This window comes from Lontra canadensis, unplaced genomic scaffold, assembly GCF_010015895.1.
Source record: "Lontra canadensis isolate GAN:19392208 unplaced genomic scaffold, GSC_riverotter_1.0 scaffold27, whole genome shotgun sequence".
NCBI classification, from domain to species: domain Eukaryota; kingdom Metazoa; phylum Chordata; class Mammalia; order Carnivora; family Mustelidae; genus Lontra; species Lontra canadensis.
The window spans coordinates 230061-374239 of NW_022631021.1; the positions used below are offsets into that span (position 1 = coordinate 230061).

The 144179-nt window shown below is 41.7% G+C and overlaps 2 protein-coding genes, 1 long non-coding RNA gene, 1 other non-coding gene and 1 pseudogene across 6 annotated transcripts in view; 3 read left to right on the plus strand and 2 right to left on the minus strand.

The window, feature by feature from the left end:
- Positions 1-14959: 14959 nt before the first annotated feature.
- On the minus strand, positions 14960-103771 carry ILRUN (inflammation and lipid regulator with UBA-like and NBR1-like domains). 2 transcript variants are annotated; one of them, XM_032864273.1, is made up of 5 exons: positions 103402-103768; positions 68972-69126; positions 62356-62553; positions 31592-31920; positions 14960-15187 (listed from the first exon to the last, which is right to left on the minus strand). In XM_032864273.1, the coding sequence occupies exons 1-5, from the start codon at positions 103557-103559 to the stop codon at positions 15152-15154; spliced, it is 876 nt and encodes a 291-aa protein (XP_032720164.1). In that variant the 5' UTR covers positions 103560-103768; the 3' UTR covers positions 14960-15151. The 2 variants fall into 2 exon arrangements, with proteins under 2 accessions (XP_032720164.1, XP_032720165.1); XM_032864274.1 differs by lacking the exon at positions 62356-62553 and having other exon boundaries at positions 103402-103771.
- On the minus strand, positions 16150-16298 carry LOC116871788 (annotated as a pseudogene).
- On the plus strand, positions 36204-36306 carry LOC116871802. The gene has a single exon (XR_004383511.1). It is a non-coding gene; the product is annotated as a U6 spliceosomal RNA (small nuclear RNA).
- A 306-nt stretch (positions 103772-104077) lies between the features above and the next one.
- On the plus strand, positions 104078-104838 carry LOC116871712. The gene is made up of 3 exons (XR_004383489.1): positions 104078-104118; positions 104342-104413; positions 104506-104838. It is a non-coding gene; the product is annotated as an uncharacterized LOC116871712 (long non-coding RNA).
- Positions 104839-143224: 38386 nt separating this feature from the next.
- The window catches only part of SNRPC (small nuclear ribonucleoprotein polypeptide C), a 13077-nt gene continuing 12122 nt past the window's right edge, over positions 143225-144179 (plus strand). For both annotated transcript variants that reach the window (XM_032864275.1, XM_032864276.1), the window contains exons 1-2: positions 143225-143340; positions 143685-143727. In XM_032864275.1, coding sequence (XP_032720166.1) covers positions 143333-143340; positions 143685-143727 — 51 coding nt within the window. In that variant the 5' untranslated portion in view covers positions 143225-143332. The remainder of the gene's footprint in view (positions 143341-143684; positions 143728-144179) is intronic.

The window sequence follows — 144179 nt, forward strand, 5'->3', positions numbered from 1 at the left end:
ACCAGAACTGGCTTGTCCTCCAGCCCAACAGACCTGGGGCAGGCCGAGTTCAGGACGGGGTGCCTCTCACTCGGCCTGTGGCTGCCAGGGCACAGCGGGGCCCCTGGGGGCCTCTACAGCACCATTTCTCCATGGGCTGGCCTTTCCACGTACAAGGGCTGCCTGTGGGCATCCTGGTGGTTGCAACGGCTCTTCCTCTGCACTGCTCCGTCTGGGAGCTCTTCTGGGTGCCCTCCAGGAGGAGGAGGCCCCCCTCACTAGGTGGACAAGAGCCACAAGGAGAACATGCACAGACCCTTGAGATTCTCAGCACTTAACACATTTTAACTGTTTAAGCCTCACATCAACCCTAAGAGGTAGGCACTATCATCAACCCCATTTTACAGATGAGGGAACTGAGGCACAGGAGGGGTTCCATTACTCCCTGGGGAGCACAGCTGGCAAGTGCAGATCGAGGATTTAAATTTAAACCCTGGCAGCTTGGCTGGAGAACTACCAGGTTCTACACCTTCCCAACGCACATGAAACAAAGGAAAACAATAGTGGACAGGCAATCTGTAATTACCAATTTAACTGTACAGGACAGACTCTCCGTGCCCAAGAGAAGCTGAGTGGGGAGGCAGATCAAAGTTTCCAAGAAGGCCTGAGTCCTGGTGACCAAGCTGTTGGAAGGGGTGGGTCAGGGCCGAGGCACGGGTCCTTCTGGTAAAGATGTTTGATCCATTTGAGACCCTGGGTCTCCATCCCATAGGTGTCACGCACTTTGCCCAGCCCACCTCCCTGTCCCCACACCCACCCTGACCCTTCCATTGCACAGATGGGAAAACTGAGGCCTGAGCTCTGTCCAGCAGGACCTTCTGATTCCCAGAGGGTGGAGGGTGTTGACTGAAGGGATGAGTTTCTGGGGCCTCAGGAGGAAGGGCTGTGGACTCTGAACCTCAGTTCTCCAGGCTTCTTCCTAGTTCGGCTCGGATCCCCCTCCCCCTTTCCTCCTCCCTGTGCTCTGCTGTGGTAAGTAGAGGCTAGGCAGATCTTTCAGCCTTCACAGCCAGCCCAGGAAGGCGGCCATTATCACAAAGGGAAACATTTAGCGCTCACTGAGTTTCAGTATTGCCCAAGGTCATAACCACTGAGTGGAGCCGGTCAGTTTGCCTCTCTTGAGAAGGGGGAGAAAGGGCAGAGAACAGAGAGGACGAGAGAGGAGAGGGGAAGAGGGTGAGGAAGGGAAAGGGGAGTGGCAGGCTCTGGTGTCCTGAGCCCAGTTCTCACAGATCCCAGCCCAAGCCTACGGCCTAGGTCTCCCTTGTTGGCTTCCCTCCCCCTTCCCAGAAAGGACAGACCCCAGCCTTGGCCCCAGGCATGAGGCATGGTGGGAGGGGAAGAGGGTTTCAGTGGGGTGTGGCCTCTGGGGAGGGGCAGGGGAGGGACTGTTTGTTCCCGGTTGGCCCAGGTTGGGGATAGCTTTATGGTGCCATCTGGAAGATGTGGCACGGGCGGGCCTAGCTGGCACAGGGCCAGGGCAGGGAAGGGGGCACTGGGGCACAGTGGGGAGCGGCCCCCCAGCTGTTGCCTGGCCCAGAGAGGAGGGTGGAGGCCCCTGGTGAGCGTGAGCCCAGCATAGTCTGACAAAGATTCTGTTAAGCGGGAACTAGTCCCATTTCATGAGTAGGGACACCGAGGTGGAGCAGATCTGTGAACTTCCCAAGGTCACACCTGGCCAGGTAATGACATTGGAGGCCCTGTGCTACCCACACATCCACCTCTTGGCCACACCGGCGCAGGGCACCCACAGCAAGCCTGGAACTGGAGGACTTGGCCCAGATGCTCGGAAACCTGGGGCGAGGGTCTCTACCTCCATAGGGCCCAGTGGATCAGAGGGAGAAAGAGCTGAGACTATTTGTGAACATGGTCTCTGGGTCTCAGTGTTATCATGTGGCGGGGCAGGGTGCATTCTCTACAGAGGGTCCGTGGGAGGTCCTGTCTGAGAAAACGCATCACATGTCCAGAGAGCATAATTACTGAATAACAGAGTGGACCCTGTAAGCAGGGTCAGTCCTTAGCTCCTCAGTGAAGAGTTTCTTTGGTCTTCCTAAGGGCCTCAGAGACAAGGTCTCCTGCAGTAGGACTTGCAGAAAGAGACAATTTGGGGGCACTAGCACCCCGAGGCAGCTTTCTCCATGGAGAAGTGTGCTCAGGGCTTAGGGGCTCTGCCCTTGACACTGAAAGTTACTTCTCTCCTATGGCAAGTTGAGGGGTAGGGCTGGCCCCCTTCCAAGCCAGGAGCGTGTGCCTAGGGATGTGAGGATCCAAGTGGAGGGAGGCCCTGTCTCTTTTGTGAGACGTCCACCATTTAACTACACACACGCGACCCAACCCACTAGAGAGGACAGCTTAGGGGACCCACTGGGATCAGTCTTGGGCCTTCCACATTTGCTAGGTCTCTAGACCCCACAGCAACTCTGAATGCCTCTGTATGGATGTAGGACCTCCTACCCATACCTCCCTGTGATTCTTTTTGTCCCTTCTCCAGGCTTGGGCCAGTCCCTGGGCTGAGGGTCCTAGCACCTGTCACCTGCCCTGGGCCCTTCCATCTGGAGCTGTGTTCTATCACCTGCCTCTCAAGGGTCTACAGGCTTTGGATTCTGGGCCACTTTGCTGAGAGCTACCTATATTTATCACACACACTTACTGAGTACCAACTGTGTGCCTGGTGCTCCTTGACCACCTGGTTAGCCACTACCTACCACCTTTCCCTGGTTTATCTTCTTGGAACTTAGAGAAGCCTGGTAAGACCTTCTTTAGGTTTTGATTTGTGTGATGCTGTCTCTCCCCATCAGAACGTCAGCTCTTGGGGACAGGGACTGGATCTGGCTCATCCACGGCTATCTCCAGTTTAGGTCCCTGCTGAGCACGGGAGTGGGGAGGCCCTGCATTTCCCCTCTGATGGACATCATAGGCTGGTGTTCTGTGTTCTTAAAAGTAACTCCACTCTCCCCCTCTTCCATTTGAACAACCCTGGGGAAGGGGGTTCTGTTATTGGCAACCCCAACAGGACCAGAAAATGTGCTGTGGGCTCCTTACCAGAAAATAGAAGGGTGGGGGTGAGGATAGAGGGCCCCACAGGTGGCGGGAACACCATGGCTTTATTAAGGCACAGAGATGGAAGAGTGTAGGGCATTCATAGGGAAGATAGTGTTAGTTGCCTCCCTAGCACTAGATAGTGCTAGTTGCCTCCCTTCCTCCCTTACTAATGGGATCCCAAATTTCCTGGATAGAATATTGCCAGCATTCCTTGTGGATGGAAAGAATAGTCAACCAAGTTCTGGCTAATGAGATATACATAAAGTTGTTAGGCAGGGATTCCAGGACAGTTCCTTAGAAAGGGGACTGATTCGGGGCGCCTGGGTGGCTCAGTTGGATAAGCCTCTGCCTTGGGCTCAGGTCATGATCCCAGAGTCCTGGGATCGAGCCCCACATTAGGCTCCTTGCTCCTCAGGAAGCCTGCTTCTCCCTCTCGCCCTGCTGCTCCTCCCTGCTTGTACTCTGTCTCTGTCAAATAAACATATAAAATCTTAAAAAAAAAAAAAAAGAAAAGAAAGGGGACTGATTCAGTCTTCCCTCCTTTCTGCCTGGAACTGGGATGCGATGGCTGGAGCTGTGGTGGCTACATTGAGACCATGAAGAGGTTTTGAGGATGGGCGCCAGCCCTGTAATTGCCTTTGGACTTTACATTTAAAGAGAGAAAATAAATCCCTCTCTTGTTGAAGCCACTGTCTTTCAGGACTATGTTACTTGCAGCAGAATGCAATTCCTAAATCACTTAAAAGGGTCTATAAATAACTCCTCCTTTGCCATCTCCTTCATCTAGATGGTCTTAGGTGACCATTTTCCTTAAGGAGGTCTTTGAGAAGCAAAGCTGATGAAGGGAAGGGAAAAAGGGCCTAGGTGTGGAGGCAATCCTGGGAGGAGATCAGGAGGTACCCAGGAGAGAGGTCCTCTAGTGATGAGCCATGTCTGAGAGTATCCAGGGAGGCTGGAGACCGAAGGGACCTTAATCTCAGCTCTCATCCACTGTTCTCCTCAACAGTAATTGTGCAGATAACTGTATGACATCCAGGTCGCATACAAATCTCCAGTAATACCACCCCATTCCGAAGACACAGAGCCAATATTTGAAAGTACTCTAATATCCAGGAACTATGCGAGGGTCTCCCTTATGGCAGCCCTGCCTGCTGGATCTAGAAGGGTCAGGGCCATGGACCGAGGCCATGGCCAGCCCCGAGTGAGGGTGGCATTGCTGTGACCAGATCTGGGGGTGACAGCAGATGCTCCTCTGCTGGTTAGGACAGGTCATTGAGCGCAGAGCACTCAGGTGGACCCTGTGGCTCATGATCTCGCATCATGGGGGTGAAGAGACAGAGCCCAGAGACGGGAGACTGGTTCCATCAGTCCCACAGACCTAAAGGTGGGGCAAGGCGAAATGCCAGAATTTACGTTTCACAAAACCACCACTGGCCTCTAAAATCCAATGGGCACCTGTGTCTTTTCCCCTTCTTTGGCTGTTCTCCTTTTCTGGAATGCTCTTTTCCCAGACATCACAAGGATCATTCCATTGGCTGCTTCATATCTTTCTTCAAACATCACCTTCTCGGTGGGGACTTCCCTGACCTCCTGTCACTACCCCCTTCTGGGTCTCCATAGCCCTTCTCACCAGTCAGCACACCACACATTTCCCACTGTCCAGCCCCACAATGCTGGGTACTTGGGTCTGTATCCTCAGTACGTAAAACAGGGCTGGCCTAAGGTAGGGAGTGCTTGATACTGATGTGTTAGCCGAGTGAATAAGAGAAGGGACGTCCAGCCTCACTAACAGCGTTTCCACAGATGGAGAGCATGCTGGAAACGCTTGAATGGCTCCTTCTAGCGCAAAAGTGTCCTCCCATGTGTCCCCTGTCCCCACAGACCCACTGGCCCCCCAGGGCAGGAGCTGCACAGCACAGAGCTTGCTGATCCTTTGTGAGCCAAGACGCTCCCTTTTAAGGGCCGACTGAAAACAAAGCTGAGATTGTCTCTGCCGCTCTTCTCCTGGAGAAAACAAAATAGGCCCTTCCCCCTCTTGTGTGACCGTGGCCTCTGTGACTGTGAGGGTGTGCACCTGCCTCACTGGGTGCTTAGTGTGGTCGTCTGGACTCAACTAGTCTAGTCTGGTCGTTTCTTAGTGTGTGACTGTGGGAGTAAGCCTCAGTCTCCGGCCTCTTAAACGGGAATGATAATGGTGCTGATCCTGTCAGAATCCTGGCCCTTCCGGGGGGTGGGGGGTGGGGGGCTCAATTGGGAAGGCACACCAGGGAGCCTGCTGGGGATCCTGGGTGATGGTGGCGCAGGGTGTTGGTAGGAAGGAGTTCATCAAGCTGCACCTGTAAGTTTTGTGTTCTTTACATATGTAACATATAGAACAGTAACAGGATAGCAGTGAGGCTGGAAGAGAAAAATTAAAATAAATAAAAACGTACCAGCAAGAACTGTAATAAGCACCAGCTGTGATTATTACATATGAACATGTACACACAGGGGTGAACTTCCTGTGGGCATGTGGGGCTGTGAGATTACGTGACCCCAAGGCCACAGTGGTACGTCTGGCTAGGGACTACGGGAACAAGTGGGCACCTGTGTCAGTATGGGGGTGCAAGTGCGTGGTGTGTGTGTTCCTGCATGAGGGGAGCACAGCAGTGCACACCTATGCCGGATTCTGTGCTTGTCAATCTGCCTTTGAGCACACTGCCTTTGAGCCTCTGTTCCTTGGACTCCAAATGCTGAGCCCGTGGGACTGGGATACGGCTGTGCTCCTCACTCCAGGTAGGTGGGAGCTGGCTGCCACAGGGTCTGCTCCCCCATACCCACCTCATGCAAGGGGAGGCAGGCGACTGAAGGCCTGGCCAAGGGCTCCTAGACCCCCTTCCCTTCCCATAGCTGTAACTTTTCAAAGATGCAAATTCCTCCCCACTTCATGCAAAAGAGTCCTGAGAGCCAAGGCTTCCTCCCCTGGGGCCTAACCACTGCCACTATGATTGGACCCCACCAGAGGCCTGGCTGCCCTGCTCGAGGACCTGAGCCAGCTGGAGTCTGTTGCTGTGCCCCAGCCACTGATTCTTTCTCTCCCCTAGGGGACCATGGCTCTCCCTGCTGGCCCAGGTGTCCTGGAGACAGCCTAGGCTGGGAGTGGCCACAGAGGTGGTGGGACTGGGGAAGGCAATGCCCTCTCTGACTGGGCTTGAAGGCTCTTTCTGGTCTCATATTTGGGATGCTCTGGAATGGTCACTGTCCCCAAGTCAAGGTTGCTGGAGAGATTCCTGGCTGTCCCAGACCCTCCTGTGTGCCATATTTACTATGGGCCCCACTCACAGGCCTTAGCCTCTCCAGTGGCCCACCAGTGCTCACTTTTCTCATCTCCCAGGTCCCATGTCCCCACAGCAACAGGCATCTTCATCGGCCCTGGATAACACACATGGGAAGGGGTTGCTGGGAAGGGCGCGATGCATACACAGACTGCCCTTCTGACCTGTCTGGTAACTACTGCCCCAACCCGCAAGCCTTCACTCCCAAGGGTTTTGGGGAAAGTGTCCTCAACTCTCAAAAAGCCGGGAGGTGTGGGAGGAGAGAGGTCAGTGAAGGAAGCAGATGTCCAGAGGATTTCTGCCCTGACACCAGCAACGGGTGTGAGGAAGGGGTGCCAATGCCACCGTGGTGCCCACCTGTGGCCTGGCCTCCGGCCCTGGCCCTGGTACTGATATGGGCCCTTGAGGGCACCTGGAAGCAAACGTGTCAGTCCCACTGCCCCACCCTCGGAAGTGGTAAACCACAGTGGCCAAACCAGTTCCCAAGCGTAAGTTCCAGGCTGTCATTCTCCACCTCAGGCACACCTGTGACACCCTCTCCCTCCAGGAGCCCTGCCACCGTCTGGGGTCTGAGCTGGGCTGGCCAGGGCAGTGTCCGCCTCCAGAAACCAGCCCAGTCCCCCATAAGGTGGCCTCTCCTACACATTGGTCGGTTTCGCCACTCAACAAATGTGTATTGGGAGCCTACTGCCTGCAGTGCTGACGTGGTTCTTCCCCTTAGCGCCCCTTCTTAGAGGGAATTAGGATCCCCTAGACTCCCTTCCAGAATGGTCCTTTCCTACAACCCAGCTCCTGCCCCAACCCAAGAAACAGCCACAAGGATTTGCTTGAAATGAGGGCAGTGGTGTGGGGAGAGACTCCCGAGCAGGCTATGGATTTTTTGGACTCTGCCTCTCAAATGCCCAGTGTCCCATGCCCCTCTCCTCAGGTCATGAAAACAATGGCTCACTTCATGTCAGACACCATGTGCTCAACTTCTATGATGGGTTTCAATTCTCACGCCGCCTCTGGAGCTGTCAGTACAGTGAGCTTCTGAGTGCGTAAGCTGACCAGTCCCACCATGGAAACGTAGCAGAGCCTCGATTCGGGAACGCAAGCTCATCTACCTGGAGTGGGGGGTTAGGGCCAACGCGCCCTGGAGGATTGGGGATCTGGAAAACATGCTTGCAGGGGGAGCCAGGCCTGGGCAGTGTCCATCCTTTCCCGACAGGGCCTGGGCCACAGGGCGCCCTCTGCCGGCCTTGGGCCTACCCTGCACCAGCTCTGAGGTGGCTGTACTCCCAGCGCTCCCCAGGGATGTGCTCTCCACACATGCCCCAGAGAAGGCATGCCTCAGATCTCAGCTGCAATTATTCCCTGGCCCTTGCTGTCCCATTGCCCTCAAATTCTCTGGGGGGCCTCGGCTGCTCAGAAGCCCCAAGCAGTGACAGCCCAGCCTTTCAGGGATCTTGGGGGTCTCAGAGGCTGACCAGGGCCAGGTGGGGCCCCCATCCAGACCCAGCCCCCATCTCCTTTCAGACTTCCCTTTCTCACAGCCTAGCAGGAGGAACTCCTAGAACTTGGCTCCAGGGCCCTAGAATGTCTTTGGGAGGACAGGACCACAGGAATGAAATTACAACCTACCGGGGTCCTGGCTTCCCTCCTCCATTGCCCTGCCACCTGGCTCCCGGGTGAGACCACCCCCGGCCTGAACAGCAGGTAGCCAGCCCCTCATGCTCTCTACACCCACCTGCAGGAATGACTAGCAGAGAGGGCTGGGATAGAAGGGACTGCCAGGACAGGAGAGGTCAACTGCAGCCCTCAGAGCTCTGAGTCTGAGAGGGTCTTCTCGGTCGGAGAAGATCATCACAAGGGAGCTGGGGCCACGAGCAGACTTTGAGGGAGAGTACTGACAGATGAGGTCAAACCTGGGGGCACTCTTGGGATGGAGATCTTCTCTAGTCCTGAAGCTCTAATTTCCACCTAATGATGATGACCCCCATACCGTGTCCCCATCTCCCCAGTACAACAGACTTGCCTATCTGCCTGGCTGCCCCATGCCTGCCACAGATGCAAACGGGTATCTAACACTGCACAGGTCTGGACCCGACCCCGGATTCTACCCCAAGAGCTGCTCCTTGGGGAGCCCTGTCTCAGGGAACAGCAACCCCTCCATCTTGCATGCCGTCCCCCTCCTTGCACTCCACATCTTACCCATGGGCAAATACTCTGGCTCTGTTTCCCAAGTGTTCTGAGGATCTAACCACTGCTCCCCACCCCACTGACAGCACCCAGTCAACACTGTGCCTCCCCACTTCTCCCTTGTAACCTACAGTGTCATCTCTTTCAAAGGACATAGAACGTGTCCCTCTCCATGCTTACAGTCCTCCAATGGCTCCTGTCTTGCCCAGAGTGAAAACCAAAGTCAGGTCAATCACCTCAAGGCCGCACCTGACTTGATCCCCCTCACCTCTCTGACCTCATATTAAGAAACATCTTATTTGAGAGAGACAGAGAGTTCTCACGACCCGAAGATCATGATGAAATCAAGAGTCGGGACACTTAACCGACTGAGCCACCCGGGCGCCCCTGACCTCATTTCTTACTACTCTTCTTGCTCACTCTGCAACGACCATGTTCCCATCTCAAGGCCTTTGCATTTGCTGTTCTCTCTGCCTGGAACCTTCTTACTTCACATATTCGTGCACGTTAATGAAGGCTTCTCTGGCCTTCTCTAGCAATCCTCTCTCCCTTACCAGCACTCCCTGTCCTTCTTTGCTTTCTCTCTTTCCACAGCACCCGCCACCTCATAACGTATTACATCTGTGTTACTTGTCTGTCTTGTCTTGACCCTGACTACAGGGTCAGCTCTATGATAGGGACTTCCGTCTCATTTGGCTACGGCCCTATCTCTAGCACCTAGAACGGTGCCTGGCATACAAGTAATGCTCAATAAAAGGGTGATCATACAAAAGGCAAAGCGGCAAGGGCAGCAGAATTCCCCTGAACAGTCACCAGGAAGGCCATTCTTCTTACCCCTCCAGATAACGTACAAACGGCCATAGGAAGTAACAGTCCTGGGAGAGGCGCTGATCTCCTTTCAGGGTCTCAGTACATCAACCCACCCTCCCACCTACCCATCCCTCCGTCCTTCAGGGTGAGCTCAAGTGCCGCTTCCCCCCAGACACCCCTGAGCTAAGTGGGGGCTGCTCACTGCATATGCCTGCGGCACCCGTACTTCTGGTCTCATGAGTCATGACACTTAGGGATTACTTGTCCGTCAGCTGAGCACCAAGCCAGCCTGCTCTGGACCGTATCGTGGTTGTGAGCATTAAATGAAGTAATTCATACAAATAGTTTAATAGGACTTGGCCAATAGCTGTCAACCAATATAACCACAATTACAGTGGACACACCAGTATTTGTTGTGACACAAACACAGTACACTAGAAGTGATGTATAATCCAGAAATCACAGCCTTGGATAATCCCGGGGAAACGCTGGGGAACCATGGCCCACATTCTGAAGATCACTGTTCCAAATGCTGAGGATGACTGTTCAGCTCCCTCAGATTCTAGTGGACCTGGCTACATCTGGCTCTGTCCCACAGACCCAGGGTGGGGGGGGGTGGTGGTGCTGGCAACCCCTTTGGGCATCCTCTGCCGTCCGTCCTGGGACCAGGAGTGTGGGCTCACCCGAGAGCTTATTAGGCATGCAGAATCTTGCTCTCTTCCCCAGGATTTACTAAATCAGAAGTTGCATTTTAACACGTTCACATTTGAGAAGCACTGCTCCAGATCACAGCACCTCAGACTAAGGGCAAAAAAGGATATTCACTAACCCACCCCCAAACCCAAGAGCTCCATAGAAGTCCTGGCTTTTACACATGGCCATGTCCATTTTCTCGAGAAGGCATCTTGAGAGCCCTGCTAACCTGTCAGAATCCATTCTCTGGAAACCCTGAACCCCAACTTCAAACATGTTGTCCTGGCTCAGAGCAGCCTTGCCTGCTCCCTGCTGCACTCCCAGGAGCACCCTCCATGTCTGTTCTCTTGGCCACCACAGGGCTGGACACCAGGTGGTGTCTGGGAAAGTGGCCGGGTCACAGCCAGCAGGTGAGGGAGGCACCCAGGTACAACCTGAGCTGGGGCAGGGAAGTGGCTAGAGGACCTGTTTGTTCTGCCAGGAGGGTTGGGCCTGGACCACTGCAACTGCCTCCCCTGCACCTCCACCCCTACCCCAGGCAAGAGAGCCCCCTCCCTGTCACCCAGCCCCCGTGGGAATGGCTTGAGCCAGGAGCTACCATCAAACCTGCTCCCACCTCCTAGGGCCTGGTGACTTCTTGACAGGTTACAGCCCCAAAGACAAACAGATTCTGCCAAGCAAATAAGTGTCCAGCAGTAGGGGTGTTGAGGAAGGCCTGGGAGTGGGTCTGAGCTGCCAGAAGACCCAGGTGACAGGGTGGGGGCCCCTCTCCTGCAGAGAACAAACAGCCCAGGGCACCTGGAAGGAAACAGGATGCTGGTGTGCTGTCACAGCACTGGTTGGGGACTGAGGGGAGGGCACTCACCACAGGGGTCTCTGGGCCGGTCTCCCCCTCCCTGGACCTCCATTATCGGACTAAAGGGTGGAACTGGAGTCCTATATTTAGGCCCGTAGAACAGAAGCCAGTTCTCCCATGGTGCCTCCATTTCTTTCGTCAATCTGCGGCCACTGGTCCCCTAAGCTACCCGCAGGGAAGATGGCCTCCCCATCCTTTAGAACACACAGCTTTGCCAGCCGGGGTTAAGGCCCAGTGGGGGGATCTGCAATTAAGCGAACTTCATGCCAGCATCTGGGAGCTGAGGCCATGGGTCTTAACCTGTGCGACTCAAGCAACTCCCTCCCTTTCTGGTGTTTCTCTTCAGCACAGGGGATTATGTGACTAAACAAACCTGAGTTCTGAGCTCTTAAATATGCTACAGCCATGAAGAGGTGGGTCCAGGGAACCCACCATTTGCTGTCATGCCAATTAAGTGCTTTTCATGCTGTCTGACTACCACTAAGAGCTGCGTTCCCCACCTGCCAGAGACCCAGCTGGGGCCGGAAGAGGAACTCCCCAACTCAGCCTTTTTTTCACAGCAGGAAAGATGGCCATGAGGCTCTGTATTCCGCCTGTGCTACTCCTCCACCTGGGCTATGGACCCGACACTCAGTAAATGCCCAAACGATGTCTGCTGGCCAATCAGCACGAACCTGGCCACTACTGCTTCTGTGCTGGGCATAGCGAAGCGCTCAAGAGATGCACACGGTACCCCGAGGACCTGAATATCCTTGGAAATAGTTCCCTCCCTTTTTTGGTCACTGAAGCCAGGAAGGGCAGCAGATCTAATTATAACCCCAGGATGAATGTCCCAACCATAATGAACCTCAGGGTCCCAGGTTCCCCATTTGCAAAAGGAAGACCCAGGAACCAAAAAGTGCTCATCACAGCCTCACTGCGGGGGCAAGCAGATACACAGATGCCTGAGGGCACAATAAAACTCACTGACACACATGAAAATAGTTTTTTGTGTGCGTGTGTGTTAATTTAATCATACAAATATTCATTTATACAGTAAGGAAAAACCTCCCCATCTTCATCTCCTCCCAGGCACCATGAGGTCCCACCACAAACACCCACCCAGCTTGCTTGCTACACACCACTGTCCAGGTGGACGGGGCAGCCACAGCTGCTCCAGCATTCACCCAAGGAAATGAAGGAAAGGCAAGGCAGGGTGGGTTGGGGAAATCAGCTTGCATTTCTGAGCCCTGGCAACTCCACCACCCTCTCCTGCTGGGGCTCTGACTGAATTTGGGGATCCCATCTTGGCCACCCTCAAGCCACATGAGCTGTCTTGGTGAGCTTCTATGATGAGCTTAAAATTATAGACAATCCTTACTGGGAGAGAGAAGGCTGTTTCTTGTAGAAAAATACACCGAATTCAACTGCCCCCGTGGCAAAAAGAAAAAAAAGGCATGCACGCGTACACACATCCACACACACCTCATCCCATGCACACGATAGGTTCTTCCCAGCCCTGAGCCCCTCTGCCTCCCTCACTGGGCCCAGGCCCCTAAGGATGCCGTCTACCTCCTCTCATGGGTGCCAGACACTGGTGGTCCTGCCCAGAGGCAGCCTGCCCTTTGGGGAAGAGTCCGAGAGGAGCAGAGCCTACTGTGGCTGAGAGGGTTGCTTCTACCACCACACTAGGAAAGGGAGGAGAGGGGCTCCCGGCACTGCTCAGAACTCAAACCAGTGAGAGGAGACAGAATGAATGGTCCTGGCAGCCCCCAGCCCCGGGAAGGGGGGCGTGGAATCCCTGACTCCTAACGCACGACTTGTGCTTGCTCTGCCCTCTGCAAGGAGCTCCCCTCTCCAACTTGTACAGAAACGCTTTGCTCTTGGGACGGGAGTCAACGTGCTTGGGACAGTCACGTTGCCTACAAGCAATAGGAGCAGCAGGATGCCTCTGGCAGAGCCAGACTCACAAGTGGCGACCTCTAAAAGCCCCTGCTGAACCAAGGCAGGCAGCCCCTCCTGGGCAATGGGGAAAGTGCACCAGATGCAGGGCCGACGAGGAAGCCAGGAAATCAGGCGATGTACAGCCTCCCACGATCCTGCCAGCAACAGCTGGAGATGTGCTGTTTTGATGGCTGGGCGTGGGTGGGCTCCAGGGTGGCCGTGTCCCAGGAGGTTGGCACCAACAGTAGTGGCAATCTGGGCCTAACAGGGCCCTCAGACAGAAAGTCAGGGTGAGCCCCTGGCTTGAGCCAGTGATGGCCTGGGCACCCAACGGGGACTCCCCTCTGTTCTGCTCAGGAACGGGGCACTCATGTGCACTGATAACAGCTGCTACAGTGTGAGCCTTAGTCCTATCCCAGCCCCAGCAGCCAGACCTTCTCGGTGGGTTGGCTCCACCCTCCCCCAGCGCATTTCCAGTGGACCAAAGTGTATCCCCCCCCTTTGTTTTTTGAGAGGTGGGGAGGTGAAGGAGGAATTTCATACAAGCTTTTCTCCCACAATCAAGCTTTAAAAAACAACAGTCTCAGAAGAGGATGAGGAGGAACAAACAACACACATTTTTGGAACTCAGACACCCAGACAGAGACAGACGGGCAGGCAGACCCTCAACCACACCCAGGCTATATGACCCCTTGCAGCCGCTCATCACCTGGCCTCCCCGCTGGTCTCACACCCCCAAGATGGGTGGAGGTGTGGGAACAGGCCGGTGACCTGGCAACCGCACCCTAGATCCACATCCCCGGCTAGCAAACCAACCAAGACTCAAGGGAAGGAGGGGGTGAGAAGAAAAGAGAAGAGGGACTTTGCATATTCTTGTATCTTTGGCAGACAGCTGTTCTAGCCTGGTTCAAGCTTCCCATGGAGAGGTCCACAGCTCAACCTGCTTGTAATCCACGGGATGCTGGTGGGGCCACGTGCCCAAGCGGGCAGCCAGCCAAGCAGCGTCTGCTCCAGCTGGGCTGCCCCTCGCCCACTGCCGCCCACTAGCCAAGCATCCTGCTCAGGGTCGGGGGGCTCTCGTTTCATCACACTGTGGTCTCCAAAATCACACAGTCAGTACCTGCAGCCCCTCCCCATGGCCAACTTCCTGCTTGGGGCTGTATTTCCATACCTTAACAGCTCAGCCTCCACTAACAGGCTGCGAAAATACCGCAAAGGACAAGGGGCGGGAAACACAGGGAAGGGAGTTGTGTCACAACAGAGAAGCCTGGACACCTTTCCACCTGCCCGCTGCACACTTGCTGGTGAGCTGCACCAACACCATGTGCAAGCACGTGGCACACGCGTGTTACGCAGCCCGGAGGCACTGTTCCCAGAGTGAACGGGAAGCCACCGTGTATGAAGAATCCAAAAGAGCAGTAAGCGTGATGGCATTCCTCTCTGCCAAGAGAAACACGGAAGAAAAGCAATCTGAGTTGTCGTGTGTGCAGAAGGGACACCTCTCGGCCTCAGAAACTTCCATGTCACCCAAGATCTGTCTTCAAGGCTTCCTCTGCTGGCCACACAGGGAAGTTGGGTCTTCAGAGAGGTTCTGATGGTAGCAAGCCACAGGGGTTGACGGATACAAATGTCCAAGGTGTAAATCAACAGAAGATTAAAGAGAAAAGGAGGAAAAGGGTGATAACTCATTGGCTGATGCCATTACAGACAAATGGGGTCCGAGACTGCTGGAGCCGGGCGGCACAGGAGAGGCCCTCCTGCGGCACCGGCCTGCAGAGTCCCCCAACATGCCACGCCAGCTGGTGACCTGAATCGCCTTCAGAGCAAGCAGCTATTCTAGAAAGGGTATGTTATCCCTTATTGAAAGAAAAAAACGGAAAGTGGGGAAAGGGGAAAAAATTAACATGTGCTCAAAACTACAACCTGTCTGTAGGCAAAATAATTTTTGTTTAAAAAGATGGCTTTTTTTCCCCCATTTGAAACTTTTTTTTCCTTCCCGAGTGACCTAATGACTTGTTAGACTGACGCCTAATACACAAAACCCAAGGTGGCTGCATGGGTTTCTTCTTAGTAGCCTCAACACCATTCCGCGATTCAGCACTCACACATGCATACTGAGTTTACTCAAAACTAGTCTGTTCTGCTTCTTCTTCTTCTTCCAGGATGGGGGGACGGTCAGAGCCAGGGGTCCATGCGGTGTGGTCTGCAATCCAGAGGAACCCCCTGCCCTCCCCCCCCACCCCAAAGTCAGGCCTTCTGTCTTTTGTTAATTTTTCTTCTTGCCGATGCCCGTTTAAGACTGGCCGAAGGGGTAAGGCCCGTGGAGCCCCTGGAAGAGAGTGAACACAGTCAGTGATGGTAAACAAAGCAGGTACAACTTGACAATCAAACCAAGTAGAAGAAGAATCTATGGTCCCCAGTGAGCCAGAAGGAAGCCCCACGGCACAGACAAAGCCCGAGGGTTGTCCTTGCCATGCGAAACCCCAAGAGGCCAACTCTCAGCGCTGCCAGTTGCTAGGCAGTCCCACTCCATCACGCCGTCCGGGCAGAGGGGAGGCGGTGCAGGGGGACAGTCCTCATCTTTCAACAGCTGCATCAGCACCAACTTTGCCTTCCTGCTGGACAACAAGTTCTCAACCTCTCTGCTAAAGATCCCCATCCACCATTTTCTGCACCTTAACCTCAGACATAGGCTACTTCTGGCTAATGACCCTTATACCAACAATAAGACTGCCGCAGAAACGGGAACTGTCATTGGGCACCTAGGTAACAGGCATGGTACTCAGAGCTTTGCATACATTGTCTTTAAACCTCACCCCATAGGGGCGCCTGGGTGGCTCAGTGGGTTAAAGCCTCTACCTTCAGCTCAGGTCGTGATCTCAGGGTCCTGGGATTAAGCCCCGCATCGCATTGGGCTCTCTGCTCAGCGGGGAGCCTGCTTCCCTTCCAATCTCTCTCTGCCTGCCTCTCTGCCTACTTGTGATCTCTGTCAAATAAATAAATAAAGATCTTTTAAAACAAAAACAAAAACAAAAACCCCACCCCATAGCCGAGTAAGGATTCCCACACTCCTTTATTATTATTATTTTTAAAGATTTTATTTATTTATTTGACAGAGAGAGATCACAAGTAGGCAGAGAAGCAGGCACAGAGAGTGTGAGAAGCAGGCTCTGGCCAACCAGAGAGCCCAACTCGGGGCTGATCCCAGTACCCTGAAATCATGACCTGAGCAAAGGCAGGTGCCCCTGAGCCACCCAGGTTCCCCTCCCACACTCCTTTAATTCATGTCCATCTGACCACAGAGACTAAAAGACCTGCTCCAAGTCACATGGGTAGGAAAAGGCAGAGCCAAGGTTCAAATCCAAGTCTAATTTTTCAATTAGCAATAATCGCACCTCAGATAAACCTCATTGGCTAAGATACTGCCACTGCACAAAGCTTCAAGTCTGATTTTTATTCTCCCACATTGCCTCTCCCCTCAATTCTCAAAGGTATTTTTGGTGCCACCTGTCTGGGTGGAAAAGGCTTCATAGTCTCACTTCTCCCTTATGTTAAGGATGAGACACCAAGATGTGCCAAGACCAAAGGCAGTGGCATGAACTTGCTGGAGAATGACCTGTGTCTCCCTGCAACTTCCCACCCTGCTTCAGGAGTGTGCTCCTTGGAAAGACCCAGCCAATGCCAGCACCTAGGAGGCCAGACAGAAATTAACAGGTGACCAGCCTCCCTAGTGTTCTACACCCTAAAGTGGCTTACAAGCAGCGGGGCCCTTGGACCAAAGGGACCAAATGGGTACCAAGAGCAGGTGTCTCAGCCGTAACCATGATAAATGACTGGAGGGAATTTGCTGATGCTTGAAAACTACCTTAAGAATCCTGAATCTAGGGGTGCCTGGGTGGGTCAGTGGGTTAAAGCCTCTGCCTTCGGCTCAGGTCATGATCCCAGAGTCCTGGGATCAAGCCCCACATTGAGCCCCACATCAGGCTCTCTGCTCGGCAGGAAGCCTGCTTCCCCACCTCTCTCTGCCTGCTTGTGATCTCTGTCAAATAAATAAATAAAATCTTAAAAAGAAAAAAAAGAATCCCGAATCTAGGCATAATTAGAATAAGAAGGTACAAGAATGACGGAAATGAAATTTCCCATTAGCTTGATGGGATGCAGGCAGTCAGAATTTGTCTTTAAAAAAAAAAAAGACACATTTCTTTGTGCAGGGAAAACAGTGCTTGGCTGCAGGGTAGCCAGTGATTAGAATCTTTTTCAGTATCACTTTGTTTTGTTTGCCTCCATTTCCCCAGCATCTAGCATGATGCCTGGCCCAACAGGCACCCAATAAAAATTTGTTGAATTAATAACTAAAAGAGGACAGGTGTTTCCCAGCCTACTACCTGGAGTGTCAGACACCTCTGAGTCAGAGGAATATTGGCCCTTCCAAAACCAAGTTTTGAGATAGCTGCTTAGGCCTGGGGGCACAAGTATCTGGGGGTCATGCCACCATCTGGTCACAGGCTCCAAGGTCCCAGGTCTCAGGGGAGGTGGGACTCTCTGGAGGTGGTCAGGATAGAGATGCAAGACCCTCCCGTTCCCACTGCAGCAGAATGTAGTTGGAGCAGAACTGAGAGGTGATCTGGGTTCTACTCCCAGCTCTGCACCAGCTCACCAAGTGACCTTGGGTAAGGTCCCTTTCCCTAAGAGGAGCTCAGGTTCCGCTCTAAATCTTCCCAAGATTTAAAGTTCTAGGAGTCAGGGGCACCTCGGTGGCTCAGTTGTTAAACGTCTGCTTTTGTCTTAGGTCATGATCCCCGGGTCCCGGGATCAAGCCCTGCATCAGGCTCCCTGCTTCTCCCTCTCCCACTTCCCCCTGCTTATGTTCCCTCTCTCACTGTATCTCTGTAAAATAAATAAAATATTTTTTAAAAAGTCCTAGGAGTCAATGCAGTGCATGGCTCAGAAGGCTGAAAAACAGGCCTTCAAGAAAGAATAGCCCCTACTTTGGTCATGCTTAGGCCAGAGGTCAAATCTGCTAAGAATAGGGATCATGAGATTAAAGTTTCTGTAGTGTTTTCAGGGGAAGGCACTGAAATCACTTTTGATCTTTTTCCCTCCTCCAGATCAAGCCTCAAAAGACCAGAAGTATGTTCCTAGCTGCTTGGTGGTTATCACCAAAGAAATCCCTACTGGGCGAATCTGGAGGAGGGGCAGGCCAGTGCGAATGGAGCATCAACAACATGCCAGGTGCTGTTGAGGCACTTTAACCTATTCTTTGTAATTCTCAAAAAGATCCACTGAGATAAGCCAAGATCTCCAAACTCAGAGAGGGAACCCACTCAAGGGCACAGAACTGGTAAGAGCAGTGATGTTTAAAATGGCCCCGTGTCTGCCAGTCCCCAAGCGAACTACGCCTCTAGCAGACAAGCTAAGGTTGGAATCATCTCAGCGGCCATGTACCACCCGATTAACAAGGGTGGGCTGGGGGAGTGAAGAGCTCTCTGTCTCCATTCTGTAGGGCCTGGTCGGAGGTCACATGCACCAGAAATAGAAAGTGTAGAAGCTTAAAACAAACTGCGCTCAGTAGTTCCCAGCACTTGTTCATTCAGAACAATCCAAGGAAAGCAATAAACGCCTAGAATTCCCACAAGAGTTGGAACCAATACTATGCTCAAAGGTCTCTGTGCACGGAAAAAAATGCAAAGACAAAAGAAAACCCAAAAAACAAACAGCATTTGTTTTCTATGAAATATTTCCCCCTTAAATTTAACTGTTTTCCAGACCAAAGTTCCCTATACTTCACGTGGGCCTTTATAATGCAAGTAACAGCCTTATGACTTGTCTGGAGTGCTTGGAGAAGGGAGTTCATGACTTTGCCAAGGAGCTGTTGCACATTTCCATTTTATGGTAAATAAAAGGGGTCCTCTGCAACTGGTAGAGAGAGGAACAAAGGCATGTGAGCATTTTCAGATTTCCACGCGAGTGCTCTCGCCCTTGGACATTCAGTGAGGTAAGTAACTAGCTCAGATTATGGATTTTTGATCCTCTTAGTGGCTGAGGTTCTATGCCTTTTGTGGGGGAAAATGCTGCCTAATTCCCTTTCACCCAGAGAATGGCATACTGGAAGTTTTTGATGTTCTACTGGTGCAGAAAGGTGGCTTGAGAACAAACTCTATTCCCACCCACCTACCCCGCCAAATTAACTACCAACACTTCGAGGAAGGGAGAAGGAGCCAATTCTATTTCAAAACAACTTTATCATCTAGACTCCCCACATGCAGGATTATAGGTGTTACAAATGGATCAAGAGAACACAGGCAATGCAATACCAGCTGTGGAGGAAAAGCCTGGCAGAGATTCCAAGAACAGCCTGTCCAGGGTGTCCTATGGCAGGAGGCCAAGCAGGAAGTGCCTTTCCTAACAGTGGGATGGAGGTATACTGGACGTGGGAGGCCCATCCACATTTCAGGTTCCACTGGAGTTCCAAGACCCAGTGTAACAGGTTCTGGCGGCTGATGTCTCCAACCCCAGCCTAAAAGCGGGATTTGGCAATAATGTCTATTTTCTTCTGGGGCCTAGCAACTCTTCAAGCTCTATCCACAGGAGAAGTAAAGGTCAAGTATTTTAACTAACTTGGTATCACATGACACCTCTCCTCAAACAGTTGTGCCTCTTCTAATAAGGAAAACAGGGATAGAGGCATCAGGTGGTAGTTACCACAGAGCCCTAGATTAAACTGACTCAAGTGAAAATAGAGGCCAGAGGCATGACTGCAAATCTCAGGAGTCTGATGCAGAAGGCTGCCCTTCTCTCTGTGAAGAATCACTTCTCAGCACTTAGGGACTGGCAGCAAGGCTGGCTTTATCCATGCTAATAGAGGGTATGAATAATCAAACCCTGAAAAGAAGTCCTGTATCTGACTCCGGGTCTAAAGGCCAGTTCCCCAGCGCCTACCTGAGCTGCATAGTTTTCAAGACTTTCAAAGGCTGCATCTGCTAGAGGAAAGTGTTCCCGGCAAAGGAGAGACAGCCTTTAGGTCCACGGGGACTGAAGTGTTGCCCATGTGCTCAGTCTTCCCTAAGCTTTTCACTCAATACCTGTCATAGCAGTGAGCCCTGGGACCCAAGTTCTACTTGGCTACACAGCAGGCAAGCCCTCTCTTACAGCACAGAAACACCAAACCCACCAGCTAAGACAGAGATGCCTCTCCGTTCTTGGTGTCTGGGAAAAGGACCTTGGCCTCAAGCCAGCCGAATCATCACAGTAGTTGGGCCAGGTCCTGAGCTGCACTTCCATGGAGAAACAACTGAGAGCCATCATTTGGCTAATATTCTCAAATATTTTAAAATACTTTTAGAAGACAACATTTATGAACATAAAGCATAAGTTCAGTCCCATTCACCACAACCTCCTAGAAAGACAACTTAAGATCTAGTACTTGTGATCCTGTTCTCAAGCAAACCTAAAAATAATCTTGCTCTGATTTTTCATAACAGTATAGTTGACCGTGGGGACCAGCAGAGTCACCCCCAGCCAGTGATCTGGTTATCACTGATCTTATGTTGAGTGCGCACTTGCAATAGTTCTCTTAAAAGTAAAGAGAAATCGCAGTAACTTTTCCAAAAGACTACTAAAACTGTCACTCAGAGAAAACACTCACTGTAGGCTAAAGTGTTTTTAAAAAGACAGGACACTAGTTCGGTTTCGGCTGGAATATTTTTTTAAAGTTCCTCCATCAGTTTTCAATGGCAGGACGCACAGGGCTACCAGGAGAGCAAGCTGCCCTTGAAGAGGGTTTGGAAGCTGCTTCTGCCGATTCTTGATGCCTTGTGTCCAGTAAGCCACAAGTGTCAGTAACACGAACGAGTGGATGACAGTGAACACTCTGCGCTGGTGAGCCATCTGTTTATTAACATTTAACGTTCCGGGGTGGGGGGGGAGGCTGAAAAGCCTATTGAAACAAGGGTGTCTTACAAGGGCTTTTGGGGCTATGCTTTTTCTATCTGAAAGCTAGTTGTTTAGATAAAGCACCACAACATGGGAGACTTTCATATATCTGTCTGTATTTTGCTCTTCTTTGTGATTTAAATAAATAAAAGGGCTCACACATGTTAACAGAAAGACAGGAGGGTATGCGGCAGGGCAAGCGAAGTAACATGCTCTCCGTGTATACTGATGGCAGCATCAGATACCACCACTGGGCCCTCTCCTCCTCACTTCCTGTGCCAGTCCTGGACAGCACTGCGTCCGCCTAGTGCTGCTTTTGTACCACTATGTACACTGAATGCAAACACAGAAGAATACAGGGTTTAGTACTAAGTTCTGTCCTGATCCTGTACTGCAAACACGGTGTGGGGGGCCCTGCTCACACGGCTGGCTCCACTGACCCAGTGGAGCTATGCTAACAATCTGTTAGTTTCTCATTAATGAGAAGTCCCATCAGGTCTCTACCAGAGTCACCAGCAGGGTGATGAGGGCTGTCTCAAGAATATTCAAACCGTGACCCTTCCCTCCATGGCTGCTGACCGCTCAAGGCGGTTTCCAACTAGAAGAGCAGGGCCACGCGAGTGGGACAAGAACTGCAGCAGACGCTTCCACGTTGGTGTTCGAGCCCCTCTTGGGACAGTCCTCAAAAATTTCAAAGACATATTTTATGCACTGGCTAAGGATGAGTATGAGAACCAGCCAAAGGAAAGAAAAGAAACCTATTTTTATGCATGAGGGCAAACCACAGGGCAGGTCCGTTCACAGTCTTCTTTCTGTCTGTGCCAAAACTGCTCCAAAGCTTGACTCAGTCATAAAGTGTATGAATTTATTTTCAAAAAGACCTGCAAAACCACTTTTTATACTTACCTCTGTAACAGTTTTTTCCTCTTGCTCTTAACTAACTTCTACAGTCCTGCTGGGGACCTTGTCATCTGTCCATTCGTCCTCCCTCTACCCATCCATCCAATCCTTCATCATGCAGCCCTCACTCTCCCTCCATCACCCATCTTTCCATCCTCCTTCCAGTCTTCCTCCCATCCATCCAGAGCTCCCCACGGCCAAAGGCAACTCCCAGAGCATTCATCTACCCTGGGGCAAATGAAGAATATCACCATAAAGAATAAAACATGAACATCATTGTGAATGAAAACCGATTATTTAAAGGAGGATACTGGGGCTGGGTTGGACTTCCCCTTTCAGTAAAGACTTCAGAAAAAGTTATCTGCAATTTGATATTCTAGCTCCCAAATCCCACCTGTGAGCAAGCGTGCTAGAATCCAGGTGGGAGGCGGGCACACAGAGCTCTCTCATGGCCGCCCCCCGGGGGAGAGATCCTTCCTAAAAAGTAAGAAAGATCTGGTAAGAGTCTCCCTGGGAAGGCTACCCAACAGGAGAGCAGCTTATCCAAGCTCCTAGCCCTGTCACCACTGGTGCAGGCTGACTGTGCGCGTTCTGCTGAAGCACTGGTGAGGCTGTTCGTCCCATTTCCTCTTAGAATGTCCATGTGAATTCCTGTAACCTTCCATCAATTACCCCTTCCTTACAAGCTACTGTGTTCTCTCTCCTCTCTTACAATTATTCACAAAATCACCCCTGCCTGCTCCCCCGCCCCAAAGTCTGGCTGATTAAGGTAGGAGAATAAATGGGACTCTCCTTGGTCTCATATTTGCCTTCATCTTGCCCTGCTGAAGAGCACTGTTGTCACTCTGCTTCCTTCCACCTTAAACACTGGCTCTCCTTTGCTTGGCTTTCAAAGGTCTTCCTTCAAAATTCACTCCACCCCCTTTAAGCACACGCACTCCATGGCCAGGCTGGCCAGTGTCCCGTGAACACACCCTGCCTGTGGATGCCTCTGGGCCTTCCTACGTGCGGTTATTCTTCCCTCCAATTCAGTTTGAACCTATCATCTGCCAAGGTACCACTGCCTTCTCTGTCCAAATTCATACGAACACTTACTTAAAAGTCAACTGGAACTCAATATACTCCTTACTGGCTGTTAGTCTTTCCTATGAGCTAGTCACACGTACGTGTCAGACGGGAAATTCTTTGAAGATAAGGATTAGCATGGGTCGAGCACCTAGAAGGCCTCACTTATTAACTCAATAATATCAAAGCTATCTCTGTATAAGGCAGAGTTTAAACTGACCTTTGGGTAATGAAATCACAGCAAAAAGCCAAGACCCGCAAACTTGCAAGTGGACGTGTCCGCAGCTTTGGAAAATGTCTCCCTTGCAGTTGAGCTCTAAGGAAGCCCACGTTTCCGTCCTGAGGTCCAACAGCTCCCAGCTCATAACCTTGCGTTCCACACCTGTCCTGCCTGAACCCAGTGAGAGCAGACTTAGCTGAGAACAACTTATCTGAAACCTGAGCATCTATAAAATTCTCACACTTCTGCATTTCACTTATCTGTTTGAACCTATAATTTCACTAGTTCGACTTTGAAAACTTCCATTAGAAATTAAAATGCGAAATTCAGAGCCTAGGAAAGAAAATGCACCCTTACTAAATAAAATAAAATATTCTGGCAATCCTGGGAACACTGGCCTGGGCTTCAGCTACAGGACTGCCCAGCGTTAGACCAGTCTAAAACAATGCTCAGAGCCCCAAAGCAAATAAAATGGAGCTGAACAGCTTTGAAGCTGTTGAGGTACAAAAGGGAGAGTTCCTGGAGATACTTTTTATTCTCAGTCAGACAGTAATGTTACAAACAACAAAAGACATTTTCTAAGGCTTGCAGTGTTTGCTTAATTTATTTTTAAAATGCACACATGACCCATGCCAATGCAAACACCAGCAAAGCTGGGAGGACTTTCCTGGCTCCTCTGGGTTTTCAAAAGAGAGTCATGGTAATATCATTAAACCAGAGTTTCCTGACAATCCCCTTCTGGTACAGAACGTTCTAATCGGCCAGCAAACGGGGCAGGTTCCTCTGTTCTGCACTGCTTCCTCCCTGGTCACAAATTCTTCTGGAGCTCCTAAAGATGAACGAGGAAGTCTCTACAACCTGACAAAAAGTGTATAAACCTCAGGGAACAACCGACAGACTTTGCTTCTGCCAGCAAACCTCATCCGAATGTGGCCTGGAAGAACACTAGACTCTGACTGGGTTCCTGGGTACCAGTCCATGCTCTACCCCTAATTTGCAATGTGAATGTGAGCAAGTCACTTACAACTTCCATATTATTTTGTCAGATGAAGACTATAACAACAGAAGTCATGAGACTGTTATGAACTGAGAACAGGTACAGTAAATGTGCTTTGAGTAACATAAAGTGGTTTGTTCACATGCTGGACAGAGAGTATTAAGCCCAGTCTGGTCTTTGGACCTCTTCTGTACCTACGTCAATGGCTCACAAGCAGGGAGATTTTGTCACCTCCATGCCCAGGGGACAGTTGACAGCGTCTGGAGATATTTTTAGTTGTTGCGCTTGGGCTTGGGGAGGTACTGTGCCACATACTGGGTAAAGGCCAGGACACCGCTAAATATCTTATGATGCCTTTAGACACCCCCACTCCCTGCCTCAAGACACACCTGGCCTAGTGTCAATAGTCTTAGCACTCTGGCTGAGAAAGCCTGTTCTACACTCATCACTTAGTGGACTGCAGGCAGTCTCACAGCATTAGATAACAATCCATGTCACAATTCCACAATTTTTATCTCCACCCAGACCTCTCTCCTGAACTCTATATGCAACTTGGAGTACAAAGCACACTTGATATCTCCATTTGGATATTTAAAGAAATCCCCAGTGTGTCCCCAAAATGGAACTCCTGCCCTCTCCCCACTTTTTTTTTTTTTTTTTTTTAAGATTTTGTCTGAGATCGAGAGCGGAGAGTAAGAGGGAGAAACAGACTCCCTGCTAAGCAGAGAGCCCCTCGTGGGGCTCGATACCAGGCCCTGAGATCATGACCTGAGGCAAAGGCAGGCACTCAAACGACTGAGCCACCCAGGCGCTCCCCTCTCTCCACTTCTACCATAGCCTTTTCCCTCTCTGCTGATAGCAATTCCGTCCTTGTAGTTGCTCGGGCCAAAAACCTTGGTGTCAACTTCACTCCATTCTCACTTACATCCCACTTCCAAAGGCAGGGGCTTTATTCATTACCTCTCTGCTCAAAAGCCTTCAATGGTTTCCTCTGCCCTCGCAGCAAAAGTCCAAAGCTTTAGAAGGGCCCACGAGGCCTTCCATGATCTGGTTTCCATATTCTAACTTCATCTTTCTCTACTCTCCTCCTCCTTCACTCTGTTCCTTAAACAAACCAGGTAAACCTCAACCTCAGGGTTTGTAATGGCTGTCCCTCTGCCTAAAATTCACTTTCTCTAGATAGCTTTTGCAGAAATAACATCTGACTTTTAAGGGGATAAGGTAGCCCCCTGAGTATGTTCTAGTCTAAAATATTAAGCATGTTCAAAGGGAGATTTTAGGTTCATTCCAGAAAAGTAAAACTTTCGACATTGTATCTTTTGACAATAATAAAGAAATACAGACGGGTTTTGTGACTTTGAGAGATATAGGTGTTGCCGTCACAAGAGTGACTTAATGGAAATTTCAATGTCAACAAAAATCTAAACCTAAGTGACCATGGAGGTTCTAGGGACTCTTCCCATGGGAGGCTAGAGAGAAAGACTGGTTTCTACAGTTGCCACAGAAGCTTGTGAGGGGCGGGGCTTTAGTAGTAGAGAAGCCATATAGTATTTAGTCAACAATTGGCTTGATCTTCACGTGAAATGTAGCACTATTATTATAGAAAGCACTCTCTCCCTAGCCCACAGCTATTAGCGCAGCTGGTAAGAATATGAACTTGAACACTATTTATGACTGGGAAGCAATGTAGTACACTGTTAAGAGAGCAGGCTCTGGGGTTAACAACACTCGCTTTTGTTCATATCCTAGTTTTTACCATTTCTTAGCTGCATGACCTTGAGCAAATCACAGAACCGGTGTGTGTACTTCCTGCTGCAGCAACTACAAAGGAGGGAAGAGTGCAGCCCCTGCGCCCGGTGCTGCTGTGTCCACTAAACTCGCATCGGACACTGAGCCTGCTCCCTCTGAGGAGCAAATGCTGGGGGCGGGGAGGAAGGGAGGTCACCGGTGTTTGTGTAATAAACTTTGCACAAGTACTTGGCTCCTTAAACTATGTATATTGATAATTTTAACAATAAAAATTAAATGTAAAAAGTTCTCAGCACAGTGCACGGACACAGTAAGTGCTCAATAAATGGTAGTTTGATAGTTCTGATTACTGCATTTGGACTCTGCATGGGGGTCCTGTGCTTCTGCTACCCAGCCCTTGCGAAAAGAAAACAAGAGCTAGAGAAAATATCAAGTGACCCAAGTTTTCCTTCTAGTTTTTCTTTGAACCTTCTTTGAACCTTGCACGAAAGGGTCAGCATCTGAGAGCAAAAATTCAAGTCTCAGGGTAGTGGGAAGTTCACGCTGCCTTCTAGCTCCTCATATAACCAACTGGCCCAGCTACAGACACCAACCACCCACCTTCTGGTCAAATTCAGGGCCCTCTGAACTGAGCAAATATTGAACCCAATTCCATTATGTCACCCCAAACTCACCCCTTGTCGTTATATTAAACTGACTGGCTACTTCAAAGTAGATAATAAGATCCACTAGCCATTATATCCTCAGGCTCACAGAGCCAAGGATCTGCCTTTTGCAAACCTCCCCCGGTAACCTCTACCATGATTTCTAAACTCTCACCTAAACAGGGAAAATAATTCCTCTAGGCCTTAGTCAAAAGATAGCAGAAGGTCAGGAGAGAGCGGACTTCCAATGAGACAAAAGCAGACGTACTCCTGCTCTAGCTGCAGATCCAAAACATACTCAAGGGTGGGTGTCAGACAGAGATAGGAAGAGAAGCAGGTGGGAATGTGGGCAGGCAGGGCAGATGGCACTCGGCAGTGGCTGATGCTGGAGGAGCACGATGAACCTCCCCACAAAGATAATAACAAGTTTCTCCTTCTGAACCAGCATTTGGTGGAAGTAATAACAGTGGCTCAGACTGTAATCCAGTTTAAAGGAGGAGTATATGACATATACCAGCTCCAAACATTTTTTTTAAAGTAAGAACAAAACACAAAATAGGAACCATAGGCCAAGTAACAAATAAATGAATTTGGGATTCTTTTCAGCTATCCCAGTGTAAATTATTACTCTTTTTTTTTTAGAGAAAGGAAACCAAGCATTTGGCCTTCCTCAAGTATAGCCCCTTGGTTTTTGACAGCCACACTCTTATTACCATCTGGCCTAAATCAGACCGTTTGGTGTCTTTTTCCTCTGTAAGGCCTTCTCAGAAAACATTTAGAGATTTAAAAAATTACTGCTAAATAAGAAAAAAAAAAAAGCATCTAATTTTAACAGGACTTATTTTCTCCTTCCAGACCTCTATGAATTGTTTTTTTTCTTTCACTACTCTCATACTGTCCAAAGCTATACTGGCCTCCAGGGAGGAGTCAGGGAGCTAGAATTCATGGCAAGATTAGCCTTGAGCCAACTGAGTGAGCACCTATTCTACTGGGACCATTTGTCCTCCGAGCCTCTTGAGCTAATCACATAAAAGGGTTCAGTAAAACAGCATCTAACCTTCATCAATACTTGATCTGACCGTTCACATGGGACAAGTCAGCCACAATTGAGCCGACAATGAGGTCAGCCAATTTCTAACAAAGGCGAGGAGTCAGATTTATGAATATTTGGAGCAGGTCAGCATATACTTACTTTTCTGACTCCCTCTGACAGCTCTCACATAGGGGAGAGGCCAGGTCCTCTGGGTTGTGGGATGGAGCTAGAGCTGGCATTGCCACCCAGGGCTCCCCGCTCCAGACACAGAGCACTGAGTCCGGAGAGCTTATGGTTATTCAAGTACAGCTGGGGAAGGGCCCCTGGGGTGTCTAGTTCCTGGCACTGACATATGTGCCATTATTTTGACATATCCACGCAGCCCTCACAGAGCAGGTGCATGAAGCAATCTTTTCATTTCATCCTACCAACCTTAACAAGTTAAACTGTAACTATAGAGGCAGCAGGAAACCATATCTGCCTGTTGTAACTGTGGTCACGGGCTTCCAAGAGCATCATGTTCTTTCCCAGACTTAATGGCAGGCAGGGAATTTCTTTAGAGTAAGTAAAATCTATTGTCTACTCTGATCCCTGACCCCAGGGCATCAGGTATTCCTCCTCCCCATAAAGATGGCATCTGAGGTGAGCTGAAAACACACGTCCCAACTCTAGAGCTCAGGGGCTTCTTTCATTCTTTCCACTCATTTACAAATAAAAGGGTGCTAATTATTATAAACACCACAAAGTTTTTGCACCCAAGTTCTTATTTTTACTAACCAGGACAAGAAGTCACTACTTGAAAGACTCATGAACAAGGTAAGTCTTCAGAAAGAAGATGCCATGGGCAATCTTCGGTTTACGGGAGAGACACTTATCTTATTTCAACTCTGCTGTTTTTTACCCCTTGATGATACCGATCATCAACTCAGTAAATGCCTTCACTCACCACAGCCTCCATCCCAACTGGAGGACCTAGGGAGAGCCCAGGTTCACTTACTAATAATACATGTTTTAGTAATGTGGCACCTTGGACTGGAATCCCAGCTCTGCCTCTCAAGAGCTATGGAATATTGAGCCAGTTCCTAAGTCCCTTGGAACTTTTGTTTTCCTGTCCAAAAAATGAGCGACTATATGTGAAGTACATGGAAACACAGCTGGCACACAGGACGAGTTCAAATCTAACTCTGGTATACCTCATCTCACCACTGTGTCAGGTACACCCCTGAGCAGACTCAAAGGAAAGCACTGCAGATGACTGAGCCCATCTCTCATCGTCTGTCACCCACATCTCCTGACCACAGGTCTCTTAAGCATTCTGCCCTCAGCACTTAACCTGTTCACTGTCCTTCCTGTCTTTCCAAATGTATCCTTTGAAAAGCCCTTTCCATCAACTCAATCTCTTCTTCCTCTCTGCCCTAACTCGAATCCACAGCCATACATACAAACTGCACATTTTGACTGTGTTCTTGTCCCTCCGGACTTCTTGACTGAACTGTTCTGTAACTGCTATGTCCATATCTCATCTTCCTTACTGTACTGTAAGCTGCTGATAGGGATAACTTCTTTCATTCTTCAAATCTCCCACTGAACAGTGGACACTGGTCTAAACAGTGCAGAGATGTTTTAGTAAATACTGAGTGCTGTCTGTCTACACCCTAACCCTGCTCCTAAGGAGACTTAAGAGGTGGAGCCAATTCCACTTTAACCAGAAATGCTTTCAGAGAACTTGCCAGATGCTCACAGAAATACATTCTGAATACGAGTCTGCTTAAATTAAGAAACAAGAGGGGCGCCTGGGTGATGCAGTCGGTTAAGCAAATGTCTGACTCTTGATTTTGGCTCAGGTCACGATCTCAGGGTCATGATCTCAGGGTCATGAGATTGAGCCCTGCATGAGGCTCCTCACTCAGCGAGGAGTCTGCTTGTCCCTCTCCCTCCTCCTCTGTCCTTTTCCCACCTCTAAAAATAAATGAAGAAAAAAAAAAAAAAGAAACAAAAGCAAGAAACAAGGGAGGCTCCAGTTTCTCTTTGGAAACTAAGTGCCACATTCTCAATGCATTATAGCCAATAGTCTCTGAATAGCACCTCCAATAAGAGCCTTTTCTCTGGTTCTTGCAAATACTACTTCTAAATGATTCTACAGAGTTCATGAAAAAAAAAATTAGGTGACATACCATGAATTCATCAACCTCAAGAAATCTTAATAGCCTCTAGCCTCACCACAGCCCACTCCTTCAAAAACAAAACAAAACAAAACAAAACAAAATGACAACATGGTAGGACCTCACTAAGGCTGGGAGGTAATCCATCCTGACCCCTGCCAACCCCATCTCACCCCCCAGGCCAGGGCAATCATCACAGAACTGGAGAAAAGGCATCATTCCCTGAAGGAGCTGCAAACAACTCACAGGTTCACAACTTAGGAAGATGAGTGCATGCCCTGGCCAGGCACACCAGCCGTCTCCTAAGACCACAGTGACTACTGCAGCCAGGGAGCTCACAGTTGGGAGAAGGGGGCTTCCATTACACAAAGCACTGGGGCAACTGGCTCTGCCTCCTTCAGCTCTCATCTTCCCATTAAACTCAGCTGCAAATTCCAGTTCTAACAGGACATGCTTACCCTAGGGCTTGGCTCACCTACCACCTGGAGAGTCATACTCTGGATGGTTAAATTTAAGGAGGAAAAATCTGGAGAAATAGGAGCTTAAGTGAAAAACCTTTTATTACAGTGTTATGACATGAAATCTTAACCCAAATACAGGCAAATTTACTGTCTTGCCGATTAACTTTCTTATATCCTGTACCACTAACATGACTCCACAGAATCCTTTACAACAACCATCCAAACAACCAAAAAAATCAATCCTTTGTTATACCACTAGGGAATGAAGTCTCTCTTACTAGACCATGAGGAGAAATGGGATTCATATCATCAGGTTTCTTTTCTTTGTTTTTTTGTTTTTTTAGATTTTATTTATTTGACAGAGAGATCACAAGTAGGCAGAGAGAGAGGCAAAAGCAGGCTCCCTGCTGAGCAGAGAGCCCGATGCGGGGCTTGATCCCAGGACCCTGAGAGCATGATCTGAGCCGAAGGCAGAGGCTTAACCCACTGAGCCACGCAGGCACCCTCAGGTCTCTTTCCTTAATTTGCCTCTTGATCTGGACCATATATAAACCATTGGTCAGAAAAATACCATTCTTAACAACAGAAAAGCGATCTGTCCCTCATATAAACATCAGTTTTATTTTTCAAAATTTGAGGGTAAATGCCAACATGACCCAAGGACAGACTTAACAGTGTTACGACTGTATAGGTGGGATGCTGGGCCCAATACACAGCATTATTAATCAGAGAAAAATGCATAGGAATGCTCACAGGCCCAAGCCACATGAAACACCTATAACATGAGCTCTCGGCATCAGGGCTTTACTCAACCAACCCAAACCAACAACCAAGAACCATCATCACCCTTAGCAGTGTGGAAGACACTGTTTAATCAGCTAGCAAGGAGAGAAGCAGGTCAAGAAATCAAACACCCAGAAGAGTGTCTCAGAACAATCAGAATATTTAAAATCATGGTCAACTCAACAAATAATTCTCTCACTTACTGCCCCATACATAAAAAGTCAAAATATCACTTGGGCCACTCTGGGTTGTGGGTAAGGAGGTAGATGGGCCATAAGAGACTGAAAATATATCGACAAGACATGCAAACAAGGTAAGTAAAGCAAAAGCCCAACAATAGTATTTAGGATAAATAATAGAGTTTGTCTTTTTTCCTTGGAAAAACAAAAGTCCCACCCAAAGCCAAAATAAAAACAACAAAGTAGGAAAAGATTCCAAAAGCATCTTGCTGTTCTAGGCTTAGTATACATTTACACTGGAAGGAGAGCTGGTGATATTTTGACTTTCATTTTTTTTTAAATGCTAAAGGTAAAAAACCTTGTTCTTTTAACACCCAAACCAGAGCAGAGAGACAGTGGTAAATTATAAATGTGGATAAAGTAACATCCACAGGACATGAAGATGGGGGGGGGGGAGGGGAGAAGGGGTAGGTTTTTGTATTGTTGCTGTTGGCAGGAGAGCTGAGCGTCTTAAAGAACATTCTAGGCTTCTAGGTTTGCCATGAAAGGGTATCACAAGTCCCAAGGCCCACCACCTACCCCTTCTCCTCTTCTCCGAGGGCACCTACCTTACTGTAAGTCACTACTGATAAGTTGTTTGCGTGACTGCTGGGGGACAGATTTACAGAGTTCTGTGAGAGTCTATTCTCATCTTGCTCGGTTTGGTCAGGAGCAGGAGCCCATGTGTTTTTGCTGATCGAGTCGAACCCGGAACCCCCAGGGTCTTTTAAGTTGTTTTCATCTGATTGTCGGTTCTTTTGGGGAGAGGCAAACGGGTTGAAGTTTCCTTCTACCTTGCGATGTGGCTGTGTGTTGAACTCCGTTTCAAAAGATGACAGCTGCTGCGTTACTCCTAAAAGTCCACCCACCTCCACACTGAGAATCACCCAGATGACATCTGAAACAAAAAGGCAACTCACATCAGTGACAGGCAGACCCTCAAGGCCCAAAGCAGCCACCACCAGAAGCCCGAGATGCCACCCAAACCACAGGAAGAAATGTCCTTTTACACGCTAATTTGAAAAGCAAGCTGACAAAGTCACCAGTACAGGTATGCATTTCTACATTTGTGGTAATGTCACGTTCAAACTCCAGTACACATTCAGTACAGGTCTGTGGTAAGACCTACGAAAGTATTTGTTAAAAGGTTACCAGTTGATTCCGATGCACAGCCATATCTGGAAATCACTGCTCCAGAGAACAATGATCTATAGACAGAAATCCAAAAACTATTTTCCCAGAATCATAAGCTCTTTGTGGTTTTTGCTTTAGCTTGAATGTATGTAACTTAGAAAACTCAGGTCAGGCATAATTCTTAAGCCAAAAAATACTTATAATTCCCAGAATTGCAACTTATCAATGACGCCCTCCCCCACCTCTCTGAGCAATTTAGAGTGACAACATATTGTCCAAACCAGGACAACTGAGAGTAAAGGGGGAACCAATTAATAATGACACCAGGACACATGTGTAAACCACTAACCCTGACTATTAAGGGAAATATCACCTGGGTTTTTTTTCCAATGATCTATGTGATCAAAGGATACCAAAAACTTAGCATGCCCCAGATTTTCCTAAATAATCCAATTTAACACCAACCCTGCCTTTGTCATATAGGGAAATCCCACCATCTACACTGAAACCGTGAGATTTGTTTTAAAAAGATGCACCACAGAACTTTTGGTCATAATTCAGCTATTTCCTCAAATGCTGAAGCTAAGGGTTCAAACAGAAGAATAAAGAGACAGTTTCCTTCAATGTTCTGCATCTCAATTTAGAGAACAGTGACATCAACTTTCCTGCTGGAAAGCTTTTAAAAAGCAAGCTACAGAAAGGCCAAGAAGCTCTGACGTGTAAACCCAGCCGAAACAAATGTGAAAAGCTGTCCAAGACTCCTAATAACTGCTGAATGGTTGATAAGAAAAGGCTAATGAATTTCATCAGTTACCTACACCAAAATAAAGATATTAAGAATAGGAAAAAAGAAATCCACCAACTAAAAAGAATAGTGAAAGAAAATGAGGAAAAACCTCTTGGGCTGTGCTTATTCTCAGTTTTCAGTCTGGGGTCGGTATCTGATAAAGGCCATAAATACTCAATTTGCGTTCAGTGGTTTGGGAGCTCCATTAAAAACTTGGTTGCAAGAGACCAGCTAGGAGCCAGAAGCCTAGTAAGTGGAGACACAGTGACATCTGCTGTTCGCCTCTGGAGTTAGCAGCTCTGCAGCCACGGGCTGCACAAGCATGACACCCAGGAACGAGTAATCCACCCCAGACACAGCTTTTCTGATGGCAAATGTGAATCCTCATGTAAACGAGGGCGACAGAAGCTCAAGCTGTTGATTAACATTGTAAGCCAGGATATGCAGCGCGCCACTTCACTCGGAAATGTGGAATGGTGCCAGGAATACTGGGTCAGAGGACTTTCATTCAAAACTCTAAGTCAGTCTCAAACCAACATGACGTAGGCCTTAAAAAAAAAACAATTCAATGGCAGGCAGCTGAGGGAGATTCACTCCATGCTTTCCTAGCCTAGATTTCTAACCAAAGGCAACATCTCTTCACTCTATTATTGTTTTCCCCAAACAGACGTGCCCTACCTTACAGTACATTAATTCTTCTCTTCTTTTACCCATCTATTTTCCAAAGTCCTTTTGTAAGTACGTGATATGTTTTACACACTCAGGTATAGGTCATATGCTTCCTTCACTCTGCTCAGGAAACTAAATGCTTATAAGAAGAGATAGGACAGTTTTCTGAAGACTGTGATCAGTATATGAGACTAATGAGACATTTTCCCCCGGCTTTAAGAACTACCGTTTCTTTCACATAACTCACTGGACCATATCATACATAAGCCACCGCACCCTCTTCACCTTGGCTATTCTTCTATACTGCTCCCAGATTTTACATAGTAGTTCTAAATAGTAGATCATTTAAGAAACCAATGATTTATAAAACCAACAATGAACACTCCAGTTCTGATCCTCCGTAGTTATTACCATGATGGGTCATTATGAACAGCAAAATATACCTTCTACATGGTACAATCTAACCCATCTAGGTACTACTGCTAGCCCTCATGTTTCAGATGTGTTCGTCCCATGCATACTGTGTGTGAATGAGTGTGTTAATCAAATAAAAAGGGTGATAAAAATGGACCAAATAAGCTTGTTTCAAGAGGCTGACCATCTCCAATTCTTGCCAGAATGCCTTAATTACTGTGATAAGAACTGCCAGCCATGTTTTACTATTTGCGATGATAAAATCATCTAATGGAATGGCTGTACTTTTTACATAAAGGATCTGAAGTATGGAGGCAGAAGTGATGGGTCCAAGATCAGACTTCAAGTTAAAAGCCAATGTACATGATGACTGAGAACGCTCAATTCTCACAACAGCTTTTACAACTCATACTATTTTTCCTCAATAGGAACTGGGAATCAAGAAGAACCCAGGAAACTACAGCTATAGATAACGAGTCCCATTTCCCAGGCCATAGTATCTTTACCCACAAACATATATGATCTTTGGTACCAATAACAAGGATGTCCCAGAAAAGTAGCCAATAAAGCAGACTTGTGCCAAGCCTACACATTCAGGGCTTAGTAAGCAAATGGAGAAACTGATTTTAGAGTGTCTTGCCTTAAGATGTTTTTCAAAAAGGACCTGAGCCAGGACTCTGGAGCTAAATGGTACTGTCAACAGTTTCATTCAACTTCTCCCTTTTACATATAAAACCTTTAATAAGTATATAACTTTAATGATAAGTATAAACTTCCTTTTGTAGAAATGTATAATAAATTACTAAAGAAAGATATGAACTTTTTATTTCTTAAGTTTAGATTATTAGACATGCAGAGTAAAAGGAAAATATTTTGGGGCTCTTGGGTGGCTCAGTCGGTTAGGCATCCAACTTTTGATCTCAGCTCAGGTCCTGATCTCAGGGTTATGAGTTCAAGCACCACATTTAAAAAAAAAAAAAGGAAAGTATTTTACTTGAAGCCCAACTCTGTAATCTTAATGAACCATGCAGACAGACAAAGACATCTCAGATTATGGTAGGAATGTTAAAAAAAAAAAATACTGCGTATATCTAAAGGCTATATCACAGATCAAATCACATGATAATAAACATGAACAAACATCTATGATTTGTCCACTATAATAGAATTGCTAAAAATCAGTACAATATTCAAACTGGTACATTTGTTTCTTGTGGGGTTATGGGTTATAATACATGCACAACATGGGTACATGTATACTGGGGTTGAATAAGTAAATGAAGAGTGAAATGCTGGGAGCAAGGTTTCTTACTGTTGAAGGATATGACAGATGAGCAAGGAAGGAAGGCATTCTAAAATGAACTCTGTGGTACTAGATTAAAGTCAGAGACAGCACTATCAACTCACATTTATCTTAATATATATACAGATGAAGAAACACAGAAACAAGGATAGATACATCTGTTTACAGACGGTAGTATGTATACACACGTTACCCGCCTCTGCCTGCTGAGGAGGCCTAGTGGTTTCTGAACAGTACTGTCTAATTAAAAAAACAAGTGTTCCTCAGAGAAATGGCTGATTCTGGGGCTAAGACATGGAAAATATAAGATGAGCCTAGAATATCTTTTTAGTATCAGAAAGTAAGAAAGTGTTAAAAAGGAAGAAAAAAAAAAGGATAGGAGTATGTCATAGGGATACAGGAGATACCTGAAATTCTACATATCCCCCAACCCATCCTGAGTGTGGGACAGACTTAGTGACTTGCTTTCAAAGAACAGAGAAGGGAAAGAGAAAAACGGTAACTTTACAACAGAGAAACTGGCAACCAAACAATTTAATCAAGTGACCGATGTTAGTATCGCCAGTGATATTATGTAAATATGAGGTACGCCCTGGTAAGGCACTTCACCTCTGTTGTATTCTTCCCAAAAACTATACCATCAGTCTGAACTGAGGAAAACATCAGAAAAGCTCCAACTGGGGTACATTATAAGAATACCTGCCGGTATTTCTCCTAACAGTCACGGGTCATGAGAAACAGGGAAGACTGAGAAACTGTCACAGATCAGGGGAGAGTGAAAGTCAAAACAACTACATGTAACATGGTACCAGAGACTGGATTCTGGGAACAAAAAGAAGTCATGAATGGAACTGATAAAATCTAAATAAAGTCTGTGCTCACTTCAGCAGCACATACACTAAAATTGGAATGATACGTAGGTTAGCAGGCCCCTGCGCAAGGATGATATGCAAATTCATGGAGTGTCCCGTATTTAAAAAACAAAAACAAAAAAAATCTAAAGTCTGGAGTTCAATTAACAGTAATGTGCCAATGTTGAGGTCTTTATTCTAACAAGTCGTCCATTCAAAACTAGACATGAGTTCACTCCTATATGCTCTCCTTTCCTAGGCAACCCCTTCTCAGTACCGCAGCGAGGGCCAGTTAATAGTCTTCAAACAGAAGGAACAGCAACAACTATACAAATGAGCCATCATCTTGATGTGGATGTCAGGGAGAAGCTGCACAGTGTCTTCCAGAGCAGGCATCTGGCCTGCACAAGATGCAGACAGAAGTCACTTAAAGCAATAATCTGCCACGTCAGTATGTTGCGCTTGGGTCTGGGCTTCCCAAGGGAAAAGGCCAGGGGACTTGAGAAAGCATAAACTTTTACAAATTCAGTTTACAAAGACACCTCAAAGTGGTTCAAACTGTGGCTCAGACTGAAATCTTGTAGGCTTCTGATCCCTAGAGCAAACGCCTTGGGCTTCTCCCAAGGAGTCATGAGACAAGAATGCCACAACACCAGGAGACACACAGCCTGGCTTGAAAGCATACGCATGGAAGACTACCATGGAGGTCACGTCTAGGTTTGGAGGTGGTGGATTCAAATCCTTCCTAAAGCTCAATGCATCTTCAAAGCACAACAGGAACCTCACATGTGCCCTAAGGATTAAGAAATCACTTGGATCGGAGAAGTACACAGGCTCTAGTCAACTGCTAAGCTACAAACTATAGGTTCACATTTCATCTCCATAGGAGGGCTGAGTACGTACTGCCTACCTTCTGTGACAGAGGCTTGAGAGGAGAGTTTGAGCACTGCCAATCTATGGACTGAAACATTCCCAGACAGTAAGCAGTGTGAAGTCTCAACTTAACCTGTGTCTGTCTCTTGGAACTACCAAGGCAGGAGCATGTGTGTACCACTGGGAAAAGGAGGCACTTCCAACTGTCAGCACTAATCTACCTAGTCTCAACTTCCAGTCTACATTTGCACATTATTTACTCAACACAAAATGGCCATGACAATGCCCAGGCACTCTGATACTTTCACTTTATCAACACACCACCTATCTCAGCACCTAAGTGGGGAGAAGGCAGAGCCAGACTCCAGTTCTTCAGCTGCTCCGAGTGATGGCTGAACCACTGACTCTGTTCAAACCCTGTTCCCTACCCATCCTCACTCCCCACCCCACCTTGCCACAAATGTATTAGAATCTTGTTCCTTGGTTTCAGTATTATTCTCAGGAATTTCCTTTTAAAATGCAAATGACCTTCAAAGGAATATATTAAGCTACCTTAAACTCATCAAATCAATCACTAGCCTCAAGTTCACAAAGGGGAGAAGAAAAAGGCCTAAGAAAGAGCAGTGGAAGCCTGGATGAGACGAGATGGTGAAGGGTCCCTGGGGCCCCCAATACAGTGAGGGGCTCAGAAAGAAGAGTTGAAATGGCAACAACAAAGAAACTATTCCTACTTCACAATTTTCCTGAGTCATGCCCTATTGAAAAATTATGAGCTTTTACGTTAATTTGGGGGTGGGATGGAGGACTACAGTGATCCTTTAACCACTCAATTACTTGCTTCAGTTTTAGGAAACAAGAATCTCTACTTCCAAATCCAGGAAATCAGTGCCATGGAATTGAAAGAGTAAAAACATCTGAGATCAAAGATGAAAATCAGCCCAGAGTGAAAAAGAAAAAACCCTGCCCTCAACTGGGCTAGAAGGACAGACACTTATAAAGGCAGGTGCAAAGGTAAGAGAAAAAATTATTTCTCCCAAGGTCATGTTGCTCTAACAACCCTCTGTGTGACTACTGCTTTCTTACCAATGATACCCGCAGACCCATTTTTCTGTAGCATCGATTACTGAGGACTGTTTGTTGTTAAACTGCCCCTGTCTCAAAGTAGCACCAAACCCTAATTAATCCTGCCTTCTAATCCTGCCTCAGAAATAGCAACCAATCCAAAACTGACCATTTCCCTGAGAGCATTCTCAGAATCCTTCAGCAGGAACCCAAACTGTACGAAGGCCGTGTCCCTCCTCCCTCTTGTGTGGCATTCCACAGTTCCGCTGGAGAGCCTGCTCTCACATATTAAACCAATAAATTTTGGTTCTGTCAGACTTTGGGCTTGTTTCAGGTGACCTTTGAAATGAGAAGTCTTCCTCTCTTCCCCCTCCCAGCTTCAACTTCCAGATGCAGAGCCTCCACCCCTTCCTACTTCCGGGCTTGGGCAGACCACTCTCTCCTGCAGGGGGCCCCAGCTGGCCCAGCCATCAGCTGATACCACGGGAAAGCGGAATGCATTCATTCAATGAAATGGAGGTCATAAAAAAAGAGAGAAGGAACAGCCTCAAGAATAAAGAAAACCCAGGAGTATATGGTGTTCTAGAAGCCTCCTCACAAGTGTTTCAAGGAGGACAGAGTCATCAACTGGGTCCTGTGCAGCTACTAATTCAAGTAAGGTTGAGAAAGTGAGAACGAAGCATTGGAGGTGGTATCACGTAGGTCACTGGTGTTTTGAAAAGAGCAGTTTCAGTGGAGCGGTGGGGACGGAGCCCAATGGAAAGAATTTAGGAGTACAGAAATCAAAAGGTGGAGATAGCCATTTCTGACTGAAAATTTTCCAAAGAGTGCTGCTATGAAGGAGAGAAGTGAAATAGGGAAGAAACTGGAGAAAATAACAGCATTATATTTATATGCAAGAGCAAGAAATGTTTAGAAACCTGAATGTCCATCAGTAGTGACTGGCTGGAAAAATAACACATCTACCTGAGGGGAGACTCCACAGCCATAAAACAGAATGATTTCTACAGTGATCTCTAGAATATATTATTAAGTGAGGGGGGAAAAGTAAGATGCAGATCAGTATCTATATAGTTATCACACTTTTGTGTAAGAAAAGGATCAAAATTACATATATTGACTAGTATTTGCAAGACAAAGAGAAACAAACAACGCTCTACAGATAAACCATAAATGAACAAATAAAAATGGATATCTGGCTGAAGGAGGCGGTAATGGGAGACTCCTCTAAATATATCATTCCTAAACTGTGACTCAGGAATAGCAGAAATGCTTTCGATACTGAGAAAAATCAACAACAAAAAACAACAAAAAGAAAACAAAAACAGGGGCCCCTGGGTGTTTCAGTTAAGCATCTGCCTTTGGCTGGGGTCATGATCCAGGGGTCCCGGAATCGAGCCCCACATCAGGCTCCCCGCTGAGCAGAAAGCCCGCTTTCCCTCTCCCACTCCCTTTGCTTGTGTTCCTGCTCTCACTGTCTCTAATAAATAAATAAAAATCGTAAAAAAAAAAAATAATAAATAAATAAAATTAAAAAAGAAAAAATAAAAACAAACAAACCTAGGTCAAAGGGAGACAGAGAAAGGACTGGAGATAAATTCTGTAGGATGGGGGCGCCTGGGTGGCTCAGTGGGTTAAAGCCTCTGCCTTCAGCTCAGGTCATGATCCTATGGTCCTGGGATCGAGCCCCGCATTGGGCTCTCTGCTCGGCGGGGGGTCTGTTTCCTCCTCTCTCTCTGCCTGACTCTCTGCCTACCTGTGATCTCTGTCAAATAAATAAATAAAATCTTAAAAAAAAAAAATTCTGTAAGATGGTGACTGGCATGGATAGATGTACAATAAACGCCAAATTATTTATGCTCAACTACTCAGCACCATTTAAGTAGCATTAAAACACAAACAAAAAGGGATACCCAGGTGGCTCAGTCTGTTGAGCTGCCTTCAGCTCAGGTCACGACCCCAGGGTCCTAGGATCGAGTCCCCTATGGGGCTCCTCTCTCTGCCTGCCGCTCCCCCTGCTTGTGCTTTCTCTCTCTCTCTGATGAATAAAATCTTAAAAAAAAATGTTTACTGTGTTGCCCTACTGGAAGTCAGTCAATATTAAGATTAAATGTATGACAACTGGCTATGTCTAACTATAGCTGAAGGACCATAATGGCAACAGGAAACAAAAAGCAGAAAAGACCTCCTTACTTAAGCAAGTTAACATTTAATGTTGTAATTTAAAAATGAATTACTTTGATAAAGATTGGGCATTAACTTCTCAGTGACCACCACCTGTGGTATGGAAGACAACACAACAAAATAGTAACCAGTTTTCAATCAATCATACTACTTCACAGCAGTCTGCTCTGTAGACCACCTACATCAAGGTCATGTGGCTTACATGTGAAAAAATACAGATTCCTGGGTCCCTAACTACAATGAACTAAATCAGGTTTCATATATGAAATCTAAGAATTCAGGATTCTACCCTAAAGAAGGGTATCTAAACTTTAACTTTCCCTCTTCATTCATTAGTTTCCCTGAAAGCAACTGGAGCACTAATTCCTTCCTCTGAAAACTGACAATTAAAGGTAAAGAATTAAGCATTTAATCTAGCCTTACTACAAAACTAAATTTCAGAATGTCATTGTTGATGAAGAAACCATTTTTAAAAAAAAATCCCAGAACTACTCCAGCTAATGTATGTGGAAGAAATAATCACTTTGTAACCCCTGATGAAATGATTCAGGCAATAATCATCAATGAATGAAACCATTAGGCAAAAGGTTGGTTGACAGAGAAGACCTCTGCAATGGAGAGATCAGGCTAGCACTACTATCAAAACCTTTTGATTGCTCTTAGCATCACTAAAGCTATAACAATTTTCAATAGCCAAAAAAATTTTGAAAAAGAAGGAAGCTAGAAGTCTCACAATTTCTGATTTCAAAATTATAGCATTACAGTAATCAAAGCAATGTGGTATTGTTAAAAAGATGTACAGACCAACAGAAGAGAAGAGAGACTTCAGAAGCAAGCCCTCATTTATATAGTCAAATGATTTCTGACAAGACAGGCAAGGCCATTCAAAGGGAGAAAGAACAGTCTTTCCAACAAATGGTGTTGGGAAAACTGAGTATCATATGCAAAATAATAAAGTTGGACACTTACCCTCACACCATACACAAAAATTAACTCAAAATGTGTCAAAGACCTAAACATCACAGCCTAAGCTATGAAATTCTTAGAAGAAAACATAGAGAGGAAGCTTCACGAAACTGGATTTGGAAATCATTTCCTGGATATGACAAAAAAGCACAGGAAACCAAAGAAAAAATAAATTGGGCGACATCAAAATTAAAACTTTTGTGCATCAAAGGACACAATTAACAGAGTGAAGAGGCAACCCACAGAATAGAGAAAGTATGCGAAAACTGTGTATTTCATAAGGGGTTAATACCCAGAATATTTAAAGAACTCCTACCAAGAGGTGCCTGGGTGGCTCAGTCATTAGACTAAGTCTGCTTCGGCTTGGTCAGGATGCAGCCCCACATCAGGCATCCCTGCTCAGTGGGGAGTCTGTTTCTCCCTCTTCCTTTGCCCCTCCACCCACTTGTAGACTTATTCTCAATTTCTCTCACAAATAAAATCTTTAAAAAACAAAAACAAAAACCTGATTAAAAAACAACTTGAATAGACAAGCTGAATGGCCAAAAAGCACATGAAAAGATGCTCAAGATCACTAATCATTAGGGAAATGCAAATCAAAACTACAAGCTACCACCTCACATCTACCTATTAGGATGGCTACTATTAAAAAAAAAAAAAAAGAAAGAAAGAAAATAACAAGTGTTGGCAAGGATGTGGAGAAACTGGAACTCTTGTATACTGTTGCTGGGAGGTAAAATGGTACAGCCGCTATGAAAAACAGTATGGCAGTTCCTCAAAAAATTAAAGTGTCATATGGTCCAACAATTCCACTTCTAGGTGGATCCCCAAAAGAACTAAAAATAGGCTCTCCAAAGAAATATTTCCATACACATGTTCATAGAATTATTTATAATACCAAAAGGTGGAAGCAATCCAAGTGTCCAATGATGTATGAATGCATTCTAAAAGTGTGGTATATACATATAATTGAGTATTATTCAACCTAAAAAGGAAGGAAATTCTGACCCATGCTACAACTTGGATGCATCTTCAGGATATTATGCTACGTGAAATAAGCCAGTCACAAAGGACAAATACTGTCTACTATAGGATACCACTTATATGAGGTACCTAGAAGAGTCAAATTCATAGAGACAGAAAATAGGATGGTGATGTCAAGGCTGGAGAGAGAAATGAGAAGTTACTATTTCATGGGTACAGAGTTTCACTTTTGCAAGATAAAAAGAATACTAGAGGTAGATGGTGATGATAGTTGCATAAAAGCGTGAATGTACTTAATGTCACTAAATTGTATACTTAAAAATGGTTAAGATGGTAAATTCTGTTATGTCTATTTCACAACTAAAACAAACAAGCAAAAAATACGCTGAAGCCCAGTAACTTTAAGTTAGTTTGTTCAAGGCCAATCAGTAATAGATTATATGGCAGAATCAAAAACAACAAAAGTCAGCTCTTTTTAATCCTAATCTAGTGCTTATCTATAACACTACGCAGCACTCCCAACCCTGGTCAGTTTTGAGTGTTCCATCAACCAGGAAATAGGTAATAGTTAAGGGAGGCTATTCCTGGCACTAAAGATGGAAATATTAACATCCTCATTATTTAAACTTCTACAGACTACTAATAAAGCATAATCTGAGTGGGTAATAGCACAACTGCAGAACATTAAGATAGACTGCAAGTATACTGAAGCAACTTAAAACACTATTTTAAATTTAAGTACAATCAGGTTTAAGAATATTGCAGGGAATTAAAACTATAGCTATAGCACATAAAGAGCCAAACTTACACAACTGGCATAAAAATATACAGATTAAACTGACATTTTAACAATCATTTTGGCAGTTATGTTGAAAAGCACTTAAGTATGACACTGGATAAAAGGACTTAATATTTAAATATTATCCATTTTATATGCAAATAGGTAGAAAGATGGCTGGTGTTCCTATCCTTTCACTACTACTGCTGAATTTCTCAACCAGTCCGACTGGGACACACTTGGTACTTCTTGACACTTACAGTATTTTTATCAAAGGATAATTTAAAATAGAATATTTAAGCAGAAGTACTTCCAAGTAAGTACTTAGTTCATCAGAAAGTCAAATTTTAGACTAACTGGTTTACCTAATTCAAACTTAAATACCTTTTTTTAAAAAGGCCATTCCTCTTTGTACACATGCTTCTAAAATGAAGCTTAATTTAGGACTCTGATATTTTCTATGGAGTTACTAAGTATGTTCTGAATATTTAAAGGCATAACAACAAGACATAGGCTCCATTTGTCTTTTTTAGAAAGTCAAACCTTATCTTTGACAGAATTTATGGACAAAAAGTACAAAACAGCAGTGCTGATGGTAATTGGTTATTCCTGGTGAAAGCTTTTCTGTCCCAGAGATCTGGTAATACACTACATTAACTCTGATCTCCCTTCCCCCTCCTCCTAAAAGAGGACAGGCTTTGTTTCTGGCTTCAGAGAAACTGCTGCCAATCAACATCACCATCCAAGCAGGGCCAGTGCAAAAACTAGCAAAACAAAACCCCTCCCCCTCATGGTTCTCGCCAAAGAGAATTACATTACAGACATCACAGTCACTGAAAAGTCAGAGTCAAAGACAGTGACAAAGCAGAACTTCCTAAATGTTTCTTCATTCTCCTCCTCCGCTCATTTTTCACTTTCTCCTTCATTTCTTTGGTCTGGCACAACTCACATGAGCACCCTGTCCTCCTCTTCATTTCCATCACTGCCTCTTAATAGGCCAAATTCTCTTCCTGGCTCAAATCTGGGCACAGAACTTTGGAGAAATGAATGAGTATTCTCATCTCTAAACTGGAGTAGGTCTAGCAACATCCACACACGTGGTATCTTAGGGCTCACTCAAGACGATCTGTACTTCTCAACTCTACAAAAGAAAGTCCATCTCCCCATTCACTCACCTCTGAGATACACAGCAAATAGAGATGTCCCTCCTAGGCCCCTTAGTCTGGGCGGTGATGGCCTGCTACTCATCTCTCTTCAGAAATATTCCTCAGAGTACTATCACCTCTAATCCACTTCCCATTCTTTCCCACACAGAACCCTCACCCATGCAGGCCAAAATGGACAAGTCACACTCAACCAGACTTTATGCTTCTTTACTGCAGTTTGGAAATGTGGCGCCTTTCCCCTATCACCAAGCTGAATCTATTCAGTTAAAATACTGCAGATTAGGGAAAGCCCTTCCAGACCATTTAACCGGGAAAGTTCTTTCTTTATTATTGAGAAGTATTTTTAATAGACTTTATTATTTTTCAAGACTTTATTTGTAAAGCAGTTTTCAGGTTCACAGCAAAATTGAGAAGAGGCATGTATACACTCTGCCATGTATGTACAAGTTCCTCCCTCTATTGACATCCCACACCAAAGTGGTATTTGTTATAATCAATGAACCCACACAGGCACATCGTTATGACCCAAGTCCACAGTTATTAGAGGTCACTCTTGGGGTTGTATATTCCATGGGTTTTGATAAAAGCATAATGACACGTATTCACCACTATGGTATCACACAGAATAATTTCACCACCCTAAAAGTCCTGTGTTCTGCCTATTCCTCTCCCCTCCCTCCCCCAACCCCTGGCCATCACTGATCTTTTTATTGTCTCCAGTTCTGCCTTTTCCAGAATGTCATATAAGAATCATACAGGATGTAGCCTTTTTTTTTTTTTTAAGATTTTATTTATTTGACAGAGATCACAAGTAGGCAGAGAGACAGGCAGAGAGAGGGAGGGGGAAGCAGGCTCCCTGCTGAGCAGGGAGCCTGATGCAGGGCTCGATCCAAGGACCCCAAGATCACGACCCAAGCTGAAGGCAGAGGCCTAACCCACTGAGTCACCCAGGTGCCCCAGGATGCAGCCTTTTTAAATCGGCTTCTTTTACTTAGACATAGGCATTGAAAAGTTTCTTCATGCCTTTTCATGGACTTGTGATCTCTACCTCTGTCAAATAAATAAATAAATAAATAAATAAAATCTTTTTAAAAAGGTTATAAACACAGCAAAAATATTTTAGTTTGTGTTTTTTTTTTAAGATTTTATTTATTTATTTGACAGACAGAGATCACAAGTAGGCAGAGAGGCAGGCAGAAAGAGAGAGGAAGGGAAGCAGGCTCCCTGCTGAGCAGAGAGCCCGATGCGGGGCTGGATCCCAGGACCCTGAGACCATGACCTGAGCCGAAGGCAGAGGCTTAACCCACTGAGCCACCCAGGCGCCCCAAAAGTATTTTAGTTTTATAAGAAACTCCCAAACTGTCTTCCAAAGTGACTGTACCATCTTGCATTCATGCCCACAATAAAGGAGAGTTCCTGTGGCTCCACATCCTTGCCAGCACTTGGTGCTGTCAATATTCAGGTCTTGGGGCATCTAATAGGTGGATAGTAGTAACTTATTTTAATTTAGTTTGCAATTCTCTAATGACATGATAATGAAAATCTTTTCATATGCTTATTTGCTATCTGTATATCTTCTTTGGTATGATGTCTACATTTAGGTTTATGATCCATTTTGAGTTAATTTTGGGGAAGAATATAAGGTCTGTGTCTAGATTCATTTCTTTGCATGTAGATACTTAGTTGATCCGGCACCATTTGTTGAAAAGACTCTTTTCTCCATTGTCTTTGCTTCTTTAACAAAGATCAGCTGACTATACTTATATCCACTTCTGGACTTTTTATTCTGTTCTATTGATCTATTTCTTTATTCTTTCACCAATACCAAATGGTCTTGATCCATATAGCTTTGTATAGTAAGTCTTGAAGTCAGGGAATGTCATTTCTCCACTTCTCTCTCCAATATGAGTTGGCTACTCTGGGTCTTTTATCATCATAAAATTTAGAATCAATGGAGTTGATATCCACACAAACTTGCTGGAATTTTGACTGGGAATGTGCTGAAGCTATAGATGAAGCTGGGAAGAAATAGCATCTTGAAAATATTGTCTTCCTATCTCTCTACTTACTTAATTCTTTGATTTCTTTCATCAGAGCTGTGTTGTTTTCCTCATGTAAATCTTGTTCATATTATGATAGATTTATACTTAGGTATTTAATTTTGGAGGGGGATCCTAACATAAACAGTAATACGCCTTTAGTTTCAAATTCAAGTTGTTCACTGCTAGTACGCTGGAAAGTGGTTGACTTTTACATATTAATTTTGTATCTTGCAACCTTGTTTTAATTGCTTATTAATTCCAGGAGTTTTTGCCATTTTTTCAGATTCTCTATATAATCATTGTCATCTGCAAAAAAGCACAGTTTTAGTTCTTCTTTCCTAACCTATATACCTTCTTTCTTTTAATTGTTTTATCACATTAGTTAGAACTTCCAGTATGACACTGAAAAGCAGTGGACTTTTCCTTGCCTTATTTCTGATTTTAGAGGGAAAGTTTCTGATTTCTCACCATTATGATGCTAGCTGAAGGGTTTTTATAGATATTCTTTATCAAGTAGAGGAAATTTCTCTCTGTAGCTTTCCAGTAGTTTAACCATGAATGGGTGCTGGATTTTGACAAATGGTTTTCCTGCATCTATTGATAAGAACAGGTCATTTTTCTTCTTACCCTATTGAGGTGATGGATTACATTAATTGATTTTTGAATGGTGAATCAGTCTTGTGTATGTGATATAAATTCCTCTTATCATAGTATGTATACTTATTTTTATATATTGTTGGATTGGGTTTGCTGCTATTTTGTTAAAAATATTAGCATTTAGGGGCACCTGGGTGGCTCAGTTGGTTAAGCATCTGCCTTCTGCTCAGGTCATGACCTCAGGGTCCTGGGATTGAGTCCCGTGTTGGGCTCCCGGCTCAGCATGCAGTCTGCCTCTCTCTCTGCCCCTCTGCCTGCTCCTGCTCTCTCTCCTTCTGTCAAATAAATAAATAAAATCTTAAAAAAAAAAGAATATCAGCATCTATGTTCTTGAAAGGTAACAGTCTGTGTTTTCTTGTAATACCTCTGTTCTGAGTATCAGAATAATGTTGGTCTTACAGAATGAGTTAGGAATTCTGTTTCTGTCTTCCCTCTGTTTCTGTCTTCTGGAAGAGATTCCAGAAAAGTAGTATAATTTCTTTCTTAAGTGTTTGGCAGAATTCCCAGTAAACTCATCTGAGCCTGGTGTTTTCTGTTTTGTAAGGTTACTGTTGATTCAATTTCTTTAATAGATAAAAGAATATTACTGCTTTCTATTTCTTCCTGTGTTAAGCTTTGGCAGATTGTATCCTTTGAGGAACTGGTCCATTACATCTAGGCACAGAGTTGCTCATAATATGCCTTTATTAACCTTTTAAAGTCCATGGGATCTGTAGTAATGTTCCTTCTTTCATTTCTTATTTTAGTAATTTGTGTCTTCTTTTTTTTCTTCGTAAGCCAATCTAGAGGCTTATTGATTTTTTTAAAAAAGATTTTACTTATTTGACAGAGGGACAGCACAAGCAGGGAAAGTGGGAGAGGGAGAAAGAGGCTCCCTCTGGAGCAGGGAGCCCAACACAGAGCTTGATTCCAGGACCCTGGGATCATGACCTGAGCTGAAGGCAGACGCTTAACCGACTAAGCTACCCAGGTGCCCCTAGAGGCTTACTGATTTAACTGATCTTTCAAAGAACCACTTTTTGGTTTTGCCAATTTTCTCTACTGATTTTGTTTGTAATTTCATTGATTCCCGCTCTAATTTTTATTTTTCTTCTTCTACTACTTACTTTGGATTTAATTTGCTCTTCTTTTTCTAGTTTCTTAAGGTAGAAGCTTGGAGTATAGATTTTAGGCCTTCCTTCACATTAAGCTGACTATTCTTCCGCCTTGGGTACTCTACACAAAATGTTCAACACCTTCCTGATTTTAGGACCTAGAATCTTTGACTCCACCACCAAGATCCCACTAGAGCTCCAAAAAACAAACAAACAAACACACAAACAAAAAACACCAGACATTAGGATGTCTGAGGTAACAAAAGCCTTAAGGAACCTTTACTAAGAAGTTAATGCAAAACAAGTTAACAGTTGAAGAGTAATTACTGTACATGATTTCACAATATAGTCAGATGTTTTAATAATAAGAAAAAAAGCTAAAATAATAATAGCATCTAACACTTAATTAGGACTTATCATGTCAGATGCTATTCTATAAACTTTTATATGCATTAACTCCTTTAATTCCCTCAAAATGCTATGAAGTAGGTACTGTTTTCCTTTTTTTATAGATTAAAAAAACTCAAGTCACTGAAAGATAAAATAATTTCCTAAAGATCACATTGCTAATTACTATTAACTAGAAGTCAAACCCAATGATATGACTTCAGAGCTCATGCTACTACTCTCTTGCCCTATTTTACTAAAAAAAATTCATGAATTTAACTATAAGTGAGCCAAATAAGAATTTTTTCTTATTTTCTTATTTATTCATTCTTAGCAAGCAGTTCAGATTCTATTTCTCAGATGGTTGTCTAATACATTTATTATTTGGTCACTATTTATACACTTTGCCCCACCTCAGCAAAAAGAATTAACGACCCACAGAGACAGAAAGCACATTAGTGGTTTCCAGAGGCTATGACAATAGTGAGTGACTGTTTACTGGGTACAGGGTTTCCTTTTAGGGTGATAAAAATAGCTGAAGACTGCACAATACCGTGAATGTACTAAATGCCATGAAGTTGTACACTTTGCCATTTTACTGCAATTAAAACAAAAACAAAAACAAAAACACAAAGAATTATCTAGGGGAACCTGGGTGGCTCGGTTTGTTAAGTGTCCAACTCTTGATTTTGGCTCTGGTCATGACTTCTGGGTTGTAAGATCAAGCCCTACGTAGGGCTCTCAGCTGGATGTGGAGCCTGCTTAAGATTCTCTCTCTCTACCTCTCCCTCTCCCACTCCCTGCCTATCTCTGTCTCTCTCCCACTCTTAAAAAAAAAAAAGAAAGAAAAAAAAAGATCTATAATATTTTCATTAATAGTAATCCAATGAAATGGTATTCAACCACTAAAAACTTTGGTTTTGAAAGTATTTAATAATGGGGAAAGATACTAAAATGTTCCTGAGTAGGAAAAACAATAGTTTACACAACTATATGTAGCATAATGTCAAATTCAAAAAAAATTTTTTTTTTGTTTTTAATACTGGGTATACATTAACAGTGTTTGTATCAATATAGAAAAGTAAATGTTTTGTTTGTTCTTTATATTTTTTGTATTCTCTAAGTTCTAGATTTGTTATTGTCAGAAAAAAAATACTTCTTTTTTAGGTTTTATTTATTTATTTATTTGAGAGAGAGAGAGAGAGAGAGTGAGAAAGTGTATATAAGCTGGGAAAATAGCAGAGGAAGAAAGAGGAGAAGCAGACTCTCTGCTTAGCAGGGAGCTCAATGCAAGACTCGATCCCAGGACCCAGGGATCATGACCTGAGCTGAAGGCATACGCTTAATTGACTGAGTCATCCAGGTGCCCCAGAAAAAATACACTTTTAAAAGAATTTAACTGCAAATAACTAATAAGTTTACCAACATAACAGACTTAAAAGTTCCTCAAATAAGAGAACAAACAGAAAACAAATAAAATGGTTGAACTAAATTTAAATATATCAATAATTACACTAAATGTGAGTAGTCTAAACATACCAAATAGAAGACAGAGATTATCAGACTGGAGGAAAAAAATGACCCAATTATATGCTGTCTCTAAGAAACTGCATATATAAGACACAGGTAGGTTGAAAGTAAAAGGCTGGAAAAGGATATATCATGCAAACACCAATCAAAGAAAGCTAGAATGGCTATATTAATATCAGACAAAGTAGACGTCAGAGCGAAGAGAATTACCAAGGAAAGGGGGACATTACACAATAATAAATGGGTCATTCACTTAGGAGACATAATTTTAAATGTGTATGCACCTAACAACTGAGCTTCAAAATGTATGGACCAACCCCTGATAGAACTGGAAGAAAAAAAAAAAAAAACGCAAATCAAAAGCTGTAGTTGGAGACATCAACACTTCTTTTTCAATAACAGATAGAACACTATTAGACCAAACAAACAAGCAAATAATAACAGAGAAATTCAATGTCCTCAACCAACTGGAACTAACGGACATTTATATAACACACCACTCACAACAACAAAATAACATTCTTTTAAAGTACGCATGAAATATTCACCAACAAGACAGACTGTATCTCCTGGGTCAAAAACATCTTAAATTTAAAATAACCGAAATCATATAAACTTGTGCTCCCTGACAATAATGGAATGAAACTGGAAATGATTAAACAAGATAACAGAAAAACTGCCATTTGGAAATTTAAAAACGTGCTACTATATAACCCATGACTCAAACAGGGAATCTCAAGGGAAATTAGAAAATACTTTCAACTGAGTGAAAATAAAAATACAATATTTCAAAATCTGGGCTATGTAGCTAAAAGTAGTGCTTAGAGGGAAATTTACAGTTGCTATAAAATAAGTGCTTCTGTGCCTGCACCCCCAAATTCTTTTTTTTTTTTAAGATTTTATTTATTTATTTGACAGACAGAGATCACAAATAGGCAGAGAGGAAGAAGCAGGCCCCCTGCTGAGCAGAGAGCCGGACACGGGGCTCGAGCCTAGGACCCCGGGATCATGACCTGAGCTGAAGGCAGAGGCTTTAACCCACTGAGCCACCCAGGCGTTCGCACCCCCAAATTCTTACAATTGAGACCGAATCTCCAGTGTGATTGTATTTGGAGGTGGAGTCCTAAGGAGATAATTAGGTTATGAGGGTAGAGCCCTCAAGAATGGGATTACTGCCCCTATAATAAAAACAAAAAACAAAACCACCCAGTGAGCTCCCTTACCCTTTCTGCCCCGTGAGAACATAGAAGACAGCCTTCTGTGAACTAGGAAACAGCCCCTCACCAGACGTCAAATCTGCTGGAGTCCTGATCTTAGATTTCCCAGACTCTAGAATTGTGGGAAATGAACTGCTATTGTTTATCACCCATCTAATCCAAAACATTTTGTTATAGCAGCCCAAACAGGCTAAGAAAATAGTACTAAACATCTATGTTATAAAAAAAAGGTCTCCGGTCAACATTAACTTCCATCTTAAGAAACTTGGAAAAAGAATAAAATAAACCCAGGGGTTCCTGGGTGGCTTAGTTTGTTTATTAGCATCTGTCTTTGGCTCAGGTCATGATCCCAGGGTCCTGGAACTGACCCCCACTCACAACAGGCTCCCTGCTGAGGGGGATGCCTGCTTCTCCCTTTCCCTCTGCTGCTCTTCCCCTGCTTTTGCTATCTTGCTCTGTCAAATAAATACATAAAATCTTTAAAAATAAATAAATAAATAAAATAAACCTATATCAAGCAGGATGAATAAAATTAAAAGCAGAAATCCATATAACTGAAAACAGCAAAGTCAATGAAAGTAAAGGCTGATTTTCTGAAAAGAACAGTAATATTAAGAAATCTATCAAGAAAAAAGGAGAAAGAAACACAAAACATCAAGAATGAGAGAAGAGGGATGTCTAGGTGGCTCAGCTGGTAAGCATCCGACCTTGATTTTGGCTCCAGTCAGTTCTCAGGGTTGTGGGATTGAGCCCCACACTGGGCTCTGTGCTCAGTGTGGAGTCTGCTTATCCTTCTCCCTCTGCTCCTCCCCACAGGCGCATGCGCTCATGTGCTCTCTCTCTCTCTCTCTCAAATACATAAATAAATAAACAAATAAAATCTTAAAAAAAGAAAGAAAGAATGAGAGAAAAGATTATCACCACAAAGAAAGCATTAAAACAATAAAGGGTACTACAAACAACTCCACACGCAAAAATTTGACAATTTAGTGAAAATGACCAATTCCTTGACATTACCCAAAGTCATCCAAGACGGATAACCTGAACAAATCTAGAACTATGAAAATAAACTGAATTAGTAATTTCAAATTCCCAAAAAAGAACCCTCCCAGATGGTTTCACTGACAAATTCCTTAAAAGAACACCACCAATGCTATACAATTTCTTAAAAGAAAAAACAATAGTACAACATGTTAGAGCTTATAGAGCTGCATGGTCCAGCGAGGCAGGCTACTGGCCACATATAGCTACTGATTACCCAAAATATTGAAATGATCCTATTTTGGCTATACTAACATAAAATGTATTATTAAACATTTAAAAAAAGATTTTATTTATTTGAGAGGGGGAGAGAGAGAGAGAGAGAGAGAGCGCAAGAGCACAAGACCAGGGGGAGGGAGAAGCAGACTGCCAGCCAAGCAGGGACACTGGGACCATGACCTGAGCTGAAGGCAGATGCTCAACCGACTGAGCCACTCAGATGCCCCTACTACTAAAAGTCCTCAAATAAGACTCAGTCAGAAATAGGATCTGCTTTCTTAATCACTTCTGATTTCTAAACATAAAAGAGAAACTAAAGGGCGCTTGGGTGGCTCAGTGGGTTAAAGCCTCTGCCTTCAGCTCAGGTCATGATCTCAGGGTCCTGGGATCGAATTCGGCTCTCTGCTCAGCAGGGAGCCTGCTTCCCTTCCTCTCTCTCTGCTTGCCTCTCTGCCTACTTGTGATCTCTGTCTGTCAAATAAATAAATAAAATCTTTGAAAAAAAAAAAAGAGAAACTAAAACTAAAAAGGAAAAATGACTTTGAAGTGGCTACTAAGCCAAACCCTAAGTCGCTTTAGAATTCAATTGGTCTCAAAACCAAGTACAAGCAAAACTCTTAGAAGTCAAGAAGTGGGCGCCTGAGTGCACAGTTGGTTGAGTGTCTAACTCTTCATTTTGGCTCAGGCCCTGATCTCAGGGTTGTGGGACTGAGCCCTTTGTTGGGTTCCAAGCTCAATTCAGAGTTTGCTTGGGATTCTCTCTCCCTCTCCCTCTGCCCCTCCTGCTTGTGTTCTCTTTTTCTCACAAATAAATAAATAAATCTTTTTAAAAAAAGGAAATCAAGAAGTCACTGCAAGGACACGGATCACTACAAAGCGAAATCCAGAGGTTAACAGGTACACAAAGCATCCTTTTCTAAAGTCCGAACATCCAATATTGACATTCTCTTTATAAAGAAAGGGAAACATAAGCTCTTTAAAGATAAAAGGAGAAAAATAAAGAGAGCTTTAAAAAAAGTGTAAAGATTACAGAATGAACTAATTTCTAACTGATAAATATCTTTGCCATTTCAAGGAAAAACCCTTTCGAGTATTATGGGGCTAGTGTCAAAGCATCATTACAGAAACAGAATGCATTTGCTTTTCAGTAAGGAGACATCCTCCTCAAAGAGTCCCACCTTAACTACAAGACTAATGGGAGGTTTCTAAAAATAAAGTAATGACCACATTCTGAGCAGTAACTAAGGGATTGCATCTGAAAAACTAAGATATCAGACAAAGCTTAAGAGACCAATACATTAATCATTTTAGATGCTAATCATCAGTCTGTTACACACAATTTTCAGCAGGTTTATAGCACATACTGATAAATTAGGTATTCACCATGATTTGAATGGAAAGCAATTACTCCTGCTTCCTTACTTTTATCAAAGATATGATCTGGCCTGCTTCAGTAGAAACTGTACACTGTACTGCACTTCCTAAAACTTCCCATCACACAGTAATTCCATAAAACCTTAAGAATTTCTCAGGTGAAGCAATTCAGCATACATGTGCACATTTTTTTGCGAAGGGGAAATGTACATACCCCTCCATTGTTCTTTTTCCTCATTTTTATTATTTTAGAAATGAAAAGAATCATATCACCAAATATGTTCACTTAATATAATGGCTCTACCTCTCTCCCTGCAAGGAAGGTAATCATTAAGCCAATGATGCATATTAAAATCACTATCACCCAAGAATCACAGAAATGGAGTTTTTATGTGTTTTACTATGATGGGGCTATACTAAGTAACTAAGCACTTTTTAAATAGATTCAGCCCCAGCTACAGCCCTTACCAATGCATATGCACAAAAGTTAAGGATTCTATGTACATATTTTTTAAAAGCAAATTATGTTTGAATAGTTAATCTTTAAAATTGTCAGGATTTTAGAAATATTTCTTTTCTATTAAACAAGAAGAATATTTATATGTTAAGAAAGAATTATATTTGGTTAAAAATATTTTTAAGGATCAACCTCTAAATTTTGAATCCTTGAAACCTAACATTCCAGATTAAAGAAGTTTCTGTTAACAAAAGGGTTTTTGCTACCACAGGAAAAAAAAGATGCTGCTTTCAAATTATACTTTCCCTTCTATCAAATAATAAAACTAATTATGAAGCAAACTGCTAGCACTAACACCACACATTAAAACTACTCACAGTTGGATTTCAAAGCAGTTACGACATCTGATGATTCATACTCGGACATGCAAATATTTTATTTACTACCATTTACATACTTATCACTGTTTCATCTGATTTCTTGAGTTTCTATGCTGCGAACAGGTTCATGACACACATACGTGCATTTTAGAGGGTTAATCTGATTAGTACAGCCATTTCACATTGCCTTTGACTCATGTGGAACTACCCAGACACAACCACCAAATAATTACCAATATCTGGTAGCACTACTACCAAGAGCAGGCTTTCCTTCTCTGAAGCTAAAATAGCACATCACCTTATAGACTTGATATAAAACCTTACAACATAAAGATATTTAAGGATTTCAAATTCATTTACATTTGAAATGTCCCTCTAAAAATACAAACATTTCGGGGCACCTGGGTGGCTCAGTGGGTTAAAGCCTCTGCCTTTGGCTCAGGTCATGATCCCAGGGTCCTGGGATCGAGCCCTGCATCGGGCTCTCTGCTCCATGGGGAGCCTGCTCCCCCACCCCCGCCTACTTGTGATCTCTGTTTGTCAAATAAATAAATAAAATCTTTAAAATAAAATAAAATATTTTTTAAAAATAGAAATAAAAACATTTCCCACACAAGTCACAATCAGCTTAGGCTAGCATTTCTTCATCATAAGAGAAATCTGTTGTTCTCAAGGGCTACTCTTATTTCTGATAGTACAGAATTCTACAGACCAGAATTGAAACACAGACTGCCTTATTGAGGATCTTCTAGAAGCAAATAAGGCAACCTTTTGAGTCCAACATTTAAAGAGAGAAGTTCTAATATAAGATCAACTAAATAGACATTTTTCCAAAGACAACATCCAGATGGCCAAGAGACACATGAAAAGATGCTCAGTATCACCAATCATCAGGAAAATCCAAATCCAAACCACCATGTAATACCATCACACACCTGTCAGAATGGCCAGTATCAAAAAGACAAGAAATATCAAGGTGTTTTTGTTTGTTTTCTAAGTAGGCTCCATGCCCAATATGGGGCTCAAAGTCATGACCCCAAGATGAAGAGTCACATGCTCTACTGACTGAGCCAGCAAGAAATACCAAGTTTGTATGAGGATGTGGAGAAAAGGGAACCATTATACACTGCTGGGAATGTAAATTGGTGCAGCCACTAAGGAAAACAATATGAAGGTGCTTCACAAAATTAAAACTAGAACTCCCATACTATCCAGGAGGTATTCATTCAAAAGAAAAATTAATTTGAAAAGACATAAATACCCCTATGTTCACCGCAGCATTATTTATAATGGCCAGGTTGATCAACAGAAGAATGGGTAAAGAAGATGTGGTGTGTGTACACACACACACACACACACACACACACAATATTTCTCAGCCATACAAAAAAAAAAAAAAAGAATGAAATCTTGCCATCTGCAGCAGCGTGGATGGACCTAGAAGGTACCATGCTAAGTGAAATAAGTCAAAGACAAGTACCATATAATTTCATTTATATGTGGAATCTAAAAATGAAACAATTTAACAAAGAAAACAGAACAGACTCACAGATACAAAGAACTCATGGGTGCCAAAGGGGAGGGTAGTGGAGGGATGGACAAGACAGGCAAAGGGGTTAAGAGGTAGAATCTTCCAGTAATAAAATAAATAACACAGAGGGATGTAACGTACAACATACAGAACATGATCAATAATGTTGCAGCAACTTTGTATGGTGACAGATGGCAACCAGACTCACTGTGCTAACCATTTCATACCGTATATAAATATCAAATTACTATGTTGTACACCTCAAACTAAAACAACAGTATGTTATTTACTCTTCAATTAAAAAAAAGAAAAGCAAAAAAGGTGGGTTCAATAGGCAAGAGGGAAAGAGAAAGGGCAGAAGTGCCAAGTAAAACAGCACCTAAATGGAAGACACAGAGTGGAATTTAGAGGAAGTTTATATGAAACCAGAGCTGCTTTTACAACAGTGACCAGTTAAAATACAGAAGGATGAGGAGGGACAGTCCCGCATCACCTGGCTAGGAATGACACTCGTAACTGGAGGAGGTGGAAGAAGAACTTAAAAAAGTTTTAGGAAATAAAGAGTGTGGTTTATAGAGCGCACCCAATAAGTTTTCTAACATGTAGGACATATTATGGTTTAGGAGCTTTAATCAGGAAAGTTTCAGAGATGTCTAGGTGACACAGTCAGTTAAACATCCAAATCCTGGTTTTGGCTCCGGTTGTGATCTCAGGGTTGGGAGATCAAGTCCCCACCTCAGGCTCCCTGCTTAATGGGGAGTCTGCTTGAGATTCTCTCTCTCTCTCTGCCTCCCCCCATGCACCTGCCCTCTCTCTCTAAAATAAATCTTTAAAAAATCTATAAGGAAAATTCCATTTCTAATCTCTGAGAAACTAATGGACAATGTGTAAGTATTTAATGTACAAGTGCAATGACCCTAGCGACCATTGTGAACTACTAACAAGAGCTACTTCAAGGGGAGAAACTTTCCTCAGCACATGATGATCACACTATCACTTCATCTTAGCTTACTTCACAACCAGAATGCCTGACTTAGAAGGAACCATCTCAGTGCAGGGGTACATCTCTCCTACACAATTCTGGAAGAGGGTACTCCATTATTGGAAGGAGGCACGCTACTGCTGGTATCAAGACTAAAATGGTGATACTCATGCTCCTTACTGCTTCCCAATAGTCAAGTGTCCTTAGTGTTCTTAAGAAGTGTGCCTCTCCTAGCAGGCAGGAACTCCTTGAGGAACACTGATATTTACTCAACAACCTAAAAGTCGCTTCACCAACATTAACCCTACTTCACTGCTAACTTACTCTGGAAATGTGGAGAAGACCTGGGAACTATATACTGAATCCTCCCTAAGCCCTGACAAGTATTCACACCCTTGAGCCAAAGTTTCCATGTGAACCCCATAGAGTAATGAGGGCCAAATTAATCACAAAGGCCATAAAACTACTTTTCTTAATTTGTAGTAATAATTCATAAATAATTTACAACCTTTATGAACCCTAGACAAATTATTAATCATCTCTGGTCTTTAGTTTCCTCATCCATAAAATGTAGCCAATACTTCCTTTATAAAAGGTAATGTGTAATGTACAAAACCCAATACAGTGCCTGACATATAGCAGGTATTAGACAACAGGTTGCTTTTACCTAAGAAGCAGAAGTCTGTAAATAGAAGATAAAAGAAAATGTGTGAACTTGAAAAATCAATCTGCCAGGAAATCAGGTACTTAGTGGTATTCAACCAAGGGGGTTCAAACATGTGTGGTGGGGCGCCTGGGTGGCTCAGTGGGTTAAAGCCTCTGCCTTCGGCTCAGGTCATGATCCCGGGATCCTGGGATTAAGCCCTGCATCGGGCTCTCTGCTCAGCTGGGAGCCTGCTTCCCCCTCTCCCTCTGTGTGCCTCTCTGCCTACTTGTGATCTCTGTCTGTCAAATAAATAAACAAAATCTTAAAAAAAAAAAAAAAAAGAAAAGAAAAAAGAAACATGTGTGGTTCAAGAGGAGGGTTGCCAGGAAAGATGAATATGTGAAGCTAAAGTATTTAGTGAGAGAGGGCCAGGAGTCGCATACACATGACCCACATAATGAAGAACTGTCCACATAAGACGCCAAGAGCACCTCTCGAGAGAGACTCTGAGAGAGCACAATCCACTTTAAATGGGGGGAGGGGACCCACTTTATAAATTATTAAATATAGCAAAAATTCCTTTTGAGGAAGAGAAATGAACTGAAACGTAAGTGTTTTTATAAAAATAAAGAAAATGATTCTTTCCAGAGAAGACCATCTAAAGACTGTAAAGGAGACCACCCACCAAAAACAAAACAAACAAGCTTTGTTGTTAAGACAGAAAGATGAGACACAGAGTAGTTACCTAACTTGTCCAAGTTTATGCCCAGGCAACCTAAGCTAACTTTCCAAACTCTTCCCACTACGCCACACTTTATGAGCCTGCAAGGTGAGACTTCACAGAAAAACTGAGAAGAGCCAATCACAGTTAACAAGGCAGTTTATTTTCTTTTACGTGTTCATAGTTGTGGTTTTATGTATACTATACTCACATTCTGCCAGAAATTTACCATCTCTGCTATCAAGATGTGTTATAACCAAGAGTAATCTGGATTCAACAAAATAGTAGTTTGTACAATGAAATTAAATTCTTTACCAGAGAAGATGAACTGTTTGCAAACTCTATACCACACAGCACAAGAAAGAGGTCATCTGAACAGGCAACAAGGGTTAAGAAGGCTCCCAATTCAACAAAACCAGTTTCATTTTTAGGTTTTCCCTTTATTTGAGGGGGCATTCATGTATGCTTTTATAAAGGAAAGGGTTCTATTGATTTTTTAAAAATGCTTTGAAAATCATGGAGCCAGATCTATTATTAAGATCTCTTGAAAGTATTAGATTTCACAAAATCCTGAGAAACAAATCACAGATTATATGACCAAGAAAGGCTTTAAATTCTTTATTGCCTCCAAAACTAGTATATTTTATACACCAACTACTTCTAGAATTGGAGGGAATGTTATAAATATAAATTTTAGTGGCCAAAACAGTGATAATTATTTTTATCTTAACACTGAAACATACACACACACACACGACCAGAGATCTCAAACACTAGAGAACAGTAAGAAGCAATTATTTTTGCATCAAAGGGATTTTTTTTTTTTAAGTCACATATGTGGTCATGCTCCTCCCTTAAAAACACTGGCATTCTTTTAAAAAAATCTCCACTTTGCTTTGCGCTCAGCTTTTTGAAGTTACATAGAAAAATAAGACATGTATCACCTTAAGTTTTAAAGGTATTTGGGACACTCATCAAATAACTGGGGAGAAAGAGGTAAAGTGCCAAAGAGAGGCAAAGGAGTAAGAGGTGCAGAGAAAATGCAATGGGGGGTGGGAGGGAGAAGAAGAAAATGCAGTGGGAGCTCAGCAGTGGTAGTAACTAGCTGACCCTTGAACAATGTGAGTTTGAACCTCATAGGTCCACTTATATGTAGATTTTTTCTTTTTTTTCTTTTTTCTTTTTTGATAAATACAAGAAAGTACTATAAATGTATTTTTGCTCTCAATTTTCTGAATAACATTTTTTTCTCTAGCTTACTTTACTATAAGAACACAATATATGTTACATATAACTACAAAATACGTATTAATTAACTTAATGTTATTGGTTAAGATTTCTGTTCAACAAGGCTATCAGTAAAGTTTTTGGGGAATCAAAGTTTTCAACTGTGCAGGGGTGTCAGCACTCCTAATTCCCCATGTTATTCAAGGGTCAACTGTACTTCCAACTGTGCAGGTACAAAGGTTATTAGAAGGAGTGGCCTGTTCTGGAAAACAGTGGGGAGGTTCCTCAAAAAGTTGAAAATAGAGCTACCCTACAACCCAGCAATTGCACTACTGGGTATATACCCAATGATACAAATATAATAATCCAAAGGGGCACCTGCAGCCCAATGTTTACAGCAACAATGTCCACAATAGCCAAACTATCCATCGACAGATGAATGGGTAAAATGTGGTATATATAGACAGTGGAATATTCCTCAGCCATCAGAAAGGATGAAATATTGCCATTTGCAATGACGTGGTTGGAACCAGAGGGTTTGTGTTAAGTGAAATAAGTCAATCAAGAAAGATAATTATCATATGATCTCACTGACATGTGGAATTTAAGAAACAAGGCAGAGGATCATAGGGGAAGAGAAGAAAAAATGAAAAGATGAAAGCAGAGAAGGAGACAAACCATAAGAGACTCTTAATCTTACAAAAGAAACTGAGGGTTGCTGGCGGGGAGACAGGTGAGGAGTAGGGTAACTACGTGATGGACATTGCAGAGGGTATGTGTTGTAATGAGTACTGGGTATGATATAAGACTGATGAATCACAGACCTGTACTCCTGAAACAAATAATACATTATATGTTAAAAAGAAAAAAAGAAGTGGCTTGAAAAGAGAGTCCGGAAGGGAAGGGACAAATCCTACATTCTGATACATGATTGCACATTCGTTTGTCATTCAACATATAGTTCCCAGTCTAGTAGGAGAGAAAGGTAAGTAAACAAACACCTAAAATACAACGTGTGAAGTATAACAACAAGCCCGTGTACAACATTAATGAAAAAAGGAGGGAAAAATTTCCATGGGGTCATGAGGAGAGTAAGCAAGGAGGGAAAGGGGAGGGAGGAATGGTGATTTCATCAGGGCTCTCAGGATGAGCAGGAGTTTACTGGAAAGAAGAGAAAAGATATTTCTGGCAATAGGAACAACACAAGCAAGGGCATGGTGAAGTGAAAGCATGTGGTGTCTTTGGGGACTGGCTGTGGGGGAGTAAAGAGGAGACTGACGATGAAAGTGAAAACGAGGCCAGATCGTGAGGAGCTTTAAGCCCCATGCCAAGGAACTGGGCTTCAGTACAGTAGGCACGAAGGTTTTAGGCAAAGAATAATGTCATATAAGCACTATGAGACACCCTTTCTAACATTAAAATTTTTCAAGGCTATAAAAATATGTAAAGTTTCCACTGGCTGCAACAACATATAGAAGAACATTAATTCCAGGACCCCTTGAAATTATGCCAAAGGCCCCACTGGCCCTGAGTCCAGTTAAGGGTTCCCAGAAGACAGGAACTATTTACTATTTATTTTTCTTTGGATTACCAGGACATGGGATACAGTGGAATCAACAGGAACTGGTTTGTGATGAAGAACAGTTTTGAGACTGAACAAAAGATGACTCCAAGGTTCCTGCCTCATCACCTCAACGCGGTGCTGATGAGAAGAATGTTAAGTTTTGCCTGGGAGACATTAAGATTCAGAAATCTACAAGATATCCAAGTGTTCTGCCCATAAGCAGTTAAAACACAAGTTTGGAGCTCCAAAGAGAGTCCGCAGCCACAGATATGAATTTGAACATTGCTATGTTCTGTAATGGTGAGAGCCATTGACCCATGTGGATGGATGAGGTCACTGACCATGAACAGGACCCAGCTCAGAATCTAACAATCCCGGGGCAAACAGGAGACTAGACCGAGACAGAGAAAGATCAATCAGAGGAGGAGAAACAAGACAGTTATCCGGTGAGTCGAGGAAGGTACACAGTTCAGAAAGCATTTGTGGAGTATGGTGTCAAATGACAGAGGGTCAATTAGTACAAAGACTAAGTGGCTGCTGGATTTGGAAACCAGGTAGTCTCTGATTTTTCATTTCTCTGGAGTGGGTAAAGAATGGACAGGGTTGACGCACAAACGAAAAAAGGCAAGAAGAGGCAGCGCAGCTCACTCTGCTCAGTGAGTACGGCAACAAAGAGGAGACAGGTGCTGACGGGCACTCTGCTTGGGAGAAGGACACACACTTTGTGCTTTATCTTTTTTTAGAGGACTTCTATCTAGAGACTCTGAGAACAGGACTGCCTTCAGTATTCTTACAGCACCTATTAGACTGTATAATAAAAAGAGCAGAGCTACTAAATCGCTGTTTAGAGATGCATGATATAGATCTCTCACGCACTTCACTAAATTTTAACTAAAGTGCCAGTGTAAAAGGGAGAGCACTAGATTGACCCAATTAGGTGGTCATTAAATTCAAGTCATTTGCCTGCACGGGGTGACAGATGAAAGAGGCCACACCTTTTTATGTCATGCGACAGGCTCTGTGAGCAATGCTGGGAATGCTGTAAGATGTTACCTTAATTCCTTCACCCTGGGCTGCACAAGGACATACTCACCTCCATAGTAGAGTCCTGTAGCAGTGCACATCCGCCACTGTCCCTGATACATTCCTGCTCTGCTGGGGCTGCACATCTGGACGCTGACATCTGCAATCTCTTGGGGCTCTAGCGATCTCACCATCACCATGTTCACATGTCCAAATTGGTCTCCCCCGACATATTTAAGACAAACCCCTGGAGGCCAGGCCTCTGCCCCTGAGTTCAAGCAAAAGAAAAAAATGTTAGGCAGTTAGTGGTCCTAGGATGGGTGCAGTTCATTACAAAACTGTAGAAGAGGCCTCTCTCTCTTTCGCACATACGTGAACACAGCCACATATCCTTGAGCTACATAATGTCACAAGACTGGCCAGAAGGAATTATCAGAGTTAACAACCTCTGACCAACAGTCTATCCCTAAGATAAGGCACATATGACCAAAGCAAGGCAGTTCCTCAAGAAGATGCGTTTCAGGGCACCCCAGGGGAGGTCACACATTACACTGAATCCATGGAATCTGAGAATGATGTTCACGAAGAGCCATGGAAATGAAGCACAGACCCACATCTCTGGAGGCCTGTTTTCTTCACTAGGAGGTAACACATGCTTATTTTCACGAGAACTTTTTAAGCTCACGTTCTAAATAAAAATACATCTGATTATCCCCAGTTTTTCTATCAAGGCAAGTGGATGAAACATGTGAGGGATAATTTCTATATTCCTTTCATTTTAAAATATTTCCCCTGATGTACGACTTTTCCTTCTGGAGTCCTTAACTATGAAAAGACCAAGGTGCAAGAGATTCTGCATATACGAGACAGAGGAGTCAAATGAAAGTTTCATATTCAGGTGCAAACAGTAATGGGATAACTCCCCTGGTAACAAGACACTGAACTGTGGTCTCAGAGTTGATGACACCAGCCAGAGGTACGGGTACAAAGGACAGGAATGGCAATACTGGGACAAGGCACTGGCAGGAATGTCTTTCCTCCTCTGGGAGTGATAAAGATCTTATTTGGGTCCCTCCTTCTGTGTACCTGTTTCCATGCAAACTAATTCAAAATGAGCAATCCATATATTGGCTTGTTCTGACAAGTCACAGGGCCACAGAGAGACCAGAGGTTATCTTTCCAGTGAAGTCTCTCCAATATATTTCTTTTTACTGTAGACAGAAGCCTCTGTATCTTTTGGGGGTATATATACATCCACTATAAAAATAAATCACCGTGAAAAGGCAGACATGGCAGGAATCTAAGGACAAAGCACACTTGAAATGTGTCTCCTGAGAGTATTCTAGGATGCCTTGGTTCCTTGTTCTCAAAGTGCCAGACTGGTTTTGATATACCCAGTGAAAAGCGAACCAGAGAGAAAGGCAGTTACAGCTCCACGGCTGAGCTTGCAGCCCCGTAATGAGCAGCACACTCTGTGCCTCTTGCACCTTAAGGGGTGGCAGAAGAAGCAGTTGGCACAGTGTCTTGTCAGACCCACTTAAAAACACACCTGCCAGCAAAGTGCCTTCTTAAGTTAACACCATAAAGGGCAACTGCTGCTGGTGGAAAGCTTGTGGATGATACCCTGGCCAGACATGCAAATTGTTCCGCATTTCTGGGGCCTATGGTCTTGGCGAAAGTGTATTTGTCTGAGGTCAAGAATAGTAGCAGCTGGCATGGAGGACCTTGGAAAATGTCAGTCTCTTTAAAGACCCAGATCCAGGAGGAAAATTAAACTGCTGTGTTAGGGGTGAATTCACAATTATTCTTTCAAATGCACACACACAGACGCACAACACCCGTAACAAGACAACAACTGTTTGTATGAAAACCCAAGAATGTGTCTGTTTTTGAACTTCTAAAAAAGTAAGGAAAACCAAGACTGTCTGGGTGTGGGAAATACTTGGCCGTCCTGAGCAGACAAGCACAAGCAGCTGAGGCAGTCAGAGCTCTCAGCTATGCAAAGAGGGAGTGCTTCTATGCTCCCCAGAGACCAAGTTAGTTGGTAAACATTAAGTGATTAACAAGTTATGCAGCTAAGGTCCTGATCTAATTTTTTAGTACGCCAAACACTTTATTCATGTGGTGCCTAGAGAGCTTGTTGGAGAAAAAAATTGGATGAATTATCCACCGTCAACTCTAAGGTGTTAATTTGCTATAAAGTGAAGAACCAATTATTTACCTTCTAAGACTTACCAAGCGCTCACTACAACATTTAGCTCTTACAGTCTAGTAAGTCAGGTAACTCTAAAAGGGTTAAAGATACCAGTTCTTAATACAGAAGGAAGGGAGGAGCACCTGGGTGGCTCAGTGGGTTGAGCCTCTGCCTTAGGCTCAGGTCATGATCTCAGGGTGCTGGGATGGAGCCCAGCATTGGCTCTCTGCTCAGCAGGGAGCCTGCTACCACCCTCACCCCCGCCCCGCCTACTTGTGATCTGTCAAATAAATAAATAAAACTTAAAAAAAAAGGAGGAGGAAGAGAAATAGTGTTGAGCTATATGGACCATCAGCATACCTAAAATCTGAATTTGAGAAATGTAATACAACAGGGCTTCAAATTAAGTCTCAGTTACAAACTGGCTTGATGGGGGACAGATACGTCTAGAAGAAAGGAAAGATTAACCTATGTTTTATGATTTTCCAAGTTAAGTATCACAAAAACACACATGATCAAGGCTATGATTCTTCAGTTATCATGGGAATATAATTTTATTAAAAAAAAAAAAAAAGTAAAAACAACAACAAAAAAACACCTGACATGGCAATTTTGAGATGACAGAGAACATGGCAAAAATGAAATAAAAGTCCATCAGTTCCAGGGACGCCTGGGTGGCTCAGTTGGTTAAGCGGCTGCCTTCAGCTCAGGTCATGATCCCAGCGTCCTGGGATCGAGTCCCACATCGGGCTCCTTGCTCGGCGGGGAGCCTGCTTCTCTCTCTGCCTCTGCCTGCCATTCTGTCTGCCTGTGCTCGCTCTCTTTCCCTCTCTCTCTGACAAATAAATAAAATCTTTAAAAAAAAAAAAAAAAAAAAGTCCATCAGTTCCAGAAAGCCTTGACTTACTAGGGATAAGTGATTACACAAACAGTTGGGAGATAATAACGAACATCCGAAGATCAATGAGGAAGACAAACCTTAATGAAGAGCCCCTATTCTTTTTAATCTCTAGAAGTTTGGAGACTGCATTTCAAATTGAGTTGCAGGCAAAAAAGGGAATGTCATTGATCCTGTCACCATTTTCTTCCCATACCTGATGTAAAGTGACTGGAATATAATAACATCTGCTAAATGGATGAAGAAGAATTACCTTCTCTACAGTTGAGCTGAAGAGAAAGGCACAGAAATTAACTATTTTAAGGACCCAAAAGTAAATGGAGAAAACAGTTGTTCTTTTTCAAGTTTTCTCAACTCATGCTTTATGTTCACAAAAAATAAAGTTGACTGTGAAGCCAGTGCCTCACATGACAATCACCAACTACTTCGCCAAAGTCCAAGAAATACCAGTGTTGCCATAACCTGCTCAGCTTAACATTCATGATGGCTGCACAATAGAGGGTGGTTGTAACAAATAAGAAGCTAAAGCACTGATGAGGGAAATTGTTCCTTTTCACATTGGAGGGGCAGTTTCAAATTTTTACTTTCAATTTTAATTTTAAGGTTTCCTGTTCAAGGTTCCCAAGCCTCTAAAATTTATATGGTGCCAAAAGCTTGGATCCTGGGATTCCGCATCTAAGTCATTAAATGTCTGGCTTCTGTTTTTCCATGGTCTTAAAAGTTGAATTTTAAACAATGTGTGACATTAGCTTCTTTGGGGAAACTGCTGGGACAGCTATATGTAGTTCCTGCCAATCTCATCTGTTGTATATTCAAATGCCTGGCATGCCTAAAACATGACAGCAGAGAGATACCATGAAAATTATTTATGAAACTATTTCAGTGAGCACTTTTCTCTTAAGAGAAGATTATGAATGAGAGTAAAAGAGCCAGAGGAGAAATAGCTAAGGCCTGTTGTATTTCTGAGTTACCCTACTTCCAGAAAGAACTTATAGGCCAGATGAGAATGATGATGAAGAACCAGTACATGTGCGTGCTTTCCCTCTTTCTCTTTACTAACATACCTATCGCTTAGTTATAGAAGGCCAGGTTCTCCTTAATCAAATGGTAAGCATGTAGCTGATAGATACAAAACTATTTGAAAATGGATGAACAACTTTTAAAAGGATAAAAAAAAAACTATGTGTTCAAAGTAACCTGAAGGGTAAAATTGCCAGCCAATTGTTGCCCAACTCTTCAAGAAGTGTTCAGGCACAAGAATGGCCTTTCACAGGAAGAGAGACTGCAGATCCAGAGGCTGTTTTAAACTGGACATTCCACGCAATACCCAGTGGAAAAAACAGCCAGCTCCACCAACACAGCTTTTCTCCAATGTGAAAGAAAGGTAGGCTTTTGGGGTTCTGATTTGACATTTAACCATTTTATATCAATCCCTCCCAATCCCCCATTAACTGAAGAACTGCCTGGTGAGTGAGCAGATGTATTGAGATTTCTGACATAAAAAATGATTTCTGTGACAAAAGAGTATCTCAAATATTTCAGCGGTACTCTAAGAACTTTTAATATTTAAAAACACTATAAAGAATTCAGAGAAAGGCAGCCATTTTAAGTGTTTTCACTATAAGCAAAGTCTTAATTTTTTTAACTAAATAAAAGTGAATTCATGTGAAGTTTCAAAAGCAGTTTTGATTAGCAACTTAGCAGGTTTTAGTAATTCAGAGAAAAAACATGCTGAACTTAAGAGACTGTTTCAGGGGCACCTTGGTGACTCAGTCAGTTAAGCACCTGACTCCTGATTTCGATTCAGGTCATGATTTTGGATCACGGGATCGAGTCTCATGTCAATCTGAGATGGGCTCTGCTAAGTGCAGAGTCTGCTTGGGATTCTCTCTCTCCCTCTCCTTCTGCCCCTCCCCATGTGTGCTCACTCTTGAGCACATACATACATATATACATACGTAAGATCTTAAGAAAGAGAGGGATTATTTTATATTGTTAAAAGCCCACATCAGGAAAAGTAAGAAATTAAACCCCCCAAAAAGGAAAGAAATAAGGCAAAAATAATTAAGCTTTGAAAAAAAGAACTTCAAGAAAAATAGAAAACATGGCTACTTTTCCATATAGCCAAGTGTCTCTCAAACAAACAATGCCCTACACCATTACAACCAAAAGGGAAAAGAAGCTAATGAAAATCTTATAAAGCCACGAATGTCTCCAGTCATCTACAACATTGGATCGATCCAGATTATATGCGTTTCCTCAGTGACACACTAAACTTTCATCCAAGGGAGAGTTACTTTTAATTAAGTCAGAAAAACAAAGAATAACAATTTGTACATTAATTACTATTTAAAAGGCTAGCTTAGTCAATCTTTCTCCATCATAAAAAAATTAAAGTAAAAGGAACTAAAAAGTAAATGGTCAATAAATGGTCACTTTTACAGGTTTATTACATCAACTCACATCAGATCACCCTGCTAGACAGGGTTCCCCCACACGCACAGATTTTTAGCTAAATATGCCTTCTGCCTAGTTTCCATCTCTCAGAATTCCTCGTTAAGTCCTCGGTAACAAGGAGGTTAAAGCATCCTGATCTGATCAGCAGCATGAGTAATTATTGCATGAGACAAGCAACACTAAACCCACTCAAATGAAAAAAGTCATTACAAAAGAATTTAACAAGCAAAAGGTAATAATTGTTACCACACATATTCAGATCCTTTTTTCAAAGAACTATTGCTAACTTATTTTTAATTTTTCTTAAAGTCAGCAGTATATTACAACAATGCTTCTAAAAAATTCTCAATCTTTCCATCTTTCCCATTCTGAGCAAATCCCACATTTCTTACCCTATTTTTCAAAGTTGGTATTAACATTTCAGAGAGATATCTCAATGAAATTTCATAAAGAATCATCCCTGCACCTACAAAGAAAAGAGCTTTCAAAAGAGCAGATGCTCACAGCTCTTTCTAACCACCTTGTTCTATTCAAGGATGTACCTCCTCTAGCCTGCTGGAAAGAACTGGAAGATTAATTAGAGCAGAATTAAAATGACGGAGTAGAACTGTACAGGTGGAGATAATACCACCACCACACACAGGCCTAGTTCCTGGTATCAAATGAATATTGAATTGTTTAGAGGCCATCAAGACCTAAATTAAAAAAAAAAAAAAAAAGATCTGAATTATTTTTCCTGATCTAGGGCAGGGGACATTTCACTGATGTTTGGTCATCACACCAGTACAAAAAAGTATTACATCAGGGTGCCTGGATGGCTCAGTTAAATATCTGCCTTCCGCTCAGGTCATGATCCCAGAGCCCTGGGATCAAGCCTGGCATCAGGCTTCCTGCTCAGTGGGGAGTCTGCTTCTCCTGCCTCTCCCTCTGCCCCTCCTCCCCGCTCCCGCTTTCTCTCTCTCTCAAATAAATAAAATCTTAAAAAAAAAACAAACAAAAAAAAACAGTACTACATCATGTATAAGAAAAAGCTCAGAGTTACAAAAGTATATAACTTAAGCTAAAACATTTCCTTGTTTGTTTTAACTACTAAACAAAGAAAACAGGGCAATGAAGAACTGCCCATTATCCATTTACCGGAATTCTGGATCCGCCATGTCTTTATAAACTGAGTATCAGGAGGTATCGACTCCCCTTCTCCTATGGTGACATCTTCAACAAACGACATAGAGGGCACACTGATGTTTGGGCTCTCAAAGTCATAATAGGCGCCAATTGCTGCTTGTAGGTTCCTACAAACAGAAAGAAAAGGCAAAAGATTTTACTTTAGTCCTGTGCAGGGTATATTACCTTGATTGTCAAAACAAATGGAAAAAGCCTGTTTCTCACAGTTTGGTATCGAAACAAAGGCTCCTGGTATATAAATCTTTACAGCCACTGATTCTGAGGATCAACAGGAAAAACACCGAGACCAACAAACTTGAGCAGCACTTTCCTCTCAAGTGCCCACGTAAAAAGTAAGACACATTAGCACCATCAGTAACAGGATGAGGAAATGTCCCTCTTACCCACAAGGATAGCAAGTATGGGTAAGGAAGTCAATTAAGAGAGTGCTCCTCTACAACCATGACGGGAATTCAAAAAAACTCTTATTTTAAAAGATATTCTAATTATTTAATTTTTTTGAAAAGGCAACACATGCAGATGGTTCAAGAAGTCTTATTACAGTGAAAAATAGCCATCTTTTCTCTTCTTTCCTACACACACACACACATAAACACATGTAACTGCTCACACTACTTTCTTCAACATCCTTCCAGAACTTCCTTATGCGCATACAAGCAAATAATACATATTCTTATTTCTCCCCCTTTTACACAATTAGTCGCATATTTATTATACACTGCCCTCTGCTTTAGTACCATGGAAACATTCCTATGTCAATACGTAATGAATATCCTATTTTTTATGGCTGTATCCATTGTACAGATACATCATTATGTCTACTTCTGAGCTTGCTTCCAATCTTTAATTCTTCCATAAACACGCTTAAGCAAACACTGTTTTTACATACACGCAAGTGTATCTGTAGGATAAATTCCTTTAAGTGCTACTACTGCTGGGTCCAAGGGTATACATTTGTGGTTTTAACAGAGACATTCTAAACTTCCCTCCAGAAAGTTGTACACTTACTGCTCCCACCAAGAAAGTATGAGTGTCTATTTCCCCATTTGCTCATCAACAGTGTTCTTCCAAAGTTTTGGATTTGTGTCAATCTGACAGGTTAAAAATAAGATCTTACTGAGAACTTAAAACGGTTTTCTCTCGTTGCACAAAAGGTTAAGGATCATTTACATGTTTATGAGCCATTCGTAGTTTCTGTTCTGGAAGCACCATTTTGTAAATGATGGTGTTCTTTTTAATTACTCATAAACCCCCTTATGTCGAAAGGAACTACCAAGCACACAAACCAGAGCCCCTAACTGAACTGAAACGCATGACTGACAGTGCATTCATCCATGCCAGAAACCAAATGCCACTAAGGGGTTTAAGCAAGCTGCGTTCATTAAAGAGATCAAAGAAATTGCTAGTAATTACATTAACTGCTCCTCTTAAGATCTTACTTAAACTAGTGACATCATCTCCAGTCCCCACAGCAGACAACAACACAAACTGCATTTTTCTAAACATAACCCAACCATAAGCCAATGGATTCAGTGGGTTGTTTTTAATTATGCACAAACATAGCATGAAATAAGCTCTGACAGTATATAACTGTTCAACAGACATACTATTAACAGCAAATACTCTTCTGCTGGGGGCCTGCCTGCTCCTCCAGGTGTTTGCAGCTGCCAGAAAGGAAGGCTATATTTAGAGCAGCTGCCTCAGGTCAAGACTCATGCAATGGTGGCCTGTCATTTTAGTCAGTAATGACTGGAATTACACCACCAACAACTGCCTGCCTGTTGTGTGTGTACAAGATAAAATTTACACGGAGCAGAGCTGGACCAGGGGCCAAACTGCCTGTTTGCCTGACCATTCAATAGGACGGCTTGGACTTTAGTCTTCCCAGCAACTTCCTTCTGTAGCTAAATGTGACTGATCAAACCTGGGGATGCCCAGCCTCTACCACCGACAAAGAGGCCCTAGGAATGTATCTGGAATCAGCCTTACATTTTGGAATTAGGGACAAAATGAGGAAAAGAAAAGTGAGCCTAGTCTGCATTTTGTTCTTCTGAAAACTTTTTGTAAAAGCTATGTGTCCATCCTTTTATAAAGGTAATTTTTCTGCTGCAGGAACTCCAGCAAGTAGCCTGCTGAATTGTTTTCTGTTCACTTGGCTGTAAAATATGCTTGGGAGGGAAGAAACTATTTGTGCACTCAGGACAATTGCCAATTCTCATCCCCAGCATGTGTCATATTTCACTACTTGGCTCTGCCTGATATCAGAAAGGACTCAAGACCACTGCAGTAGAAAGATGAACACGTTCAGCTATCCTACTTAGATCCGGCCGCCTCCAATCTTGTTTCACACAGCGCAACTCACCCCACAGCCAAGCCAACAAAGCTATTTTATTTATACCTGTTCTGTATAGGTAATTCAGCCAGAGAGAGATTAAGAAACACTTTTAAAGCCCAAAGTGAAACCGAAAGTAGTGAACTGGACTCCTGGCAGGAAGCAGGAGTGGAGAATGACAAAGCAAATTAATTTCCCAAGTACAAGGCCAAGTGTGGACTTTAGCCCAGTGGCGCTCTAACCCATTCGGCAGGTACACAACTTAAAATGTGGGTACACAGCTTCTGGGCACTTGGACCACTTAGATCACCACCTTACTGGGCCAACCACTGGCAGAAATAGATCAAACATCTCCAACTCAGTGTGAGAACAAGCAGATATGAGTGCATGTATTCCTGTTCAAATCAACACACTCAGCTATTATTAGCCAACAAGAACTGGCTGAGGAAATGGGAAAAGGAAGAACATGGACTCCATATTCGGCCCAGTCTGAAAGTTTAAACTTCCAGTTTCCTCCAGTTTTTGCTCAAAGAAGTTTTTAATTTGATTTCAGACTAAACCAAAAGGACCCTGAAGAACAAAGGCAGGCAGTGTAACTGAGGAAAAAGGCACGGGCCAAGATGATGGTGATGGCTATGAATATGCTTAATGCCACAGAACTGTACACTGCAAAATGGTTAAAATGGTAAAATTTAAAATTGCTTTGTTTGGAGGCAGCTCCTATGCCTGGCTGAACTGCTTTGAACAAGCGGCTATGCATCTATGTCTGCTTAACTCATCTATAAAACTGAATTTTTTGTATCAGAAGGATGGCGTATATTTTATATTACAAAGTTGGGCAATGATAAGATTGGCTGTGAAGATTGGATGAGACAATGTGTGTAAATGCCCTAGGGTCAGCATTCAACCAATATTTAACAAATAATGAGCACTTACCCATGTGCTAGGCACTCAACCCGAGACTAGGGATAGAACAGAGAGCAAGATGGGCAAGGCCCCTACCTTTACACAGCTTATAGTCCAGCTGACTTCAGCAAGCCAGAGACATTCAAAGAGGGTATCTCCAACTGTCTCTCCCACTGAGGTTATCAGCCCAAGGCAGCTTTTTCTACTTCAGTGAAAAATGGGCTTGGTGCACAACAGTTTCAAATGCACTGATAATCAGGTTAACCTGATTTGGAACAGAAGAATTTGGATGTTGGTATGTGCTCCCTAATAAAATGCAATTTTGTAACTCAAAAGCAATATTGTCCAACATAAATTTTATAGAGGAACCCACAAATGCACTGACTGGTAAATAACTTGTCCCATGCTAGACCATCAATTAGGAGGATTTATTCAAAGGCATAAAACTTTTAGCTTACCCAGAGCTTTCCAATTATCTAATAATATTCTGAACACCTTTCTTAAGAACATAATAATTACCATCATGAATTCCTTTTTAAAATATTTTATTTATTTATTTATTTGAGAGAGAGCCAGAGCAAGAGAGCACTTGAGTGCACAGGCACCTATGGGGGTGAGGGGCCAGAGGGAGAAGGAGAGAATCTCAAGCAGACTGCTCCCTAAGTATCGGGCCTGGCTCAGGTCTCGATCTCACAATCCAGAGATCATGACCTGAACACTTAACCAAATGAGCCACCCAGGCGTCCCCACCATCTCATGAATCCTATAAACAAATGAGTTGTGGGGCGCCTGGGTGGCTCAGTCGGTTGAACAGCTGCCTTCATTCAGGTCATGATCCCAGGGTCCCAGGATCGAGCCCCGCATTGGGCTCTCTGCTCAGCAGGGTGTCTGCTTCTCCCTCTCCCTCTGCCTGCCACTCTGCCTACTTGTACTATCTCTCTGTCAAATAAATAAAAATCTTAAAAAAAAACACAAAATTATTGGAACCCTCCCCAGATGAATTACTGAAAATGGCCAAGCATCTAATCTAACAAAAATTCACAAACACAGAACATTTATGTTTGCATTATGCATACATACACAGGTCAGATTACCAATCTTATGAAGGAAGAAAGTCTTCTATCTGCTGAATATACAATCAGGAACATCACCCAAAAATATGGGGGTAGAAAAGAGTTAAGAAAATCAGGAAATCAGAATTAAAAAGGGGATGTCAGAAGACTAAGCAGATTCTCAGGAAAATAAGATTAGATACCTTCTCTTTCCATTCTCTAAACAAGAAACTAAAAAAGATCCAAATTAGTCATGAGAAAAAGAAAACTACCCAAATTCTGCACACAAATTAAAATGGGAAATCAGAATAACGAACTGATCCATTTAAGCACAAACAGCATCTCTGGGCTGTGAGCAATACTTAACTCCAAACCACAAGAAGTTTCTCACCTCTGGAGTGCCAATAATACTCTGCTAAGGCCACAAGCCCACTGGGAATCTCTAATGTGACTGAAATTATCTCTGAATGACTGAAACACCAGACTAGAAAAAGGATCAGCAAAGTCGAAAACGTTCTTAACAGGGCTTTCCAACACCAACTCGAGGGGAATCAAATGTAGAAGATGAGAAAGGGGGGGTCAAAAAATATGTACTTGTGACTACCATGAAGAAACTGAGAATTTCATGAAACCAGGAAGAGGACGGCAGGTAGGCAATAGGAATTGGGCTGAAGAAAGCTCAGCATTTTCAAACCTAAAAATTAACTCATGGATGATACTATTTAATATGTGAAGACTGTGAGAAAAAACTTGCAGAAAATTTCAGTAAGACGAGTAAGTTCACACTAGCATTTACCCGCTTCTTAGAGCCCTAGCAAGTCCAAGATTGTTTCTTCTCTTTTCTTTTCCTGTCTATTTGCTGATCCATTAATTTTATTAGTTTTTAAAACTGGTCCTTCTAACTACCATCAGCAGTTATACCCTTTCCAAATAGAAAGAACAAGCATTCTGCCATGAAAAGACAAGGTGGTAGCACTGTTCCTAGATTTAAAGAGACGTAACCACCAACACAATACATGGTCCTTGAATTCCTTGATTGGATTCCAATTCCTTAAAAACACAAAAGAGGGTTATAAAAGATACCTCTGGGGACAACTGAGGACATTTAAACATAGGCTAGGTATCTTTTACTAATAAAAAATTTTTGTAAAGTCTCTTCCTATCTTAGTTGTGGTTATTTAAGAGAATTTTTAGGAGAAGCATGCTGAAATATTTAAGGATGAAGAGTTTTGATGTCTGTAACTTTCAAATGATTCAAAAAATATTTATACAGAGAAAACAAATTATGACAAAAACGTTCACCACTGTTGAATCTAGGTGGTAAGAATAAAGGTAAACACTACAATTCCTCAAAATTTTCTGTAGGTTTGAAAAGTTTATACTAAAAAGGCAAATGGAAAAAAGAGAGAGAGAGAGAGAAGGTATCCTTTTTTCCTGCTCCTGGAAGTCAAGAAAATTCAGTGAAGAGAATTACTGCAACCACCTTGGGAACATGAAGAGACCTACCAGGAACCTCAGGGGACCTAATGAGGATGTGCCTAAGGATACAATCAGAGGGAAAAACTGTTGTGTCCTTGATGATATAAACCACTAAATTAAATCTGGCAGCCCCAGAGTCATCTTACATTGGGCATTCTTGTCATTTGAAATAATAAGACTGGCTTAGTGTTTGTTTCTTTAGAAAGCAAGCAAGCAAGCAAGCAAGCAGATTCTAAGTACTAAGCAAATTCAACACCAGCACTGCAGAAGTTTAGTTTCTAAGTGCCTTTGGCTAATGGGTCATGATCAAACTATTTTTCCTTTTTTTACAAAAATTGAGGTGAGAGTCACATAACATACAATTAACTACTTTAAATTATCTAATTCAGTGGCATTTAGTATTTTCACGGTGTTGTGCAACCACCACCTCCCTCAAGCTCTAAAACTTTTTCATCACTCATACCCACTAAGAACACCCCATACCCATTAAGTAATCATTACTCATTCCTCCTTTTCCCATCCCACTCCCCCCATTCCCTGGCAACAACTAATCTTCTGTCTCTATGAATCTGCCTATCATGGATAATTTACATAAAGAGAATCATACACTACATGGCCTTCTGTGTCTGGCTTCTTTCACTTAGCATAATGTTTTCCAACTTCATCCCAAGTTATAGCATGTTAATCAGTATTCTATTCCTTTTTATGGCTGACTAATATTTCATGCTATGTACACACCGCATTTTGTTTAACCATTCATCTGTTGATGGGCATTTGGGTTGTTCCTACTTTTTTATTATTATGAGTAATGCTGCCACAACCATTCATATACAACTGTCTGTGTAAGTATATGGCTTCATTTCTTTGGATACATACCTTTGAGTAAACCTGCTAGGTCATATGGTAACTCTATGTTTAACTTTTTGAAGAATCACCAAACTGTTTTCTGTAGTGGTAGTCCACAACCATTTTACATTTCCACAAACAATGTACAAGGGTTCCTTTTTCTCCATGTCCTTGCCAACACTTTTTTTTTCCCAATTACAACTATCCTACTAGGCATGAAGTAGTATCTGATGGCTCTGATTTGCATTGCCTTAATGACCAATGACCTTAAACATTTTTTCATGTACTTGCTGGCCATCTGCATATCCTCTTCAGAGAAATGTCTACTCAAATCCTTTGTTCATTTTTTGACTAAGCTTTTATCTTCCTGTTGTTTACTTGTAAGAGTTCTTTATATATTCTGGACAGCTGACCCTTATAATATAGATGATTTACAAACAGGCTGGTTTTTATTTTTCTTAATAATGTCCTTTGAGGAGCACCTGGGTGGCTCAGCTGGTTAAGTGTCCAACTCTTGATTTCGGCTTGGGTCATGATCTCAGGGTGATGAGATCAAGCCCCAAGTCTGCCTCCACATCCAGCATGGAGCCCGGTTGTCCTTCTCCCTTTGCTCCTCCCCCTAACTCCTGCTCAAGCGCACTTTCTCAAATAAAATCTTTAAAAAAACAACCACGTGGGGCACCTGGGTGGCTCAGTGGTTAAGCCTCTGCCTTCAGCTCAGGTCATGATCTCAGGGCCCTGGGATTGAGTCCCACATCGGGCTCTCTGCTCTGCAGGGAGCCTGCTTCCTCCTCTCTCTCTCTCTCTCTCTCTGCTTGCCTCTCTGCCCACTTGTGATCTCTCTCTGTCAAATAAATAAAATCTTAAAAAAAAAAAATCCTTTAAAAAAAAACAAACCATGTCCTTTGATACACAAAAGCTTTAATTTTTATGAAATCCAATTTATCTAGTTTTTCTTTCATTACTCATGCTTTTGATGTCAAATATAAGAAACAATTGTCAAATCCAAGGTCATGCAAATTTATCCCTTTGTTTCTTCTAGTAGTTTGATTGTTTCAGCTTTTATTGTTCGCCACTGATCCATTTTAGTTAATTTTTGCATAAGGAGTAAGGTAGCAGTCTAACTTCATTCTTTTGCCTGTGGTTATCCAATTGTCCCAGCACTACATGTTGAAGAAGATCAAAGATTTTTAGGAGAAAAAAACAGTTGGGCAAACTCTTGGGTATGGGTGGGATCCTGCCCTATTTAAGACCCTCGCCCTTGGTGACACCCAGGTGCCCCACATGGCAACTGCAATCAATGTGATGCTCAGATTTGGGAAATCAAATGGGAGAACAAGTGGAGACATGCATGGCACCCCACCTTGAGTCAAGTATGGTAATCCTTATGCTCAAGATCACCCTAAATACTTCCTATCCCCACCAGTTTCTAGGACTAAAGAAAGCAACAACATTTATCTAAGGATCAAATTACAAGATAAGCACAAAGTTTTTCCCTCTCTGCCTATCGGTAAGTATGCAGTATTTACCCATTTATTTTATTTAAGTTTTAACTCATTCATGACTGTAGGTACTGGAGACATAAAGATAAATAAGACAAAGTCTTTACTACAAAGAAATGCTAAGTCTGTTAAGAAAGATTTGGGAACAATTAATCACAACTCAATGTGGTAAAGTGTCAGAGGAGAAAAATAAGCAAGGACTATGTACAGAGGAGGAAATAACTAATTCAAACTAAGGCATCAAGGGAAAGCTTCATTGAGGGAAAGGTATAATATAAAAACTGATGGCCTCATTAACCACTTGGAGGAGTAGTGAAGGAGCAGTTAGAAGGAGAGAATGTGCAAAGGCACACAGATGAAGGAGAGCTATATTCCTCTTTTCTCTGGGAACTGCCTTCCTTGTCCCCAGGAGAACAGATACAAAATAAGACAAGAACATAACATGTTGGTAAATGACTCTATTCCAAACCACAAAGGATTAGTCCAGGAATAAATACCTGACCCAAAGCAGAATCAATCTCAATGCTTCCCTGAGAATCTTCGGACTGGAGCCGAGAGAGAGCAATCTCTCCCTGAGTACCTGGAGCTCTTAGAGTCATATTTTGCCCACTGGAAAAGGCACAGAAAAGCAGTCTTCAGAGAAAAAAGACCACAAACAGAAGAGAGGCCTGACAACATTCAAATCCCTGGTTCTGGCTGTTTCTGAAACCGAAATGAATTTTTAACTTAGGTTCTAAGATAACCTCACAGTATCTCATTACTGATTCTCATTTTTATTTGAGCTAGTTTGACAGGGTTCTGTTCACCACCTCCAATAAAAGACTGAAGTACTGCAAAAGTGACAAACCCAAAATGTGTAACAAAGTTAAAGGGAAATGAGGCCTCATCCATCTCAGGCTGGGAAGCCCAATAGTCCTCGTGTGTAGCAAACCAGTTGGTTACACTCCATATGCACTCCCAAGCTACATGGAGCTTTATGAGCTTTGGACAAGAAAAGAAATTGCTCACAGAAGACTGTGCTAACTTCAGTAAGGTTCTGCAAAAACAATCCAATCTGTGAAACACAATCCAGCCCAATCCAGCTTCCTAGAGAGGCGATGTGACACATAAGACAACAATATAATGATTAAGCAAAGGCCTTTCTGCCTATAAAGCCAAAGATCCAAAACCTCTAGTAGTCAGATAATCACTTTGCTGAATTTCAGCAACTAAATTCTTTGTTCCACTAAGAAATTGTGAGACCCTGGATGACTACAATGTAGACAGCCCCTTTCAAAACACTTCTCACAGTGTTCCCCCAAACTGCCATCCCATCCCCTCATTATAAAGCATTATTTGACAGAAATGCAGCTGGGGGGGGGCAATATCCAGGGGTGACATTCCATAGAAGATTTGAGAAAGCTCTAAATCCAGAATTTTCCACCCAGACCCTGAGGTAGGAAGATAAGCAAAACCAAGGAGAATTAAACCTGGTCCCAGCGATTCTCTTCAGCAATCTCAGAGACTAAAAAGCCTAAATACTACTAGAGTTGGTGGGTATCAACGGGAACAAAACAGGATGAAATGGAAGATGAGCAGTGAACTGCAGTTTTAGAAGAGTTCTCTCAGCAGGAAGCTGGAATTACTATACTTCTAGTCAAACCCTAGGTCCAAAAAGTGGCATCTTACTGGAAGGGGAAAGCTAAAACAGCATGGCCCTCATAAAAGGAACTATTTCCCACCCTGTGCCTATAGCCCCCATGCTCCTCCCAAGGAAGAATATTGGACATGCGGAATCCTTTTGGGGCAAGCCAGGCTAAAGCCTTCAATCCTCTGCCAGTGAAATGAGTAACAGGGGACCATGAGACTTGCTGATTGTATTACACTGCTCCTACCTGTAGAAGACAGTATATGCTCTGTATTCTTCTGCTTATAACCCCCAGATGAGAATAGGGCCTGTCACATAGATGGTGCTTAATAAGTGGAATGAACTCATAACCAAAATACAGTATTTTTTCCTTTCTCCTTTTTATCTGGTTTTCTTCTCATGTTCATATATTGGAACTCTAAGAGAGCGGGCAGGGGAATGACAACAACAACAAAAATCTATCATTTAGCCCACAGGCTGTAGCACCATGCAATGGTTTATCTGGACCAATCAAGACCAAATTGGGGAAAGCAGAGCTACCATCCTAAGACCCTCAGCTGGTAGGGTGGGCACGTTAGACAATAAGTCACAGTATGATAGCTGGACCTGAGTGGGTAGGGGTCATCTCCCACTGGGGAGGAAGAGGAGAGCATCTGTAGTAGTTACTTGTTTATGTAATGCCCTCTCTTCCACGTATGACTCCTTAGGTCAGAGTGAGGTCATTCCACAGTTAATGTGAGGGTGGGGGAACCCCGGAATTTGGAACTGAGAGTTTTTCCCACAGTATCTGGGCTATAAATACACATTTGGGAGCTTCTGACAGTCATGATTTTCTTCACCAGATAGAGACCACTGTAAACAACTACATAGAACATACATAAAAGAAACCTGAGGGGGTGCCTGAGTGGCTCAGTTGTTACAGCACGCGATCCCTGATCTCAAGGATGTGAATTCAAGCCCCACATTGGATGTGGAGCCTAGTTAAAAAAACAAACAAAACAAACAAACAAACAAAAAAACAACAAAGAAAGAAAAGAAAGAAACCTGAGATATTTTAAAGTCCAGTTTTTCCTAAAGCCTAAACATATGCAGGTCTTTGGGTTCTGTATAACCTAGCAACATCATTAAAATACCTCCCTCTACTCCAACACACACATCTTTAGCATTATCTAGTTTGAAGTGAGTTTGTTACCTGTAACATAATAGGCCCAGATTCATTCAAAATTACATAGTGTGTCCAGGGATAGTCTGTATGTGTGGTGCAAAGTCAGTTACAAGAGGCAGAAAAGGAACTGGAAAGATAAATTAAAACTTAACTCAGGGGGCACCTGGGTGGCTCAGTGGGTTAAGCCTCTGCCTTCAGCTCAGGTCATGATCCTAGGGTCCTGGGATTGAGCCCCACATTGGTCTCCCTACTCCAAAGGAAGCCTGCTTCTCCCTCTCCCTACCACTCCCCCTGTTTGTGCACGCTCTCTCTTTCCATCAAATAAATAAAATCTTTTTAAAAAAAAAGAGAGAGAGCATCTAAAGGTTAAAAAATAACTTTACTAAAATATAATTTACATAGCATAAAATTTACCCATTTCAACTGTACCATGTAATGATTTTTTAGTAAAGTTAAGAGTTAAAAGTTAAAGTAAAAAAGTAAAGGTAAAAGTTAAAGTTAACTGTAAAACCATCACCATGTTTTAGAACACTTTCATCAGCCCCATAATGCCCGACTCCTCCATAATACATAAATGTTAGGGTACATAAATTAAGGCTGCTAATGAGCTGACCTGAAAATGGGGAAATTATCCTGGATTATCCAGGGGAACTCAATGTAATCACTTCTCTAAGAGTGGTCTGAGGGAACTGGAAGAAAGAACCAGGAAGATCACCACATGAGGGCTCACACAGCATGCTAGCTTTAAAGATGGAATAACGAGGCCATAAGCCAAGGAATGCACGTGGCCTCTGGAAGTGGGAAAAGGCAACAAAATGGATTCTCCAGCAAGAGCACAGCCCTATTAACACTTTGACTTTAGCCCACTAAGACCCATTTTGGACTTCTGAACTTCACAACTGTAAAATAACAAGTTGATATTTTGGGGAAAAAAAAAAGATTTTATTTATTTATTTGAGAGACAGAGATCACACGTAGGCAGGGAGGCAGGCAGAGAGAGAGGAAGGGAAGCAGGCTCCCTGCTGAGCAGAGAGCCCGATGCAGGGCTCCATCCCAGGACCCTGGGATCATAACCTGAGCCAAAGGCAGAGGCTTTAACCCACTGAGCCACCCAGGTGCCCCAAGTTGGTATTTTTTTAAACTACTAAGTTTGTGGTAATTTATTACAGCAGCAAAAAACTATGAATGGTTGGCTATTTGTTTTATTATTCTTTCTCCTTTACTATATATTTGAAATTATTCATCATAAAAGGAAAAAACTATGAATATGAAAGCAAACTAAAGAAAGATCACAATTAAAAAGGTACTGAGTCATTTCCTTCATCACAACTCTGCTTTCAAGAACTCAATTACTCATTAGAGATGAGTATTTAGGAGTAACTCCCATTTTTCTGGTCCTCAATTTAACAGTCATGAATAGCTCCTGAAAAGGTAAACAATAACTAGGTTCAGAGCCAAATGAAATTTTTGAAGACACTAACTAGAACAATGGCCCAGAGGAGTCATGAAAATGCACAATACCAAAAATGTCCCAGAATGCCAAACAGAAAACGTGATTCAAACAAAGCTATCTTCATAAACAAAACATCTGTGGTTTATTGTTATTCATGAAACTTTCTTTGGGACATAATTTTAAGTAGCAGTTATGAAGTGATCAGGTAAATCTATAATTAAGTACGATTTTCAAGAGTATGTTTACCTAACAGGAAACTTACACAAGCCAGCAGTGGTCATATGTGTTCTATCTTGCAGCTTAGTCAGAGAAGTAATGCTAGAAACTTTGGGGGATTTTTATTTTAAAAAAAGGACAAAGTGCCTAAAGGCTAAGTTGTAAACAAACACTCCATTCTCCATTCTCCAGTCTAGCTGCTGTTTCCACATACAGAGGAAAATGCATGGACTTTGAAAAGAAATACCACACACCTTTTATATACACCATTGATTAAAATGCTCTTGCCTTTGAGATTTCTCCATGGCACACTACTGGGGCCAGATTCAAAGCCTCTTCAGTTTCATCTCCTCTAAAGAACAAGGCTGACCATGCCATCTTTGGAGATAATATAAAAGTCAACCTCAGTGTACCTCATCTCCAAAAATACATACTACGGCACACACCTAAGAGAGAATTTAAAGCCCTTATGTTATCATCTTATTTTCTCCCGTAAGAACAAAAAAGTAAATAAACCTTGACTAAGTTCTATGTAATATGATAAAGCCAATGCAATGCTATCATCACCACCAAATAATGCTACACGGCATTAATGCCAACTCTTCTCTTTCTTCAGCCAGCCCATCTCCAAATACTCTATGGCTATATTTGGCTACTCTCTGGTACATATGAGATAGGTACCTTTAAAAAGCTTACTTACATACTTACAGCTAGTAGATTATATTAAATTGGATGGAACTGGAGAAATGTGATAAAGGCAGATTTTATGATAGCTCACAAACCTGAGAAGACCAAGCCCCTTTTTCTTTTACACAATAATAAAATGACAGTGTAAATATGTAAGAGATTGCTGCCATTTTTCAGTAACCAATCACTGAGAACAAACAAGGAAGACAACATTTAAAGACTAGTTCTTTTAAAAGTCCTAGGACAATAAAGCATCTAAAACTTCTTAAAAAGCCAAAAAAAAAATCTTAGGACACTTGAAAACAATCTCACATATTCTGTTAATGTTTTCATGCTCTAGGCAACTAGCTACAGATAAGAAGTAGTCAGACCTAGACAGCTCATCCAACTATGGCAATTCTTATACATTACAAAAGAAAAGGATTTTTTAAAATAGCTAATTGGGGTACCTGGGTGGCTCAGTTGGTTAAGCGTTTGCCTTCTGCTAGGGTCAAGAGCCCAGGACACCCGGACCAACCCTGCATTGGGCTCCCTGCTCAATGGGGAGTCGGCTTCTCCCTCTACCCCTCCCCTCTGCTTGTGATCTCCTCTCTCTCAGATAAATAAAATCTTTTAAAAAAATAAAATAGTTACTTATGACACTGCATACTTGCCACCAGTTAGATGACTACAAAAAAAAAAAATCACAAAACCATCAAAAAACAAACAAACAAACAAACAAAAAACAAGAAAAAAATCTACCTGATTTGGTGCACAAAGAAAAACTAATAAAAACACAGGGAAAAAAAATTTCTGTAGCTTTTTCTGATTCTTTCTAAAAAAGAGTGGTCTCTCAAAGAGAGAAAAGCAAGCAAACACACCAAAATAATGGAAACACTGAAGGAACTTTTATATTTCTAGCTTTACAAAAGTCAAGGGGATCTCTCTCCAGCACCTTTTCTTTGGATCTGTGGCTGAGGGTAAAGCAAATATACTTCATGGCACACTATTAAGATATACTAAAAAATAACCAAAAATTTTCTTCTTTCAGCATAAGATCCTTTATGATTTTAATCTGGTAAATTCCACTTAAAAATCAGCAATATCTTTACAAAAGACTTGCCAACTAACAAATGAAGGAACAAAAGAATTAGAAAATTACCTTTTTGTAACCAAACAACTCAGAGCAGGAATCATCTATGGATACTAACACAGTTAGGAGAAAGAGTGCTGGGGGGAAGGATATTCTCAGTCTCTCACAGATTACTTATTAATTACAAAGGAAAAAAAAAGAGATAGACACTATCATAACTAAATACTCAAATTCCGCATAATAATGGGACAAAAATTAACAGCATATGCCTCCGAATGTGATACAACATAAGACAGAGAATCATCCATGTATTATTTCTTTTTTTTTTAAGATTTTATTTATTCATTTGACAGAGAGAGAGAGAGAGAGAGATCACAAGTAGGCAGAGAGGCAAGCAGAGAGAGAGAGGAGGAAGCAGGATCCCTGCCGAGCAGAGAGCCCAATGCGGGACTCAATCCCAGGACCCTGAGATCATGACCCGAGCCGAAGGCAGAGGCTTAACCCACTGAGCCACCCAGGCGCCCGTCCATGTATTATTTCTAACAACAACAACAACATTTAACCTGAACCTAACTAGGAGGAAGCAATCATACTCATCAACAATCAGACTAATCATCAGGACACTCTAGAGGGCAAATGGGCTGAACTCTTAAAAAATGTCAATGTCATAAAACATCCAAATGACAAAGGTGAGGGAAACTTGTTCTAGACTGAAGGCAACTAAAGACACATGACAACCAAATGTAATTTGAGAAGTCTGAGAAGATCCTGCGTTTAAAACAAAAACAAAACAAAACACAACAACAACAAAAAAAAAACACAACAGAAAAACCCCACGTTATAAAGAGCATTTGGGGAAGAAATAGGAAAATCTAGATATGGAATATATATTGGGTAATACTATTGTTTCCGTGATAAATTCCTAGAGAGTGACGAAAATATTACAGTAATATAGGATGATGCCATTGTTCTTAGGAGATATGTGCAGAAGGACCAAGGGGTAAAATGTCATGCTGTCTGCATTTTATCTCAAATGGTTCCAGAAAAAAAAAAAAAAAAGTGTATAAATCCATACACAGACTTTTCATATATTGCTGGTGGGAATATAAATGGTAGTTACTCTGGAAAAGAGTTTGGCAGTTGCATAAAAAGTTAAATACAAAATAACAATCCATTCCTAAGTATCTACTCAAAGGTAATTAAAACACACATCCACACAATCTTCCTGGAGAATGTCCACAGCAATTTTATTCATAGTAACCAAAAAATAGAAACAATCCAAATGTCCACCTACTGGTAAATAGATGAACAAAATGCTACATATCTATTCAATGGAATACCACTCAGCCACAAAAATGAAGGAAATACTGATACATAAACAGATGCCTCACAAACATTATGCTAAGTAAAAAAAAAAAAAATACAAAAGACCACAGATTATATGATTCTGTTGATATAAAAAGTAGAGAAAAATTACTACTTAGAGATTAAAAAAAAAAAAGATCAGCGGCTACATGAGGTTGGGGGGTGTAATGGGGATTAACAGTAAACTGGCAGGGGCACCTGGATGGCTCAGTTGGTGAAGCTTATGATTCTTGATCTCAGGGTTGTGGGTTCGAGTCTGATGTAGGGTGTACAGATTTCTTAAAAATAAAATCTTAAAAAAAAAAACAACAGTAAACATACAGAAGAAATCTTACTGAAGTGATGAAAATATACAACAACTGGATTATAGTGATGGTTGCTCAATTCTTACTAAAAATAAACTATCCATTTTAAATGGGTTAATTTATAATATGTAAATTATGCTTCAGTAAAGGTGCTTAAAAATAAAGCAGACAGGGGAGCCTGGGTGGCTCAGTGGGTTAAAGCCTCTGCCTTCAGTTCAGGTCATGATCTCAGCATCTTGGGATCGAGCCCCGCATCGGGCTCTCTGCTCAGTGGGGAGACTGCTTCCCCCTGCCTCTCTGCCTGCCTCTCTGCCTACTTGTGATCTCTCTGTCAAATAAATAAATAAAATCTTTAAAAAAAATAAAGCAGATGTGGTAAAAATGGCAATTATATAGCTATTCAAGTGTTAGTCTTCAACTCTTCTTCAACTCTTCAACTTTTCTATAGTTTTTAAATACTTCAAAATAAAAAGTCGGGGGACAGGGGCACCTGGGTGGCTCAGTCGTCAAGCGTCTGCCTTCAGCTCAGGTCATGATCCCGGAGTCCTGGGATCGAGCCCCACATCAGGCTCCCTGCTTCATGGGAAGCCTGCTTCTCCCTCCCACACCCCCTGCTTGTGTTCGCGCTCTCGCTGTGTCTCTCTCTTCCTCAAATAAATAAATAAAATCTTAAAAAACAAAAGAAGTTGGGGGGATAGATCAGAATCAACTCTGTAAAACACTCCCCCACCCCCAAATTTAGTGTCTGTAACTGCAGATTATTACCTAAAGGAGGTAGAGGATATGCGTAACATGACTGTGAAAGATTGAAGATTAAATAAAAGAAGAGCACAGCACTCTGGAATCTAGGGCCAATTTTTATCCAAGGATTTAAAAATTCTTCTTAATTTAGGTGTTATTTCTTCCTAATTGCACAAGCAATGCATATTCATTGTAGAAAATTTAGGAATTACAATGAAAAGGAAAGATTAATAATGTGTAAAAAAAGAAAATAAAAACCAACTGAGAATAGCCAAAGATAGCCATTAATAATCTGTTCTTCATCCTTCAGATAAAACAGTTCCATTTCAGCAAAGGAAAGCTATCTGTATATAACATCATCACAACTTGATCAATCAGCATGCTGAAATTTTATATCATATCCCAACAATCCCATAAATCATAGTAAGAATGAAAAGGCAAAATAAAGTTTACATGTAAATCCAATGCTTCCCTTTCAGCTTCCAATTAAAAAATGTATGCACTAGCCTCAGGTCTCCCCACCAAAACCCTCCTAAAATACACGTATGATGCTCCAGGTTGAAAGAATGTTTCCGCCTCCCAAAAGTCAGATGTTGAAACCTAACCTCCAATGTGATGGTATTAGGAGGTGGAGACTCTGGAAGTGATTAGGTCATAAGGGTAGAATCCTCATGAATAGATTAGAGAGGTCTCCCTCCGCTTCCACCAGGTGGTGTTTCAAAGTGAAGTCAGCCATCTAGAACCAGGATCAGGCCCTCACTAGACACCAAATCTGCTGGCACCCTGATCTGGGCCTTCCCAGCCTCTAGATCTTCTGAGAAATAAATTTCTGGTATTTATAAACCAGTCTATGACAAAAGAAGACAAATTGGGGGGGGTGTCATAAATTCACAAGAATAAAGTGATCAAGTGAGGAAGCAACATTGGGGGCCCTGGAAGGTAGACAGATAAGTAAGTGGTAAATGACTGAGCCAACCTGAGAAAGCTGAATCCTCCTCAGCCAGCAGTGGGGAAAAGGAGAGAAGCAACCCGACTGAAAATGAGGATTCCCAAAATTTCAGGAATTAACAGCAGTGGGTACCCTACAAGTGAAGGTGAAGATCCGGATAAAAAAAGAGAAATGTATTTGCCTAAACCCAAATGTTAGAACTGTATAAACACTGCATATGAAGGCTGGTGAATGCCTCACCCTGGAGGAAACGGGTGGGGCTTTTTAAAGCTCTCACTAGACAAAACTACAGTCAGGTCCACAGCCTCCAATCCACTTTCTGTGTCCTACTTTTAAATAGGAGTAGACAGCCAAAAACAACCAAATACCTAAGGTAAAGTATCGAATATGAAAGAAATATAGCAAGAAATGGAATCTTGGGGCGCCTGGGTGGCTCAGTGGGTTGAGCCGCTGCCTTCGGCTCGGGTCGTGATCTCAGGGTCCTGGGATGGAGTCCCGCATTGGGCTCTCTGCTCAGCGGGGAGCCTGCTTCCCTTCCCCTCTCTCTGCCTGCCTCTCTGCCTACTTGTTATCTCTCTCTGTCAAATGAATAAATAAAATCTTTAAAAAAAAATGGAATCTTGAAGAAAATAACACTGAGATCTCCCAGAAAGCAGAGGAAAAATAAATTTTTTTTGTGAAAAGCTGAAAAGAGAAAAAGACAAGAGGACCAGACCAGAAGGTCCAATACCTAAAAAACAGGAGATCTAAGAAAAGAGAACACAGACAATGAAGGGGAGGCAATCAAAGGATTAATTCAAGAAATCTCCCAAGAACAACAGGGCAATTTCCACACGGAAAGGGCTCCCCAAAGTTAAGCACAAGGTAAGAAAATACATGCTGAGATGTGTCACCATCCAACAGAATACCAAGGACACAGTAAAGTTACCAAAAGCTTCCAGAGAAGGAAAAGATGAGATTCATACAAAGAACAAAGAATCAGAACAACATTTCTATTGAGAAACAGAAGACTAAGGGGCAGTGCCTTCAAAATTCCAAGAAAAATATTTCCAACCTTAAAATTGCTATCTAACCAAAACTGGGATATCAATGAAGCATCAGAGTAAAAGATAGTTTCAGAATACAAAAGTCTCAAGTTTTATCTCCTCTGCACTCTCAGGAAGTTCTAAAAAATGGGGTCCAGGAAACAAGGTTTCCAACAAAGGGTGGGGAGTAGGAGAAGTGTGAAAGAAATCCCCAGGGTCCCCGGGGTGGTAAGAGCCGTGCAGCACACCCAGAGCCCAACCAGTCCAGATCAGAGGAAGTCAAATGCTCTGCAAGAAACTTCTTCAAAAAGGCAAAACTGATATGACACTGTCTGAACTTACCAAGAAGGGATTCACAGTTGGTAAGGGCTTTGAGGGTAACTTAGGGAAAAAATATCTGAAAGACTGAGCAAACCAAGAGTTAACAGAAGTATTGCCCTTGGGGCAGCAAAAGATTGTACAGAAAAGGAAAATGAATCTAAATGTACTAATAGCTCAAGTGTCAATAGGCATTTAAACAGTTAAAACAATATAAACACTAAAAATTGACTTAAATTACGAATGATTAAAGTAGGAGAATGGGAGATAGGGTGAGTGAAACCAACAACTTCCATGTGCCAGGCACAGCTCTAAATGTTTACACACATTAATTTATCTAATCATCAGATAAAAACAGATATTGTCCTTATATATGAGAAAACCAATGCACACAGAGGGTAATAATTTGCCAAAGGTCATACAATTAGTAAGAAGCAGAAGAGCTTTGAACTGGCTATCAAAGAAAGAAATCCTCATCTCCCAGTAGGGAATTAACAGGTAATGGTTAAAACTGGGGGGTTGGGGGGGGTGGAATAAATCAGCAGAGAAACAAAACCTCAAAATCAGCTGGAAGAATTGAAAAAGACTGATTCTGGGGAATGAAAGAAGGAAAAAGGGGTCTAGAATCCCTGTTCTTAATCCCTACAGAACTACTTTACTTGTAGAAACTATGTGTATTTATAACTTAGATAAAATGAAAATTAAATTATAAAAAGAAAATGTACTTGCCCTCAAAAATACCTTTTAAGTAAATGTTAAAACTTTTATTCGACCCTAGAAAACTAGACATAAATACCAATACAACAAAGGAAAAAGTGCAAAAATAAGCCCACATATATATATATATGCATTTAATACATGATAAAGATAGCATTTCAAATCTTGGGAGGGACATGAATTTCTCAAAAATGGGAAAAATGAATCATCTGAAAAACCTGTTAGATACCGACCTCCCACCACACTGCCAAATGTATTTTAACTATATAAAAGGTTCACATGAAATTTTGCAATGATAAAGAAAACAGAGGTAAATAATAATTATGTAACGATAATGTGGGGAAAAGACTTCTAAGCATGAAACCAAAAGCAGAAATCAAAAAAGACTGCTGGTTTCAACTTCGTAAAAATTAACAAAGTGAAAAAATGTTATAAACCAAGTTAAAAGACAAACTACAGGAAAGGCAAATATTTAGCGAGATGCTCATTTCCTTAATATGCAAACAACTCAAATCAATGAGAGAAAGAATAACTATCCAATTGAGGTAGACAGGAAAACACTAGTAAGTCATAAAAAAGTACAAAACGCCTCAGTAAAGCTGGGGAAGATTACAAATAGTCAATAAAGATATGAGAAGATGTCCTACCTCATTCATAATTAAAGCAATATAAATTAAAATGAATACACTTTTAACCTATCAAACCGGCACCAATGTAAGGACAAAGATCATTCTTGGGCTGATAAAAGTGTGTGGCAAAATAAGCACTCTTATACACTGATAGTAAAAATAAATTTGTTACAATATTTTTGAAGTGAATTTGATATTACCTATCAAAATTTAAATTGCCCATATACCCAACCCCAGCAATTCCACTTCTAGAACTATACTTACAAGTATATAAACATACCTGTACCACAGCAGCTTTATAAAAGCAAATACCTGGAAACTAGCTGTCCATCAACAAGGATATATTTAAATAAAATATAGTCAGCCACAATGACATAAATACCACGCACGCATTAAAAGAAGTGATGTCCACAGCATACTGTGAAGTTAAACTAATCTGGGAACAGGATGTATAGTATGACTCCATTTGCATGTGTGTGCATATGGGGGAGGAGATGAGACTCCTCTCCTAGACCAGTGATCTACCGATCATGCTCTCCCAGTTAGAAAATCTGCATCTACAGATCAGGCTCTCCCAGTTAGAAAGACTCTTGGCAACTGAAGTAGATGACTGATCTGAAATGACATACTTGACAATGTATCAAAGTTTGTTTTAAAGCACTGTGGAGAAAATTTCCCAAACAAGACCTAACATTTAAGACCTAAAGACATCTATCAAGAACTACTTTCACTGATTTTTAACTATCTATACAGAAGACAGTTCTTTTTCAGGGGGGAAAAAAAAAAAAAACTGTAGGAGGAAGGATTTAAATCTGTATGTAGAACAGAAAGAAGTATAGCAATAACTTCTCATTAGCATACATATGGACTCTGTGACCACTCTGATCAAATACAGGCTTACAAAGGCACGAGGTGACTCTGAAAAAAATAGAGTTATGGCCACTTCTGGGGAGTAAGTTGAGAGAGGGAAAACACAGGGATTTACATACTATCTAAACTTTTCACCAGAAACCTGTATTAGTTTTATAATTATGTAACAAAATAAAATTTTGACAAGTAAAAAAATAGAAAACAAAAAATGTGCAAAATATAACTCACACATATCAATTTTTAAAATGCCGAAGATATCAAGAAGCAAGGACATTTACAGGTATTAAAACTATGTAGAACATCTGGGAAGGTACACAGGAAACTGACAGTAGGTACCATCTCTCACAAAGAGACACAAAACCTAGAATTAAAAAAAAAAAACCTATCTTTCACTGAGAAAACTTCAGTACTATTTGAATAATTATGTTGTTCATAATAATGATTATTTTTTAATGTATGTAGAAGATTCAGCAATAAAACAGTACAAAGAATTTTTATAACTGACCCCCTGCTACAACACAGCTAAACCTCGAAAACAGCATGCTCAGGAAAAGAAGCCAGCCACAAAGGCTACATGCTGCACGTTTACAGTTACATGCAATATCCAGAAAATGCAAATTAAGGAGAGACAGACAGCAGAATGGTGGTTGCCTGGTTGCGGGGGAGGGGACTGACCACAAACCGGCATAAACCTTACTGGAGGGGTGCCTGGTGGCTCATTCGGTTGAGGGAACAACTCTTGATTTCTGCTCAGGTCAGGATCTCAGAGTTGTGAAATCGAGCCCCACCCCGGCCTCTGCGCTGGGAGTGGAGTCTGCTGAAGATTCTCACTCTCCCTCCACATTCCCCGCTTCCCTCCTGACCTCTAGCATGCTCCCCATCAAAAAACAAACAAACAATAAAAGTAAAATACTGTTCTTCCAGTGAGAAAAAAAGATTAAAAACAAAACAAAACAAAACAAAAAAAAAAAACAAGACAAGGGTGCTTGGGTCCCTCAGTTTTAAGTGTCTGCCTTTGGCTCAGGTCATGATCCCAGAGTCCTGGGATAGAGCCCAACATCCAGCTCCCGGCTCTCACTCCCCCTGCTTGTGTTCCCTCTCTCACTCTCTCTTTCTTTCTTTCTTTCTCTGTCAATTAATTAATTAATTATTAAAGGGGCAAAAAATTAATGACTGTGAAATCAGGATGATGGGTACACAGGGTTCATTATACTTTTTCTTTTTGTTTTTTAAGATTTTATTTATTTGACAGAGATCACAAGTAGGCAAAGAGGCAGGCAGAGAGAGAGAGAGAGAGGAGGAAGCAGGCTCCCTGCTGAACAGAGAGTCTGATGTGGGGCTCATCCCAGGACCCTGGGAACATGACCTGAGCTGAAGGCAGAGGCTTTAACCCACTGAGCCACCCAGGCTCCCCTCATTATACTTTTTCTTTTTCAAAATAAAAATATAAGTCTATTAATAAAATAGCCAATGCACACACATACTACTTAAGATTTCACTAAGCAATCAAAGAAATGCAAACTAAAACATGTAATGCCTTTTATCTATCAGATAAATCTACACAGCAAAAATAAAAAATTATCATTCCCAGAAAGCAAGCTTTCTAATGCGTAACTGTTCAGATTATTAATTGTTACATACTTCATGAAGGCAGTCTGTCAATGATCAAAAACCTTCAAAAGGGCATATCTTTGACCTGGCAATTCCACTTCTAAGAATTTCTCCAAAATAAATATATAAGCTATACATCACAATTTCTTAAAACATTAATAGAGAAGAAAATAATTAGGCAAGGAGACACACATTTGTAATAGTGAAAAACAACAACAACAATATCAATAAATGGCTTCTTAACCAAGTTACAAAATAAGTAATGGAATACTAGCAGCCATGAAAAAAAGACATAACAAAATATCTACGCTCAGTGAAAAAGCAGGCTGTAAAGCATTGTGTTATATTTTAACTTAAAAATACATCATACATATATATATTGATATACCCATTTATGTGAACACAAACTGACAGCTGAGTAGTATTACAAGTGGCTTTATTTCTTTATTGTCTTTCCTCAACATTTCTGAATTTGCTGGTTTTCTGTATTCAGTATTACTACTTTAACAGTCAGGAAAAAAAATTTCCTTTCCAAAAAAGCTCACTTCCTGAGCAAAAAAAATGGACAAAGGGCATGTTCAGCCAATTCATAAAAGAAATACAAATGCACATTTAGGACATAAAAGTACTCATTAGAAATGACAAAATATTAATTAAAACAAGTTACATTTTTTTAATCTACAAAACTGAAAAAAATTCTTTTGATTGTAATATGCTGCATTGATGAGGTATTAAAGGAACAGCTACTCACACAGTAGTGGTGGAAATACAAATTAGTCTGACCTTTACGAAAGAGACAATTTGGCAATTAAATATTAAGAGCATTAAAAGCCGTGTTTATCTTTAGCCCAGCAATCTAATTCTAGGAAAAAATCTAAGGAAATAATTAAGGATACAAGCAAAGATTTACCTACAGGGATATTCTGAGTTTATAGTGATAAAAAATTAAAAACAACACTGATATCCAACAAAAAAGGTTTATTAAATTATTCTATATCCATGTAACAGAATACTTGAAGCCTTTAAAAGTGAAAGTGTAGAATTGTATTAAAAATATAGTAGTCATATTTTAAGTGAAAGCAGATTATAAATAATGTGTGTAGTAGTTGAAGAGTATCCGCCAAAATTCACACACACCCAGAACCCCAGAAAGTGATCTTATTTGGAAATAGTCTTTGCAGATGCAATTAGTTCAGAAGATGTCAGATTAGGCTGGGCCAGAAATCCAACCGACCGGTGTCCTCCTGGGGAGACACACGCACAAGGAAGAAGGCCATGTGACTACTGAGGCAGAAATTGGAGTAAAGAGCTACAAGCCTAGAAACCCCAAGAAATGCCACTGGAAGCTAAGAAGAGGTAAGGGAGGGTTCTTCTCTAGAAACCATCTGAAGGAGCACAGACCCACTGATGGCCTGACTTCAACTTCTAGCCTCCAGAACTGTAAGAGAACAACTTTTTGTTCGAAACCAACTGGTTTGTGATAATTTGTTATGGCAGCCCTAGCAACCCACATGGTGTATAAAACACAGCAATGAGGAGCACAGCCTCTGGTTCCAAACTGCTTACATCTGAATCTATTTCTACCACTTATTACCCATGTAATCTTAGGCAAGTTATTTAACCTTACTGAGCCTCTTTTCCTTTTCTGTAAAATGAGGGTAACAGTATTTATTTCCTAAAATGATTGTGAACATTAAATTACAGAGTAAACAATCACTTGAAACAGTACCTAGAATACGGCAAATACTTCACTTTTGTAAAGCAAACAGGTACACATATTACAGTATGTATTACAAAAACACAGATGAAAAGATTTAAATTATTTATCTCTGGCTCCTGTGAGTGTGGCTTATTTTTGTTTTCTTTTTGCTGACTGGCACTTCTAGCTTATCTACAATGATTTATGTCATAATAAAACTTTATATTATAAAATAGTTTTTATTTTTAAATTTAAAGAAATTTAAAGGTAGCTGGTTCCCAGTTGTATGCAAAACTCCATCCCTCAGCCAGTGACTTCTCTTCTCCCAAAGCCTATTATCAAAGTATTTAAAAAAAAATTAAAAAGCAAAATTTACTTTAGAAAACGAAAGCTGGGGTGCCTGGGTGGCTCAGTCAGGTAAGCACCTGCCTTCAGCTCAGGTCATGATCCCAGGGCCCTGGGATGGAGCCCCACATCAGGCTCCCTGCTCAGCGGGGAGTCTGCTTCTCCCTCTCTCTCTGCCTGCTGCTCCCTACCCTCTTTCTCCGTCAAATAAATAAAATCTTTAAAAAAAGAAAAGAAAAGCTGACCAGAAAGTACTTTAGAAGGACACTGTATCATTCAATTAATTGAGTAGTATGCTCTTGCTCCACAATAGGCTGTGAATCACTGACCTCAAGCACAATAATACAAGTGTGAAACCCTGGAAACACTCACAGAGCCAAGGCTTATACATAAGAAAACACAACTGTTCTTTTTTTTTTTTTTAAAGATTTTATTTATTTATTTGACAGAGAGAGCTCACAAGTAGACGGAGAGGAAGGCAGACAGAGAGAGAGAGGGAAGCAGGCTCCCCGCTGAGCAGAGAGCCCGATGCGGGACTCCATCCCAGGACCCTGAGATCATGACCTGAGCGGAAGGCAGCGGCTTAACCCACTGAGCCACCCAGGCACCCCTTTTTTTTTTTTTTTTAAGATTTTTTATCTATTTATTTGACAGAGAGGAAGGGCACAAGCAGGGGAAGTGGCAGGCAGAAGGGAAGGGAGAAGCAGGCTTCCAGCTGAGCAGGAAGCCCGATGCGGGGCTCAATCCCAGGACCCCAGGATCATTACCTGAGCAGAAGGCAGATGCTTAACTGGCTGAACCACCAGGGGCGCCACAACTGTTCATTTTTTCAAGTGAGTCTTTTAAAATCTAGTACATAGGGGCGCCTGGGTGGCTCAGTGGGTTAAAGCCTCCGCCTTCGGCTCAGGTCATGATCCCAGGGTCCTGGGATCAAGCCCCGCATGGGGCTCTCTGCTCAGCAGGGAGCCTGCTTCCCTTCCTCTCTCTCTGCCTGCCTCTCTGCCTACTTGTAATCTCTGTCTGTCAAATAAACAAATAAAGTCTTTAAAAAAAAATTAAAAAAAAAAAAAATCTAGTACATAGTAAATTCAGTGGGGCTAAGTTCCATATTTGGAATAAACTGCTCTCCTCCGAAGATATATATTAACTTTGACAAATCATTCGAAAACCACTCGCAAAATCAATTACCCTTACAAGTTAAAAGTGTATTAGTTTCATCTGCACAAGGTGATTTAATAAGAATTAAACCTTTTCCGTGAGTTTCAGTCGTGTTTGGGGTCCCTAAAAAGTTTAACTCACAAAATATGTTCCCTGACAATATTTCACAAGCAAATTCAGATGAATTCACTAGTTAACACATTTTGCTCTTAACACCGCAAAACAAAGTTTTAATAATTGCATGTAATTAATGGATGAGAGTCTGTTGCTCAATACAATGAAGGAATTCTACCGTATTTGAAAAGATCAAATCTACCACTGCACTTTTAGAAAACTACATACCTATTTGATGATCCTATCCAAGTATCTTAACAACTAACTCAGTACAAGGGCTGTGGTATCACTATACTAGAGAGGAAGAACAATTATTCAAATTACAACACCATTAAAAAATACACACGCGCGTGCACAAAGAAAATTCTCTAAGTATACGTGCACATACATATGCATGCAAAATTCTATAGGCACGAAAATTTTCTAAAAGGTACAGAAGAAATACCTCCCAGCTCAGCCTGGGGTTGGCTTCTCCTGCTCCCTCTGCCCCTCCCCTCACTGTGCATGTACTCTCTCTCACTCTGTCTCAAATAAATAAATAAAATCTTTTAAAAAAAGAAAAAAAGATATGCCAGAAAGTTTGAGGCAGATAAATCAGAAGCAATCTTTAGAGGGTCCAGAATGTCAAGCTAAACTCTATTCTTTATCTGGTATGCAAAAAAGGCATTGTTAAAGGTTTTTAAGAAAAAAATGGCCCAGATCAAAGCTGTGATTTAGAAAGATTAATCTGGTAGTGATAAGTCCACAAAATGGGTTGGAAGGGAGACAGCCCGGTATAGAAAGCCAATTTAGAGAGTATTCCTGTTAAGGTGGTAGCAAGGGGAATGGAGAAAAGAGCTGTGAAGTACAGTGTAGAGTGGAAACGAATGGGTTTTGGCAAATGATTTGAGGTGTCCAGGAACAAGAGAGCACTGGACAGAATTCAGTTCAAGCCTAACGTCTAGGAGACTAATGGAGCTATTAAAAGAAAAGAGAAAAAGAATGAAAAGCTGGCCGGTAGGATGAGGAAAAGGATAGAACTGACCTTTTAAAAACACAATTAATTTTGGGCACCAATAAAACATCCATAATATTTTCCCCCATCAGAAAACCTTGCACAGGGGCGCCTGGATAGCTCAGTGTGTTAAAGCCTCTGCCTTCGGCTCAGGTCATGATCCCAGGGTCCTGGGATCGAGCCCCACATCGGGCTCTCTGCTCGGTGGGGAGCCTGCTCCCCCCTCTCTCTCTGCCTGCCTGACTACTTGTGATCGCTGTCTGTCAAATAAATAAATAAAATTAAAAAAAAAAAAAAAAAAAGAAAACCTTGCACACTTTTCTGGTCTAATTTTTACATTTAGCCAAAAACAGTATTTAATACAAGTAAAGGAAATAATGCAGAGTCAATGAGAAGCCAGTTCCAGGGCATCTGACATGATCAAAATTAAGCTACAAAGGATGAAGCTGGACTCCTACCTCACACCCTATACAAAAATTAACTCAAAATGAGTCAGTGACTGAAATATAAGAAGTGAAACTGTAAAACTGTCAGAAGATTCTTCTGTGAATCTTCACAACCTTGGATTAGCAATGGATTATTAGATATAATGCAAAAAGCACAAGCAACAACAAAAAATTAGATAAACTGGACCACATCAAAATAAAACTGTGCACTGAAGGAAATCATCAAGAAAAATGAAAAGATAATCTACAGAATGGGAGGTAATATTTGCAAATTACATATCTGATAAGGATCTAGTATCCAGAACATATAAAGAACTCTTACAACTGAACAAAATAAAGGACAAACAATCCAACTAAAAAAAAAGCAAAGGACTTGAATAAACACTTCTCCAAGAAAGTATACAAATGCCTAAAAAGCTTATTAAAAGACATTCAATATCATTAATAATTAGAGAAATATAAATCAAAATAATAATGAAGTACCACTTCATAGCTGTAAGAATGGCTATAATTTTTAAAAAGGAAAATAACAATGGTTGGCAAGGGAAAGAGAAATTGGGACAGACCTTTGTTCATTGTTAGGGGGGATATCAAATAATTCAACCTCTGTGGAAAATAGTTTGATGGTTCCTCAAAAAGTTAAACATAGAATTACTGTACAATCCAGCTACTCAACTCCTAGGTATATAACCAAAAGAAGTAACAGGTACTCAAATACATGGACATGCATCTTCATAGCAGCACTATTCACAATAGCCAGAAGTTGGAAATGGGTTGGCTATCTATCAACAGATGAATGGATAAATTATGGTATGAACGTACACTGAAATACTATTTAGCCATAAAAAGGACTGAAGTACTGATACATGCTATACGACATGGATGAACCTTGAAACACACTAGACACAAAAGGACTAATACTGTATGACTCCCTTCATATGAAATATCCGGAATAGGAACATGCATAGGGAAGAATTCAGACTGGCGGTTGTCAGGGCAAAGGGGAGAAAATGGACCTGGGTGGTTGCCAGGGCTTGGGTTTCCAAGGAATGATGAGCAACTGCTTTAACAGGTGTAGGGTTTCCTTTTGAGGTGATAAAAATGTTTCACTAGACATAGGTGGCAGCTACAACACTGTGAATACAGTAAATGCCACTGAATTGTTCACTTCATCATGGTTTCATTTTATGTTTCATTGATTTCATCTCAATTTTTTAAAAACCAACAATATTCCAAACAAAAAGTAAAAATAAGCTCTATGTCTTGTCATTCCTGATTCTATTTGTCACATTCTAGCCAAGCCAAGATCCTAGATGGCTCTGCTCCACTTGCTCTTTCCTCGTTTTACTCAGGAAACATCCTCTACCTACAATACACTGCCTTTCCATCAATTCAAATCCCCTAATTATTTCAAAACTTCTAAGAACACAACTTGCCCATAGCAGTCATTCAATCTCCGTGAATCACTGGTTCTATTTGATTCAGTCCATCCCTACTTGTTCTGAAATTTTATTCAGTTAATTTAGTATTGCTAATAGAATGTTTCCTCATTATCCCCAAACTTTTCTCTGATCATTTCAAACACATTCTTCTCCTCTTAGAGCACAAATTGTAACAGTGGCTGTCTTCTTTTTGCATTACACTGTCTGCTAAGGCTCTAGCCAAAATACATTGATTCAAATACTGTCTGGTTGGTAGTTTTTGCTGTTATGTGCTACAGAAACTTTCTGTGGAAGGAGTAGGAAGATAAGAGATGGCGAAGAAACCACCTCCATCCACCCTCATTATAAAGTCCCCCAGCAACACTGTTTGTAAAGACCTCTGTAGCACAACAATGTACTTTTTACTGCATTCCTTTTAAAACTAAAATGAATCTAGATGATCTATTTATAAACTTTTTTATATTATACCCAGAGTCTCAACTTGTATGTGCCACTCAAAAAGTTAAGAACAGGGTGGAAAAGAAGAACTCCAAACCAAGAACCCTCAACCTTCTTAAAAATGTCACAGAGCATGGGACACTAGGGTGGCCCAGTGGGTTGAGCAGCCATGTGCTCAGCAGGGAGTCTACTTGAGATTCTCTCTCTTCCCCTCCCTTTGCCCCTTCCCCATGCTCTCCCTCTCCTCCATCTTCCTCTCTCCCACTCTTGCCCTCTAAATCAATCAATCAAACATTTTTTAAAAAGTCAGAGAGTGCAAAACACTCTGTCATTAAGTGTTATGCAATCCTTCCCTACCCTCCTCCCAGAACTGCTGCTTGGCACACATTATATTCCAGAAACCCCATACTAATATCGTGGTTTATCTGTTATAAAGGGACTTGTCCTAGACTCGTGCATATAAACCAGAGATTGGATCAGAAACTGATATATCATGCAGATGACAAGAAATGGATTAAGATTAGGCTGTAGAGGTACCAAGAAGTAAGAGATACAACTGATTTTCACATCTAGATTCTGATTTTGCTTCATTGTGTCAAATATACCTTTATTTTATCTAGTCCGGTGCCTCTGACAATCTTGACAAAGTCAACAGGACATGACTGTATAAAAATGTTTTTCCCTAGTTACTTTTCTAGAAAACATCTGTTCCACCCACGATGGGCACATGTAATGTTCCAAAAAATACACACTACTTCCTGAAGACACCTGCAGGTAACTAGTATGTTGCAACACCACAACTGTAAAGTACCAGCCAAATGAACAGTCAACACTGGCTATATGCTAGTCAAAATTATTGTATTTACACCTGTACCAAAAATAAGGCCAGTATTAATTCTGAAGTTAACGTCCTCTAAAAATCTAGAAGTATTAAAAAATAAAATAAAATCTAGGGGCATCTGGTTGGCTCAGTTGCTAGAGCATGCAATTCTCGATCCTGAGGTCTTAAGTTCAAGCCCCATGTTGGGCATGGAGCCTACTTTAACAATCAATCAAATTGAATCAAAATAAAATCTAAAAGTGTTATTTGCTTCTTGTCACAAATGCTAAAGAACAACTCACTTTAAAAACATGAGACAAATGATTTTGAGGGCCAGAAGTGAACTTAAAATCTTATGTGACACTCAACTGTACACTTAAAATTGGTTAAAATGGTTTTATGTTAAATTTTTTAAAAATCATATGGAAGTTCTCCTCTGAATCATGTTGGTTCTCCCTCAAAACAAAGCAATCTATTTAGCTACATTAAAGGATGAGAAACCACTAAATTGAATGTGCTTAAATTATAAATGTTTAAAAAGCTTCAGTGATTTGAATTAACAGAAACTTTCTGACCTCTTAAGGAAGGTGTTTATTAGATAGTCTTCATCTCCAAGGAGGATATATGCAATGAAAAAGTTTTAAACTGTAATAAGAGAGACTTAGTTTTGACAAAATTCTGACTAGAAATGTAATAAAACACTATAATAAGGTATCACACAAATCTCTACCCTCAGGGATGCAACAATAAGCTATCTGGGAAGGATTATATGCAATTCTTCAAGAAAAACTGGAATGAACTAGAGAATCTCTTAAGCCAGCTTCCAGTTTCAGACTCCAGGTTCCATACTCACAGCCCAGTAATGTCTCTGCAAGACATTCCACCTACAGAAAGTTCTAGTAATCTACGAGTCATTTCAGTTGGCTGCAGATACTAGGTCTTTTCACCACACCATTTATTCACTTTATGTACTCACTTAGGAACTGAAAATTGACTACTTTTGTTAAGAGGCAGTTCCATCAATCTCCAGCAGCATGGCTGCCTGCCAGCTCAGGTATAAACACTTCAAAAATGCTTAAACTGAAACATACTTCGTCTCAAATTAAACAAATAGAAATATCTACATAATGCGCAACAAGCTAAAGACTTGAGGGAAAAATATAGGGTAGATAATTTACAAGACCAAAACATTCAATTCAGTCAGTTCTTCAACAGCTTCTTAAAAAGTTGTCTGTTACTGACAACAAAAAATACTTACTTTTGAAAACAAAAGCATAGTCTTTCCAACCCAAGTTTCATTTTAGAAAACTTATGGCCTTCATTTTAAAATAATGATTTTTAATTTACCACATTATCTTCTAACAGTTATCAAACAACTGAATGGTGGTTATTTATTAAAACCCACAGCAGGCACCTACGAAGTCACAGTAAAGTTAATCATCTCAAATTCAACAGGTTAATCACAGCAATTTGAGATTCTGCCAACCTGTATCAGGACGATCTCAAGAGTTTACAAAATTGGAAATTTAAATGACGCTTAAAAATAGTACATTTCTATATATTAACACAAATGTTGTGACAAGTACACCTGCATGACTGTATGTATTTTAACTAGATTTTACTAAACAAAAATTTAACAAGACAAAGTACAGCCAGGTCAAAATAGGAATCAAAATACAATACTGGAGCTAACTGCTTTCATTAGAAAGAAAAAAATAGCAAGCCTCACTCCCTTCACTTCAAAAACAATTTTTCATTTTATAATCAAAAATAAAAAATATGACTTCTATAACCAAAAAATAAGGTAATATAGCTTAAAGCTGAGTTATCACTTAATTGCCTGGATTCCTAAGCAGCTACTAACTTCTAACTGCTTTAAAACCTAAATCCATCTTTTAATGGCTCACTGCTTTGCTTAGAAATGTATCACACCTTGATTTATACAAAGATGCCATCTCATTAGAATACATGCTGCTCTATTAACAATTTTTTATTAAGAAATTCAAATAAAATTTCTACAATGCAACTATAATTTTTAAGTTTTTTTTTTCCTTATCCACACTGTGCCTCACCTTTCACAACACCTAAAAACAAACAATCTTAGATGTTAAACAAACACACCTCAAACATATAAAATTCAGTACACTGGTTCTGTAGCCATAATTATACTAATAAATACTGACTCTAAAGAACTAAAAACATATAGGGGTAGGGTTTAAATGGTACGACTCACAAGGGGGTGGGGAGAAATAATGATCCTTCCTACCAAACTGGCAGCAACAATATGCCAAGTTTCCTATGCTGAACTAGTGTAAACAAGGAAGAAAAAGAGCTGGGGGTAGGAAGTAGGCAGGCAAGAGAACCCTCTTCAAGATACGGCTTTACTTCTAAATTTCACTAGTGTAATACCTGTTCTCAGTGTTTCTAATAACCCCTACCAAGGACTATTTAAACACCATAGGTTGGTCTTCTGAAAACTACTGTAAGCTGCAGTCCCTCTCTTAGATAATCCCAGATATAAAAGATAGAAGTGGGGATCACAAATGCTTCTTCAATTATAAAGACTATCTCCTGCATTGAATGCCTCAAAAGTTTTCTAAACATTTAGAAATTCAATTCTACTCTTGCTATAACAATCAAGTTTAAAAAGATAAAATAACAGGGCCTACCAATGATGCTCCAAAAAAAAAAAAAAAAAATTACACATCACCTTTGGCATGACCACAGCTACAAGTAAGATGATAAGATGAGCATCATTCCAGACAGGACTAGAAGAGGAATGGGATAAAGACTAGGCTTACCGCCTCTTTTTTTCGGGCATTGCCTGAGGCATTCAGTGGACATGGAATAAAGGGGAAACTGGTTGTATAAGTGATGCCAAGAGAAACAAGATTCCACATATCAAGGGACTGAATGCCCAAACACTGAGAGCAAAGGGCACTCATCCCCCCTGGCTTTCTGACAAACGAAAAATGAGTTGTTTCACCTGAAATCCTTTTAAAGGAAGTCTAATGGTCTCTAGTTTATCACTCACCCTAAGTGAACTCAACCGCCCTCCTAAGAGAACAAGGAGAAGCCCTGCTTATCAAAATAGCAAGTGCTACACATACAAAGCCAAGAAACACTCCTTTAGTCTAAGTGCCATGGTCTTCTGCCCCAATCATACAAGGAGACTCCAAGCCAAAAAACTTGGTTCCCAGCCTAAGCCAAGTTCTCCATTTTCCCAAACATCCCAGACAACCGAGCTTTACTTCAGATAAGCCCTTCTCCATTCTGGCCTTCTGGAGTCCAGGGCTCCACGGCCCTCAGAAAGTTCCCTCCTTCAAGATAATGTCCTTTCCTTCACTTTTCCTAAGGGTTTTCCAGACCCTGCCGCAGGTCTAGCACTCCCGGTCCTCCGTTAGTGGATCCCACCCCTCCCTGGCACTACTCTTCGGAAAGTCATCTCTCTTACCGTACTCACTTGTCCTCCCCCATAATATTTTTTTCCTTTTCCCTATTTGTCCTCGAATGGAGAAACACACACACACACACACACACACACACACATCTCCCAGGTCCTAATTCCCTAGTCTCTCCCGTGCCCCAGGTTCTTCCATAACACCTAATTCTCTCCCAGAGTGCCCCCTCATCCCTGTCTTCCTCAACCCTAACTCCATACCCCAAGCTTTTTTCCCAGCCCCCAAATTGATTTCCTGTGCTGTTTACTCCTAACACCGCAGCCTCTTGCTCCCAGTTCTACCCCTATGCCTGGATACTCAAGTCTTCCCCCTCTTTCCACGTTCCTCGGCCCCCAATTCTCTGCGGAACCTCAGGAGCCCCTCCCCAGTCTCCCTTCCGCCTCTCCTGCACTCCCTGGCCCCCCATTCCCCTCGTACGTCCTCTCTAGCCTTATTCAGCTCCCAAATTTCTCCCATGTCCCGGAGGCTCCCCCACAAGCCCTCCACGCCCGGAGAAGGGGGTACCCCTGAGTGCCCGCCCGGCCCGCCCTGCCGCCTCGCTCGGGTGTCCCTTCCCTTCCCCGCGGGCCCCAGCGCTGGCGCGGCGGGGCCGGCTCACCAGTTGGTCATGTCCAGGAAGAAGGCGCAGCCGGCGGGGTTGAGCTGGAAGCCGAGCAGCCGCTGGAACTCGGAGATGAGCACGTCCTTGTCGGTGGTGCCCAAGCAGCTGAACTTCTGCATCAGCTCGGGGTCCAGGTCCACGTCCATGCCCTCCATGGCTGGGGCCGAACACCCGCTTCTCCGCCTCCTCAAAACGGAGCTGCCGCCGCCGCCGCGCCGCCGGGCCCGGGGACCGGGAGGGGGCCCGCTGCTAGCTGGCGCCGCGACCCCACTCCTTTGAGGTAGGCCCCGGGCCTCTCACCGCCTCATAGGGATAAACTCACTCAGCCACTCACTCACTCTCTCTCCCCCCCCTCCCACCCCCCCCAGCGCCGCCGCCTCCGCCGCCGCCGCCTCTAGCTTCTCCGCCACCTCCGCCTCCTCCCGCGCCGCGCCCACTGCGCAAGCGCCGCCCGCCTGTGCCCCGCCCCTTCCTCTCTGGGAGGCCCGCCCCTCAGTGGCGTCACAACCCCGTGACGTCCCCCGCGTGACCTCACCGCGGTGGAGCGACGGGGCGGGGAGTGGGAAGAAGGGAAGGGACCGCCCCGTGGTTCCGGGTGACTCCTGGTCTGAACTTCTCCTCGCCCCGCCCCCACACTCAAGGGGAGGAGTTAAAGCCCGGCGTCTGGGGAGAAGCTCCGGGAACTCCGTCTACGGCAGCTCCACCATTTTGCAGGTGAGGAAACAAGTCTGGGAGGAAAAGAGACTAGGACAAGGTCAAGTATCAAAGTGCACGCAGGACACAGTCTTCTTGGCCAGGGGTTTGCCCCTCGCCCTGGAAGGGCTTGGTTGCGTAAGTTTTAAAGAGCTGCTTTCCTGGATCGATAGTGCCGTGAATCCTTGGTTCCCAGCCACCCTTCGTAGTGGTTACTACAATTTCTGTTTCTGTTATGCAACAGTAGGATCAAGTCTCTGGAAAGTAAAGGAGGCCTGGATACGAACATCAATCCCAGATCCAGACAGCAACTCACGTAATCTCCCACCCATTCTGTCAAGACCAATCCTCTCAAGATAAACGATAAGTCACGAGAATTTAGCATGCCTTTTTCTGTTTTAAAAATAGAAAGAAAAGTATTGCTGTGCATTATGATACACCTGCCTGGTCAAGGCCCTATTCCAAGATCAAAGAATGAGAAACGCAGCAAAGAGACCATCTTGTCTACCCCCTTGCATTCCTATTTGCCCAACACCGCTACATCCAAAAGGGCAAAAGATGAGTAACATATGGCCTTCTCTCTTCAAGTAGCTCTCTGTTTTACAAATAAGTAAAGTGAGATCCAAAAAGCTTTGATGTCTTGTCCAAAAATATAGAACAGTAAAACTAGAACCCACCTTTCAGATCCCTAATGGGCTTTGTTTTGCATAACAATTTCAACAGGAGACAGCACTAGAATAACTGTCTGGGTTGCAAGGAAGTTTTAGAAAGAGCATTTTGCATCCTTCAGTCCCAGTACCAAACAAGACCTAGTAAAATGTAATGGCTTTAAAAGCCTGGGTTCTGGGTCACACACATTTAGGATTCAAATTCTCATTCTGGCCAATTATTGATAATCACAGTGCCTACCTGGATAGAATTGCTGTGAGAGTTAAGGGAGATAAAATATATGAGCTCAATACAGTGCCTATTCCATAAAAAACACTTCAAGAAATAACTGCCATGGCCACAAACATAAGATGACTATGGGATTAGACAATGGTACTAGTAGCCCAGGCCACTTCTTCACCTGGTTCCACTTCTACTTCATTTCCCTTCCTCGTCCTCTATTAAAATATTAAATATGTACACTTTCTCTTCTCCAGTGATTTTTTTTCCCTCCAATATGATTATCTTATGGGAGACAACTGTAACAGCATACAGGTATAATACTTAAAAACTAATACTCTACAGTAGTTATTAACATTTTATAAGAAACTGGTCTTAGGCCTCCAACACCTGTGTGAAAGCTTAGATTACTGCCAGGGCCCAATTTTTGGGTGGCCACAATGTTGCAATATTTTACCAATATTAAGGAAAATTCTGTCTCTCTCAGAGGTGAACACATGTTGTCGCAATCTTATGGATGATGGAATGGGGACACAGATTATTAAAAATCCCAGTATTAGACTTGAAAGAAACTGAGACTGTTTAGCCCAACCTCCCCATTTTACAGATGAAGAAATTGAAACCAAGAGAGAGAAACTGATTCACCCAAGATTACACAGCTAGTAAGGGATCTCTAAACACCCAGTCTACCACTCTATCCACTATATCCTGCTACAACTCCCTTTATGCTTTGAGTTCAGTTTGGCCTTATGTACAAAATAATCAGAAATTTATTTTAGTCTACTCACTAAAAGTAAGTTAACTTGAAATACCCATGGATTAAAGTTATGTTGACCAAGAATCCAAAAGAAGAAAACATTATTGGAACCCAGCAACTCCATTAGAATGCCAACCTAAGAGAAATAACTTTTGGCCAACCCCATGCAGTACTAGGGGTGTACTAGCTCACACACAAACAACCCACATAATGTAAAGAGATCCTTGCAAATAAGAGACGCAAGTGGCTCAGAACTTTCATTCATGGCAGAAGTTATCTCAAAGGAGTGCAACTACTCCTCAAGTGAATTCTAAAACACTGTGGGGGTATTTTGGATCTCATGAGATTGGAAGTGGTACCCTGGCCATTAATGTCTTGAGGACCAAGGTTGCTAAACATCTGTAATTCTTGGCACAGTCACACACAATAAAGAACCAACCGTTCCAATCCACTGAAAAAGCACTGACCAAGGTGGCCAGCACATTAGGTATGAAGGAAGAACCAACTTCTCCGTCCTCCACTGAATGATTCTCTCACGGGATGGAGTATGAAATGGAGAAAATGAGGTGTTCCCCAATCAGGACATTTACAGAAATGTGAGTTTCCACTTGAATCTGAGGGATTATTAACACATATGGTTCTGTTGTAATGGCTCTGCAGCTTTGTTTTGTTTTGTTAGGAAGAAGACATGGAGAAGGACCGGGTGAGAGGCAATGGGACAAATTGCTGAGCACCACCCTGAGGAAGAAAAGCTGATGGCAATATTCCAAAAGGGCTTCTAGGTAGTATCTTAGAACAGTGTCAGGATCTATGCCTGGATGTGCCACTGGCCTAGAATATGCCCAAGGCCAACCAGTGTCAGTCTGAACTTCTTGGGCTGGTGATCTCATAGAAGAAATTCAAATGACTCTCAAATCTTCAGACCAAGTCAGTTTTAAAGTTTCTTAAGGAGTTAAGCCATTCTATCACTGTCTGGCCCAAAAGTGATTCATCTTACCAGGGCAGCTGAGATTGCCTCCAGATCGCTAAGTCCTTAAGATTCAGAATTGCCAAGACCAGATAGTACTATTATACTACAACATAACTGATTAAGAGAACAGACAGAGGCCAAATAGATATGATAGTAGCAACTTGTAGTAGAAATCTTTGGGGTATATATCCAAACTGTGATGACTTCCTTTTCTGCAAACCATTAATGACCCTCTTTGTGGCCTCTAACAGTATATCTTCCCTACACGGCCTTGTCCTTTACCCCCTCGATTGGACAAGATGGAGTTGCTTGACTTAAGATCAACCAATCAGATTCCCTCTCCCAGGAATTTGGAACTGAACTGAAATTATTTTCTGGAACAGGCCTGGGCTGTTTACTTGAAAGTGAATGATAGAAATACAGAAAAGGGACCATCTTTGTAGGGCACCCATGAAAATGAGATAATGTCCATCTGCAGAAAGAGAGAAACAGAAAAACAGAAACAAAGATGAGAGACTTGAAGACTTGGGAGAGAGAAGTTCCTATCATCCTGAGTTTTGGTTATTCAGCTTCCCTTGGATTCCATGAGATTCTCCATGTTCCATTAAAAATACATCATCTCTTAGGGCGCCTGGGTGGCTCAGTTGGTTAAGCAACTGCCTTCGCCTCAGGTCATGATCCCAGAGTGCTGGGATCGAGTCCTGCATCGGGCTCCCAGACCCATGGGGAGTCTGCTTCTCCCTTGACTTCTCCCTCTCATGCTCTTTCTCACTCTTTCTCTCTCAAATGAATAAATAAAATCTTTAAAAAGAAATACATTATCTCTTAGATGAAGTAAAAAAGAAGTTATTTTTTAAAAATTAAGAAATAAATAATATAAATACAGTATTTGATTTCTAGATAGGGATGGACATCCTTCTCTTAAAAATAATGAAAACTTGGGGCTCAGTTGGTAGAGCTTTAAACTCCTGATCTCAGGATCATGAGTGCAAGCCCCACACTGGACATAGAAATTGCTTAAAAAAAAAAAAAAAAAAAAGAATAAATGTTAAAAAAATAATGGGGCCACCTGGGTGACTCAATCAGTTAAGCATCCAACTCTTGATTTCAGCTCAGGTCAGGTCATGGTGTCAGGGTGGTGAGATCCCAGTTGTTTCCATGCTCAGCTGTGAGTCTGCTTAAGATTCTCTGCCTATCCGACTCCCTCTGCTCCTACTCCCCTCACCCCCCCACCATTCACGCATGCTCTTTCTCTCTCTCTCTCTAAAATAAATAAATAAATCATTAAAAGAAATAATGAAAACTCCTGTAGGAAAAAAAAAATGGGACACAAAAAAGCAATTCACAAAAGAAGAAATACAAATGGCCAATAAACATATTAAAAGATGTATTATGCTACTCATAGTTAAAGAAATGGATTAAAACAATAATAAGGCATCACTTTTTCCTAATCAGATTGTCAACACTTTATAACATAACAGCTTTTGTTGGCAAAAGTATGGAGAAACAAGTTGTCTCAAACAGCACTGTTTCTGGGAATGTAAATTATTTTAATTTTTCTAAAGGTGGAGTAGATGTCAATTTAGATGAGTTGATATGAGTTACATTAATAATATTTATATATACTAGCTCCCAAATCCCCCAAGTAACCGTTGCATTAGAAATATAATACATATAATAATAAAAAGTTGGAAATAGACCAAATGTCCACCAATAGGGCAACTGTTGAAAAAAAAAAATGTGGGCAGAGGTTTGATTCATTCTTTTCACCAGTATGATTTTACATGAATCTATGACCAAAAAATGTAAGGAATTAGAAAGAAAGTTGAATGAATCTTTTAATAATGTTAGAGAGAAGAAATCTCCAATTATCAAATCAAGAAAAGACTGATAGTTTCACTTGTACAAAACATGTAAAACTTCTTTGCTGTAAAAGTTAAAAAATAAAATTAAAAAACACCATAAGCATGGTCAAAAGATGAACATAATTCAAGGACAATATTTGTAACACACAGGACAGAGTATTAATATCACCACTTAGTAAATAAAAAACTATTAAGATCAACAAGGAAAAAATCTAAAGGAAAAATTGGTAAAGGACATGAAGGGCAACTGATAAGCAAAGTTATAAATGGTGTATAAATGTGTAAAAATATTTTGAATACTGTGAATAATCAAGAAATGCAAATTAGAACAACAGTGCAGTATCCTTTCTATCTGTAAGTTTGGCAAAGATTGACCATAGCCAGGATTGTACAAGGTGTGAAGAAAAAGGCAATTTCATACAATTTTGTTAGGATTGCAGATTGGTAGAAACCTTTTTGGAGGGCATTTTGGCAGTGGCTGTTAAAATTTTAAATGTGCACCTTGTATCTTAGATTTCACACAGATGACTAAAAAAGATGGCCAAAGGTAGATGTAGAAGGATGATCAGTACAGATTTGTAATGCTGGAAAATTGGAAACAGTGTAATGACCAATCATAGAGTTTTGATTCAATTATACTATATTTATGCTATAGAATACTACACCACCATTTACAAAATGAAATAGGGGGCACCCAGATAGTTCACTCGGTTAAGTGACTGCCTTTGGCTCAGGTCATGATTCTGGGGTCCTGGGATTGGGCCCCCACATGGGGCTCCCTGCTCAGTGGGGAGTCTGCCTCTCCCTCTCCCTCTGCCTGCCCCCCAGCTTGTGCTCTCTCTCCCACTCTCTCTACCTCAGCTAAATAAATAAAATCTGAAAAACAATCAGGGTTTTGAAGGGGCTGGAGGTGGGAGGTTGGGGGAGCCAGGTGCTGGGTATTAAGGAGGGCACGTATTGCATGGAGCACTGGGTATGGTGCAAAAACAATGAATTCTGTTATGCTGAAAAGAAATTTAAAAAATAAATAAAAATGAAATAGGTCTATATGAACTAATATGACAAAATGTAGAAGACTGAGTATTTTTTTTAAAAGTGAGCTATGGAAATATATATATATATAATGATCTCTTTTGTATTTACTTGAAAGCATAGTAAGTGTTTATGTTTTTGTTGTATGTGGAATATATGCATAACAAAATATCTGGGGAAATATACACCAACAGTTAAGGAAGGTGGGCTTATGGTAGGGTTGCCACATAAAAACCAGATATCCTGGGGCCCCTGGGTGGCTCAGTGGGTTAAGCCTCTGTCTTCCACCTAGGTCAAGATCTCAGGGTCTTGGGATCAAGTCCTGCTTCAGGCTCTCTGCTCTCAGGGAGCCTGCTTCTCTCTCTCTCTCTCTCTCTCTCTCTCTCTGCCTGCCTCTCTGCCTACTTGTGATCTCTCTGCCAAATAAATAAATAAAACCTTTTTTAAAAAATCTAGATATCCAGTTAGATTTGAATTTCAGGTAAGCAATTTTTAAAATATAAGTATGTCACAAACATTGACTGGGTATCCTTTATTTTTATTTGCTAACTCTAGCAACCCAGTTTATGGGGAATGTTCATATTTAATGTTAAATTTCTGTGTTGCTTGAATTTTTACACTGAGCATATAGTCATTTCAAAAATATAAAACTCTTTTAAATAACATTCTAAATTTATGTTGGTAAGGTAGAATTTTATGTAGCTCTTTGAAAATGCATTTTTGAGGAACGTTTAATGATATTTTTAAAAGTCCTTACATTAGGGTCACCTGGGTAGTTCAGTCAGTTAAGCATCTGCCTTCAGCTCATGATCCCAGGGTCCTGGGATTGAGCCCCGCATCTGGCTCCTTGCTTAGTGGGGAGTCTTCTTCTCCCTCTCCTCTGCGTCCTCCCCTGGCCCCATGTGCTCTCTCTGTTTCTCAAATAAATAAAATCTTTTAAAAAATAAATAAAAGCTGCTTCAAAACTGTAAATACAATATAATCCTGTTTTTTTAAATGTAGGTATAACTCATTTTAGTAAGCACAGTAAAACAACTGAAAGAAATACATTGAAATATTACAACTGATTGTATCACACAAAAATTTCAGGAGATTTCTGTTTTTCTTTCTACATTTTTCCGTATTCTCTGAAGTTTTCACAATAAGCATGTATTTGAAGAAATTTTACCATGAAACTTGCCTATACTATATTAGATGAAAAAAGCAGCTTGTAGAATTAGTACACTGTATAAACCCAACCAAATAGCCAAATATTGGAAATATTAATAGAATTATTAATAATAATTTTAATTCTTTCTGTATTTTTTTGTATTTAAAGAAATAAAAAGGTCAACTTTGGTTTTTGGGTTTTTTTTTTAAGATTTTATTTATTTATTTGACATAAAGAGAGAGATCACAAGTAGGCAGAGGCAGGCAGAGAGAGGGGGGGAAGCAGGCTCCCTGCCAAGCAGAGAGCATGATGTGCGGCTCTATCCCAGGACCCTGAGATCATGACCCGAGTTGAAGGCAGAGGTTTTAACCCACTGAGCCACCCAGGCGCCCCTCAACTTTGGTTTTTAATTGATGGATCCATTATCCCGGCTAACATAAAAAGGTGTTTGCAATATATTCTTAAATGATAAAAGCTATAAGAAAACAGTAGTATTACCTATGCTCCAATTTCTAACAGATGCATGAATGAGTGTAAGAGATGTCTGGAAGGATATGCTTCAAGGTATTATGATGACAATCTCTGAGTGTAGGGAATGATGGATTTTTTTACATTTTTATCTGTATTTTCAGATTTTTAATAAAATGACCACTTCATAAAACTTCAAGGGACACTTCATTTTGAAGAAAAGAAAACTGGGTGCCCAGGGAGCTTGTCAAACATGAGTTCATTTGGGGATGCCTGGGTACCTCAGTCAGTTAGGCGACTGCCCTCTGCTCAGGTCATGATCCGAGGGTCCTGGGATCAAGCCCTGCATCAGACTCCCTGCTCAAAGAAATAAAATCTTTTCTAAAAAAACCCCACATGAGTTCATTTCAGCTCTTGACATTCTCTTCTCCATGTCAGCTGCCTTAAATTTGCAAGCTATAAAACCTAGGAAGCAGCTAACAGTCCAAAGAGCTATCCAGTTGAGCAAGCAAATGTCTGCTGACTTACTGTCAGCAAGGCTGAGTTAGGGACAATGGTCCAGAGAGATAGCTTCATCCTTGTGCTATGTGACCGTCGACAAATTACCGGGCTTCTCTATAGACCTCGGTTTACTCATTTCCATTCAGAGAATGCTGCAAAAAGATCACTGAAGTGGAACAAAATAGTAAAACAACAAAAGAGAAAATTATTTGGAATTTAACCTACAGCTACAATTAGTATTTGCATAAACATAACCATGAACCAAAACTTACATTCTGTGCTTTTCCCCCAGGACTGGAAGTTCCAAAGAGGTAAGCATAAGTGCTTGTTAAATAATAAGGTTTTATATGGCAATAGTGGAGGACATACATACAAGGACATACATTTCTATAAATAACTATATAAAAGTAGCTAACCATACAAAGCAGCATGTGCTCAAGTGCCAAATGAGCAGTAGACAAAGACTGAGTAGGACTTGGGAGGAGGGGCGAGTCAAGGGTGGGCTGGGATGCCCAGACAGGTCTTCAAGAAGTCCTTACCCAGGCCTGGATGATTTTCTACAGAATTTAGCGAACAGGCTAGAGATGGGACACATTACAACAAAGTCGTTTATTTATTTTTTTAACTTTGTTTATTTTAAGATTTTATTTTAAGATTTAAGATTTTATTTATTTGACACAGACACAGCAAGAGAGGGAACACAAGCAGGGGGGTGGGAGAGGGTGAAGCAGACCTCCTGCTGATCAGGGAACCCCATGTGGGGCTCAATCCCAGGACTCTTGGATCATGACCTGAGCCGAAGGCAGACCCTTAACAACTGAGCCACCCAGGCGCCCCTAAAACAAAAGTAATTTAGACATTTATTTGTTCTTTTAAGTGTGATTTAAAAAATAGATAACAAAATTTACCATCTTAACTATTTTTAAGTGTACAGTTCAATAGTATTAAGCATAATCACACTGTTGTGCAGCCAATCTCTAGAACTTTTTCATCTTGTACAACTGTAACGCTGTTACAACTCCCCTTTCCCCCTCTTCCCAGCCCCTGGAGACCACTCTTCTACTTTCTGTGTCTGTAAATTTCTAGATACTTCATATAGGTGGGATCATACAATATTTATCTTTTTGCGATGCAGATTTATCTTTTAAGTTTGATGTTATCCCATTTGTCTATTTTTGCTTTCTTACCTGCGCTTTTGGTGTCATATCCAAGAAAGCATTGCCAGGTCCAATGTCATGAAGTTTTTTTCCCCCATGTTTTCTTCCAGGATTTATATAGTTTCAGTTTTACCTTTAGGTCTTTAATCCATTTTGAGTTCATTTTCACATGTTTTAAGATAAGAATCCAACTTAATCCCTTTATGTGCGTTTGGGAGACTTTTAGCAGCTATGAGACCCAGACTGTCCTCTTTATTGCCTCTTGTTTTCTATTCTGCTCACAGAAATATACCTAGAAGTGAATCCAGGTACAGGAAGTAAAATCTAAGGGATACTTGAGGGGGCATTTCCTCTGGGAAGTGAATGGGTGGGGTTGAAGAGCAGCCTACTACAGTGAGCAGAACCCCTGCTTTCAACATCCACCCAAAGCATGATGGGAAAGAACCGGATCCCCCACATTTGGTTTTTCCAGTTCCTCTACCCTGTTTCCCTACTCAAGAGAAAGAAAAATAGAAGGCATCAACCTATTGCACTATCTTTTCTTCTGGAGAGAGCATCTGATGCCCTGGGTCTCTTTTTTCTTACAGTGGTGAATGGGACAATGTGAAAGAAAACCTGATTGTCTTTATCTCATGTCCCCCAGTCCCTCGACCTAGATACAACCAGAAGTAGTCCATTCTTTTCTTCTCCTCCTCCCCCTCTTCTTCTTCTGTGGCAGCTTCCTCCTCCTCCTCCACCACCTCCTCCTCCTCCACCACCTCCTCCTCCTCCTCCACCTCCTCCTCCTCCTCCTCCTCCACCTCCTCCTCCTCCTCCTTCTTTGGTAGCTGCTGCTGCTGCTACTGCTGCTTCTTGTTCTTTCATTTCTTCTTCTGCTCCTTCATCTCCTCCTCCTTCTTTCTCTTTCCTTCCTTCATCTTTCTTTTTCTACTCAACTCTACTCTACTCAATTTTATTTCCATACTCTTTGTCCACAAAAATGATTTGAAAGTTGGAAAGTCCAAGCCAGTGATATTAAGAAGGAATTACAAGGCATACTAGGTCAGGATAGTTGATGGTTTGTAAACGCTTCAAGAAGAAAGTAGTTATCATTAGTTGTCATCCATCGTCTTTCTTCTTTCATCTTTCCTTGGCCCCTTTAATCTACCAGAGCCAAGACATCATCTAAGTAAACACCAGCTTTTCACGTCTCTCTCATGAAAACAAACAAACAAACAAACAAACATGCTTCACAACCCTTCTTGCTTTACTATAATCACTCTTTTCACTCTCTCCAAACGGGTCATAATGTGTAAAGCATCTTACTATCTGCATCCAAGCTATCGATAAGAAAGTAAAGGAAGAAAAAGGAAACAAATATTTAATGAACCCTTACAATATGCCCAATGTCTGGCACTTCAAGTACTTTGACTCATTTAATCCTCACAGCCAAATGAAATCAATATTATCATTCTTCCCATTTTGCAGATAAGGAAATAGAGAGCAAGAGTTTAAATAATGTACCCAAGGGGACAGCCAGGATTTAAGTCCAAAGCTCAGAAAGAAACCTGTGCCCTCTTTTACTCTAGATTTCTTTCAGTTCTAAGGAGTTTACATTTTCTCCATGTTCAACCTGGTTGTGTTTCTACGGAGCTGTTATTACTGCTTCTAATTGTGTTTCTTTGATAATTTCGAGGATACTGCCAGGAGAGATTGGGGTAACGAATACTAATACTAACACTAATGTTTTCAAATTTATGTAATAACACCTTATAATTTCTCAACATAGTCATCCGTTCACTCATCTCATTCTCAAGAAAAACAGGTTGTATTAGTTTGTTTTTTAATAGCTTCATTATTTTCCAAGGTCTTGTCCATGCTTATTGCCAATAAAATCAAGCAATATAGAAAATTATAAAGGAGAAAGTAAAAAAAACCCCACCCTAAATTCAATTACTCAGAGATACCATTATTAATATTTTAGTAAATATATCTTTCATATAACTCTCCATTTATATAATTTCCTTCAGTGATATCATACTGTATCTGCCTCTCTAGCCTGCTTCTTTCATTCACAGTATGTTGAAAATAGCTTTCCACATCAATAAGTATACATTTACATAATCATTTTTAATGGTTATATACTATTCCAATTTAGGAATGTATTTTACTTGACCAGTCTCCTACTGATGGACTCTGAGACTACTTCTAATTTTTATTATTGGAAGAAATTGTTAACTCCCATATAAAAATTAGGGAACTGAAACTCTGAGAAGCTATATGGCCCTTTTTTTAAAATCTAGGTCAGGAAGTAAATGCTTAGGCTAAAACCCTGAGTTATGACTCTTAAAACAGTGCTCTTTTCAACTAAACTACTAAGATCAGGAAACTAGAATTCTTAACATATATATGGACTTGACAGTGAGATTTTTAAAAAATAACTGGCCCATTTTTTAATAAGTTAAGTCTATACTTACCATAAAAGCCAGTCATTCCACTCCAATGTATTAACTAACTGCAAATTAATGAAAGGATATGCCCATACAAATATTTGTACATAAATTTTCATAACAGCTATTTCTAGTATTCAAATAATGTAAATAACCTAAAAATGTTTATCAATGGGAAAATGGCTACACAAATTCTGGTATATCTATACAATGGAATAACACTCAGCAATCAAAAGGTATGAACTGTTGATCATACAACATGGATGAATCTTGAAAATATTATTTTGAACAAAAGAAGCCAGTCACAAATGACTACATACTGCATAGCTCACTTATATGAAGTTCGACAGGCAAAAGTAAGCTATGAGCTTTGCAAGGTGACCAGTGAGGCCTAGGGTTGCAGGAAAACTTGAACGGATGGTGAAGGATTGACTGGGAAGGGGCATAAATGGACTTTTTGGGTCGGACTGATGGAATTATCCTCTATCTTAATTACTTTGATGGTTAGTTGGGTGTATCCATCTGTCAAAAGTCATCAAATGATACACTTTAATTTTTTTTTAATTAGAGAGAGGGAGTGGAAGGGTGAGGGAGAGATGGAATCTCAAGCAGACTTCCCCACTGAGTGCAGAGCCTGATGTGGGACTCAATCTCACGACCCTGAGATTATGACATGAGTCAAAATCAAGACTCGGATGTTTAACAGACTGAGCCACCCAGGTGCCCCTCAAATGATACACTTTAAATGGGTGAATTTTATTGTATGTAAATTATACCTCAATAAAGTTTTTTTTTTTTTCTTTAAAACTGACCCTTGGGTTTGTTTCCATGCTAGTGTACGGCCTGAGGTAGAGATAAACATTTGGCATAAATAATAAATGTCAGTGAATGAATGGACTATATTGCTTAAGAGGCTGAAAGACACTTAATGGGTCCTTTCACACTAGCAGAGATTTACTACCTATCAGATGAATACTTTGTCTTCACAGACTTGACCCTGAAGAGATGAAAACACTGATTAGCATAGGTGCCTGTAAGTGTTGCATTTTTGGGTGGCCAGACAGCAGCTGGACTCTAGATAGTAGGGTCCCCCACAGTGGGTCTCAGGCAGGCATCTGCGTAGGACCGAGGCCTCAGGGACACAGCCCTCTGCTCAGTGTCCACTTTCCAGGGGCAGACCTGTCCAGGAGGGCCACATTCATGAAGCCCCAGCCAAGCCACCACACATGCAAAAGCTGAAGGGTCCCATGAAAAAGAAACCTTGGTGTTAAAAATGAATTTTTGAAGGGGAACAACAAAAGCCATATACTGAAGCTGGGCAAAGGTGACCATTTCCTGGAAAGTTAAGTGCCTCAAATGTTAATTTGAATTTTAGAGGGCCTCGATGATGACCCAAGTGTGAGAGCACCTCAAGGGCCTACTTCAGAGACAAAAGAATTTGCTGGCCTCCTTCAGTCTGCCTCCTGCCCACCCCCAGAACCTCAGAGACCACTTTTTTTAAGATTTTATTTATTTGTCAGAGAGACAGAGCACAAGCAGAGGGGAGAGGGAGAGGCACAACAGAGAGAAGCAGGCTCCCCGCTGAGCAGGGAGCCCAATGTGGGGCTCGAATCCAGGACTCTGGGATCATGACCTGAGCCAAAGGCAGATGCTTCACCAACTGAGCCACCCAGGTGCCTCTAGGAGACCACTTTTAAGATGATCTCAGTTTCTGCAGAAAAGGGGAATTAAGTAAATTTCAGGTGCTCAAATGATTAGGAATGTCAGAGGTGTTTGCTTGGAAAAGAGAGCAAAACAAAACAAAACTGATAGCCCCAAAGAAAAATATAAATAAGTGTGCTTCTGTAACTGATCATGACAGCCAAAGCAAAATGTTTGTTTTCTCTGCAAAAGCATGATATGTGTGTGTGTGTGTGTGTGAGAGAGAGAGAGAGAGAATGATATGAATGAGTCTGAGAGAGAAAGTGAATTTTTCATTTCTTACCAAACTTCACATGACCAAAAGGTACTAAGATCCCTAACCAACAAACTCCCAATCTTTCCCTGTGTATATTCTAACCCAATGTTTCTCTTTGAGTGTAATTTCCTGCACCACTTACATCACAGTCACTATGGGGAAAGGGAACTCTTTTAAAAATGTCCATTCCTGGGTTCAGGTCTCTAGAACCTGAGTCAGTGTGTCTGGGATAGAGCTCAGGAATCACCAGGTGATTCTTACAAACACTAAAACTTGGACATCATTACTTTAAACAAATGGTTAATTGTTTATTGATGGTTCTCTCAATAGTAGATCTTGACTATAGGTTCACAAACAACTGTATTTTCACTGGTATATTTGAATTACATCTGTCTCGAGGAAAAGCAACTATGAATCGGTGAAGAAAAAGAAAGAGAAATCACCAGATGCTTGGAAATGTAACCCATACAATCTTTCTGAGATTGGTTGCAATATGTATCAAAATTGAGCCCCACATCCGGCTTTGTGCTCAGTGGGGAACCTACTTCTCCCTCTCTCTCTGCCCTTCCCCCAGTTGTGCTCATGTTCTCTCTCTCTCTCAAATAAATAAATAAAATCTTTTTTAAAAAAAGGACTGGGGGTGCGCCTGGGTAGCTTAGTGGGTTAAAGCCTCTGCCTTTGGCTTCTGTCATGATCCCAGAGTCTTGGGATCAAGCCCAGTCTTGGGATCAAGCCCAGCATCGGGCTCTCTGCTCAGTGGGGAGACTGCTTCCCCCTCTGTCTGCCTGCCTCTCTGCCTACTTGTGATCTCTGTTAAGTAAATAAAGTCTTTAAAAAAAAAAAAAAGGATTAGGTTTGGGGCACCTGGGTGGCTCAGTCGTTAAGCGTCTGCCTTCCAATCGGGACATGATCCGGGGTTCCTGGGATCGAGCCCCTCCCCTCGTGGGCTCCCTGCTCAGTGGGGAGCTCACTTCTCCCTCTCCCACTCCCCCTGCTTATGTTCCCTCTCTCGCTGTCTCTCTCTGTCAAATAAAAAAAAAAAAAAAATCTTACCAAAAAAAAAAAAAAAGGATTGGGTTAAAATCCTAGATCTGATGCTTTGAACCTCCCTTTTCTTTCCTCTGAAATGGAGATGGTAACACATGCACGGAACACATCAGAGGGTACTTACGAGATAAAATATGGAAATGCTTTGTAAACTAAAAGATGCTTTATAAGGTTAGTGTATCATGTTGATTTTTCACATCAGAGACCTGAATTCATTCAATACCTAAATACAATATACAAAGATCTGTCATTAAAGCATAATGCTAGACCTTTACAAAATTCTTTTTGCTGCTTATTATGGAAACATTTTAAACATAAGTAAAAAGTAGAAACAATAATATAATAAGCTGTCACATATATATTACCAGGCTTCAATATAGCAACTTAGGGCTAATTTTGCTTTAGCTATATCGACCACTTACTCCCCCTTTTCCAGTTAACAAAGCGCCAGACTTTAAACTGACATTGAGCCTCTGTAACTTTCACGTACATGGGAGAATGTTTCAGTTCTTAGTTCCTCACCTAAAAGGATAGAATTGAACACTTCAAAAGGCTGGATTTTCTGATATTTGAATTACATTTCAACTAAAAAGAAAAACAGGCAGGGGTGCCTGGGTGGCTCAGTTGGTTGAGCATCTGACTCTTGGCTCAGGTCATGAGCTCAGAGTCGTGAGATTTGAGCCCCACATGGAGTTCTGCACTCAGCAGGAAGTCTGCTTGAGATTCTCTCTTTCCCTCTCCCTCTGCCCCTTCCCCCCACTCTCCGTCTCCCTCCCTCTCTCTCACTCTTGCTCTCTAAAAATAAATAATTTTTTTAAAAAGACAGGAATTAACATATGTGCAAAATTTAGCATAAATGTCTGGCATTTAGAAATAACTCGTTATGGGTAACTTTTCATCCATGGTGTTGTCATCACTTCAAGCTCTAAGGTGGCTACAAACCCTCCTTTAAAAAAACACTCACTAAAAAACAACTAGAGTGTGAACAGTGACAATATTGTGTCAAGCATGGTCATGAGATTATGGGTGACATTTTCCCCTCAATATATATGGAAACCTTCTGTGGTTTATATTAAAATCTTGTATGATTCATAATATACAACACTTAAGTTTGGGGAAAAAAATACCCTAAAATGGTAGCCAGCCATTTTATCTCTCCAGATTGTTCATTCTTGGAAGGCATTCTACCAGAAATTTAACACCATCATGAAGAGTTGATTTAATGCCATTCCTAAAGATTATGCATGCAAATCAGCATTGGGGTAATCATAGGAGCTTTGAAGCTTGACACACTTGAGTTCAAATTCCAGCCCTGCCGCCTATCAGCCATGTGATGCTGGAAAAGTGAATTACTCCTCCTAAATCTTATAGTCTACCTCCTATAGTCAGTAAGAGAACCCAAATAGGAGAATGTATATAAAGCATTTAACCTGAGGCCCAACACATGGTGTATTGCCAATAACCTCCTATAAGATATGCCCTTCATTTATAGAATACTTTTTTTTTTAAGATTTTATTTATTTATTTGCCAGAGAGAGAGAGAGAGAGCACAGGCAGACAGAATGGCAGGCAGAGGCAGAGGGAGAAGCAGGCTCCCTGATGAGCAAGGAGCCCGATGTGGGACTCAATCCCAGGACGCTGGGATCATGACCTGAGCCGAAGGCAGCGGCTTAACCAACTGAGCCACCCAGGTGTCCCCATTTATAGAATACTTCTAAGAAACATACTATAATATTGTTTTCCCCTTGATGGATGAAGAAACTGACAAACTTAATTAGTATTGCTAAGGGTGTGGAGCTAGATGATTACTCATTTGCTATGGGGAAAGTTAAAATAGGGACAACCCCTCAGCACAACCACTGTTTAACAATGTCTAGGAAAGTGGAAAAGGCAGGTTTCCTGACATCCTAGCAAGTCCATTTCTAGGTATTTGCCCTAGAAAGTATGTGGCAAGGAGACAGACACAAAATGTTCATTGCAACAATGTTTACAAGAGCAAAAAATTGGAAGCAATCGTAATGTCCATCAACAGGGAAATGGATAAATCAATTGTGAGATAATCATGAAATGAAACACCCACAGCAATTAAAATGACTGAACTGGTTACATGTGCAATATGGGTAAATCTCAAAACCGTGAGTTTGAAGGAAAATATAGTGGTGGAAGAATTTGTACAATATGATGTGATTTTTATAAGGTATAAAAACAGGTGAAACAATAGTTTACAATCTTTATGGAATCATATATACCAACTTTTAAAAATAAGTAGGAACACCCGGCTGGCTCAGTTGGAAGAACGTGTGACTCTTGATCTTGGGGTCATGAGTTCAAGTCCCACATTTCGTGTAGAGATCACTTAAAAATGAAGGAATGAATAAATAAATAAGTAAACAAAGTTAAAAAAAAATGTATAAAAGGGGTACCTGGGTGGCTCCGTCGTTAAGCATCTGCCTTCGGCTCAGGTCATAATCCCAGGGTCCTGGGATCGAGCCCCAAATCGGGCTCCCTTCTCAGCGGGGAGCCTGCTTCTTCCTCTCCCACTCCCTCTGCTTGTGTTCCCTCTCTCGCTGTGTGTCTCCCTGTCAAATAAATAAATAAAATATTTAAAAATATATAAAAAGTAATGAATTCAGGAAGATGGTTATTTCAAGACAGAAAAAGAAAGGACTGTAATAGGGGAGATCAACACGTGGGTGTGTGTAAATTGTTTCTGTAATATTTTGTATCTTTAAAAGTATCTAGGGGCACCTTGCTGGTTCAGTGTGCAGAGTGTGAGACTCTTGATCCTGGAGTTCTGGATTCTACTCCCAGGTTGGTTGTAGAGCTTACTTAAAAATAAAATCTTTAAGGGTGGCTGGGTGGCTCAGTTGGGTAAGCCTCTGCCTTTGCTCAGGTTATGATCCCAGGATCCCGGTATCAAACCCCACGTGGGTCTGCCGCTCCCTCTGCTTGTATGTGCCCTCTCTCTCTCTCTCTCTCTCTCAAATAAATAAATAAAATAACTTAAAAAAAGATTTTATTTATTTATTTGACAGAGAGAGCACAAGCTGGAGAAGCAGCAGGCAGAGGGAGAGGGAGAAGCAGACTCCCCACTGAGCAGGGAGCCTGATGTGGGCCTCAATCCCAGGACTCTGGGATCATGACTGGAGCCAAAGGCAGTCGCTTAACCAACTGAGCCACCCAGGTGCCCCTAAATAAAGAAAATCTTGAAAAAAAAATAAAATTAAATAAAATCTTTAAAAAGAAAATTAAAAAATAAAAATAAAGTAAATACATCATAATGTTAAAATTTGTGTGTAAAAGTTTGGATGTTATATTATTCTTTATCCATATATATGATATACTTATAAGCAAGAAACATATATAGCACTATGTCCTAGGCACTGTTAGGTTCTTCACCTGTATTAACTAATATAAGCATTTCTACCTGTAAGAAAGTTACTGTGATTACCCCCATTATACAGATGAGAAAACTTGTCCAATGTCATTTGTAAGTGGTGATCCTAGAATTTGAAGGCAATCTGGCTTCAGAACCTTATCTCTTAACAACCATACTGCTTCCTGAGACATTTCAAAAATTTTTTAAATTTTAAAAAATTTAAAAATTTTTAAAATTTTAAAATTTTTTAAATTTAAAATTTTTTTAAAGTAAATTCAACCCCTAAAGTGGGGCTTAAACTCACAAACCTAAGATCAAAATTCACATGGTTTACTGACTGAGCCAGGTAGGAGCCCCTCAAAAAAATTTTTTTTTTCAAATAAGAGGGAAGGTGGGACAAACAAGGAGATAAAACCCTCTAGCAACACACAGGTCAGTGAAAAGGCATTTCAACAATCTTTCCTAACTTTCTTCGGCTCTTGGTAGGAAATGCTTACATTTCTTGCCAAACCACATGACAAAAGCCTGGACCTATACACCCTACAACAACCTACACTACAGTAAAGGCCACGTCACCTGTGACCTGGCATGAGGAGGAGAAGTCAAACAACAAACTCCTAGAAGATTCTTTGGAGACCTTAAACCTTCAAGAAATTCTCTGGACGGCAGTGCAAAGCAGAATAATTAGCTCTACGAGCGAAGAAACTTTTTATTTAGAGTCTGAGCTAACAATCCTGGGAGTTTTGAGTGTTGCTAAATTACTATCTGCATTTGGGCAGGACCATTTGAATGGGCAAATTCCCAAATAAGTCACAATCCACACAAATAAAGTAAAAATGGGCTCCAAGCTTCTGCTTTATTATACCAGAGCACAATTAAGGCAAGATCAGAAATCAAAGGTGGTATCTGCTTCCAGATCTGTTAGTGACCTCCGCCAACCCTCTGGAATGGGTCAGAGGCCATTATGGACAGCTGGCTTGTGGAAGATGGTAGAGAGCCTCCTCCCAAGACCTTTCACAGCCCTGCCTCTAAGTTTCCCATTGGGACATTGTGTGGTGCAAAGGGTTTGGATGTGGATGAGTTGGACTGGTGGTGGCAATCACACAGCAAAGAGAATTTAACTGAGTGAGCAAAGAGCTTTAGGGACAAAGTTAGCTGACCATTCTTCAAACAGGTAATTTATTTTTGGATTATAGAGGATATTTTCAGTTCTGTCATGCCTCTGAATTTTATGATTTTATTTTCCCTCTAGGAAGTCCCTGTGATGATCTCTCTGTTCCCACAAAAGCCTGAATACCTCAATGGAGAAGTCAGTCCTTAGATTTCCAGAGCCACTTCTTCTTTACAAAAGGTTCCATATCCATTATTCTATCTGGTTCTCAAGCTATTTAAGTCATAGGAAATAGGAATAACAACAATAATAGCAATAATTTTGAATGTTTTATGCTAATGAAAGCCAATCACAAAAGATAGCAGATTATAGATTCCATTTATACGAAATGTCCAGAATAGGTAAGTCCATGATTGTTAGGGGTTGTGAGGAAGGGGTCATGGAGAGGGTCTGCTAATGGGGACAAGGTTTATTTTTGAGGTGATGGAAAAGTTCTGGAATTCGATAGTGGCGGTTGTTGCACAACCTTATGAATGTATGAAAAGCCATTGAATCCTACACTTTAAAATGGTGAATTTTATGGAAGGCGAATTTTACCTTGATTTTTAAAAATTGCAAAACAAAAAATAAATTGTACTCACTATCTGCTGAGATGGGCTAAAGGGCTTTACATGCTTCAAGTCACTTCTGTCACCCAATCATCTTGACATGCTTACAAGATACTATCATTTCCTCATTTTGTAGATGGGGCCACAGGTTCAGAGAGATGGTCGGTTTACATGATGTGGCAAACAAGTAGCACCACCCAGAATTCTATTTTCTGACCTTCGCTGTCCAAATCAGACTCCTAATTGTCATTCCAGTAATTCAAAGAGATTTCCAAGTGTAATTCATCTGATAGTATTTCCTCTGCTCAACTCTCTAAGTAAAAGGTCTTTAATGCTTTTACCTCTTTTGGTGTCTTTTTAAATCCCCAATTTTGGAGAGTTAAACATAACACTGATTTCCCCCCTGAAAGTCCTTAACTCTGTAAACTACCTCTCTTCTGCTTAAAAAAAAAAAGTTTCATTTCTTAACTCCTCTCCAGGGCGCCTGGGTGGCTCAGTGGGTTAAGCCGCTGCCTTCGGCTCAGGTCATGATCTCAGGGTCCTGGGATCGAGTCCCGCATCGGGCTCTCTGCTCAGCAGGGAGCCTGCTTCCTCCTCTCTCTCTGCCTGCCTCTCTGCCTACTTGTGATCTCTCTCTGTCAAATAAATAAATAAAATCTTAAAAAAAAAAAAAAAAAAAAAAAAAACTTTAACTCCTCTCCAGGGAAGTCCCTTAGGATCACACAACCACAGCTGATTTTAGGTAAAGCTGTGATGTATATCCCCTACATTAATTCTGCACCAAGGACACGACTACCTTGTCACCCAGTTCCCATAGGTTTTTGTTTACTCTGATGTAATAGATCGTTTGGATTACAAGTGAGTCACTCAAAATACTAGAGAAGGATAGGACACATTGCAACAGCCCCTGTGATGGGTAAACCCCAGACACTCAAAGCTGGATAAAGCTTTATGAAATATGTGTTCTGACCTCTCTAACATGGAGAATTCCAAGGTGGAGAGATGTTGAGTGACTATGGCCATGGCCATGGAGTTAGCAGCAGAACTAAGACTGAATTTCTGACACTATATATCATTGTCTTGGTAGATGTCTCAAATGATTCTCAGTCCTTGAGACAGTTCCATTTAGTATAATTGATATTGCTTGTTCACATATTACTATGTGAACTTTACAATACGCCTGGCAGATCCATATGATGTATTATTATATAATCATTACAGGTTATGAGGATGAGTGTTTATTGATGTTTATATAAAATATGCTTTAAAAGTTTAACTAAAAAATAAATACAGTATAATCCCACTTTTTTAGAAAAAAACACCAAAAACCTATATGTATAAACATTTATAAGTATTAGAACATGTACCAAAATGTTAATAGAGGTTATATCCCTGGATGGTATCATTCTGGGTGATTATTTTATTCTTTCTGATAATCTACCTGTTCTAATATTTTTATAATTTACTTTTGAAAAGAATGATTTTCTATTTTTAAAAAAGTGGGAGTAGACAAAAGATTCTTTTTTTAAAAAAAAGATTGTATTTATTTATTTGACAGAGAGAGATCACAATAAGGCAGAGAGGCAGGCAGAGAGAGCGGGGGGTGGGGCGCGGGGAGGGAAGCAGGCTCCCTGCTGAGCAGAGAGCCTGACATGGGGCTCAATCCCAGGACCCTGAGATCATGACCTGAGCTAAAGGCAGAGGCTTAACCCACTGAGCCACCCAGGTGCCCTAGACAAAAGATTCTTAAATAGGACACAAAAAGTACCGAGCATAAAATAAGTAACTGATAAAATGAACTATGTTAAAATTATGGAAGACACCATTAAGAGAGTGAAAAAATGAGTCACAGACTGGAAAAATATATTCACAATACATGCATCCAATAATGGACTCAAATCTAAAATACACATTATAAAAAATTTTACAAATAATTAAGGAAAAGATAGAGAGCCCAAGAGTAAAATGTGTAAGAGACTGAAACAAGCATTCACAAAAGGGAATATCAAAAAATTCCAATAAGCCTATGTTCCTTTTAAGATGCTTCTTACAAATTAAAACCCACAAATGAGATTACATACTCATTAGAATGGTACAATTTTTTCTGATATTTAAAAAAAATAAATTCTAGGCCCAACATGGGGCTTGAACTCACTACTCTGAGACCAAGAGTTGCACACTCTACCGGCAGCCCTAGGGTTTCCAATTTTTTTTTTAATAAGTTGGATGGCACAAGTTCTTTTTAAAATGACAATACTGAATACTGGCAAGGTTGTGGAACAACTAGAACTCACATATTTGTGGTGGGAATATGTGGGTACAACCACTTTTAAAAAATGTTTGTCTTTACCTATTGGAATTAAACCATGCTTACACTCTGATCCAACAATTTCTCTCCTGGGTATATAACAAAGGGAAGAGAGGACGTATGTGCATTAGCAGAAATATAAGGATGCTCATAGCAGTGCAATTCATAATCACCAAAAACCAGAAACATCCAATGCCAATGAACAGGAAGAAGGACAAAGTGTGAGCTATGCACACAGTGGGATTCTATATACAGACGTGTACTCCTGCTGTATGCAAAGACAAGGATGGATTGTGCAGACATAATGTTGAAAGATATATAAAGGTGTATACAGCATATTCTCTCTGATTGCATTGATAAGATTGGCAAAACAAATTTCTGCTGATAGAGGCTGTACTGTTGATTATCTGGGAAGATGAGGAGGAAGGATAAGCCTGGATGGAACCATGACAGACCCTTCCCAGGTGCTGGTAACATTCAATGGAACCTGATCTAGAGTTAGGCAGGTTTATATATGGGTAAAAATTCATCACATGGGCCCAGGTGCCCATTTCCAGTTCATTGAAAGCTTAAGATTTTCACACACTTTACTAGATATAATCATACCTTAATTCTTTTAAAGTTTTATTAAAAAAGCATCAGAGCAGCAAGAGGAAAGCTATTTACTCAGTGTTTGGATAATAAATATTAAGACTGAAAATTAAGATCTTGAAAAACACAGCTCACAAATGATGGCCAGTCTTCCTCCACAGAAAGGACAGAGTCTGAGCTTTCCTCCTGAGAAAGTTCAATATTTTCCTGTCCTTTCATATTTTACTCCTCATGGGTGACCAGAAGGCTGATAAAACACTGAAACCTCAGATTCCAGGCAAACTTCAGATTCCCGCTCTAATCCATCCATTTGTGGCTTGTCAGTTAAGGGATTGGATTAAATATAATTTATACATATACACTTACAAAGACATACAGCTATCACAGGAAGGAAAACAAATGATTCTAACCCTTTGGATAGGAATTGGTATGCATAACCAAATTGTTGAAAGATGGTCGTGCCTGGATTTTCCCCTCAGGCAATCTAATCTTTTTTTCCACCATCTGCTTTCAGGTTTATAAGTTTCTTTTCAGAACTCTGGCCTCCAAGTGATCTTTCCTTCCCCTGCAAAGGCCCAGCCCATATCCCATTCCTGTGGAGAACTGAAGCATTTATGGACAAAGAAGATGTTACCTGAAGAAGTGTCAGCTCTGCCTTTCTCCCGGGGGCACTGGCATTATAAAAGGGGACTTTACAGACACTCTGTGCAGATATATGTGGGAGGAAGAAGGGGAGTTTACAAAAACAAGTTGCATTTGAAATGATTGTCAGGTTCCCTAAAATTTTTTGAGGAAATTCCGAGAAGCCCAGAGGTTTTAGATAGACTAAAACTTAAAATCTGTTACAAACCAAATCCCTCACTACACTCTCACATCATTATCTTAGTTGAGCCTCACAACAATCTGTGAGGGGGTCTGGGTCACTGACTCCATTTGACAGACCAGGAGACTAGGAAAGAGAAGCAGTTTTCACAGGATTCAGTAATTGGAGCTATAGGACTTAGAATGTGAACTTGAGGGTGCCTGGGTGGCTCAGTCAGTTAAGCGTCTGCCTTCAGCCCAGGTCATGATCCCAGGGTCCTGGGATCGAGTCCCACTTCAGGTTTCCTGCTCAATGGGGAGTCTCCTTCTCCTTGTACCCCTCCCCCAGTTCATGCTCTATCTCTCTCTAAAATCTAAAAAAATAAAAAAAAGAAGAAGAAGAAGAGAGAGGAAAAAAAGAATATGAACTTGAGTCACCTGAATCATGGCCCCATACTGCTTTCCTATTCCAGAAAAGCCTTTTAACCCACCTGGCTCCCCTTTCTGGAACGAGTAGAGAGGAATTAAGAGTCTGTACAGAAGAGTCTGCAGAATTGCCTCTGGAAAATTCTTTCTCTTTTTTCTCTCCTTCTCTAGTTTCCATTTTAGTCTCACTTCCATTGTGTCACCCCTTGAACCTTTGGAAGGTGTTGATTGGTAACTGCAAACTGCCACAACCTTTGATTTTGAATTTTCTCCACACTTTTATTTTCACCTCTGGTCAATTTTCACCTCTGGGTAGTGGTGATACCAAGAGGTGTTTGAGGAGAGCATTAGCCTCCTACTCATCAAGCAACTCCAAGTAAATATGTAGTTTAAGTAAAAAAGAAAAAAAAATGCTAGGGAAATTCAGCTTCCTAACAATTTCCTGAAATTCAGAATCCCTAAGTTCCATAGCTCCAAGAAGTATCACTTGTGTGAAATACCAAGTAGGGATGCCCCTAGAATTGCACAAGAAGGGAGTCATGCTTAACCACCTTCCAAAGAGGCTACCCCATGTAAGAATCTCCATGATGGAAATTCTGGAGCCACATTTGATAAGCGGTAGGAAAACAGGACTTCCCAGGATCTGGCAGATACCAGCAGAAAGTAGTCAAGTCCACAGAGATCACTAAAGTAAGGGAGAAATGGAACAGAACCACAGGTCGAGACAGGTAAGGTCCAGAGTCCCAGAGGTTAGGGAGTACAGTCAGCAAACATAGCACAATTAAGCAGAGCCTAACATTGACCCTGGGGGAAGGCTGTCTGGACTCTGGTCTTGCATGGAGATGAGAGGATTTCGGAACCCACTCATGTTGATTTCAGCCACAAAGAAGTCCAGGGATTGCAGTTAACCAGTTTCTAGTTAACCACTAGAAACGTTGGGAGGGCTTCTCGTAAGGAAGACCAGGAGCTCCGTGCCTGAGTTAAGACTTCAGTAAAAGTTGCTATTTGTTTCAAGTGGATTCATATTTTGTTTTTGTTTTTTTGTTAATTTTAGATCTTTTTAATGTCTTTTTTTTAAAGATTTTATTTATTTATTTGGCAGAGAGAGAGAGAGAGCACGAATAGGCATAGAAGCTGATGGGGTGGGGGGATGGAAGCAGGCTCCCCGCTGAGCAGAGAACCCAATGAGGGGCTCGATCCCAGGAGCCTGAGACCATGACCTGAGCCAAAGGCAGAGGCTTAACCCACTGAGCCACCCAGGTGCCCCAGGATTCATATTATAGTCTGGAGTCTTGAGTTTTTTACTTTACTCTACTTTTTTATAACTTTTCTTTTTTTTTTTTTTTTAATTTTTTTTTTTTAGATTTCATTTATTTATTTGCCAGAGAGAGAGAGAGAGCGAGCACAGGCAGGCCGAGTGGCAACAGAGGTAGAGGGAGAAGCAGGCTCCCCGCCAAGCAAGCAGCCCGATGTGGGACTCGATCCCAGGACGCTGGGATCATGACCTGAGCCGAAGGCAGCTGCTTAACCAACTGAGCCACCCAGGCGTCCCACTTTACTCTACTTTTTTACTTTGTTCTCAAATCTGGGACATCTACTAATCCAAGAGAGGATTAATTTGGCTGTACCATTATGAATTACATTGTTTACCAAATTTTCCAATCTTTTCAACTCCCAAAGACCGGTGGAAGGTTAAACCACTCTCTGTGTTGGATCAAATTTGGTTGTGTATAGAAAATGGAGTAAGGCCTATGTAAGCTGTAGTTCTCAAATTCTGGCCCCAGGTGCCTATTTCCAAGCTAAAAGGGACATTTCCAACTGGGAGAAAAGAAATGGTCATGCATGACTCTTTGGAGTCCATCCTACCCTTGCTCATGAATACCAGTGTTCTGTTTTTCAGGTCACCAGGAGGCCCAGATTGTCTCCAGTTGGGTCTCTTTGCACAGGCTTTAGTCGGGCCACCTACTATGGCACAGAGTGTGGGGAAAGTTATGAACACTGGACAGATGTTACATCTGACCTTTCCTGGATACCATGTCTTTCCTCCCTCTAGAGTCCCTCTAGATTGCTCTAGAGAATATACTTCTTAGCCAACTTTATTGGAAGTTTGTCAACACCTGTTGTTGAGAACAATCAGAGGGCCCATCTCAGCAACCCCAGGAGATTCAGCGGTGCCTGTACTGCCCTCATGGAACTGAATTAAGATATGTTTTGCCAAATGACACCTTGTAACCCGTTGCTCTTCACATTGGATCCCACCACGTGTGCCCTGCTCCAAGGCCTTGACCTTTCTTTTTGAGGAGACTAATGCCCATTACATTGTGGTCATAGAGCAAGGTATAAATGGGCAGCACATAGAAAGGTTTGGCATGAATAACTCCACCACTAGCCAGGAAATTGATATAACAGGGACTATCAGGGACATGAGAAGCTGTGGAATCCTAATCACATGCGTGTATGGTTTACTATGTGTGAGGCCCTGTGCTACCCATGCCACAGGCATCTGAGGCTTCATTTAATACGACAACCCTATGTAATCTCACTGTCTCCATTCAAAGAATGAGAAAACCTAGAAAGAGTTTAAATAAATTGCTGGCGTTTACATAGCTAGTATGGCAGAGCCAAAGGTGGTTGTTCACACAGCTGTTTTTAGTTTCCTGCAGACCACACAGAAAATTACATTTTCCAGATCTCCATGCATTTAGATGAGAGCATGTGATCAAATTCTGTTCAATCAAATGTAGATGCGAAATACCCCATTTCCAGGTTTAAAACATTCTACCTGCACTTCTTTCTCTTCCTTATCTGCTCAGCTGGAAGCTAAGGACCACCTTGCCTCCTCCCTCGCAAGGACTGCCTGCGGGAGAGCCCCTCCAGGGAGCTGACTGGCCTAGTTACACTGTAATGGGAACAATAAATAAACCCTAGCTTGGTTGTGCTAAGCTGCTGACATTTCAGGTTGACTGGTCATTATTGTGTAACCTACCTACCTTGAGTAGTAGCCAAGATTTGAGCTCAGGTCTGTCTGACTTCAGCCACTCTTAACCACTTCCTTACAATTAGCACAACAGGATCAGGAGAGAATCTCTAATCACCAACTCTGCCACTAACCTCACGTGGGATCTTAGGTGAGTGACTCGGTTTTTCATTTGTCCATTGGGAATAAAAATATCCACCCTTCTAATCCCACAAGCTTTTTGCAAAGATCATATAAGACAATCGCCGTGAAATAATTTTAGAAATGAGCACCACACAAAGGCAAGGAAGTGTTATTATCCGGCCCATTTTCCTACCTCTGATTCGGAAACTATCCCACTGACCTTGGAATTGGCATGAAGCTTTAGTCTTATAACCCTGTCTCTATTATCCCTAATAGTTTTTCTTTTGGTACCTTTAAGTTTTAGCATAATCAAATTTACAGGTGAGTTGCAAAAATAGTGCAAGAAGCTCCTTTACAACCCTTTACCCAGATTTCCCAATTGTTTACATCTGGCCACATTTCTGATTTATTCAAAAGTAAGTTGGAGACATTGTGTGCTTTACCACTACCAAGGGAACATGACCTTGTGACACCTTGATATCAGCCCAACGAAATTGATTTCAGACTTCTGGTCTTCAGAACTGTAAGAGAATAAATGTGGGTTATTTTAATGTATCAGATTTGTGGTACTTTGTGACAGCAGTCAGAGGAAAATAATATAGTTCATATTCAAAATATTTGTCCAGAGAGTATCCTTTACACCTTTTTATGTTCTCAATCTAATGTCCAGTTCAGAATCATACTTTGCATTTATTTGGTGTTTTTAGTTTCCTCTAATCTGGAACACTTCCTCAGCCTTTCCTTTTCTTACCTTTCGAAAAGTGCAGCTTTTTATTTGTAGAATTAGAATAATTTTTTGTTTGGCTGATGTCCCTTCAACATTACATTCAGATTATGCATTTTGGCAGAAATGTAGTATGATTTCAGAAGCTGCTCTGTCTCAAGATTCGTACTGTTTATTTTGATCACTTGGTTAAGGGGAAGCTGTCAGATCTCTCCACTGTAAACTTATTATTTTCCTCTTTATATCTAAAAAGTAATTTGTGAGGAGATACTTAGAGAATTTTCCTCATCGCACTTTAACTCTCAAGTTTCCATATCCATGATGATTTTCCAACTCCACCATTCCTTCTTTATTAACAGATATGATTCTAGTGTAAGGAAGATCTCCTCCTTCTTCTCCACTATTTACTTATTCTCTTGTTTATTTATTTCAGGGGCACCTAGCTGGCTCAGCAGTAGAGCACGTGACTCTTAATCTCAGGGTCATGAGTTTAAGCCCCATGTTGGGCATAGAGCCTACTTAAAAAAAACAAAAACCCACTAATTATTTATTTATTTCAGAATAGACTCATGAATTCTTATTTGATTCAATGGTTTATAATCCACTAACATCATTATTTATTTCTGATCATTATTTATTTCAGAATTTCCCAGATTTGGCTGGTGGGAGCCACTTCAGGCTGGTTACCTATGTTCTTTTTTTTTTTTTTAATAATATTTATTTATTTGAGAGAGGGAGAGAGCAGGAGTGAGCAGCACAGGAGGGGCAGAGAGACAGGGAGAGAGAGAATCTCAAGCAGACTCCATGTTGAGCCCCGACACGGGGCTCAATCCCAGGACCCTGAGATCATGACCCGAGGCGAAGGCAGCGGCTCAACCCACTGAGCCACCCAGGCGTCCCCCTCCTGTGTTCTTTTGATATAGCCCCCGAATTTTTTGGGCACTTTCCTTCTTTTTGGCCCAAGAAAATATATTGGGTTCATCTTATTCTTTTCTTGCAGGAATCTGTACTCCAAGACACCCTTGTTTCCCTTCTTCAAGAATGGTATTTAGAAATCAAGATCTGGCTGCTATAAATGCTCATTGCAACTGGTATGTCATTGCTTCTCTAGGCTCTTTCAGTGGACAAAGCCAGAACATGTGTATAAAACCTCAAGTTCATACTGATACCTCCAGTTCTCACCCAACATCTCATGGTATATTCCCCCTTCTTTGTAACTCCCTTTATCCCACTGTTAGAAAACTGGCTCCCATTACCCTCAGCATATTTTCTCATTTATTCAAGCCTACTTTACCAAGTATAGGTCAATAGTTATTTACAGATTTTGGTGGGGGGCTGGACAGTGAGAGACACACATTTTAAGTGCATAATTTGATGAGTTTTGACAAATGCCTACATTTACAAGGTGCACTTCCCTACCAAAATTTAGAGTACTTTCATCATCTTCATTGCCTCAGCAATTTGACTCCCTCAGACACAACCAATTTTTTCATTTTATTCCAACATAAATTAGATTTTCCTGTTCTAGATCTTCATATAATTAAAAACAAACTGTGTGCACTCTTTTGTGTCTGGCTTCTTTGGTTCAGCATAATGTTTTTATCTATGAAGTTCATTCACATTGTTGTGTGTATCAATAGTTTGTTCCTTTTTGTGGTTGACTAACTTTCTATTGTATGAATTTGTTTAGCCATTGCACTGGGATGCACATTTGGGTTGTTTCCAGCTTGAGGTTATTATGAAAAGAAAACTTCTTTGAACAATTTTGGACGAGTCTTTGAAAGGATCTATGTTTCATTTCCCTTGGGTAATTGCTTAAGAGTGAAATTCTTGAGTCAGAGGGTAGGTGTGTATTTGCTTTTGTAAGGAACTGCCAAACATTTTCCCAAAGCAGTTGTGCCATTTTCACTACTGCCAGCAACAAATGAGTATTCTAGGTGCTTAACCCTTGCCAAGGTTTTTCAATCTTTTTAATTTTAATTAAATTAATTTTTAAATTTAATTTAATTAAATTTATTTAAATTAATTTTTAAATTTAGCCATTATAGTGAGTTTGCTATGGTATCTCATTGCAATTTTAATTTACATTTCCCTAATGCATGACATTTTCAACAGTTTTTTATGGGTTTATTGGCTTTTTATACATTTTCTTCTATGAGTGTCCGAGTCTTTTGCTCATTAAATATTGTGGAATCCTTTTCTTATTGATTTTAAAAAGACATTATTTATTTATTTGACAGAGAGAGAGAGAGAACGTGCACACAACCAGGGGGAACAACAGGCAGAGGGAGAGGGAGAAGCAGGCTCCCTGCTGAGCAAGGAGTCTGATGTGGGACTCGGACTGGGATCATGACCAGAGCAGAAGGCAGATGTCTAACTGACAGAGCCACCCAGGCACCCCTCTTATTGATTTTTAAAAATACATTTTGGGGCACCTGGGTGGCTCAGTCAGTTAAGCGTCCAACTTTTGGTTTCAGTTCTGGTCAGGATCTCAGGGTCCTGATATGGAGACCCAAGTTGGGCTCCTCTGCGCTTTCCCTAGCTCTCTCTTCCTGTCTCTTCTTGTCTTTCTTCCTGTCTCTCAAATAAATAAATAAAAACTTGAAAAAACCTTAAAAATATCTATTTCAGATGCAAATCATTTGTGAAATAAATGTCTTATGAATATATAGCCCATGTCTTTCTTATTCATTTTCTTAACCGTGCTTAAAAGCAGAAGTTTTAAATTCTGATGAAGTCTAACTTATCAAATTTTTAAATGGCTTTTTGCCTTCTATGTCCAAAGAAATGTCTGCCTACCTCCAGATTGTGAATCCCAAGTACTTTACATGAGTGCTAGAATCAAATGAACAAATTTTTCTTCTTTGAACTCAGAAAGCCTGAAGTCAAAACAGACTTTTTCAGTGAGCAAATGAAAGATTTTAAAGGGCATCCAAGAGGTAAGGAACAAGAGCATTGGGGTTCTTAAAATCTCAGGACTGAAAGCTTCTTTTTCAAGTGTCATTGATGGAGCTCAGATTAAAGTTATCGACCAGGTTGAATCACTTGCAGTCTGAGAACACCTAACAAGGCATCCATCCCATTCCATCCTTGTGATCCATTCCAGGATCACAAGGATTTTGAGGGGGGTTGTGCATTCATGGGTGTTGGTTTAGGAGACTACATGTTATTTGAGTGTTGTTTAATGAAGAGTCCATTTTATCAAGAAGGCAATTTGTAGAGCATGGACAGTGCGGCCAAAACATGTGGTGTGCCCCAATACCACATCATTTTTTCTTTTTTTTTTCCTTATTTTAAAAACTATCATACTTAATTTTAAAAATTCATGAAGTTTAAACATCAAAATTTCAAAAAGGTATACATACAGTGAAATATATCCCTCCCACCCTTACCTTCCCCAGCAGAGAAGCACTGTTACTAGTTTTCTGGCATCTCGTTAAGAGATTTTGAATGCATTTACAAGATAATACATGCATGTAGTATCTGCCTTCTTTTTTATGTGAATGATATCTCCTGTATACATTGTTCTGTGTCTTGCTTTTTTCATTTTTTTAAAAAGATTTTATTCATTCCTTTGAGAGAAAGACACACACAGAGAGAGAACACTAGTGGGGAAAAGGGGCAAAGAGAGAGAGACAAGCAGACTCCCCGCTGAGCAGGGAGCCTGATGTGGGAATTTATGCCAGAACCCTGAGATCATGACCTGAGCTGAAGGCAGACGCTTAACCCACTAAGCCACCCAGGTGCCCCTGTCTTGCTTTTTCAGTCAATAATATGTCTTGGAGAGTTTTCCAATCAGTACACAAAGATATTTCTCATTCTTTTCTATAGCTGCCTAGTGGTCCACTCTATGGATGTCCCGTAATTTATTTAACCAGACCCTTATTGATACACATTTAACTTTTCAGAATTTTGCTGTTTCTTTCAAGTACTGCTTCAGTGAAAATCCTTGTATATACATCATTTTGCACACCTGCAACTATAACTGTAAAATAAATTCCTAGAAATGAAGTTGCTGCGTCAAAGGGTATATACACATGTTATTTTGGTAGACATGACCAAATTGCCCTCAAAAGGAATGAGTTCAGTGCTGATAACGTATGATGGCTCCTATTCAGCCACATTAATGGCTAATCTAAGTGTTCTCAATCTTTTGGATTTTCATCAATCCAATAAATAATTAATTTAGGTTTGGTTTTTTTTTAAGATTTTTATTTGTTTGACAGAGGGAGCAAGAACACAAGCCAGGGGAAAAGGAGAAGGAGAAGCAGACACCCCGCTGAGCAGGGAGCCTGATGCGGGGTTTTATCCCAGGACACTGGGATCGTGACCTGAGCCAAAGGCAGATGCTTAAGGACTGAGCCACCCAGGCACCCCTTACTTTGAATTCATACTGAGAATGGCTATCTTTTTGTGTGTTTAGTGGACATTTATATTTCCTTTTCACTAAGATTTATTTGTTTAAAGATTTTATTTATTTATTTGGAGAGAGAGAGAGAGAGAGATCACACACAAGCCGGGGAGGGGCAAAGGAGCTCGGAGCTGGACTCAGGACCTGATCCCAAGACCCAAGACCCTGGGATTCCAAGATCCCAGGACAAGATCCAAGACCCTTGAGCATCTGAGCTGAAGTCAGATGTTTAACTGACTGAGCCACCCAGGTGCCCCAAGTTTATTTTTAATTATTATTACTTTTTAAGTAAGCTCTACACCTAATGTGGGGCTTGAACTCACAACCCCAAGATCAAGAGTCACATGCTCTCCTGAGTCAGCCAGGTGCCCCTCATTTGTACTTTTTAATTGAGTTGGTGATCATTTTATTTTTGTTTTGTAGGTGCTTTTTATCCCCAACATCTTTATTAAAAATCATTATGTTATTTGAATTATAAATGGTGCACATTAAGATTCAACTTTTCATGGAGCTGTCCCTTGTATGTGGGAGGCCTGGCTACATATTGGTGCTTTGGAGTACTTACTTGAAAAACTCAGGCTTATCAGTTGCAGTAAGAGAGTTACTGGGAACAGGTGACACTCAGGCCACGATTTCAAAAAGTCTCATAGGTACAAGCAGTGTGTTCAACAGGAAGAATTTAAGCTCTGGGTGAAGCTCTTGGGTTCGAATCCTATCTTTACCATGTATTTGCTATGCAATTTTGTTCAGATTACGTCACCTGTTTGGGTCTTGGGTTCCTCATCAGTAAAAAAAACCCCTTGAAATTAAATGCCATCAGATAACATAATGAAGGCACATTGTCCAGTGCTGACACAAACTCGGTGCTTTATAAATGTGCTTCCCTTTTCTGCAGCAAAAGCCAGTCACTAAAGACCACATGCCCTGGAGCAACAGAACGGGGTGTGTGTGTGTGTGTGTGTGTGTGTGTGTCGGTGTGTATGGGCGCGTGTGTGTGCATGCACGTGTACGTGTGCTTGCGCACGCCATTCCGAACCATGACCTCAGATCCTATTAAAGTCTTAAGCCATGAAAAAGCCACTTATGTTTCTGTTTCCAGCTTTCCAAGTTCACACCCCGAGAGTCAGGCTGAAAGCCGCCTGTGCTAATAAAATGGGCTCAGAAAGAAAATACTACATCTAAGAGAAGACATTCCAAGAGTGAGTAATAACTCCTTTTCAGTAGAGTTACTCAAAACCACCCTGCAAAACCTGTTCTTCTGCCTTGTTGATTAGTGCCTGACCAGGCTTCCTCCTGATACCATGATCTGCCAACCCAACAGCATTAGATTAATAAAGAGTTTCAAAAAAAAGAACTTGCTCTCCAGATCCTGGGACTTTGACCTTTTTTATTTCCAGCTGTGAACTCTCTGTTTACTGTGAGGGAGACAAGACAATCACAGCAGAACTAGTGCATAATCATTCCCTCCCCATCAGCTGGACGAACACGGATAGGTCTGCTGCCATCTGGAAGGTGCCAGATGGGCCTCCTCACTGAGGTCCCAGTGTCACTCAGGCTAGGTTCCCAGAAGCCTTAAGACCAGGCACTGGCCTTGGAAAGCAGCAGGTAGGTCACCTCTCAACTGGTTTCGCTTTCAAGGTAGAATGACTAACGATCAAGTGAGGTCCTCAGAAGGACTTCCCTTCCTCTTACCAGCCATGGTCATGAATTCTCAGCCACAGTTATGTTCACACCCACCTGGGAGACCTGGTGTGAACTTCTAAAGCTGGTGCCCTATGTCTTGCTGTTGTTTCCAAATAGATAGATCAAGTTTTAGCCTCTGAGGCTACTTCATGGCAGCCAATTCTCGGTTCAAAAAAGTACTTGGGGGATAAAGCCCCAGTTGTGTGCTCCTCCCCAGTGAGGTATCTGTCAACAGATCAACACTTTCCAAACTGGAAATACAGCTCAGAGTGCAGAGTTAAGTCCACCTGGGATTCGGCCTCTCCCCCACATTTTGGGGCACTGAGGTCTGGGAAGGGAAAAATAATGGTGGATTCTGAAGAGCTCTTAGTAGGTAGAAGAGTCAGCAGCCACGGATGGCTTAAAGCGGGCCTGAAGTCTCTGACTGGAAGGGAAACAAAATGAGTCTGAGTTCCACAGCTCTTCTCTTGTGTGGCCCTGAGAAGACCTGGAAGGATTCCTGGATGTCTGTGTAATTCAAGAGACCTGAGTTTTTAATAGTGATTCTTATTTCTCACAGTGCCAACAGTATTTTCCAATTACTGCATGGCTAACCATGGGCTTAGTGCTTTTTAAGAGTTATCTTGGGATCCCTGGGTGGCTCAGATGGTAAGCGTGTGCCTTCGTCTTGGGTCATGATCCCAGGGTCCGGGGATCAAGCTCTGCTTTGGGTTCCTTGCTCAGAGGGGAGCCTGCTTCTCCTTCTGCCTGCTGCTCCCCCTGTTTGTGCTCTGTCTTCCTCTAACAAATAAATATATAAATAAAATCTTTAAAAAAGGAATTATCTTATTTCTCAGTCCTTACAGCCACAACCTCATGAAGTAGGCATTATTATTGCCCCTCTTTTATAGATGAGAAAGTTAAGATAGAAAGAGGTTAAGCAACTTCCCCAAGGTCCAAGCAACAGCTTGTGGTACTGGCATTCAAGCACAGGCATTTTGGATCTAGAAGTTGTGCTTATTATTACTACATGATATTTTTTCTTGATGAAGTTGTCTTATCGCAGTCCTTACTATATAATGCTATATAGCTCTTTGTTTAAATGCTTACTGTGTACACTAAACTTGATGGTGGTCACAGCGTGTTTAGTCATTTTCCCACTATTGGTGGCCAACACTGACCTGAACACCAACTGGGTGGTCAGCAAACATTTATCGAAGAAATATTAAATATATTAATATTAAATATTAAGTATATCAAATATTAAATAACTGAATATTACTTTCTGTCTTTAGCATTGGTGAAAGATGAGAGAGAGAGGAAGGGAAGTGTAGGTTACCAAGGCACCAAGGACTCAAGTCCTCTGGTGGTTACAATGGAAATTACCACCGTAAACTGGTCATTTTCTTTGAGGTGGTTTTGCAAACTGGGTTAGGTATGACCAACGGTGGCTGCTGTACACACCATTTCTGGTCCGGGATGCTTTCCTGTACTTCTTCCTTGAAAACAGTACCCACCCACCCACCACCTCCTGGGTACTCCTGCCTCACTCCCTGGGGTTTCAGTGGGACTGTTATTACAATTTCCTAGCCATCCCTATCCCAAATCTGGCCATTCAGGTGCCTCCCTGGCTTTTGGCATTATAGTTCTAGAAAAATGGAATTTGGGGGATATTTGAGGCTATCCTACCCCATGCCAGGGAGGAAGCCAGGCTGCAATGTGAAAGGACAAATCCAATGTGCACAGAGAAGCAGACAAGCAGAGATGAGATGAGAGATGGAGAGACAGAGAGACCAAGTAACATATTTTGAGACCATACCTGGAGATAAGTCTACCCTGAGATGTCCCAGGCTTCTGAGCCTCTGTAAGGAACTATTTGCCAAAGCTAGTTTAAGCTGGTTTTGTCACATATAACTAAGATAACTATTTTTTTAAAAGATTTAATTTATGTATTTGAGAGAGATAAAGAGAGCTTGAACACAAGCAGGGAGAGGGGCAATGGGAGAGGGAGAAGCCGACTCCCTGCTGAGCAGAGGACCCCCCCCCGATACTGGGCTCGATCCCAGCACCCCAAGATCATGACCTGAGTTGAAGGCAGATGCTTCACCAACTGGGCCCCCCAGGTACCCCTATTCTTTCTTTTTTAAGATTTAAAAAAAAATTTAAAGATTTTATTCATTTATTTGAGAGACAGAGATCACAAGTAGGCAGTGAGGCAGGCAGAGAGAGAGGGGAGGAAGCAGGCTCCCTGCTAAGCAAAGACCCCAATGCGGGGCTCGATCCCAGGACCCTGGGATCATGACCTGAGCCAAAAGCAGAGGCTTTAAATCACTGAGCCACCCAGGCGCCCCAAGATTTTTAAAAAATTTTTAAGTAATCTCTACACCCAATGTGGGTTATCAAACTTACAACCCTGAGATCAAGAGTTGCACACTCCACCAACTGAACTACCCACATGCCCCAGATTCTTAAGGCTCTGAAACATATGAAAAAATGCTCAATTTATTCACAAGAGAAATTAAAATTATAATACAGTAACACTTTTAACTTATTAGATTGAAAAGATGAAAAAGCTCTTCTTTAAAAAGATTTTATTTATTTATTTGTCAGAGAGAGAGAGAACACAAGCAGGGGGAGCAGCAGGGAGAGGGAGAAGCAGACTCCCCTCTGAGTAAGGAACCCGAAGCGGGGCTCGATCCTAGGACCCTGAGATCATGACCTGAACCAAAAGCAGGTCACTGAGCCACCCAGGTGCCCCTGGAAAAGCACTCTTAAATACAATCACAGGAGAGGGATATTTTTGTAATATTTTTCAAAATGATATATGCAAAGCTCTTTAACCTAGTAATTCCAGTTCTAGAAATCCATCCTACCAATAAATGTTACCTGCATGCTTCAGCATCACTGGCATAACAAAAGACAGGAAACAATTGACTGAAGACTGGTTAATATATTGAGGTACATCTATACTTCTATAGAATAAAATACTGTGCAGTATTGGGAAATAGTTTCAGGAAACATATGTTAATATTTGCATTTGTGTGGCCTATCTCTGGAAGAACATGCAAGAAACTGGTAAGGGGGTATGTATATGGGAACACACTTTTGTTCTTTTCTAATTTTATACCATGTGTACTTATTAGTTATTCAAAAGTAAATAAACAAAATACATTTTAAGTTCAAAATATCTTAAGAGAAATTGAAAAATATAAATAAAATAAAAATAAAAAATATAAATATAAAAATATAAATAAAAATGAAATAAAAATATTCATAAGGTAGATTTGCAAACACTATGAGTTTTTAAGATATATAAGAGTTCAAGGGCATGTCAAGCTCAGGTAGGCATTTGGTATTTTCACTTGAGACCTAAGGGAATGAGGGTAAAAAATAAACTCTCTCAGTCTCTTGGGACACTCAGAGGAAATGTGTGAAAAGCACTCTTTCCAGATAACAGGGCCCATAAGCAAGACTCAGGGGAGATACCCTTTGGAACTTGGAAGTAAAGTCACTCTCTGAGTCCTGGAAAACAGACAACTCTAAGTCTTTAAAACTGAGGGAATTTAATTCAGGGAATTGGTTTATATAGGGGTTGACAGAGATACAGCAAAACAGAAAAAAGTGAAGTAGCCTGGAGATGTGCAATAGCAAGAAGCTACTGGAAGAACAGAAGGACATCTTGTTACCAGAGACCAGGCCTAGGATCATCTGCTAGAAGTTGGAGCCAGGTAGGTGGGTGGAGACAGCCTGATACTAGGGATGAGGTGAGGTGGTAATAATCTGCCTATTTCCTTAATCTCTCTAATTTCCAGAAATGCATCCCTTAGATGTTGCCCAGCAGTTCAGCCTGGAATCCAACCAGTGCAGGAGTCCAAGACACAAAGCCTTTATGGCATCATTCCCCACTGCCATACTGAAAAGAGCAAGGGGAAGGTGAGGAATGGTTTTGAGGGTAAAGCAGCCGCAATATTAGCACAGAGGGAAATCAGGGGGGAAAAAACAAAAACATAGTTGACAAATCTAACCCCTTTGAGAACAATCAACTCAGGGTGCCTACACAAAGATGGGTTACTAGAACTGCAACATTAAGGCCCAGATATTTTCCACAAAATTTCCTTTAGAGCTGGTTTGTCCAAACTAGGCTCTAAGCCTGAACCATACTCTATGTCTGATTGTTATGTCTCTTAAAAACATTTAAATCTAGAATGACACTTTCTCTTGACTTCGTGAAGGAAAGAGGCCATTTGTCCTATAGCATACCCCACCTTCTGGATCAGTTTGCTGCCTTTTGCTTTACTTTAGCTTGATCCTCTTGCCTATCCCATAAACTTGATTAGATCCAGTTGAAACATTTTTGGTAAAAATGGGTAATAGTTGATGACGTCTATTTAACGTTGGCATCCTAGCAGGAAACACGTAATATGACTATCCCACCATTTATAATGCTAAGATTTACCACTGTTAGAATGATGAAAGCCTGATGATTTCATTGCACAGTTAACTTTTAAGACCAGGAAGTAATCTTTGTGGTACACCTAACCTTGTGAAAGCTAGTTTTTTAATTTGAAACATGAATAATAGAATTGTTCTTTTTTTAAGGTTTTTTTTTTTTAAGATTTTATTTTTAAGTAATCTCTACACCAGAGGTGGGGCTCAAACTCACAACCCGGAAATCACGAGTTGTGTGCCCTACGTACTGAGCCAGCCAAGCCCCAGAATTGTGAATAATAGGATTGTTGAATAGAGGAAATAATAAATGCATTCAAAGCACCTAGGACATAGTAAACATTCAAATAAAGCAGCAATTATGATTATTTTGGTTGCAACTCCACCAGCAGAGAATATGAAGAAAGAATCAAAAACTCTTCCTCTCCATTCCCAACATTTATTTCTCTTTTCTGAGAGGTCGGCCATTTTGGAGTCTCATAGACAGGCTGGAAGTTTGGCCTTGTTACTAAACAGGTCGGGTCTGTGGACAAGATAGTAGTAGTATCAATTTCCCTTTATGTAAATTAACTGCCATATGCGGAGGGCTTAGTATGTTCAAACATTGCACTATATACCTTACAAACATTTTCGCATTTAATTCTTTCTTACACCTCACAAGCAAGAATTATTATCCATATTTTCCAGATAAGGAAATTGAGGCTCAGAAAGATTAAATAACTTGCTCAGGCAGCACGACTTGGAAGCAGGAGATAGCACCTGAAATTGGGAATCCTACCATCTCCTAGGGTTGAGACTCAGAAAAGAGACTCTGCGTAAAACCGATTGCACCTGGCTTTAAGAAACCTATTATTTCTCAGTCGTCACCTTCTCAGCAAGCTTTCTCTCTCTTATTTAAAGTTGAACTCCTCTCTTCCCTGCTTCACTCCCTCATCCCCACGCCCTCAGCACTTGACTCCACCTGACTACATATTAACTTTATTGTTTTTCCCAACTCCCACTGCCTACTCCATGAGGGTAGGGATCTTTGTTTTGTTCATTGCTGACCTCTCGGCATTTCTTAACAGTGCCGGGCACACACACGGAAATGCTTAGAAAGCTGTCGAAAGAACGACTAACACGCTGCCGGAAGCATCAAGCATGGAGATTTCAGGGGCGGAGATTGAACCTTCCAGGGGTCCTTCGTACATCCCCCCCTACCCCCACCCCCACCCCCACCCCGCCTTCCGCCTAGCTATTGGCGAGGAGAGAGGGGGTAAAAGCCCCGCCCTTCGTTCGGCCGCCACCACGGCTAAGGCCGTCGCAGCGCAGCGCAGCAAGCGGATTGGATGATTGGGTAGGGTTTCTGGAGTCGCATTTGACTCATAGGTTCCGCGGCGTCGGCGCTTACTGTGTGCCTCATTTCCGGGCGGCGCGGGTCGGAGTGGGCAACGGCCTGCAGAGCAACATGCCTAAGTGAGTGGGGCCCCGAATCTGCGGATGTTCTCGGTCATGGTCGCTAACTGTGTCCCAGTGGGGTGGTGCAGAGAGGGTTCTAGTTCTTGAGATTTCCCGGGAAGGGAGAGGGTGTGGGGAAGGGAGCCTGGGAGTTGCAGATACTGCCCTCTTGCAGTGGCGGTAGGTCGACTCGGCCCAAGGCAACAAAAAAGCCTAGTTTCTGTCAGATTGCTTTGTCTGATGTCTTGGAAACATGAATAGGTCTTTTTATAATTTTCCTTCATTGAACAGCACTTCGGTGGATGGGCATCTGTTAACTGGGGGTCGTCTTCTCTTTTTCTCTGTTTTCCACCTCTTTCCAGGTTTTATTGTGACTACTGCGACACGTACCTCACCCATGACTCTGTAAGTAGTGTCTCTCTTCTCAGTTTCAGAACACTTTGTGCTTAACAAATTAGATTTTTTTTTTTTAGTTGTAAATTTGTGCTTTTCATCCTGTTGAGGTTTAAGTGCTCCTGCTTAGAGAAAATAATCTGGATTTCTTTTCTTCCATCCTTCCTGTAACTCTTTTCATAATTTGTAGTTATTGGTCTTCCAGCAATTAGTGTTTTCAGTTGAGAACCAAAATAATAATGCTTTAGCAAAATAAAAAGTGAAAAAAATTTTTATGGCACAAAAAGTTTCCAGGGACGTGTTCTGAAGTTCAAATACTTGATTGGGACAAGGCACTCAGACGTTTTATTGATTAAACTGGAAAGAAATGCCTAAATTTGAAACTGAGTACTGTACTTTGATTTGATTAAAAACTGTCAAATAACAACCAAGATTGAGCATTTACTATGTGTCCAGATGCTTTA

What these genes read in the sequence shown, in the direction of transcription:
- ILRUN (XM_032864273.1), bottom strand. Translation starts at nt 103,559, where the DNA reads ATGGAGGGCATGGACGTGGACCTGGACCCCGAGCTGATGCAGAAGTTC. An exon ending in TTCCTGGACATGACCAACTG is followed by an intron (nt 69,127 to 103,401) that starts GTGAGCCGGCCC and finishes TTCTGTTTGTAG; the next exon opens with GAACCTACAAGCAGCAATTG. An exon ending in CAGTAGTGACTTACAGTAAG is followed by an intron (nt 15,188 to 31,591) that starts GTAGGTGCCCTC and finishes ACTCTCTTCCAG; the next exon opens with GGGCTCCACGGGCCTTACCC.